This window comes from Salmo trutta, chromosome 4 (genome assembly GCF_901001165.1).
Source record: "Salmo trutta chromosome 4, fSalTru1.1, whole genome shotgun sequence".
NCBI classification, from domain to species: domain Eukaryota; kingdom Metazoa; phylum Chordata; class Actinopteri; order Salmoniformes; family Salmonidae; genus Salmo; species Salmo trutta.
This window is the reverse complement of record NC_042960.1, coordinates 72526892-72652594: the sequence shown is the minus strand read 5'-3', so window position 1 is coordinate 72652594 and position 125703 is coordinate 72526892. Positions and strand designations below refer to the sequence as shown.

The window sequence follows — 125703 nt, the reverse complement described above, 5'->3', positions numbered from 1 at the left end:
ACCAACCAACCAACCAACTAACTAACTAACTAACTAACTAACTAACATCTCTGTATTACTGTTAACATCTCTGTATTACTATTTAACATCTCTGTATTACTATTTAACATCTCTGTATTACTGTTAACATCTCTGTATTACTATTTAACATCTCTGTATTACTGTTAACATCTCTGTATTACTGTTAACATCTCTGTATTACTGTTAACATCTCTGTATTACTGTTAACATCTCTGTATTACTATTTAACATCTCTGTATTACTGTTAACATCTCTGTATTACTGTTAACATCTCTGTATTACTGTTAACATCTCTGTATTACTGTTAACATCTCAGTATTGACTGAAAAAAGCGCATTCACGTTATCAAAGTTATGTGACTCATGCGTCACAGAGATGAGAGACTGTTCAAGAGTTTTATCATCAGATCTTGACTATACTGTATGTTATGTACCTTGAGGCAGGTCCTGAAACGGTTTCTCTGCCAGGTACCAAGGAGGGTAGCAGGGCAGAGACAGGGTCTGGTCCAGCTGTTTCTCTGCCAGGTACCAAGGAGGGTAGCAGGGCAGAGACAGGGTCTGGTCCAGCTGTTTCTCTGCCAGGTACCAAGGAGGGTAGCAGGGCAGAGACAGGGTCTAGTCCAGCTGTTTCTCTGCCATGTACCAAGGAGGGTAGCAGGGCTGAGACAGGGTCTGGTCCAGCTGTTTCTCTGCCAGGTACCAAGGAGGGTAGCAGGGCTGAGACAGGGCGTTCTGAGACCTGAGGTGTCTAGAGCGCAGACAGCAATTCCATGAGGTCCCTGTTCAAACAACATGAATAATACAGGTCAACTGTAAGAAAAGTTTAATGATTGACAGGTTGTTATAACCTACGGTGTAATAACATCCAATAAGATAACAGAAACACATTCAAAAAAGGGCAGAAAGAGCTTGAGTCCAGAAAGCTGGAGATACTGTAGCCGTACCTGTATCTGATCTCTACAGCGTGGTGGTGGTGGTGGTGGTGTGATCCTAGAGTCACCTCAGTCGGTAAAAGTTCATCCTCGTCTACGTATTTAGGATCTCTGAGGAAGGCGAGTACTGTCTGATATACATACCACATCTACTCTACCCTTCCGTGGGTTAGGAAAGTGAAGGCGTCATTGTGCAATGGTAGAATCGACTATACTGTTGAAATTTGCATCAGAGAGAGAGAAGGGCCTCCACCAAGCAACAGTTTCCTGAAGATGAGTGGAAAGTGAACCTGGGGTGTAGAAACTGTGGTTTCTGAGCCGCTGTATTTCGGTATCCCCTAGGCGACAGGAGATGTTTTTTTAACCCACATAACTAGAATTAGATTCGATATCGACTCACAGAGAAAGTCTGTTTAGTGTTAACTGGGGGAGACTGACTTCCTAAACACATTTTCAGTAAACTGTCTGACTTGGAATTTTCAGAGCTTGTGAATCATGGAACAGATTAGCATTGGCACAGTAAACCCATTTATCATTACCAGAACCAGCCAGCCGAGGTCAAATGGACCTTAATATGGGGCTTGAAGAGTATATGAACAATCAACATGAGAATATGGTTAACAGCCCGTTCCCCTGCTGATCTGATCTGATCTGGGGTCGTAGTGTAGTTGCTGCCTGTTCCCCTGCCTATGAAGGGCTGATCTGATCTGATCTGATCTGATCTGGGGTCAGTAGTAGTGTGAGTAGCCTGTTCCCCTGCTGATCTGATCTGGGGTCAGTGGTAGTGTGAGTAGCCTGTTCCCCTGCTGATCTGATCTGATCTGATCTGGGGTCAGTGGTAGTGTGAGTAGCCTGTTCCCCTGCTGATCTGATCTGATCTGGGGTCAGTGGTAGTGTGAGTAGCCTGTTCCCCTGCTGATCTGATCTGATCTGATCTGGGGTCAGTGGTAGTGTGAGCAGCCTGTTCCCCTGCTGATCTGATCTGATCTGGGGTCAGTGGCAGTGTGAGCAATCTGTTCCCCTGCTGATCTGATCTGATCTGATCTGGGGTCAGTGGTAGTGTGAGTAGCCTGTTCCCTTGCTGATCTGATCTGATCTGGGGTCAGTAGCAGTGTGAGCAGCCTGTTCCCCTGCTGATCTGATCTGATCTGGGGTCAGTGGCAGTGTGAGCAGCCTGTTCCCCTGCTGATCTGATCTGGGGTCAGTGGTAGTGTGAGTAGCCTGTTCCCCTGCTGATCTGATCTGATCTGGGGTCAGTAGCAGTGTGAGCAATCTGTTCCCCTGCTGATCTGATCTGATCTGATCTGGGGTCAGTGGTAGTGTGAGTAGCCTGTTCCCCTGCTGATCTGATCTGATCTGATCTGGGGTCAGTGGTAGTGTGAGTAGCCTGTTCCCCTGCTGATCTGATCTGATCTGATCTGGGGTCAGTGGTAGTGTGAGTAGCCTGTTCCCCTGCTGATCTGATCTGATCTGATCTGGGGTCAGTGGTAGTGTGAGTAGCCTGTTCCCCTGCTGATCTGATCTGATCTGATCTGGGGTCAGTGGTAGTGTGAGTAGCCTGTTCCCCTGCTGATCTGATCTGGGGTCAGTAGTAGTGTGAGTAGCCTGTTCCCCTGCTGATCTGATCTGATCTGATCTGGGGTCAGTAGTAGTGTGAGTAGCTGTTCCCCTGCTGATCTGATCTGATCTGGGGTCAGTAGTATGAGTGGGGTTAGGGAATGATTATCCGGTGGGTTCAAGAAGGTAAATGGAAAGTAAACACGTGGAGGAGAAACTGTGGTGTCTGAGCCACTGTATCTGAGTGTTACTAGGCAACAGGAAATGGTGTTACCCATAGAGTGTTATTATCTGAGTGTTACTAGGCAACAGGAAATGGTGTTACCCATAGAGAGAGTGTTATTATCTGAGTGTTACTAGGCAACAGGAAATGGTGTTACCCATAGAGAGAGTGTTATTATCTGAGTGTTACTAGGCAACAGGAAATGGTGTTACCCATAGAGAGAGTGTTATTTTCTGAGTGTTACTAGGCAACAGGAAATGGTGTTACCCATAGAGAGAGTGTTATTATCTGAGTGTTACTAGGCAACAGGAAATGGTGTTACCCATAGAGAGAGTGTTATTATCTGAGTGTTACTAGGCAAAAGGAAATGGTGTTACCCATAGAGAGAGTGTTATTATCTGAGTGTTACTAGGCAACAGGAAATGGTGTTACCCATAGAGAGAGTGTTATTCGATTCGGTGAGTTTATCAGTCAGTGCTCAGGGTTTCAGATGTAGTCGCAGGGTACTGTGAAATTCTTATGCTTCGAGCTCCAACAGTGTAGATCAAAAAACACAGCTTTGAAGTGTAGTCGTGTGTGGCTGTAACGTCGGGAGAGAGAGTAGACCAAGGCGCAGCGGAGTTAGTGTTCATCATGATTTTAATGGACGAAAGAACACTATACACAAAAACGAGAAAACTGACAGCCAAACAGTACAAAAGCAAAGCAAAGTAAACACAGCTCTTGCAGCACTGGAAACATTCAATAGCGTCCTCCATTTGAGTCCGTCGAGCCAGCTAGGCTAGCTGGGCTTTCGTATCTTTCCCCTATGTGGAATCTGGCAGGATCCCGGGACAGACAGCAGCGCTCACAGCAATGTAGCCCAACAGAGTGTTGACACAGCTTAGAGGGTTTGGCCCTGGGTGATGACACAGCTTTGAAGGGTTTGGCTCTGGGTGATGACACAGCTTTGAAGGGTTTGGCCCTGGGTGATGACACAGCTTTAAAGGGTTTGGGTTTGGCCCTGGGTGATGACACAGCTTTGAAGGGTTTGGCCCTGGGTGATGACACAGCTTTGAGGGGTTTGGGTTTGTCCCTGGGTGATGACACAGCTTTGAAGGGTTTGGCCCTGGGTGATGATACAGCTTTGAAGGGTTTGGCCCTGGGTGTTGACACAGCTTTGAAGGGTTTGGCCCTGGGTGATGACACAGCTTTGAAGGGTTTGGCCCTGGGTGATGATACAGCTTTGAAGGGTTTGGCCCTGGGTGTTGACACAGCTTTGAAGGGTTTGGCCCTGGGTGATGACACAGTTTGAAGGGTTTGGCCCTGGGCGATGATGCGCATCATTCACCCAAGTTTCATTCAAATCGAAACAGAACTGTCTGAGATATCACGTGTGATGAACGAAAGTACGAAGGTACTAAAAGGGGCAGTTTGAAATGTACAGGGGTGTGGAGGCTGGTTGTCCAACTTTATGTCTTCGCTTTGGGGAGGGTTGAGTCATTTCTTATTGGTCACAGGGGAGGGTTGAGTCATTTCTTATTGGTCACAGGGGAGGGTTGAGTCATTTCTTATTGGTCAACAGGGGAGGGTTGAGTCATTTCTTATTGGTCACAGGGGAGGGTTGAGTCATGTCTTATTGGTCACAGGGGAGGGTTGAGTCATTTCTTATTGGTCACAGGGGAGGGTTGAGTCATTTCTTATTGGTCACAGGGGAGGTTGAGTCATTTCTTATTGGTCACAGGGGAGGGTTGAGTCATTTCTTATTGGTCACAGGAGAGGGTTGAGTCATTTCTTATTGGTCACAGGGGAGGGTTGAGTCATTTCTTATTGGTCACAGGGGAGGTTGAGTCATTTCTTATTGGTCACAGGGGAGGGTTGAGTCATTTCTTATTGGTCACAGGAGAGGGTTGAGTCATTTCTTATTGGTCACAGGGGAGGGTTGAGTCATTTCTTATTGGTCACAGGGGAGGGTTGAGTCATGTCTTATTGGTCACAGGGAGGGTTGAGTCATTTGTTATTGGTCACAGGGGAGGTTGAGTCATTTCTTATTGGTCACAGGGGAGGGTTGAGTCATTTCTTATTGGTCACAGGAGAGGGTTGAGTCATTTCTTATTGGTCACAGGGGAGGGTTGAGTCATTTCTTATTGGTCACAGGGGAGGTTGAGTCATTTCTTATTGGTCACAGGGGAGGGTTGAGTCATTTCTTATTGGTCACAGGAGAGGGTTGAGTCATTTCTTATTGGTCACAGGGGAGGGTTGAGTCATTTCTTATTGGTCACAGGGGAGGTTGAGTCATTTCTTATTGGTCACAGGGGAGGGTTGAGTCATTTCTTATTGGTCACAGGGGAGGGTTGAGTCATTTCTTATTGGTCACAGGGGAGGGTTGAGTCATGTCTTATTGGTCACAGGGGAGGGTTGAGTCATTTCTTATTGGTCACAGGGGAGGGTTGAGTCATTTCTTATTGGTCACAGGAGGGTGATGTGTTTGTTCCCTGGTTTACATTTCCTCTTCTAACAGGTTTTACGATATAATTTCTTCCATATAGTCACATGTCCTCATCTGTTTGCATGCTCCTCTCTTATCAAGGTACTTTTTGTTTTGGTACTTCCCTTATGCACTATGTACTTTCTGCATGCTCACTATCAAATCAATCCTGCCTTCTGTTCATAGTGACAGTAGTTGTAGGTGGATCGCTTTTCCACATCTGCAACAGGGTCGACCCCTTTCCTGAAGCCTCATGGGAGGAATCTTATTCATATTTGTCAGAATTTCATAATTAAAAAACGTTTTTTTTCTTTAAACACTGATGTCAAACGGTTTAGTTATCCTGATTTAGCATACTGCAGTAAAATGATAGCTAGCAGTCATACTCATACCACACATCCAATCATTTACATCTGCACCAATTTAACTCCACAAGAACATGTAGGAAGAGCTGTTTTTAAGAGGAGAGGTCAGGTGATAGGCAGGGGAGAGGTCAGGCAGGAGAGAGGTCAGGTGATAGGCAGGAGAGAGGTCAGGCAGGGGAGAGGTCAGGTGATAGGCAGGGGAGAGGTTAGATGATAGGCAGGGGAGAGGTCAGGCAGGGGAGAGGTTAGATGATAGGCAGGGGAGAGGTCAGGTGATAGGCAGGGTAGAGGTCAGACAGGGGAGAGGTCAGGTGATAGGCAGGGGAGAGGTCAGGTGATAGGCAGGGGAGAGGTTAGATGATAGGCAGGGGAGAGGTCAGGTGATAGGCAGGGGAGAGGTTAGATGATAGGCAGGGGAGAGGTCAGGTGATAGGCAGGGGAGAGGTCAGGCAGGGGAGAGGTCAGGTGATAGACATGGGAGAGGTTAGGTGATAGGCAGGGGAGAGGTCAGGTGATAGGCAGGGGAGAGGTCAGGTGATAGGCAGGGGAGAGGTCAGGTGACAGGCAGGGTTTGAGGTCAGGTGATAGGCAGGGGAGAGGTCAGGCAGGGGAGAGGTCAGGTGATAGACATGGGAGAGGTTAGGTGATAGGCAGGGGAGAGATCAGGCAGGGGAGAGGTCAGGTGGTAGACAGGGGAGAGATCAGGTGATAGGCAGGGGAGAGATCAGGCAGGGGAGAGGTCAGGCAGGGGAGAGGTCAGGTGGTAGACAGGGGAGAGGTCAGGTGATAGGCAGGGGAGAGGTCAGGTGATAGGCAGGGGAGAGGTCAGGTGACAGGCAGGGGAGAGGTCAGGTGATAGGCAGGGGAGAGGTCAGGCAGGGGAGAGATCAGGTGATAGACATGGGAGAGGTTAGGTGATAGGCAGGGGAGAGATCAGGCAGGGGAGAGGTCAGGTGGTAGACAGTGGAGAGGTCAGGTGATAGGCAGGGGAGAGATCAGGCAGGGGAGAGGTCAGGTGGTAGACATGGGAGAGGTTAGGTGATAGGCAGGGGAGAGATCAGGTGATAGGCAGGGGAGAGGTCAGGTGATAGACAGGGGAGAGGTCAGGTGATAGGCAGGGGAGAGGTCAGGTGATAGGCAGGGGAGAGGTCAGGTGATAGGCAGGGGAGAGATCAGGTGATAGGCAGGGGAGAGGTCAGGTGATAGGCAGGGGAGAGGTCAGGTGATAGACAGGGGAGAGGTCAGGTGATAGGCAGGGGAGAGGTCAGGTGATAGGCAGGGGAGAGGTCAGGCAGGGGAGAGGTCAGGCATGGGAGAGGTCAGGTGATAGACAGGGTAAAGGTTAGATGATAGGCAGGGGAGATATCAGGCGATAGGCAGGGGAGAGGTCAGGTGAAAGGCAGGGGAGAGGTCAGGTGATAGGCAGGGGAGAGGTTAGGTGATAGGCAGGGGAGAGATCAGGCAGGGGAGAGATCAGGCATGGGAGAGGTCAGGTGATAGACAGGGTAAAGGTTAGATGATAGACAGGGGAGAGGTCAGGTGATAGGCAGGGGAGAGGTCAGGTGGTAGACAGGGGAGAGGTCAGGTGGTAGACAGGGGAGAGGTCAGGTGATAGGCAGGGTAAAGGTCAGATGATTGACAGGGTAGTCAGGTGATATTCAGGGTAAAGGTTAGATGATAGACAGGGGAGAGGTCAGGTGATTGACAGGGTAAAGGTCAGGTGATAGGCAGGGGAGAGGTCAGATGATAGGCAGGGGAGAGGTCAGGTGATATTCAGGGTAAAGGTTAGATGATAGACAGGGGAGAGGTCAGGTGGTAGACAGGGGAGAGGTCAGGTGATTGACAGGGTAAAGGTTAGATGATAGACAGGGGAGAGGTCAGGTGATTGACAGGGTAAAGGTCAGGTGATATTCAGGGTAAAGGTCAGGTGATATTCAGGGTAAAGGTTAGATAATATTGCTCTAATTGAGACTATACACGTGTAATGTACTAGATAACGGATAACCACTCCCCTAAAACTAAACTAATACAAATAACTGATGAATAATTTAATTCATGTGAAACTATAATTTTTAAACAAATACTTTTGACAAATGGAATGATATACTTCGCCATTGTAGCAGTTGGGGTTTGGTTAAATCGCGGTGAATCAAATCATTGTGTTGGGTATTGGCACAGAAACATGTTGGTGGAAAATCATTGCATATATTTTAGATAATTAATATATAACTAATGTGGAAAATCAGATTTTCCCCTAGCTGATCATTGTCTGCAGCCGGTAGGGAGAGACAGCTGGTAGGGAGAGAGAGCTGGTAGGGAGAGTGAGCTGGTAGGGAGAGTGAGCTGGTAGGGAGAGTGAGCTGGTAGGGAGAGAGAGCTGGTAGGGAGAGTGAGCTGGTAGAGAGAGTGAGCTGGTAGGGAGAGTGAGCTGGTAGAGAGAGAGAGCTGGTAGGGAGAGTGAGCTGGTAGGGAGAGTGAGCTGGTAGGGAGAGACAGCTGGTAGGGAGAGTGAGCTGGTAGGGAGAGTGAGCTGGTAGGGAGAGTGAGCTGGTAGAGAGAGAGAGCTGGTAGGGAGAGTGAGCTGGTAGGGAGAGTGAGCTGGTAGAGAGAGAGAGCTGGTAGGGAGAGTGAGCTGGTAGGGAGAGTGAGCTGGTAGGGAGAGTGAGCTGGTAGGGAGAGTGAGCTGGTAGGGAGAGTGAGCTGTTAGAGAGAGTGAGCTGGTAGAGAGAGTGAGCTGGTAGAGAGAGTGAGCTGGTAGAGAGAGAGAGCTGGTAGGGAGAGTGAGCTGGTAGGGAGAGTGAGCTGGTAGGGAGAGTGAGCTGTTAGAGAGAGTGAGCTGGTAGAGAGAGTGAGCTGGTAGAGAGAGTGAGCTGGTAGAGAGAGTGAGCTGGTAGAGAGAGTGAGCTGGTAGGGAGAGTGAGCTGGTAGAGAGAGAGAGCTGGTAGGGAGAGTGAGCTGGTAGGGAGAGTGAGCTGGTAGGGAGAGACAGCTGGTAGGGAGAGTGAGCTGGTAGGGAGAGTGAGCTGGTAGGGAGAGTGAGCTGGTAGAGAGAGAGAGCTGGTAGGGAGAGTGAGCTGGTAGGGAGAGTGAGCTGGTAGAGAGAGAGAGCTGGTAGGGAGAGTGAGCTGGTAGGGAGAGTGAGCTGGTAGGGGAGTGAGCTGGTAGGGAGAGTGAGCTGTTAGAGAGAGTGAGCTGGTAGAGAGAGTGAGCTGGTAGAGAGAGTGAGCTGGTAGAGAGAGTGAGCTGGTAGAGAGAGTGAGCTGGTAGGGAGAGAGAGCTGGTAGGGAGAGTGAGCTGGTAGGGAGAGTGAGCTGTTAGAGAGAGTGAGCTGGTAGAGAGAGTGAGCTGGTAGGGAGAGAGAGCTGGTAGGGAGAGTGAGCTGGTAGGGAGAGAGAGCTGGTAGGGAGAGTGAGCTGGTAGGGAGAGTGAGCTGGTAGGGAGAGAGAGCTGGTAGAGAGAGTGAGCTGGTAGGGAGAGTGAGCTGGTAGGGAGAGAGAGCTGGTAGGGAGAGAGAGCTGGTAGGGAGAGTGAGCTGGTAGAGAGAGTGAGCTGGTAGAGAGAGAGAGCTGGTAGGGAGAGTGAGCTGGTAGGGAGAGTGAGCTGGTAGGGGAGTGAGCTGGTAGGGAGAGTGAGCTGTTAGGGAGAGTGAGCTGGTAGGGAGAGTGAGCTGGTAGAGAGAGAGAGCTGGTAGGGAGAGTGAGCTGGTAGGGAGAGTGAGCTGGTAGGGGAGTGAGCTGGTAGGGAGAGTGAGCTGTTAGAGAGAGTGAGCTGGTAGAGAGAGTGAGCTGGTAGAGAGAGTGAGCTGGTAGAGAGAGTGAGCTGGTAGAGAGAGTGAGCTGGTAGGGAGAGAGAGCTGGTAGGGAGAGTGAGCTGGTAGGGAGAGTGAGCTGTTAGAGAGAGTGAGCTGGTAGAGAGAGTGAGCTGGTAGGGAGAGAGAGCTGGTAGGGAGAGTGAGCTGGTAGGGAGAGAGAGCTGGTAGGGAGAGTGAGCTGGTAGGGAGAGTGAGCTGGTAGGGAGAGAGAGCTGGTAGAGAGAGTGAGCTGGTAGGGAGAGTGAGCTGGTAGGGAGAGAGAGCTGGTAGGGAGAGTGAGCTGGTAGGGAGAGAGAGCTGGTAGGGAGAGTGAGTTAAGAAAATATTTACTGAATAAACTAAAGTAAAAAAAATATTATAATAATAATCAAATCAACCAAAAAGTAACTCAAGAAATGTACATAACAATAACGAGGCTATATACAGGGGGTACCGGTACAGAGTCAATGTGGAGGCTATATACAGGGGGTACCGGTACAGAGTCAATGTGGAGGCTATATACAGGGGGTACCGGTACAGAGTCAATGTGGAGGCTATATACAGGGGGTACCGGTACAGAGTCAATGTGGAGACTATATACAGGGGGTACCGGTACAGAGTCAATGTGGAGGCTATATACAGGGGGTACCGGTACAGAGTCAATGTGGAGGCTATATACAGGGGGTACCGGTACAGAGTCAATGTGGAGGCTATATACAGGGGGGTACCGGTACAGAGTCAATGTGGAGGCTATATACAGGGTGTTACGGTACAGAGTCAATGTGGAGGCTATATACAGGGTGTACCGGTACAGAGTCAATGTGGAGACTATATACAGGGGGTACCGGTACAGAGTCAATGTGGAGGCTATATACAGGGGGTACCGGTACAGAGTCAATGTGGAGGCTATATACAGGGGGTACCGGTACAGAGTCAATGTGGAGGCTATATACAGGGGGTACCGGTACAGAGTCAATGTGGAGGCTATATACAGGGGGTACCGGTACAGAGTCAATGTGGAGGCTATATACAGGGTGTTACGGTACAGAGTCAATGTGGAGGCTATATACAGGGTGTACCGGTACAGAGTCAATGTGGAGGCTATATACAGGGGGTACCGGTACAGAGTCAATGTGGAGGCTATATACAGGGGGTACCGGTACAGAGTCAATGTGGAGGCTATATACAGGGTGTTACGGTACAGAGTCAATGTGGAGGCTATATACAGGGTGTACCGGTACAGAGTCAATGTGGAGACTATATACAGGGGGGTACCGGTACAGAGTCAATGTGGAGGCTATATACAGGGGGTACCGGTACAGAGTCAATGTGGAGGCTATATACAGGGGGTACCGGTACAGAGTCAATGTGGAGGCTATATACAGGGGGTACCAGTACAGAGTCAATGTGGAGGCTATATACAGGGGGTACCGGTACAGAGTCAATGTGGAGGCTATATACAGGGTGTTACGGTACAGAGTCAATGTGGAGGCTATATACAGGGTGTACCGGTACAGAGTCAATGTGGAGGCTATATACAGGGGGGTACCGGTACAGAGTCAATGTGGAGACTACATACAGGGGGTACCAGTACAGAGTCAATGTGGAGGCTATATACAGGGGGTACCGGTACAGAGTCAATGTGGAGGTTATATACAGGGGGTACCGGTACAGAGTCAATGTGGAGGTTATATACAGGGGGTACCGGTACAGAGTCAATGTGGAGGTTATATACAGGGGGTACCGGTACAGAGTCAATGTGGAGGCTATATACAGGGGGTACCGGTACAGAGTCAATGTGGAGGTTATATACAGGGGGTACCGGTACAGAGTCAATGTGGAGGCTATATACAGGGGGTACCGGTACCGGGTCAATGTGCGGGGGTATAGGTTAGTCAAGGTAATTTGTAAAGTAACTACAGGTTAGTACATGTAGGTGGGGGTAAAGTAACTACAGGTTAGTACATGTAGGTGGGGGTAAAGTAACTACAGGTTAGTACATGTAGGTGGGGGTAAAGTGACTATGCATAAATAGTAAACAGCGAGTAGCAGCAGTGTAAAAACTAAAGGGGGGAGGGTCAATGTAAATGTAAAATTCTACTTTAGGCTGAAACTGCAGTGAAATGTCATTAGTTTAGTGGTTAGAGCGTTGGACTAGTAACTGAAAGGTTGCAAGATTAAATCCCCGAGCTGACAAGGTAAAAATCTGTCGTTCTGCCCCCTGAACAAGGCAGTTAACCCACTGTTCCTAGGCCGTCATTATAAATAAGAATTTGTTCTTAACTGACTTTCCTAGTTAAATAAAGGTTAAATAATGAAATAAAAATTACAGTTGGCTACCACCATCTCTTCAGAAAGGAATGTAGGAATGTTTGTTTCCACCTTGTGGTCGGCTACTTTACTGTTCTAACTCATTCCCTCTAAAACTCCAAGTACCATCAAAAACTAGAGTCCCCCAGAGTCCAAGCAGTCATGCGGATGGGAACAGAACCATGCCAGAGAAGAAGAGGCCAAGCGAGAGCGATAACTCGGCCCAAATTATGTCTTCTCCAGTAGGTGGCGTTTTTTGTTTTTGTTGGTCACCAAGCTCGGAGTTTTTGTATGGAGGTCAATGAGAGAGTGTCGAATTTTGTTAACAAAAAAAATGTCATGGTTTATTTGCTTACGAGTGGATGATTTGATGGAATAGACGTTTCGTAATGCGTCGGTTGTTACGAGTGTAGTTGATAAAAGTAGGACACGTGACATCCCGGTAACTTTGAGGGAAAAAACAGGACATTGGAGTTGTACCCGTTGTGTTCACGCATATCTGCCCTCTTATTGGCTAGAATGGTTCCGCTCCGTGAAATCAGCGACAATAAGCGACATTAACGTGACCGTCCAAATCGCCCGAAAAAGCTTCAAAATAATAGTCGTCCCTTTTCATGACTACAAGATCCCAAATCGAGGTATAGTTTGCCTGTTTCAAGATGCGTTCTATTTCTCTCTATTTCAGAAGAGATTGAGGTTTATTGTCGACTTCTAGCGGTAATTTGTAAATAGGTACTAGGTGGGTAAATGAAATGGAAAATACCATCAGAACATGTCCCAAAAAACGTAACTAACGTTATTAATGAGTTGAAAAGGTAATTAATTATTGAAAGTTTAATATTCCTCATTAAATCATATCTGGAATAATATTTTGATTTTCATTCCACTAGATGTCCCCTATGCTGCTCCTAGTCAGCTTGAGGATTCAGAAACAAAATAGTTTATGCTCTTTAAACAGTAATACGATAATACAGCTATTACTGAGCGTTGGTAGATCTGCTGTACATTGTTAAAAACAGTTATGTCACACTCCTATAAACTGTTACTATCACTGTTATGGACTGCTATAGACACCTATTACATTATAGTTGTTAGTACATTGTTAAGACAACAGACCTACACTGTGAAAGTCTTTAGCTTTTTAAATTAATATTTGTGTGGAAAGTTTCCATTAGTTGGAAAGACAGCACATGTTTATGTTTAATTATTACCTGAAGTGAGGAAATAAATAAATAAGGGAAGTGTTCAGTCTGTATTAACCGGTGATCTACTGTAATTACAGGTTATAAATAAGGGAAGGGTTCAGTCTGTATTAACCAGTGATCTGTTATAAATAAGGGAAGGGTTCAGTCTGTATTAACCAGTGATCTACTGTAATTACAGGTTATAAATAAGGGAAGGGTTCAGTCTGTATTAACCGGTGATCTACTGTAATTACAGGTTATAAATAAGGGAAGTGTTCAGTCTGTATTAACCAGTGATCTACTGTAGTTACAGGTTATAAATAAGGGAAGTGTTCAGTCTGTATTAACCAGTGATCTAATGTAATTACAGGTTATAAATAAGGGAAGGGTTCAGTCTGTATTAACCGGTGATCTACTGTAATTACAGGTTATAAATAAGGGAAGTGTTCAGTCTGTATTAACCGGTGATCTACTGTAGTTACAGGTTATAAATAAGGGAAGGGTTCAGTCTGTATTAACCAGTGATCTACTGTAATTACAGGTTATAAATAAGGGAAGGGTTCAGTCTGTATTAACCAGTGATCTACTGTAATTACAGGTTATAAATAAGGGAAGGGTTCAGTCTGTATTAACCAGTGATTTACTGTAATTACAGGTTATAAATAAGGGAAGGGTTCAGTCTGTATTAACCAGTGATCTACTGTAATTACAGGTTATAAATAAGGGAAGGGTTCAGTCTGTATTAACCAGTGATTTACTGTAATTACAGGTTATAAATAAGGGAAGTGTTCAGTCTGTATTAACCAGTGATCTGTTATAAATAAGGGAAGGGTTCAGTCTGTATTAACCAGTGATCTACTGTAATTACAGGTTATAAATAAGGGAAGTGTTCAGTCTGTATTAACCAGTGATCTACTGTAATTACAGGTTATAAATAAGGGAAGGGTTCAGTCTGTATTAACCGGTGATCTACTGTAGTTACAGGTTATAAATAAGGGAAGTGTTCAGTCTGTATTAACCGGTGATCTGTTATAAATAAGGGAAGGGTTCAGTCTGTATTAACCAGTGATCTACTGTAGTTACAGGTTATAAATAAGGGAAGTGTTCAGTCTGTATTAACCAGTGATCTACTGTAATTACAGGTTATAAATAAGGGAAGTGTTCAGTCTGTATTAACCAGTGATCTACTGTAATTACAGGTTATAAATAAGGGAAGGGTTCAGTCTGTATTAACCGGTGATCTACTGTAATTACAGGTTATAAATAAGGGAAGTGTTCAGTCTGTATTAACCAGTGATCTACTGTAGTTACAGGTTATAAATAAGGGAAGGGTTCAGTCTGTATTAACCAGTGATCTACTGTAATTACAGGTTATAAATAAGGGAAGGGTTCAGTCTGTATTAACCAGTGATCTACTGTAATTACAGGTTATAAATAAGGGAAGTGTTCAGTCTGTATTAACCGGTGATCTGTTATAAATAAGGGAAGGGTTCAGTCTGTATTAACCAGTGATCTGTTATAAATAAGGGAAGGGTTCAGTCTGTATTAACCAGTGATCTACTGTAATTACAGGTTATAAATAAGGGAAGTGTTCAGTCTGTATTAACCAGTGATCTACTGTAATTACAGGTTATAAATAAGGGAAGGGTTCAGTCTGTATTAACCGGTGATCTACTGTAATTACAGGTTATAAATAAGGGAAGTGTTCAGTCTGTATTAACCAGTGATCTACTGTAGTTACAGGTTATAAATAAGGGAAGGGTTCAGTCTGTATTAACCAGTGATCTACTGTAATTACAGGTTATAAATAAGGGAAGGGTTCAGTCTGTATTAACCAGTGATCTACTGTAATTACAGGTTATAAATAAGGGAAGTGTTCAGTCTGTATTAACCAGTGATCTACTGTAATTACAGGTTATAAATAAGGGAAGGGTTCAGTCTGTATTAACCAGTGATTTACTGTAATTACAGGTTATAAATAAGGGAAGGGTTCAGTCTGTATTAACCAGTGATTTACTGTAATTACAGGTTATAAATAAGGGAAGGGTTCAGTCTGTATTAACCGGTGATCTACTGTAATTACAGGTTATAAATAAGGGAAGTGTTCAGTCTGTATTAACCAGTGATCTACTGTAGTTACAGGTTATAAATAAGGGAAGGGTTCAGTCTGTATTAACCAGTGATCTACTGTAATTACAGGTTATAAATAAGGGAAGGGTTCAGTCTGTATTAACCGGTGATCTACTGTAATTACAGGTTATAAATAAGGGAAGGGTTCAGTCTGTATTAACCAGTGATCTGTTATAAATAAGGGAAGTGTTCAGTCTGTATTAACCAGTGATCTACTGTAATTACAGGTTATAAATAAGGGAAGGGTTCAGTCTGTATTAACCAGTGATCTGTTATAAATAAGGGAAGGGTTCAGTCTGTATTAACCAGTGATCTACTGTAATTGCAGGTTATAATGTAAAGATAAAATAAAATAATGACAAGCAAATCTTGGTATTTCTGAATTCAGGATTTATTCAGAGAATAATTAATTTATTATATTCATTTATTCAAGAATCAATTCATAAAGAGTTAATTTATTCAGGGTAAGTTGGTTATCATGGCTACGTGTGACAGCATGGAGATCCTCTCTGGGACCAGAACTGACACAGAGACACAGAGACACAGAGACACAGAGACACAGAGACACATGGACGCAGAGACACAGAGACACAGAGACACAGAGACACAGAGACAGATAGACACAGAGACACAGAGACAGATAGACACAGAGACACAGAGACACAGAGACACAGAGCCAGATAGACAGATAGACACAGAGACACAGAGACACAGAGACACATGGACACAGATACACAGAGACACAGAGACACATAGACACAGAGACACAGAGACACAGAGACACATGGACACAGAGACACATGGACACAAAGACACAGAGACACAGAGACACAGAGACACAGAGCCAGAGAGACACAGAGACACAGAGACACATAGACACAGAGACACAGAGACACAGAGACACATGGACACAGAGACACATGGACACAGAGACACAGAGACACATGGACACAAAGACACAGAGACACATAGACACATAGACACAGAGACACAGAGCACAGAGACACAGAGACACAGAGACACAGAGCCAGATAGCCAGATAGACAGAGAGACACAGAGACACATGGACACAGAGACACAGAGACACAGAGACACAGAGCCAGATAGACAGATAGACACAGAGACACAGAGACACATAGACACAGAGACACAGAGCCAGATAGACAGATAGACACAGAGACACAGAGACACAGAGACACATAGACACAGAGACACAGAGACACAGGGACACATGGACACAGAGACACATGGACACAGAGACACAGAGACACAGGGACACATGGACACATGGACACATGGACACATGGACACATGGACACATGGACACAGAGACACAGAGACACATGGACACATGTACATAGAGACACAGAGACACAGAAACACAGTAATACCAACCGCATCGGAACAATATGATAGTGTCTGTCGTGGAACTAATATTTTCAATGTTCAAATACAGAAATAGAAAAGGGCTCTTGTTATGAAAAATACAGAGAAATACAGACATGTAAACACCTTCCCTTCTGTTTATCACCCTGCAGTCGATGTGCTCCAGCTGTTTGTCACCCTGCAGTCGATGTGCTCCAGCTGTTAATCACCCTGCAGACGATGTGCACCAGCTGTTTATCACCCTGCAGACGATGTGCACCAGCTGTTTATCACCCTGCAGACGATGTGCTCCAGCTGTTTGTCACCCTGCAGACGATGTGCTCCAGCTGTTTGTCACCCTGTAGACGATGTGCTCCAGCTGTTAATCACCCTGTAGACGATGTGCTCCAGCTGTTAGTCACCCTGCAGACGATGTGCTCCAGCTGTTTATCACCCTGTAGACGATGTGCTCCAGCTGTTTGTCACCCTGCAGTCGATGTGCTCCAGCTGTTTATCACCCTGTAATCGATGTGCTCCAGCTGTTTGTCACCCTGCAGTCGATGTGCTCCAGCTGTTTATCACCCTGTAGTCGATGTGCTCCAGCTGTTTATCACCCTGTAGTCGATGTGCTCCAGCTGTTTGTCACCCTGCAGTCGATGTGCTCCAGCTGTTTATCACCCTGTAGTCGATGTGCTCCAGCTGTTTGTCACCCTGCAGTCGATGTGCTCCAGCTGTTTATCACCCTGTAATCGATGTGCTCCAGCTGTTTGTCACCCTGCAGTCGATGTGCTCCAGCTGTTTATCACCCTGTAGTCGATGTGCTCCAGCTGTTTATCACCCTGTAGTCGATGTGCTCCAGCTGTTTGTCACCCTGCAGACGATGTGCTCCAGCTGTTTGCCACCCTGTAGACGATGTGCTCCAGCTGTTTGTCAGTATCCACATCCACACAACAATCTGGTAACAGTAGACAGTTGGTTTTCCTACAAAAATCTATTGAATGAGGCACATCTTCATGTTATGAACCCAGATCCTATTAGCAGGGTGTCTGAGGATTCAGTATCACCACCTGTATTGGACACAACTTCTGTAAACACTACATTGGTAAATAGCTGTAAGGTGCTATAATGAAAAATACTTTTTGGTAACAGTTGACAGTAGCTTTTTCTCCAAAAATCTGACTCAAATACAGAAAGAGACAGCTAGCGAGAGAGAGAGAGATAGCGAGAGAGATAGCGAGAGAGAGAGATAGCGAGAGAGATAGCTAGCGAGAGAGAGAGATAGCAAGAGAGAGAGAGTGATAGCGAGAGAGATAGCGAGAGAGAGAGAGATAGCGATAGAGATAGATAGCGAGAGAGATAGCGAGTGAGAGAGTGATAGCGAGAGAGAGAGTGATAGCGAGAGAGATAGCGAGAGAGAGAGAGTGATAGTGAGAGAGATAGCGAGAGAGAGAGAGAGATAGCGAGAGAGATAGCGAGTGAGAGAGTAATAGCGAGAGAGAGAGATAGCGAGAGAGATAGCGAGAGAGATAGCGAGTGAGAGAGAGAGTGATAGCGAGCGAGAGAGAGTGATAGCGAGTGAGAGAGATAGCGAGAGAGATAGCGAGTGAGAGAGAGGGATAGCGAGTGAGAGACATAGCGAGCGAGCAAGAGACATAGCGAGCGAGCGAGAGACATAGCGAGCGAGCGAGAGACATAGCGAGCGAGCGAGAGACATAGCGAGCGAGCGAGAGACATAGCGAGCGATAGATAAAGCGAGAGAAGGGGTCGAAACAGCAGGCCCGGTGAATTAGGTCAGGGGTCCACAGCTGCAGGCAGAACTGGACCAGCCGTACAACTAGACTGGGGACAAGGACAACCAGGACTCGTCAGGCCAGGTAGTCCTGAGGCATGGTCCTAGGGCTCAGGTCCTCCGGGAGGTGAGACAGAGAGAGGAAGAGAGATAGATAGAGGGGAATTAGAGGGAGGTGAGACAGAGAGAGGAAGAGAGATAGATAGATAGATAGATAGATAGATAGATAGATAGATAGATAGATAGTAATTAGAGGGAGGATACCCATATAGGACAGTGACTGACCCTATCCCCCGTCACCTGGGAAATTGCAGCATTTGGGGACAGAAACAAGGAGGGTCGGGGGACAGTGTGGCCATGTAAACAGTTACATTTGGATGGGGTCAATGTGAAAATGTTCTCTTCAAAACATGTTTAATAAATCTTGTTCTGTTAAAAGTCGAGTATTTCAAAACCACCAGTACTTCCAGTAACAGTGTTGGCATTGTGTTGTTATTGTTTTCTCATTATAGTAGTAAAAAAAAAAACAGACAGTAAAATCGATCTTTGTTAATTGATTTAAAAAATATATATTTTTATTTAATAAATGTATGTTTAAGTCAATTAAACTACAACCTTTGTGATTTAAATTAGAAAAACGTCCAGTAAATCGTGAAAAAAAAAACATTCAGGTTGACTTTTATTTTGAAATGTATCCGTATTTCTCAGTTGACCTTAATGTCGCTGGGTTCACAGTGCTGAATGATTCCACCTAATTTAGTCTCCTTCCTGGACTGGACTGCCTTCCATTTTTTAACATGTCTTTTTATTGTTAGAGCGGCCACTTTAGTATCTGGTCAGTATAATGGGTCATCTGTGACCGTCCGTCCGCTGTGGCACAAACCAAGAGGAAGAAAGTTGGAGAAAGATGCACGAAGAGGATGGCGGAGAGGAGAACTCAACACGAGTTCTGGCCTGTAATTCGGCGGACGCAGGAGAACCAGAATCACCGAAGGACCCGGTCGCGAAACTATGCGGTTATTTGACTAAACTCGCTGGAAAAGGGCCGCTGCGGGGGTTTAAACTCCGCTGGTTTGTGTACGACGAGAGGAAATGTTATTTGTATTACTTCAAGACTCCGCAAGACGCCCTGCCGCTGGGATACATAACGATAGGAGAAGCCAGCTTCAGCTATGATGTGGAGGGAGACGAGGGGCAGTTTGAGATTCGCACCGCAGGGAAGGAGTTTGTACTCAAGGTAAATATAATCTACTTGCTTTACGATTCTATAGTTACGTCTAGTTTGATGTTAAATGCATGTCATGATGAGTGAATGAATATACGTCCACAATTGACCATTTATTTTGCGTAACATTATCTGTCACAGTGTTACTGGCACAACACGTCGTTCCAGACACACCCTTTAATACGGCCTGTAGTTTTAGGAAGTGTTGCCTGCACGCATTGGTACATGGCAACTACCACACAATATGTTGGGAAACTGTCATTGGTCTGTGGAATCACGTGGGATAGAACGTAGCCTGTGGAATCACGTGGGATAGAACGTAGCCTGTGGAATCACGTGGGATAGAACGTAGCCTGTGGAATCACGTGGGATAGAACGTAGCCTGTGGAATCACGTGGGATAGAACGTAGCCTGTGGAATCACGTGGGATAGAACGTAGCCTGTGGAATCACGTGGGATAGAACGTAGCCTGTGGAATCACGTGGGATAGAACGTAGCCTGTGGAATCACGTGGGATAGAACGTAGCCTGTGGAATCACGTGGGATAGAACGTAGCCTGTGGAATCACGTGGGATAGAACGTAGCCTGTGGAATCACGTGGGATAGAACGTAGCCTGTGGAATCACGTGGGATAGAACGTAGCCTGTGGAATCACGTGGGATAGAACGTAGCCTGTGGAATCACGTGGGATAGAACGTAGCCTGTTGAATCACGTGGGATAGAACGTAGCCTGTGGAATCACGTGGGATAGAACGTAGCCTGTGGAATCACGTGGGATAGAACGTAGCCTGTGGAATCACGTGGGATAGAACGTAGCCTGTTGAATCACGTGGGATAGAACGTAGCCTGTGGAATCACGTGGGATAGAACGTAGCCTGTGGGATAGAACGTAGCCTGTGGAATCACGTGGGATAGAACGTAGCCTGTGGAATCACGTGGGATAGAACGTAGCCTGTGGAATCACGTGGGATAGAACGTAGCCTGTGGAATCACGTGGGATAGAACGTAGCCTGTTGAATCACGTGGGATAGAACGTAGCCTGTGGAATCACGTGGGATAGAACGTAGCCTGTGGAATCACGTGGGATAGAACGTAGCCTGTGGAATCACGTGGGATAGAACGTAGCCTGTGGAATCACGTGGGATAGAACCGCTCTGTATCTCTGGATCCATTTCCTGCTGTCTCTCTGCCTGTTGCGCTCAGCAGCAGTGTTGCCAACTCCTCAGTAAGGAAAGTAGCTATTGGCTGTCCTAAAAGTTGCTAGAAGTCACTAAATGATGTTATCACCCAATTAGCATAATTTATTGTCCATTTGCATGTAATTGTGATGGACGATGTAGGAGAGAGGAATAACGTTGTGGGATTGACAAAAAGTGTGCGAAAAACACCCTAAATATGTTTAGAACTACAAATGAACTTTCTTCTGTCGATTCTTGTTTTTTTTGTAATGTCACAATTCCAACCGACCTCCTTTATCCGGGCCTGGGACCGGCAGAAGTGACCCAAAAGAGACACTCTGGCGGAGTTACTTTAATTTGTATTTTTTTATTTTTAAATTTACATACATTTACATCCCACCGTAAAGCTCAGAGACAGGATTGTGCTGAGGAACAGATCTGGGGAAGGGTACCAAAACATTTCTGCAGCATTGAAGGTCCCCAAGAACACAGTGGCCTCCATCATTCTATAATGGAAGAAGTTTGGAACCACCAAGACTCTTCCTAGAGCTGGCCGCCCGGCCAACCTGAGCAATCGGGGAAGAAGGGCTTTGGTCAGGGAGGTGACCAAGAACCCGATGGTTGCTCTGACAGAGCTCCTCTGTGGAACAGCCTTCCAAGGCTGTAATGTAACAAAATGTGGAATAGAACATACAGTGTATTCGGAAAGTATTCAGACCCCTTGACATTTCCCACATTTTGTTACTTTATAGCCTTATTCTAAAATTGATTCAATTGTTTTTTTCTCATCAATCTACACACAATAGCCAATAATGTCAAAGAAAAACGGGATATTTTTTTTTTTTTGCCAATTAATTAAAAAATAAAAAACAATGACATTTACATAAGTATTCAGACCCTTTACTCAGTACTTTGTTGAAGCACCTTTGGCAGCGACTACTAGCATCGAGTCTTCTTGGGTATGACGCTACAAGCTTGGCACACCTGTACTTGGGGAGTTTTTTTATTTTTCTCTGCAGATCCTCTCAAGCTCTGTCAGGTTGGATGGGGAGCGTCGCTGCACAGCTATTTTCAGGTCTCTCCAGAGATGTTGTATCGGGTTCAAGCCCAGACTCTGGCTGGGCCACTCAAGGACATTCAGAGACTTGTCCTGAAGCCACTCCTGCGTTGTCTTGGCTGTGTGCTTAGGGTCGTTGTCCTGTTGGAAGGTGAACCTTCGCCCCAGTCTGAGGTCCTGAGTGCTCTGGAGCAGGTCTTCATCAAGGATCTCTCTGTACTTTACTCTGTTCATCTTTCCCTTGATCCTGACTAATCTCCCAGTCCCTGCTGCTGAAAAACATCCCCACAACATGATGCTGCCACCACCATGCTTCAACGTAGGGATGGTGCCAGGTTTCCTCCAGATGTGATGCTTGGCATTTAGGCCAAATAGTTCAATCTTGGTGTCAGACCAGAGAATCTTGCTTTTTATGCCTCTTGGCAAACTCCAAGTGGGCTGTCATGTGCCTTGTACTGAGGAGTGGCTTCCGTCTGGCCACTACCATAAAGGCCTGATCGGTGGAGTGCTGCAGAGATGGTTGTCCTTCTGGAAGGTTCTCCCATCTCCACAGAGGAACTCTGGTGCTCTCTGAGAGTGACCATTGGGTTCTTGGCCACCTCCCTGACCAAGGCCCTTCTCTCCCGATTGCTCAGGTTGGCCGGGCGGCCAGCTCTAGGAAGAGTCTTGGTGGTTCCAAACTTCTTCCATTTAAGAATGATGGAGGCCACTGTGTTCTTGGTGAACTTCAGTCCTGCAGACATTTTTTTGGTACCCTTCCCCAGATCTGTGCCTCGACACAATCCTGTCTCTGAGCTCTACGGACAATTCCTTCAACCTCATGTCTTGGTTTTTACTCTGACATGCACTGTCAACTGTGGGATGTTTATATAGACAGGTGTGTGCATTTCCAGATCATGTCCATTCAATTGAATTGACCACAGGTGAACTCCAATCAAGTTGTAGAAACATCTTAAGGATGATCAATGGAAACAGGATGCACCTGAGCTCAATTTAGAGTCTCATAGCAAAGGGTCTAAATACATATGTAAATAAGGTATTTCTGTTTTTTTTATTTTTAATAAATGCTTTGTTATTATGGGGTATTGTGTGTAGATTGATGAGGAAAACAATTGAGAAACTCATCAATTGTGCCCCCTAATAGAACATCCTGGAACCTCTAGAAATTCATCAATGGTGCCCTCTAATAAAACATCTTGGAACTTCTAGAAACTCATCAATGGTGCCCCCTAATAGAACATCCTGGAACCTCTAGAAATTCAACAATGGTGCCCCCTAATGAAACAGTAACATTTTAAGGCTATATATAGCAGCAGTAACATAAACATTTCTGATGCACATACTGAATATGCTAGTTGCACTCAAACACGCTTTCACCAATGATAATGACTAACACTTTATTAGCATGCACAAACAATGCTAGCATTAGCTGATGCTAGCATACAACACTAGAACTTCTCTTATCTACAAACACCTAGCGCAGGGCAGGTATAAACAACATTCATCTGGAGGTGAAAGAAATTCACACCGATTTAGGAGAGGTGCTGGCTAGCAGAGTAGAACACCTGTTTAGGAGAGGTGCTGGCAGAGTAGAACACCTGTTTAGGAGAGGTGCTGGCAGAGTAGAACACCTGTTTAGGAGAGGTGCTGGCTAGCAGAGTAGAACACCTGTTTAGGAGAGGTGCTGGCTAGCAGAGTAGAACACCTGTTTAGGAGAGGTGCTGGCTAACAGAGTAGAACACCTGTTTAGGAGAGGTGCTGGCTAGCAGAGTAGAACACCTGTTTAGGAGAGGTGCTGGCTAGCAGAGTAGAACACCTGTTTAGGAGAGGTGCTGGCTAACAGAGTAGAACACCTGTTTAGGAGAGGTGCTGGCTAGCAGAGTAGAACACCTGTTTAGGAGAGGTGCTGGCTAGCAGAGTAGAACACCTGTTTAGGAGAGGTGCTGGCTAGCGGAGTAGAACACCTGTTTAGGAGAGGTGCTGGCTAGCAGAGTAGAACACCTGTTTAGGAAAGGTGCTGGCAGAGTAGAACACCTGTTTAGGAGAGGTGCTGGCTAGCAGAGTAGAACACCTGTTTAGGAGAGGTGCTGGCTAGCGGAGTAGAACACCTGTTTAGGAGAGGTGCTGGCAGAGTAGAACACCTGTTTAGGAGAGGTGCTGGCTAGCAGAGTAGAACACCTGTTTAGGAGAGGTGCTGGCTAGCAGAGTAGAACACCTGTTTAGGAGAGGTGCTGGCAGAGTAGAACACCTGTTTAGGAGAGGTGCTGGCAGAGTAGAATGAGTGGAAACTTGAAGGGTGATTGACAGGGCTGCAGACCAATCAGGTTGAAAGGTTCAGCCTTTTTTCCCCACCTGTACTAGCATGGAGTCTGTCCTCTCCAGACAACCCTCACATCCTGTATAACACTCTATGCAAAGGAAATGTTAGATTTTGTAGTTTAACATTTTGTGGATGTTTGTTTTGAGTTCTAAAGATGTAAACATGGTTTGTCCCCACTCTTCACGCTCCCATCTTCCAGGTGATTCGCTGCTGACTGCAGGATATCCTGCCCTAAACCTGAGACAATCCCTAACCCCGTGTCTCTGTCCCCCTCTAACTACAGGCCTGACCCTAACCCCTAAACCCCTAGCTCTTTGTCTCTGTGTTTCAGGCCCCTAACCCCCCCTGTCTCTGTGTTTCAGGCCCCTAACCTCCCTGTCTCTGTGTTTCAGGCCCCTAACCTCCCTGTCTCTGTGTTTCAGGCCCCTAACCTCCCTGTCTCTGTGTTTCAGGCCCCTAACCCCCCCCCCGTCTCTGTGTTTCAGGCCCCTAACCCCCCTCTCTCTGTGTTTCAGGCCCCTAACCCCCCCTTTCTCTGTGTTTCAGGCCCCTAACCCCCCCTGTCTCTGTGTTTCAGGCCCCTAACCCCCCCCTGTCTCTGTGTTTCAGGCCCCTACCCGCCAGGTGATGCAGTACTGGCTCCAACAGCTGCAGCAGAAACGTTGGGAGTTCAGTAACACCAGAGGGTCTGGACAGAGGGACAGCTGGACTTCCCCTACCCCTCACACTGGCCTGGTGGCCAAAGATGCAGGTACTACCCTGCTACACCCTTAGACTGGGGACAAAGATACAGGGACTACACCCTTACGCTGGGGACAAAGATACAGGGACTACACCCTTACACTGGGGACAAAGATACAGGGACTACACCCTTACGCTGGGGACAAAGATACAGGGACTACACCCTTACACTGGGGACAAAGATACAGGGACTACACCCTTACACTGGGGACAAAGATACAGGGACTACACCCTTACACTGGGGACAAAGATACAGGGACTACACCCTTACACTGGGGACAAAGATACAGGGACTACACCCTTACACTGGGGACAAAGATACAGGGACTACACCCTTACACTGGGGACAAAGATACAGGGACTACACCCTGCTACACCCTTACACTGGGGACAAAGATACAGGGACTACACCTGTACACTGGGGACAAAGATACAGGGACTACACCCTTACACTGGGGACAAAGATACAGGGACTACACCCTTACACTGGGGACAAAGATACAGGTACTACCCTGCTACACCCTTACACTGGGGACAAAGATACAGGGACTACACCCTGCTACACCCTTACACTGGGGACAAAGATACAGGGACTACACCCTTACACTGGGGACAAAGATACAGGGACTACACCCTGCTACAACCTTACACTGGATCCAGGACTACACCCTTACGCTGGGGACAAAGATACAGGGACTACACCCTTACGCTGGGGACAAAGATACAGGGACTACACCCTTACGCTGGGGACAAAGATACAGGGACTACACCCTTACGCTGGGGACAGACAGTAATTATAGGGTCAGAGCTGTGGCTGTTCACACTGCAGACAGTAAATACAGTGTTGGGGTCAGTGTCTGTGGGTCGTAACAGACAGTAAATACAGTGTTGGGGTCAGTGTCTGTGGGTAGTAACAGACAGTAAATACAGTGTTGGGGTCAGTGTCTGTGGGTAGTAACAGACTACAGACAGTAAATACAGTGTTGGGGTCGGTGTCTGTGGGTCGTAACAGACAGTAAATACAGTGTTGGGGTCAGTGTCTGTGGGTAGTAACAGACTACAGACAGTAAATACAGTGTCGGGGTCAGTGTCTGTGGGTAGTAACAGACTACAGACAGTAAATACAGTGTTGGGGTCAGTGTCTGTGGGTCGTAACAGACTACAGACAGTAAATACAGTGTTGGGGTCAGTGTCTGTGGGTAGTAACAGACTACAGACAGTAAATACAGTGTTGGGGTCAGTGTCTGTGGGTCGTAACAGACTACAGACAGTAAATACAGTGTTGGGGTCAGTGTCTGTGGGTCGTAACAGACTACAGACAGTAAATACAGTGTTGGGGTCAGTGTCTGTGGGTAGTAACAGACTACAGACAGTAAATACAGTGTTGGGGTCAGTGTCTGTGGGTAGTAACCGACTGTCTCTCTGCTGTGTTTCAGATGTCTTTGTGTTTGAGAAGCCCAGTCACAGTGACAGCATGGAGAGGGTACGCAGCGACTTCGCTATGGAAACGGACACAGACGGACTGGTGGGTGTCCAATCGGCACGAGGCCCCTCCCACCACCCCCCCAACACCCTCAACTTCTCCAGCAAGCTGGGTCACTGGAGCTCAGAGATCAGGTGAGGTCTGGTGTAAGGGCTGTGGTAAGTAGAGGTCGACCGATTAATCGGAAGGGCCGATTTCAAGTTTTCATAACAATCGGTAATCGGCATTTTTGGACACCGATTATGGACAATTACATTGCACTCCACGAGGAGCCTGCATGGCAGGCTGACTACCTGTTACGCGAGGGCAGCAAGAAGCCAAGGTAAGTTGCTAGCTAGCATTAGACTTATAAAAAACTATCAATCTTAACATAATCACTAGTTAACTACACATGGTTGATGATATTACTAGTTTATCTAACGTGTCCTGCGTTGCATATAATCAATGCAGTGCCTGTTCATTTATTATCGAATCACAGCCTACTTCGCCAAACGGTGATTTAACGAGCGCATCCGCGAAAAAAGCGCTGTCATTGCACCAATGTACCTAACCATAAACATCAATGCCTTTCTTTAAAATCAATACACAAGTATATATTTTTAAACCTGCATATTTAGTTAGTATTGCCTGCTAACATGAATTTATTTTAACTAGGGAAAATGTGTCACTTCTCTTACAAACAGAGTCGGGGTATATGCAGCAGTTTGGGCCGCCTGGCTCGTTGCAAACAAATTTTCCAGAATTTTACGTAATTATGACATAACATTGAAGGTTGTACAATGTAACAGCAATATTTAGACTTAGGGATGCCACCCGTTAGATAAATACGGAATGGTTATGTATTTCACTGAAAGAATAAACGTGATAGTTTCCAGATTTGACCATATTAAAACCTCTCTGGGGTATGTGGGACGATTTCGTCCCACCTACGTAACAGCTACTGAAATTCCAGTGGCGCGATTTTTGAATCGTTAGAAATACTATTACTTCAATTTCTCAAACATATGACTATTTTACAGCTATTTAAAGACAAGAATCTCGTTAATCTAACCCCACTGTCCGATTTCAAAAAGGCTTTACAACGAAAGCAAAACATTAGATTGTCAGCAGAGTGCCCAGCCAGAAAAAATCAGACAGCCATTTTTCAAGCTAGCATATCATGTCACATAAACCCAAACCACAGCTAAATGCAGCACTAACCTTTGATGATCTTCATCAGATGACACACCTAGGACATTGTGTTATACAATACATGCATGTCTGTTCAATCAAGTTCATATTTATATCAAAAAACAGCTTTTTGCATTAGCATGTGACGTTCAGAAAAAGCATAACCCCCGCAAACTTCCGTTGAATTTACTAACAGTTTGCTAAATTACTCACGATAAACGTTCACAAAAAGCATAACAATTATTTAAAGAATTATAGATACATTACTCCTCTATGCACTCGATATGTCCGATTTTAAAATAGCTTTTCGGATGAAGCACATTTTGCAATAATCTAAGTACATAGCCCGGCATTACAGGGCTAGCTATTTAGATACCCACCCAGGTCAGCCTCCACCAAAATCACATTTCCTATAAGAAAAATGTTCTTACCTTGCTTGTTCTTCATCAGAATACACTGCCAGGACTTCTACTTCAATAACAAATGTTGGTTTGGTCCCAAATAATCCATCGTTATATCCAAACAGCGACGTTTTGTTCGTGAGTTCTAGAATGCTTCTTCACGGTCCCGCGCATGGCGCATTGGCGTGTCAAAAATGTCTAAATATTCCATTACCGTACTTCGAAGCATGTCAACCGCTGTTTAAAACCAATTTTTATGCCATTTAACTCGTAGATTAGTGATAATATTCCGACCGGGAGTATGCATTGAGCCTAAACAGCCGAATAAAATTTCTCCTCAGAAGCGACTCGTGCACGCGCCTCATTCAAAGGTCCTCGGAGCAGCCACTTACAAAAGGTGATAATGTGTTTCAGCCTGAGGCTCCCTCGTAAACCTTCAGGTTTTTCGCGGGTTCTGAGAGCCTATTGGAGCCCTGGGAATTGTCACGTTACAGCTAAGATCCTTACTTTTCAATAAAAAGATGCAAGACGCACGACTCCTTGTCAGACAGGGTACTTCCTGCTTGAAACCTTGTCAGGTTTTTGCCTGCCATAGGAGTTCTGTTATACTCACAGACACCATTCAAACAGTTTTAGAAAATTCAGAGTGTTTTCTATCCAAACCTGAACAATAATATGCATATTCTAGCTTCTGAGTTGGTGTAGGAGGCAGTTAAAAATGGGAACATATTTTTTCCAAAATTCTCAATACTGCCCCCTAGCCCAGACAGGTTAATGACCAAAGGCTTGTATTTCTGTGTGTTATTATGTTATAATTAAGTCTATGATTTGATAGAGCAGTCTGACTGAGCGATGGTAGGCAGCAGCAGGCTCGTAAGCATTCATTCAAACAGCACTTTCCTGCGTTTGCCAGCAGCTCTTCACAATGCTTCAAGTATTGAGCTGTTTATGACTTCAAGCCTATCAACTCCCGAGATGAGGCTGGTGTAACCGATGTGAAATGGCTAGCTAGTTAGCGGGGTGCACGCTAATAGCGTTTCAAACGTCACTTGCTCTGCATGGGTAACGATGCTTCGAGGGTGGCTGTTGTCGATGTGTTCCTGGTTCAAGCCCAGGTAGGAGCGAGGAGAGGGACGGAAGCTATATTGTTACACTGGCAATACTATAGTGCCTATAAGAACATCCAATAGTCAAAGGTATATGAAATACAAATGGTACAGAGAGAAATAGTCCAATAATTCCTATAATAACTACAACCTAAAACTTCTTACCTGGGAATATTGAAGACTCATGTTAAAAGGAACCACCAGCTTTCATATGTTCTCATGTTCTGAGCAAGGAACTTAAACTTCAGCTTTTTACATGGCACATATTGCACTTTTACTTCCTTCTCCAACACATTGTTTTTACATTATTTAAACCAAATTGAACATGTTTCATTATTTATTTGAGGCTAAATCGATTTTATTGATGTATTATATTAAGTTAAAATAAGTGTTCATTCAGTATTGTTGTAATTGTCATTATTACAATTGTTACAATATATTTGTAATAATGCCAATTACAACAATACTGAATATATATATATAAATTGTATTTTTTTGGTCCTCTAATAATGGGTATCGGCGTTGAAAAATCATAATCGCTCGACCTCTAGTGGTAAGGACTGGGTCTGGTGTAAGGGCTGTGGTATGGACTGGGTCTGGTGTAAGGGCTGTGGTAAGGACTGGGTCTGGTGTGAGGGCTGTGGTAAGGACTGGGTCTGGTGTGAGGGCTGTGGTAAGGACTGGGTCTGGTGTAAGGGCTGTGGTAAGGACTGGGTCTGGTGTAAGGGCTGTGGTAAGGACTGGGTCTGGTGTGAGGACTGGGTCTGGTGTGAGGACTGGGTCTGGTGTGAGGACTGGGTCTGGTGTAAGGGCTGTGGTAAGGACTGGGTCTGGTGTAAGGGCTGTGGTAAGGACTGGGTCTGGTGTAAGGGCTGTGGTAAGGACTGGGTCTGGTGTGAGGGCTGTGGTAAGGACTGGGTCTGGTGTGAGGGCTGTGGTAAGGACTGGGTCTGGTGTAAGGGCTGTGGTAAGGACTGGGTCTGGTGTAAGGGCTGTGGTAAGGACTGGGTCTGGTGTGAGGGATGTGGTAAGGACTGGGTCTGGTGTAAGGGCTGTGGTAAGGACTGGGTCTGGTGTAAGGGCTGTGGTAAGGACTGGGTCTGGTGTAAGGGCTGTGGTAAGGACTGGGTCTGGTGTAAGGGCTGTGGTAAGGACTGGGTCTGGTGTAAGGGCTGTGGTAAGGACTGGGTCTGGTGTAAGGGCTGTGGTAAGGACTGGGTCTGGTGTAAGGGCTGTGGTAAGGACTGGGTCTGGTGTAAGGGCTGTGGTAAGGACTGGGTCTGGTGTAAGGGCTGTGGTAAGGACTGGGTCTGGTGTGAGGACTGTGGTAAGGACTGGGTCTGGTGTAAGGGCTGTGGTAAGGACTGGGTCTGGTGTAAGGGCTGTGGTAAGGACTGGGTCTGGTGTAAGGGCTGTGGTAAGGACTGGGTCTGGTGTAAGGGCTGTGGTAAGGACTGGGTCTGGTGTAAGGGCTGTGGTAAGGACTGGGTCTGGTGTAAGGGCTGTGGTAAGGACTGGGTCTGGTGTAAGGGCTGTGGTAAGGACTGGGTCTGGTGTAAGGGCTGTGGTAAGGACTGGGTCTGGTGTAAGGGCTGTGGTAAGGACTGGGTCTGGTGTGAGGACTGTGGTAAGGACTGGGTCTGGTGTGAGGACTGTGGTAAGGACTGGGTCTGGTGTAAGGACTGTGGTAAGGACTGGGTCTGGTGTAAGGGCTGTGGTAAGGACTGGGTCTGGTGTAAGGGCTGGGTCTGGTGTAAGGACTGGGTCTGGTGTGAGGACTGTGGTAAGGACTGGGTCTGGTGTAAGGGCTGTGATAAGGACACTGCAATAATCTGAGTACTGCGCTCAGAAAAATACATCAGGCATTCCAGATACCCGCCATTTTGGAGTCATCTAAATGCATAAATAGCATTAGAAATATTCACTTACCTTTAATAATCTTCATCAGAAGGCACTTCCAGGAATCCCAGGTCCACAATAAATGTTGTTTTGTTCGATTAAGTTAATAATTTATGTCCAAATAACTCCACGTTGTTTGCACGTTCAGTAAGCTACTCAAAATGTAGGACGCGCGAGGAAAATGTCACGATGAAAAGTCAAAAAAAGTTCTGTTTATGTTCGTTCAAACATGTCAAACGTTGTAAAGCATCAATCTTTAGGGCCTTTAGAATGTGAAAATTCAGTAATATTCCAACCGGACGATTCCATTGTCTTGAAAAACGTTTTGGAACACAGCTACCACTCACGTGAAAGCGCGCCAATGAACTGATGTCCTTCCCTCGGTCACCAACTTCCCAGCCTTCTTGTTCGGTCTCTGTTCATCATAGACGCCTCAAACAACTTTCTAAAGACTGTTGACATCTAGTGGAAGCCTTAGATTAGGGAGGTGAGGCAATAAATAGGCCGTAGTGGAGAAGTAATTACAATTCTTGTTCGGTCTCTGTTCATCATAGACGCCTCAAACAACTTTCTAAAGACTGTTGACATCTAGTGGAAGCCTTAGGAAGTGCAAAATGAAGTGCAAAATGAACCCTAACTCACTGTGTGTTTGATTGGCAATGACTTGAAAAAACTACAGGCACCAGATTTTCACTTCCTGGTTGTATTTTTCTCAGGTTTTTGCCTGCCATATGAGTTCTGTTATACTCACAGACACCATTCAAACAGTTTTAGAAACTTCAGAGTGTTTTCTATCCACATCTACTAATAATATGCAAATATTTGACTCTGGGCCCAAGTATTAGGCCGTTTACTCTGGGCACGCTTTTCATCCGAAAGTGAAAATACTGCCCCCTATACCTTGACAGGTTAAAGGGACAGTAGCTACTAACCTATACTTTCAGGTTATTAAAGGGGAAGTAGCTTCTGGCCTCGACTTTCAGGTTATTAAAGGGGAAGTAGCTACTTACTTTCAGCCCATTGTATTCAGTGCCAGTTGAAACTGGTATGACTGGTGTTCTTATCTGCCTGTCAAAAACTTCCTCTTGGAGAGAGATTGATGTGGCACTAACTCCATCTCTTTAAGTGGTGTAAGATGAGGTCTGACAACAGTGCCGAGGGTAGAGACCAACTTAGTTGTGTGATCCTACAGTTAGTGTGTGTTTTATGAACAATATGGCTGCTCTGCTCTACTTAACAGCCTTAGTCTCTCCTTTGGAAAACATCTGCTGCTTGGATGATGTCATGTTCCAGAATGCCAGAACTCACGGCTGGGTTGGAGTATGGAGAGGTCAAATGGAAATCACAATTCTGAGTAACATTCCAAGAGCGATTTAACAAGAAATTCTAGGGGAAGTTTCCGATGTACTATTTTGGGAAGTCTGACACACTAACTGGTCTTTATAACGTCAGGTTGAGAAAGCAGAAATGCAAGCTTCACCTATCATAGGTGTGAAAATACTGAGAGGAAATGGTCAGACACCATGTGGGTGAAACTTCACAAAACCTTCAGAGCCCAGAAATCCTCAATCTCCACCAGTGGAAGACAAGAGTTATCTCAGTAACACGTTATCGTAGTTCTCTCTCTCTAATATCATCAGAATAACACATTATCATAGTTCTCTATTTAATTTTTTATTCGAGAATTCCATTTTATTTAACCAGGTAGGCCAGTTGAGAACAAGTTCTCATTTACAACTGTGACCTGGCCAAGATAAAGCAAAGCAGTGCGAGGAAAAACAACAACACAGAGTTACACATAAACAAAAGTACAGTCAGTAATACAGTAGAAAAGTCTATATACAGTGTGTGCAAATGAAGTAAGATTAGAGAGGTAAGGCAATAAATAGACCATGGTGGTGAAATAATTACAATTTAGCAATTAAACACTGGAGTGATAGATGTGTGGAAGATGAATGTGCAAGTAGAGATACTGGGGGGGGGGGCAAAGGAGCAAAAAACAACAATATGGGGATGAGGTAGTTGCCTAATATCATCAGAAGAAGACGTTATCATAGTCCTGTCCCTAATATCACTCAAGGCCAGAGTCCAGAGGCCTCGCATACTTTCATTGAAATTCACTGGTTGTTTGTCCTTTTTAGTCTAAAGAAACATTAGAAATCTCCAGAAACATGCACATCATACATCAGGAAAGTACAGCTGAAGTCGGAAGTTTACATACGCCTTAGCCAAATACATTTAAACTCAGTTTTTCACAATTCCTGTCATTTTAATCGCTGTTTTAGGTCAGTTAGGATCACCAATTTATTTTAAGAATGTGAAATGTCAGAATAATAGTAGAGAGAAGGATTTATTTCAGCTTTAATTTCTTTCATTACATTCCCAGTAGGTCAGAAGTTTACATACACTCAATTAGTATTTGGTATTATTGCCTTTAAATTGTTTTTACTTGGGTCAAATGTTTCGGGTTGCCTTCCACAAGCTTCCCACAATAAGTTGGGTGAATTGTGGCCCATTCCTCCTGACAGAGCTGGTGGAACTGAGTCAGGTTTGTAGGCTTCCTTGCTCGCACACACTTTTTCAGTTCTGCTCAAAAATGTTCCATAGGGTTGAGGTCAGGGCTTTGTGATGACCTCTCCAATACTTTGACTTTGTTGTCCTTAAGCCATTTTACCACACTTTGGAAGTATGCTTGGGGTCATTGACCATTTGGAAGACCCATTTGAGACCAAGCTTTAACTTCCTGACTGATGTCTTGAGATGTTGCTTCAATGTATCCACATCATTTCCCTCCTCATGATGCCATCTATTTTGTGAAGTGCACCAGTCCCTCCTGCAGCAAAGCACCCCCCACATCATGATGCTGCCACCCCCGTGCTTCACGGTTGGGATGGTGTTCTTCGGCTTGCAAGCCTCCCCCTTTTTCCTCCAAACATAACGATGGTCATTATGGCCAAACAGTTCTATTTATGTTTCATCAGACCAGAGGACATTTCTCCAAAAGGTACGATCTTTGTCCCCATGTGCAGTTGCAAACCGTAGTCTGGCTTTTTTATGGCAGTTTTGGAGCAGTGGCTTCTTCCTTGCTGAGCGGCCTTTCAGGTTATGTCAATATAGGACTCGTTTTACTGTGGATATAGATACTTTGTACCTGTTTCCTCGAGCATCTTCACAAGGTCCTTTGCTGCAGTTCTGGGATTGATTTGCACTTTTCGCACCAAAGTACGTTCATCTCTAGGAGACAGAACGCGTCTCCTTCCTGAGCGGTATGACGGCTGCGTGGTCCCATGGTGTTTATACTTGTGTACTATTGTTTGTACAGATGAACGTGGTACCTTCAGGCATTTGGAAATTGCTCCCAAGGATGAACCAGACTTGTGGAGGTCTACAATGTTTTTTCTCAGGTCTTCGCTGATTTCTTTTGATTTCCCCATGATGTCAAGCAGAAGCACTGAGTTTGAAGACAGGCCTTGAAATACATCCACAGGTACACCTCCAATTGACTCAATGTTGTCAATTAGCCTATCAGAAGCTTCTAAAGCCATGACATAATTTTCTGGAATTTTCCAAGCTGTTTAAAGGCACAGTCAACTTAGTGTATGTAAACTTCTGACTAGAGGTCGACCGATTATGATATTTCGATGCCGATTATTGACGGGCCAAAAAAGCCGATACCGATTAATCGGCAGTTAAATAAAACATTTTTATTATTTTTTTTTTCAATTTGTAATAATGACAATTACAACAATTTTGAATGAACACTGAAAACTTATTTTAACTTAATTTAATACATCAATAAAAAGTATTTGGCCTCAAATAAATAATGAAACATGTTAAATTTGGTTTAAATAATGCAAAAACAAATTGTTGGAGAAGAAAGTAAAAGTGCAATATGTGCCATGTAAGAAAGCTAATGTTTAAGTTCCTTGCTCAGAACATGAGAACATATGAAAGCTGGTGGTTCCTTTTAACATGAGTCTTCAATATTCCCAGTTAAGAAGTTTTAGGTTGTAGTAATTATAGGAATTATAGGACTATTTCTCTCTGTACCATTTGAATTTCATATACCTTTACTATTGGATGTTCTTATAGGCACTTTAGTATTGCCAGTGTAACAGTATAGCTTCCGTCCCTCTCCTCGCTCCTACCTGGGCTCGAACCTGGAACACATCGACAACAGCCACCCTCGAAGCAGCGTTACCCATGTAGAGCAAGGGGAAACAACTACTCCAAGTCTCAGAGCGAGTGACGTTTGAAATGCTATTAGCGTGCACCCGGCTAACTAGCTAGCCATTTCACATCGGTTACACCAGCCTCATCTCGGGAGTTGATAGGCTTGAAGTCATAAACAGCACAGTGCTTGAAGCATTGGTAAGAGCTGCTGGCAAACGCACGAAAGTGCTGTTTGAATGAATGCTTACGAGCCTGCTGGTGCCTACCATTGCTCAGTCAGACTGCTCTATCAAATCATTACGACATAATAACAGACAGAAATACGAGCCTTTGGTCATTAAAATGGTTGAATCCGGAAACTTTCATTTCGAAAACAAAACGTTTATTCTTTCAGTGAAATACGGAACCGTTCTGTATTTTATCTAACGGACGGCATCCCTAAGTCTAAATATTGCTGTTTAGATTGTACAACCTTCAATGTTATGTCATAATTAATTACGGCCTTTGTTAGGAATAAATGGACTTCACACAGTTCGCAATGAGCCAGGCGGCCAAAACTAGTTAACTAGTGATTGTTAAGATTGTTTTTTTATAAGATAAGTTTAATGCTAGCTAGCAACTTACCTCGGCTTCTTGCTGCCCTCGCGTAACAGGTAGTCAGCCTGCCACGCAGGCTCCTCGTGGAGTGCAATGTAAGGCAGGTGGTTAGAGTGTTGGACTAGTAACCGGAAGGTTGCAAAAAACGAATCCCCGAGCTGACAAGGTAAAAATCTGTCGTTCTGCCCCTGAACAAGGCAGTTAACCCACCATTCCTAGGCTGTCATTGAAAATAAGAATGTGTTCTTAACTGACTTGCCCAGTTAAATTGTAAAAAATCGGCAAATCGGTGTCCAAAAATACCGATTACTGATTGTTATGAAAACTTGAAATTGGCCATTCCGATTAATCGGTCGACCTCTACTTCTGACCCACTGGAATTGTGATGCAGTGAAATATTCTGTCTGTAAACAATTGTTGGAAAAATTACTTGTGTCATGCACAAAGTAGATGTCCTAACGGACTTGCCAAAACTATAGTTTGTTAACAAGAAATTTGTGGAGTGGTTGAAAAACGTGTTTTGATGACTCCAACCTAAGTGTATGTAAACTTCCGACTTCAACTGTATATGCATTATACTCCAGGGAGCTACAGTAATATGCATTATACTCCAGGGAGCTACAGTAATATGCATTATACTACAGTAATATGCATCATACTACAGTAATATGCATCATACTACAGTAATATGCATTATGCTACAGTAATATGCATTATACTACAGTAATATGCATTATACTACAGTAGTATGCATTACAATCCAGGGAGCTACAGTCATATGCATTATGCTACAGTAATATGCATTATACTTCAGGGAGCTACAGTAATATGCATTATGCTACAGTAATATGCATTATACTCCTGGGAGCTACAGTAATATGCATTATACTACAGTAGTATGCATTACACTCCAGGGAGCTACAGTCATATGCATTATGCTACAGTAATATGCATTATACTACAGTAATATGCATTATACTCCAGGGAGCTACAGTAATATGCATTATACTACAGTAATATGCATTATACTCCAGGGAGCTACAGTAATATGCATTATACTACAGTAATATACATTATACTACAGTAATATGCATTATACTCCAAGGAGCTACAGGAATATACATTATGCTACAGTAATATGCATTATGCTACAGTAATATGCATTATACTCCAGGGAGCTACAGTAATATAAATTATACTACAGGGAGCTACAGTAATATGCATCATACTACAGTAATATGCATTATACTCCAAGGAGCTACAGGAATATAAATTATACTACAGGGAGCTACAGTAATATGCATCATACTACAGTAATATGCATTATACTCCAAGGAGCTACAGGAATATACATTATGCTACAGTAATATGCATTATGCTACAGTAATATGCATTATACTCCCGGGAGCTACAGTAATATAAATTATACTACAGGGAGCTACAGTAATATGCATCATACTACAGTAATATGCATTATACTCCAAGGAGCTACAGGAATATAAATTATGCTACAGTAATATGCATTATACTCCAGGGAGCTACAGTAATATGCATCATACTACAGTAATATGCATTATACTACAGTAATATGCATTATACTACAGTAATATGTGTTATGCTCCAGGGAGCTACAGTAATATGCATTATACTACAGTAATATGCATTATACTCCAGGGAGCTACAGTAATATGCATTATGCTACAGTAATATGCATTATACTACAGTAATATGCATTATACTACAGTAGTATGCATTATACTCCAGGGAGCTACAGTAATATGCATTATACTACAGTAATATGCATTATACTCCAGGGAGCTACAGTAATATGCATCATACTACAGTAATATGCATTATACTACAGTAATATGCATTATACTACAGTAGTATGCATTATACTCCAGGGAGCTACAGTAATATGCATTATACTACAGTAATATGCATTATACTACAGTAATATGTGTTATGCTCCAGGGAGCTACAGTAATATGCATTATACTACAGTAATATGCATTATGCTACAGTAATATACATTATACTCCAAGGAGCTACAGTAATATGCATTATACTACAGTAGTATGCATTACACTCCAGGGAGCTACAGTAATATGCATTATGCTACAGTAATATGCATTATGCTACAGTAATATGCATTATGCTACAGTAATATGCATTATACTACAGTAATATGCATTATACTCCAGGGAGCTTCAGTAGTATGTATTATGCTACAGTAATATGCATTATACTCCAGGGAGCTACAGTAATATGCATTATACTACAGTAATATGCATTATACTACAGTAATATGCATTATACTCCAGGGAGCTACAGTAATATGTATTATACTACAGTAATATGCATTATACTCCAGGGAGCTACAGTAATATAAATTATACTACAGGGAGCTACAATAATATGCATTATACTACAGTAATATGCATTATGCTACAGTAATATGCATTATACTCCAGGGAGCTACTGTAATATACATTATACTACAGTAATATGCATTATACTACAGTAGTATGCATTATACTACAGTAATATGCATTATACTACAGTAATATGCATTATACTCCAGGGAGCTACAGTAATATACATTATACTACAGTAATATGCATTATACTACAGTAATATGCATTATACCCAGGGAGCTACAGTAATATGCATTATACTACAGTAATATGCATTATACTCCAGTGAGCTACAGTAATATGCATTATACTCCAGGGAGCTACAGTAATATGCATTATACTACAGTAATATGCATTATACTACAGTAATATGCATTATACCCAGGGAGCTACAGTAATATGCATTATACTACAGTAATATGCATTATACTCCTGGGAGCTACAGTAATATGCATTATACTACAGTAATATGTATTATACTACAGTAATATGCATTATACTCCAGGGAGCTACAGTAGTATGCATTATGCTACAGTAATATGCATTATGCTACAGTAATATGCATTATACCCAGGGAGCTACAGTAATATGCATTATGCTACAGTAATATGCATTATACTCCAGGGAGCAACTGTAATATGCATTATGCTACAGTAATATGCATTATGCTACAGTAATATGCATTATACCCAGGGAGCTACAGTAATATGCATTATGCTACAGTAATATGCATTATACTCCAGGGAGCTACAGTAATATGCATTATACTCCAGGGAGCTACAGTAATATGCATTATACTCCAGTAATATGTATTATACTCCAGGGAGCTACAGTAATATGAATTATACTACAGTAATATGCATTATACTACAGTGATATGCAGTATACTACAGTAATATGCAGTATACTACAGTAGTATGCATTATACTACAGTAATATGCAGTATACTACAGTAATATGCAGTATACTACAGTAATATGCAGTATACTACAGTAGTATGCATTATACTACAGTAATATGCAGTATACTACAGTAATATGCAGTATACTACAGTAATATGCATTATACTCCAGGGAGCTACAGTAATATGCATTATACTACAGTAATATGTTTTATACTCCAGGGAGCTACAGTAATATGCATTATACTACAGTGATATGCAGTATACTACAGTAATATGCAGTATACTACAGTAATATGCAGTATACTACAGTAATATGCAGTATACTACAGTGATATGCAGTATACTACAGTAATATGCAGTATACTACAGTAATATGCAGTATACTACAGTAATATGCAGTATACTACAGTAATATGCAGTATACTACAGTAATATGCATTATACTACAGTGATATGCAGTATACTACAGTGATATGCATTATACTCCAGGGAGCTACAGTAATATGCATTATACTACAGTGATATGCAGTATACTACAGTAATATGCAGTATACTACAGTAATATGCAGTATACTACAGTAATATGCAGTATACTACAGTAATATGCAGTATACTACAGTGATATGCAGTATACTACAGTGATATGCAGTATACTACAGTAATATGCAGTATACTACAGTAATATGCAGTATACTACAGTAATATGCATTATACTACAGTAATATGCATTATACTACAGTAATATGCATTATACTACAGTAATATGCAGTATACTACAGTAATATGCAGTATACTACAGTAATATGCAGTATACTACAGTAATATGCAGTATACTACAGTACTATGCAGTATACTACAGTAATATGCAGTATACTACAGTAATATGCAGTATACTACAGTGATATGCAGTATACTACAGTGATATGCAGTATACTACAGTGATATGCAGTATACTACAGTGATATGCAGTATACTACAGTAATATGCAGTATACTACAGTAATATGCAGTATACTACAGTAATATGCAGTATACTACAGTAATATGCAGTATACTCCAAGGAACCACTACCCAACTCTTTCCTCCTTTATATCTTTAAATGATCTAGTCGCTGGCTTCGTATCCTAGTCTCTCTGTTGCTAAGGATGTGTGTCGTGGGTGACCGTGTCCCTTGCTCTGTCCGTCCACCAGGAACTCCATGTCAGGTCTGCGTGTGCCTCGAGGAGGAGGAGGAGGAGGAGGAGAGAACAGACGCTCTGTCTTCTACACTGGGAACAGTGCTGATGAGTGGGAGATGTTGGACGCTCCCTCAGCCAAGGACATCAACCAGGACCACAAACCTCCCATCCAGCCTCAGACTGACAGGCACAGACGTAGGAGTCCTCCTCACCCTTCCTGACCCTCACCACCACCTCTTCCTCCTCTTCCTCTTCCTCCTCACCCTCTGTCCCCTTCCTGACCCTCACCACCACCTCTTCCTCCTCCTCTTCCTCCTCCTCCTCACCCTCTGTCCCCTTCGTGACCCTCACCACCACCTCTTCCTCCTCCTCCTCCTCCTCCTCACCCTTTGTCCCCTTCCTGACCCTCACCTCCTCCTCCTCACCCTCTGTCCCCTACCTTACCCTCACCTCCTCCTCCTCCTCACCCTCTGTCCCCTTCCTGACCCTCACCTCCTCCTCTTCCTCCTCCGCCTCACCCTCTGTCCCCTACCTTACCCTCACCTCTTCCTCCTCCTCTTCCTCCTCACCCTTTGTTCCCTTCCTGACCCTCACCACCACCTCTTCCTCCTCCTCTTCCTCCTCCTCTTCCTCCTCCTCTTCCTCCTCCTCTTCCTCCTCCTCTTCCTCCTCCTCCTCCTCCTCACCCTCTGTCCCCTACCTTACCCTCACCTCTTCCTCCTCCTCCTCCTCCTCACCCTCTGTCCCCTTCCTGACCCTCACCTCCTCCTCTTCCTCCTCCGCCTCACCCTCTGTCCCCTACCTTACCCTCACCTCTTCCTCCTCCTCTTCCTCCTCACCCTTTGTTCCCTTCCTGACCCTCACCACCACCTCTTCCTCCTCCTCTTCCTCCTCCTCTTCCTCCTCCTCCTCCTCCTCACCCTCTGTTCCCTTCCTTACCCTCACCACCTCCTCTTCCTCCTCCTCCTCCTCCTCACCCTCTGTCCCCTTCCTGACCCTCACCACCACCTCTTCCTCCTCCTCTTCCTCCTCCTCTTCCCTCCTCCTCTTCCTCCTCCTCTTCCTCCTCCTCTTCCTCACCCTCTGTCCCCTACCTTACCCTCACCTCTTCCTCCTCCTCTTCCTCCTCTTCCTCCTCCTCCTCACCCTCTGTTCCCTTCCTTACCCTCACCTCTTCCTCCTCTTCCTCTTCCTCACCCTCTGTCCCCTTCCTGACCCTCACCACCACCTCTTCCTCCTCCTCCTCACCCTCTGTCCCCTTCCTTACCCTCACCTCTTCCTCCTCCTCTTCCTCCTCCTCACCCTCTGTCCCCTTCCTGACCCTCACCACCACCTCTTCCTCCTCCTCACCCTCTGTCCCCTTCCTTACCCTCACCTCTTCCTCCTCTTCCTCCTCCTCACCCTCTGTTCCCTTCCTGACCCTCACCTCTTCCTCCTCTTCCTCCTCCTCACCCCTCTGTCCCCTTCCTGACCCTCACCACCACCTCTTCCTCCTCCTCTTCCTCCTCCTCCTCACCCTCTGTCCCCTTCCTTACCCTCACCTCTTCCTCCTCCTCACCCTCTGTCCCCTTCCTTACCCTCACCTCTTCCTCCTCTTCCTCCTCCTCCTCCTCCTCCTCCTCACCCTCTGTCCCCTTCCTGACCCTCACCACCACCTCTTCCTCCTCCTCTTCCTCCTCCTCTTCCTCCTCCTCCTCACCCTCTGTCCCCTTCCTTACCCTCACCTCCTCCTCTTCCTCCTCCTCCTCCTCACCCTCTGTCCCCTTCCTTACCCTCACCTCCTCTTCCTCCTCCTCACCCTCTGTCCCCTACCTTACCCTCACCACCACCTCTTCTAGCCATACTCCCAAGTACTTGTATGAGGGGACTACCTCCAGCTCTAAACCCTCAGAGGTAGTTATCACACCTGTGCGGAGAGGGCTATTCTTCTTACCAAAAGACATGACCTTTGTTTTAGAGGAGTTCAGAACAAGGTTAAGGGCAGAGAAAGCTTGTTGGACACTAAGAAAGCTTTGTTGTAGAGCGTTTAGCACAAAATCCAGGGAGGGGCCAGCTGAGTATAAGACTGTATCATCAGCATATAAATGGATGAGAGAGCTTCCTACTGCCTGAGCTGTGGTGTTGATGTAAATTGAGAAGAGCATTGAGCCTTGGGGTACTCCCTTGGTGACAGGCAGTGGCTGAGACAGCAGATTTTCTGACTTTATACACTGCACTCTTTGAGAGAGGTAGTTAGCAAACCAGGCCAAAGACCCCTCAGAGACACCAATACTCCTTAGCCGGCCCACAAGAATGGAATGGTCTACCGTATCAAAAGCTTTGGCCAAGTCAGTAAAAATAGCAGCACAACATTGCTTAAAATCTAGGGCAATGGTGACATCATTGAGGACCTTTAAGGTTGCAGTGACACATCCATAACCTGAGTGGAAACCAGATTGCAAACCCGAGAGAATACTATAGACATCAGGAAAGCCAATCAGTTGATTATTGACAAGTTTTTCCAACACGTTTGATAAACAGGGCAAAATAGAAATAGGCCTATAACAGTTAGGATCAGCTTGATCTCCCCCTTTAAATAAAGGATGAACCGTGGCTGCCTTCCAAGCGTCTTCGAAAGAGGAGATCAAGCTGATTATATACCAATTTACAGAGGCCAGTTCATGAAGGTAGACTTGCTCATTAAAGTTTTTTTAGCAAGCGTCTATGACAAATCAGGACAGGTCATTTCACTGAGCAGCCATTATGAACACAGGCTGTAAAACAGTGATCACTAAGGACATTACAGAAAACACCAGACTGATACCTATCAGGATTATTTGTAAGGATAACATCGAGGAGAGTAGCCTTTTCTGGGAGTCATACCTTGTGGGATTGGTAATAATCTGAGAAGGATTTAGGGAGTTGCTTTAGGACTTGGTCAGGTGGTTTAAGTATGTCCCAGTTTAGGTCACCTAGCAGGACAAATTCAGACTTAGTGTAAGGGACCAGGAGAGAGCTTAGGGCTGGTAGGGTACAGGCTGGTGCTGATGGAGGATGATAGCACCCAGCAACAGTCAACAAAGAGCTATTTGAAAGTTTAATACTTAAAACCAGCAAATCAAATTGTTTGGAGACAGACTTGGTGGAGACAACCAAGCACTGAAGGTGATCCTTGGTAATGATTGCCACTCCACCACCTTTGGAAGATCTGTCTTGCTGAAAAAGGTTATAACCAGAAAGGTGAACATCAGTATTCAAAACACTCTTCCTTAACCACGTCTCAGTAATGACCAACACATCTGGATTGGAGCTGAGAACACACACTTTCAATTCATACATTTTAGGTAATAAGCTTCTAGTGTTAACGTGCAGAAAACCCAGGCTTTTACGAGAGCAGAAATCAGTGATATCAGAGCACCAGTCAGAAAAGGGGCTAGCAACAGTAGATGGGCCAGGGTGTACATGCACATTTCCAGATATCATCAGCAGTAATACAATCAGGGCACGGCAGAGGACAGGGAGAGCTCTACAGTGCTGATTTATAACATCTGAATGTGCATCAGATGGTAACAAGATCATATTGTACATCAATTTCATCAGGTAACATGAACACAAAGCCAGCGAGAGGTGGTTAGAATAGGATGAGAGGCCAAGAGTCTGTTTAACCAATAGAGAGTCAGAGTCCCGAGTGTGGGAACAAACATAGTGTCCCACGGTTGGGTAAACTAGCAAGTTAATTTTCAACAAAGCACGCCGGAGTCATGAGGCAAATGGCACAATAAAAAAAATATATATAACGACTTGGGGCTATTGTAAGTTCAAAGAGTCACTCACCCCAAACAAGATAACTTGAGAGAGTAGCTCTCTCTGAGTCCAGTAGGTTATAAAAGTCTGAGATTAAAATTAATAAATTATAGGGCTATACTAGTTAATTAAAACGTTTCTGAGTAAGCTCACATAATAAGCTTCACAAGTTAATTAGCCTACCTAAAATTTCGATCAGTCCAAAGTCTAGGGGAGATGGTGAACAGATTGCCAGGTAGAATCCAAGCAGCAGGCAACAGGTGTCACACCCGCTTTGGAGAAGCTTTTTTCAGGAGGCAGATTCCTTGTAGAAAATCCCAGCTAGCAAGTCTTTTTTTCCATGTGGAAAAGGAGGTGGTTAGAAAGCTGTATCTCTTCAGTTTCGGCGAATGACTGGTCCTTTGTGACGTCCAAACAAAGTTGTCCTGTGGCTGTTGTATTTTGGAGATAGGTTATTTAATTTTAGGTAAAGTGTCCTCGCTGCACATCAGTTCAAAGTAGAGATTAACCCAGGGGGTACTGTATTGTAATGACCTCTGGATAGGTGGAGGGGTTTTAAAGGCCTTGGGAACAAGAATCTTTGGTAGTCGGGAATCCTTCCAGTTCATTTTGTCCAAAATCAGGTTGTAGGTTTGGAGTTTTGATTTGGAGTGAAGGTTATGTTGTGGATGGTAGTATCCTGTATATGTCCTGGTGACATAGTGTTGTGGAGGGTAGTATCCTGTATATGTCCTGGTGACATAGTGTTGTGGAGGGTAGTATCCTGTATATGTCCTGGTGACATAGTGTTGTGGAGGGTAGTATCCTGTATATGTCCTGGTGACATAGTGAAGGTTATGTTGTGGAGGGTAGTATCCTGTATATGTCCTGGTGACATAGTGAAGGTTATGTTGGAGAGGGTAGTATCCTGTATATGTCCTGGTGACATAGTGTTGTGGAGGGTAGTATCCTGTATATGTCCTGGTGACATAGTGTTGTGGAGGGTAGTATCCTGTATATGTCCTGGTGACATAGTGTTGTGGATGGTAGTATCCTGTATATGTCCTGGTGACATAGTGTTGTGGAGGGTAGTATCCTGTATATGTCCTGGTGACATAGTGAAGGTTATGTTGTGGAGGGTAGTATCCTGTATATGTCCTGGTGACATAGTGTTGTGGAGGGTAGTATCCTGTATATGTCCTGGTGACATAGTGTTGTGGAGGGTAGTATCCTGTATATGTCCTGGTGACATAGTGTTGTGGAGGGTAGTATCCTGTATATGTCCTGGTGACATAGTGTTGTGGAGGGTAGTATCCTGTATATGTCCTGGTGACATGGTGTAGTAGAGGGTAGTATCCTGTATATGTCCTGGTGACATAGTGTTGTGGAGGGTAGTATCCTGTATATGTCCTGGTGACATAGTGTTGTGGAGGGTAGTATCCTGTATATGTCCTGGTGACATGGTGTAGTAGAGGGTAGTATCCTGTATATGTCCTGGTGACATAGTGTTGTGGAGGGTAGTATCCTGTATATGTCCTGGTGACATAGTGTTGTGGAGGGTAGTATCCTGTATATGTCCTGGTGACATGGTGTAGTAGAGGGTAGTATCCTGTATATGTCCTTGTGAAAAACTCTAAAATCTATATTTTTGTAAAAACATACTGAAAAATGCAGGAAGACTGCAGTCACTGTATCTATAGTAATCCCTCCCTCTTGACCTCTCACCCCCAGACTCCATTGGTTCTCCGTTCACATTCGACTTCGGGCGGAGCAGCAGTTCGTCGTTGCGGCCAAAACGGCCCACTCTACGGGACATAATGGGTACAGGGAGGGGACGCAGCGCGGAGAGCTCTTCCCCCTCCTCCCAGACCACGCCCCCAGCGGAGTGTAACGGCAGCAGGACCAATGAGCTGCAGCTCCGCCTGCAGAGCCAGGAACAGGAACTGACACGCCTCCACGAGGAGAACAACAACCTGACTGAGGAGTTAACCTCCCAGAAGGTAAGGTCATAGAGAAACGCGCACACAGACGCGAGCACGTTTTTTCAAATCTGATTTTTAAATCAAATTTTTACTTGCATCAGTTACTTGATGTGGAATAGAGTTCCATGTAGTCATGGCTCTATGTAGTACTGTGCGCCTCCCATAGTCTGTTCTGGACTTGGGGACTGTGAAGAGGCCTCTGGTGGCATGTCTTGTGGGGTATGGATGGGTGTCTGAGCTGTGTGCCAGTAGTTTAAACAGACCTCTGGTGGCATGTCTTGTGGGGTATGTATGGGTGTCTGAGCTGTGTGCCAGTAGTTTAAACAGACCTCTGTTGGCATGTCTTGTGGGGTATGGATGGGTGTTTGAGCTGTGTGCCAGTAGTTTAAACAGACCTCTGGTGGCATGTCTTGTGGGGTATGGATGGGTGTCTGAGCTGTGTGCCAGTAGTTTAAACAGACCTCTGGTGGCATGTCTTGTGGGGTATGTATGGGTGTCTGAGCTGTGTGCCAGTAGTTTAGACAGACAGCTCGGTGCATTCAACATGTCAATACTTCTCATAAATAAAAGTAGTGATTAAGTCAATCTCTCCTCCACTTTTAGCCAGGAGAGATTGACCTGCATATCATTAATGCATATTGCTACGCCCCAAGATGGTGTAGCAGTCGGACGTGGGTTTTGTCTTGTCCCGTGTAAATGTTGTTTTCCTTTTGTTAAATATATTTTGGATATATTTTAATCTCACTTTCCATCTATGGACTGAACATACTCTCCTGCAACCTGCCTCACCCAATGTGGTACGGATCTGCTATTTTATACTTTAGAACCGGAACCCCCTTCAGGAGCTAGCCAGCTAACTAGCTACTAGCTAGAAGTCAGTTAGCCACTGTTAGCGGTCTTCACCATTAACTCGGACACCAGCCAGCCTCAGCTCGGTCAATACCTGACATTTCTCTACCACATCTCCAGATTCCTACTGCAAGCTCTGAACCTTTACACCAGATCATCGCAGCTAGCTAGCTGCAATACGAGTGGCTACTCCTGGCTAACGTCTCTGTCCCGAAGCAAACGCCAGTTAGCCTTGAGCTAGCCTCAAGCTAGGCCCATCTCCCGGCTAGATGAAGAGGTCCACCAGCTAATTCTTGGGCTACAATACCTCTTTTGCCAATTGGCCTGAACCCTTTACTGCCAACATGGAGCCCCGCCGATCTGTCATGACTGGTCTGCTGACGTAATCGTCCAAGGTGTTTCAACAGGCTCTTCCGTTACAACGTCGCAGAAGGCCCATCTGCTAGCCCTGGCCCGCTAGCTGTCTGAATCACGGCGTCTCCAGCCCTACCCTGCCCAATATGCCTTAGATAGCCCTTTTGTCCCACCCCCCACACATGCAGTGACCTCACCTGGCTTAACTGGTGCCTCTAGTGACAAAACCTCTCTCATCGTCACTCAATGCCTAGGTTTACCTCCACTGTGCTCACATCCTACCATACCCTTGTCTGTACAATATGCCTTGAATCTATTCTTCCGTGCCCAGAAATCATCTCTTTTTACTCTCTGTTTCGAACGCACTAGACGACCAGTTCTTATAGCCTTTAGCCGTACCCTTATCCTCCTCTGTTCCTCTGGTGATGTAGAGGTTAACCCAGGCCCCGCAGCCCCCAGCACCACTCCCATTCCCCAGGTTCTTATAGCCTTTAGCCGTACCCTTATCCTACTCCTCCTCTGGTGATGTAGAGGTTAACCCAGGCCCTGTAGCCCCCAGCACCACTCCCATTCCCCAGGAGCTCTCATTTGTTGACTTCTGTAACCGTAAAAGCCTTGGTTTCATGCATGTTAACAATAGAAGCCTCCTCCCTAAGTTTGTTTTACTCACTGCTTTAGCAGACTCCGCCAACCTTGATGTCCTAGCCGTGTCTGAATCCTGGCTTAGGAAGACCACCAAAAACCCTTAAATTTCCATCCCCAACTACAACATTTTCCGACAACATAGAACTGCCAAAGGGGGCGGAGTTGCAATCTACTGCAGAGATATCATGCCGAGTTCTGTCATACTATCCAGGTCTGTGCCCAAACAATTCGAGCTTCTACTTTTAAAAATACATCATTCCAGAAACAAGTCTCTCACTGTTGCCGCTTGTTATAGACCCCCCTTCGCACCCAGCTGTGCCCTGGACAACATATGTGAATTGATTGCCCCCCATCTATCTTCAGAGTTTGTACTGTTAGGTGACCTAACCTGGGATATGCTTAACACCCCGGCCATCCTACAATCTAACCTAGATGCCCTCAATCTCACACAAATTATCAAGGAACCTACCAGGTACACCCCTAAATCCGTAACCATGGGCACTCTCTTAGATATCATACTGACCAACTTTCCCTCTAAATACACCTCTGCTGTCTCCAACCAGGATCTCAGCGATCACTGCCTCATTGCCTGCATCCGTAATGGGTCCGCGGTCAAACGACCAAACCTCATCACTGTCAAATGCTCCCTGAAACACTTCCGCGAGCAGGCCTTTCTAATCGACCTGGCCCGGGTATCCTGGAAGGATATTGACCTCATCCCGTCAGTAGAGGATGCCTGGTTGCTCTTCAAAAGTGTTTTCCTCACCATCTTAAATAAGCATGCCCCATTCAAAAAATGTAGAACTAAGAACAGATGTAGTCCTTGGTTCACCTCAGACTTGACTGCCCTTGACCAGTATGAGCATCGAATAGCCCCCGTGATATGCAACTTTTCAGGGAAGTTAGGAACCAATAGACACAGTCAGTTAGGAAAGGCTAGCTTTTTCAAACAGAAATTTGCATCCTGTAGCACTAATTCCAAAAAGTTCAGGGACACTGTAAAGACCATGGAGAATAAGAGCACCTACTCCCAGCTGCCCACTGCTCTGAGGCTAGGAAACACTGTCACCACTGATAAATCCACGATAATCGCTAATTTCAATAAGCGTTTTTCTACGGCCAGCCATGCTTTCCACCTGGCTACCCCAACCCCGGACAACAGCTCTGCACCCTCTGCAGCAACTTGCCCAAGCCCCTCCCGCTTCTCCTTCACCCAAATCCAGACAGTTGATGTTCTGAAAGTACTGCAAAATCTGGATCCCTACAAATCAGCTGGGCTAGACAATCTGGACCCTTTCTTTCTAAAATGATCCACCGAAATGATTGCAACCCCTATTACTAGCCTGTTCAACCTCTCTTTTGTATTGTCTGAGATCCACAACGATTGGAAAGCTGCCGCAGTCATCCCCCTCTTCAAAGGGAGAGACACTCTAGACCCAAACTGTTATAGACCTATATCCATCCTGCACTGTCTTTCCTAGAATCTTCTATAGCCAAGTTAACAAACAGATCACTGACAATTTCGAATCCCACCGTACCTTCTCCACTATGCAATCTGGGTATGGGTGCACCTCAGCCATGCTCAAGGTCCTAAACGATATCATAACCGCCATCGATAAAAGACAGTACTGTGCAGCTGTATTCATCAACCTGGCCAAGGCTTTTGACTGTCCATCACCTCATTCTTATCGGCAGACTCAACAGCCTTGGTTTCTCAAATGACTGCCTCGCCTGGTTCACCAACTACTTCTCAGATATAATTCAGTGTGTCAAATTGGGGCCTGTTGTCCGGACCTCTGGCAGTCTCTATGGGGGTGCCACAGGGTTCAATTCTCGGGCTGACTCTTTTCTAGGTATATGCCAATGATGTTGCTCTTGCTGCTGGTGATTCTCTGATCCACCTCTATGGAGACGACACCATTCGGTGTACTTCTGGCCCTTCTTTGGACACTGTGTTAACAAACCCCCAAATGAGCTTCAATGCCATACAACTCTCCTTACGTGGCCTCCAACTGCTTTTAAATGCAAGTAAAACTAAATGCATGCTCTTCAACCGATTGCTACCCGCCCGCCCGACTAGCGTCACTACTCTGGACGGTTCTGACTTAGAATATGTAGATAACTACAAATACCTAGGTGTCTGGTTAGACTGTAAACTCTCCTTCCAGACTCACATTAAGCATCTCCAATCCAAAATTAAATCTAGAATCAGCTTCCTATTTCACAACAAAGCCTCCTTTACTCATGCTGCCAAACATACCCTCGTAAAACTGACTATCCTACCCATCCTTGACGACTTCGATGTCATTTACAAAATAGCCTCCAACACTCTACTCAACAAATTGGATATAGTCTATCACAGTTCCATCCATTTTGTCACCAAAGCACCATATACTACCTACCACTGTGACCTGTATGCTCTCGTTGGCTGGCCCTCGCTACATATTAGTCGCTAAACCCACTGGCTCCAGGTCATCTACAAGTCTTTGCTAGGTAAAGCCCCGCCTTATCTCAGCTCACTGGTCACCATAGCAACACCCACCCGTAGCAGGCGCTCCAGCAGGTATATCTCACTGTTCACCCCCAAAACCAACACTTCCTTTGGCCGCCTTTCCTTCCAGTTCTCTGCTGCCAATGACTGGAACGAATTGCAAAATTCACTGAAGCTGGAGACTTATATCTCCTCACTAAATGTACGCGTCAGCTGTCAGAGCAGCTTACCGATCACTGTACCTGTACATAGCCCATCTGTAAATAGCCCACCAAACTACCTCATCCCCATATTGTTATTTTGCTTCTTGTTCTTTTGCACCCCAGTATCTCTACTTGCACATCATCTTCTGCACATCTATCACTCCAGTGTTCATGCTAAATTGTAATTATTTTGCCTCTATGTCCTATTTATTGCCTGAACTCCCTAATCTTCTACATTTGCACACACTGTATATAGATTTTTCTATTGTGTTGTTGACTGTACGTTTTGTTTGTAACTTTGTTGTTTTTGTCGCACTGCTTTGCTTTATCTTGGCCAGGTCGCAGTTGTAAATGAGAACTTGTTCTCAACTGGCCTACCTGGTTAAATAAAGGTGAAATAAAAAAATAAATATATAAATATTAGCTCTCTGTGTAGCAGCATGCCCAGTAGTAACTAACTCATTAGGGTAGCAGCGTGCCCAGTAGCAACTAACTCATTAGGGTAGCAGCATGCCCAGTAGTAACTAACTCATTAGGGTAGCAGCATGCCCAGTAGTAACTAACTCATTAGGGTAGCAGCATGCCCAGTAGTAACTAACTCATTAGGGTAGCAGCATGCCCAGTAGTAACTAACTCATTAGGGTAGCAGCATGCCCAGTAGTAACTAACTCGTTAGGGTAGCAGGTAGCAGCGTTCCCAGTAGTAACTAACTCATTAGGGTAGCAGGTAGCAGCGTTCCCAGTAGTAACTAACTCATTAGGGTAGCAGGTAGCAGCGTGCCCAGTAGCAACTAACTCATTAGGGTAGCAGTATGCCCAGTAGGAACTAACTCATTAGGGCAGCAGGTAGCAGCGTGCCCAGTAGTAACTAACTCATTAGGGTAGCAGGTAGCAGCGTGCCCAGTAGTAACTAACTCATTAGGGTAGCAGGTAGAAGCGTGCCCAGTAGTAACTAACTCATTAGGGTAGTAGCGTGCCCAGTAGTAACTAACCCATTAGGGTAGCAGCGTTCCCAGTAGTAACTAACTCATTAGGGTAGCAGGTAGCAGCGTGCCCAGTAGTAACTAACTGATTAGGGTAGCATCATGCCCAGTAGTAACTAACTCATTAGTTACTACTGGGCATGCTGCTACCCTAATGAGTTAGTTACTACTGGGCATGCTGCTACCCTAACTCATTAGGGTAGCATCATGCCCAGTAGTAACTAACTCATTAGGGTAGCAGGTAGCAGCGTGCCCGGTAGTAACTAACTCATTAGGGTAACATCATGCCCAGTAGTAACTAACTCATTAGGGTAGCAGGTAGAAGCATGCCTAGTAGTAACTAACTCATTAGGGTAGCAGCGTGCCCAGTAGTAACTAACTCATTAGGGTAGCAGCGTGCCCAGTAGTAACTAACTCATTAGGGTAGCAGCGTTCCCAGTAGTAACTAACTCATTAGGGTAGCAGGTAGCAGCGTGCCGAGTAGTAACTAACTCATTAGGGTAGCAGGTAGCAGCATGCCTAGTAGTAACTAACTCATTAGGGTAGCAGCGTGCCCAGTAGTAACTAACTCATTAGAGTAGCAGGTAGCAGCGTGCCCAGTAGTAACTAACTTATTAGGGTAGAAGAATTCCCAGTAGCAACTAACTCATTAGGGTAGAAGGTAGCAGCATGCCCAGCAACTAACTCATTAGGGTAGCAGGTAGCAGCATGCCCAGTAGCAACTAACTCATTAGGGTAGCAGCGTGCCCAGTAGTAACTAACTCATTAGGGTAGCAGGTAGCAGCGTGCCCAGTAGCAACTAACTCATTAGGGTAGCAGCGTGCCCAGTAGTAACTAACTCATCAGGGTAGCAGCATGCCCAGTAGTAACTAACTCATTAGGGTAGAAGCATGCCCAGTAGTAACTAACTCATTAGAACAGCAGGTAGCCTAGAGGTAACTAACTCATTAGAACAGCAGGTAGCCTAGCGGTAACTAACTCATTAGAACAGCAGGTAGCCTAGCGGTAACTAACTCATTAGAACAGCAGGTAGCCTAGCGGTAACTAACTCATTAGAACAGCAGGTAGCCTAGTGGTAACTAACTCATTAGAACAGCAGGTAGCCTAGCGGTAACTAACTCATTAGAACAGCAGGTAGCCTAGCGGTAACTAACTCATTAGAACAGCAGGTAGCCTAGCGGTAACTAACTCATTAGAACAGCAGGTAGCCTAGCGGTAACTAACTCATTAGGGTAGAAGGTAGCCTAGCGGTAACTAACTCATTAGAACAGCAGGTAGCCTAGCGGTAACTAACTCATTAGGGTAGAAGGTAGCCTAGCGGTAACTAACTCATTAGAACAGCAGGTAGCCTAGCGGTAACTAACTCATTAGGGTAGTAGGTAGCCTAGCGGTAACTAACTCATTAGGGTAGCAGGAAGCCTAGCGGTTACTAACTCATTAGAACAGCAGGTAGCGTAGCGGTTTGAGCGCTGATCCGGTGACCTAAAAGGGAACTGGTTCAAATCAATGGGCCGACTAGATGAAGAATGTTGCTTTGTCCTTCAGGTCCTTAACCCTTCCTGGTCCTTGGTTAAGCGTCTGCTAAATGACTAACATCTGAATGTAATCCGTAGTGCAGACGCCTTTTATCCAAAGTGATTTACAGTCATGGCTGCATACGTTTTGCATGTGGTTGGCCCTGGAAATCAAACTCACAATGCTGGCATTGCAAGCGCCATGCTCTACCACACTGATCCACACAGGACCACCACGATCTTCTCTCCTCCATCAGGAGCTGGTCCGACTGCTTCAGCAGACCTTGAGGAGCACCCAGAGAGAGATTCAACCAGCTCCAGGATTAACTCCAGTACCTGGCTCAACTCCAGCCTCAGGACCAAGACCAGGATCGACCTCGGGGTCAGCCCCAGGCTTCCCACAGTCGGACGTAGCCCAGGTGGAAGCCCTCCTCCTGGAGAGGGATGGCCAGGTCCAGGCCCTGTGTTGTCAGATGGAGCGTCTAGCGCTGGAGAAGGACAGTCTACAGAGGGAGCTGAAAGGACTGAAGGTCAAGGTAGGAGAGATACAGGTGTTGTTCTTCTTGTCTTGCTCTCCTCCTTGTTGTTGTTTTTTCTTATTATTATTCTTGTATGATTTTATATATTTAAAAAAAAATACATGAGATAATACACACACAAACACACTCACCTAACCCTAACCACATCTCCCCCTAACCGCATCTCCCCCTAACCGCATCTCCCCCTAACCGCATCTCCCCCTAACCGCATCTAAGCCTAACCGCATCTCCCCCTAACCACATCTCCCCCTAACCCTAACCACATCTCCCCCTAACCCCATCTCCCCCTAACCCTAACCACATCTCCCCCTAACCGCATCTCCCCCTAACCGCATCTCCCCCTAACCGCATCTCCCCCTAACCGCATCTCCCCCTAACCCTAACCACATCTCCCCCTAACCCTAACCACATCTCCCCCTGACCACATCTCCCCCTAACCCTAACCACATCTCCCCCTAACCCTAACCACATCTCCCCCTAACCTCATCTAACCCTAACCACATCTCCCCCTAACCCTAACCACATCTCCCCTTAACCACATCTCCCCTTAACCACATCTCCCCCTAACCACATCTCCCCCTAACCACATCTCCCCCTAACCACATCTCCCCCTAACCACATCTCCCCCTAACCACATCTCCCCCTAACCACATCTCCCCCTAACCACATCTCCCCCTAACCACATCTCACCCTAACCTCATCTCACCCTAACCCTAACCCCATCTCCCCCTAACCCCATCTCCCCCTAACCCCATCTCCCCCTAACCCCATCTCCCCCTAACCACATCTCCCCCTAACCACATCTCCCCCTAACCACATCTCCCCCTAACCACATCTCCCCCTAACGCTAACCACATCTCCCCCTAACGATAACCACATCTCCCCCTAACCACATCTCCCCCTAACCACATCTCCCCCTAACCACATCTCCCCCTCACCACATCTCCCCCTCACCACACCTCACCCTAACCCTAACCACACCTCACCCTAACCCTAACCACATCTCCCCCTAACCCTAACCACACCTCACCCTAACCCTAACCACACCTCACCCTCCCCCTAACCACATCTCACCCTCCCCCTAACCACATCTCCCCCTAACCACATCTCCCCCTAACCACATCTCCCCCTAACCACATCTCCCCCTAACCACATCTCCCCCTAACCACATCTCCCCCTAACGCTAACCACATCTCCCCCTAACGCTAACCACATCTCCCCCTAACGATAACCACATCTCCCCCTAACCACATCTCCCCCTAACCACATCTCCCCCTCACCACATCTCCCCCTCACCACACCTCACCCTAACCCTACCACACCTCACCCTAACCCTAACCACACCTCACCCTAACCCTAACCACACCTCACCCTCCCCCTAACCACATCTCACCCTCCCCCTAACCACATCTCCCCCTAACCCTAACCACATCTCCCCCTAACCACATCTCCCCCTAACCCTAACCACATCTCCCCCTAACCACATCTAACCCTAACCACATCTCCCCCTACCCCTAACCACATCTCCCCCTACCCCTAACCACATCTCACCCTAACCCTAACCACATCTCACCCTAACCCTAACCACATCTCCCCCTCGCCACATCTCCCCCTCGCCACATCTCCCCCTCGCCACATCTCCCCCTCGCCCCATCTCCCCCTCACCCCATCTCCCCCTAACCCCATCTCCCCCTCACCTAACCACATCTCCCCCTCACCACATCTCCCCCTCACCACATCTCCCCCTCACCACATCTCCCCCTCACCACATCTCCCCCTCACCACATCTCCCCCTAACCACATCTCCCCCTAACCACATCTCCCCCTAACCACATCTCCCCCTAACCCTAACCACATCTCCCCCTAACCACATCTCCCCCTAACCCTAACCACATCTCCCCCTAACCCTAACCCCATCTCCCCCTAACCCCATCTCCCCCTAACCCCATCTCCCCCTCACCTAACCACATCTCCCCCTAACCACATCTCCCCCTCACCACATCTCCCCCTAACCACATCTCCCCCTAACCACATCTCCCCCTAACCCTAACCACATCTCCCCCTAACCACATCTCCCCCTAACCACATCTCCCCCTAACCCTAACCACATCTCCCCCTAACCCTAACCACATCTCCCCCTAACCTCATCTAACCCTAACCACATCTCCCCCTAACCCTAACCACATCTCCCCCTAACCACATCTCCCCCTAACCACATCTCACCCTAACCACATCTCACCCTAACCACATCTCACCCTAACCTCATCTCACCCTAACCTCATCTCACCCTAACCCCATCTCCCCCTAACCCCATCTCCCCCTAACCCCATCTCCCCCAAACCACATCTCCCCCAAACCACATCTCCCCCAAACCACATCTCCCCCAAACCACATCTCCCCCAAACCACATCTCCCCCAAACCACATCTCCCCCTAACCACATCTCCCCCTAACCACATCTCCCCCTAACCACATCTCCCCCTAACCACATCTCCCCCTAACCACATCTCCCCCCTAACCACATCTCCCCCTAACGCTAACCACATCTCCCCCTAACGCTAACCACATCTCCCCCTAACGCTAACCACATCTCCCCCTAACGCTAACCACATCTCCCGCTAACCACATCTCCCCCTAACCACATCTCCCCCTAACCACATCTCCCCCTAACCACATCTCCCCCTCACCACATCTCCCCCTCACCACACCTCACCCTAACCCTAACCACATCTCCCCCTAACCCTAACCACACCTCACCCTAACCCTAACCACACCTCACCCTCCCCCTAACCACATCTCCCCCTAACCCTAACCACATCTCCCCCTAACCACATCTCCCCCTAACCACATCTCCCCCTAACCACATCTCCCCCTACCCCTAACCACATCTCACCCTAACCCTAACCACATCTCCCCCTCGCCACATCTCCCCCTCGCCACATCTCCCCCTCGCCACATCTCCCCCTCGCCACATCTCCCCCTCGCCACATCTCCCCCTCGCCACATCTCCCCCTAACCCCATCTCCCCCTAACCCCATCTCCCCCTCACCTAACCACATCTCCCCCTACCCCTAACCACATCTCACCCTACCCCTAACCACATCTCACCCTAACCACATCTCCCCCTCGCCACATCTCCCCCTCGCCACATCTCCCCCTCGCCACATCTCCCCCTCGCCACATCTCCCCCTCGCCACATCTCCCCCTCGCCACATCTCCCCCTCGCCACATCTCCCCCTCGCCACATCTCCCCCTCGCCACATCTCCCCCTCGCCACATCTCCCCCTCGCCACATCTCCCCCTCGCCACATCTCCCCCTCACCCCATCTCCCCCTCACCCCATCTCCCCCTCACCACATCTCCCCCTCACCAAACCACATCTCCCCCTCACCAAACCACATCTCCCCCTCACCAAACCACATCTCCCCCTCACCACATCTCCCCCTCACCCTAACCACATCTCCCCCTAACCATAACCACATCTCCCCCTAACCCTAACCACATCTCCCCCTAACCATAACCACATCTCCCCCTAACCCTAACCACATCTCCCCCTAACCCTAACCACATCTCCCCCTAACCCTAACCACATCTCCCCCTAACCCTAACCACATCTCCCCCTAACCACATCTCCCCCTAACCCTAACCACATCTCCCCCTAACAACATCTCCCCCTAACCCTAACCACATCTCCCCCTAACCCCATCTCCCCCTAACCCCATCTCCCCCTAACCACATCTCCCCCTAACCACATCTCCCCCTAACCCTAACCACATCTCCCCCTAACCACATCTCCCCCTAACGCTAACCACATCTCCCCCTAACGCTAACCACATCTCCCCCTAACGCTAACCACATCTCCCCCTAACGCTAACCACATCTCCCCCTAACGCTAACCACATCTCCCCCTAACGCTAACCACATCTCCCCCTAACCACATCTCCCCCTCACCACACCTCACCCTAACCCTCACCACACCTCACCCTAACCCTAACCACACCTCACCCTAACCACACCTCACCCTAACCACATCTCCCCCTAACCCTAACCACATCTCCCCCTAACCACATCTCCCCCTAACCACATCTCCCCCTAACCCCATCTCCCCCTAACCCTATCCACATCTCCCCCTAACCACATCTCCCCCTAACTCTAACCACATCTCCCCCTAACCACATCTCACCCTAACCCTAACCACATCTCCCCCTCACCACATCTCCCCCTCACCACATCTCCCCCTCACCACATCTCCCCCTCACCCCATCTCCCCCTAACCCCATCTCCCCCTAACCCCATCTCCCCCTAACCCCATCTCCCCCTAACCCCATCTCCCCCTCACCCCATCTCCCCCTCACCCCATCTCCCCCTCACCACATCTCCCCCTCACCACATCTCCCCCTAACCACATCTCCCCCTAACCACATCTCCCCCTAACCACATCTCCCCCTAACCACATCTCCCCCTAACCACATCTCCCCCTAACCCTAACCACATCTCCTCCTAACCACATCTCCCCCTAACCACATCTCCCCCTAACCCTAACCACATCTCCCCCTCACCACATCTCCCCCTCACCACATCTCCCCCTAACCCCATCTCCCCCTAACCACATCTCCCCCTAACCCTAACCACATCTCCCCCTCACCACATCTCCCCCTCACCACATCTCCCCCCTAACCCCATCTCCCCCTAACCCCATCTCCCCCTAACCCCATCTCCCCCTCACCCCATCTCCCCCTAACCACATCTCCCCCTAACCCTAACCACATCTCCCCCTAACCACATCTCCCCCTAACCACATCTCCCCCTAACCCTAACCACATCTCCTCCTAACCACATCTCCCCCTAACCCTAACCACATCTCCCCTTAACCACATCTCCCCCTAACCACACCTCCCCCTAACCCTAACCACACCTCCCCCTAACCCTAACCACATCTCCCCCTAACCCTAACCACATCTCCCCTAACCCTAACCACATCTCCCCTAACCCTAACCACATCTCCCCCTAACCCTAACCACATCTCCCCCTAACCCTAACCACACCTCACCCTAACCACATCTCCCCCTAACCACATCTCCCCCTAACCACATCTCCCCCTAACCCTAACCACATCTCCCCCTAACCACATCTCCCCCTAACCACATCTCACATCTCCCCCTAACCACATCTCACCCTAACCACATCTCACCCTAACCACATCTCACCCTAACCACATCTCACCCACTCTTAATATTGTGGGTTAATATTGTGGTTATCCTCTAGGTGGGGTTAATATTGTGGGTTAATATTGTGGTTATCCTCTAGGTGGGGTTAATATTGTGGGTTAATATTGTGGTTATCCTCTAGGTGGGGTTAATATTGTGGTTATCCTCTAGGTGGGGTTAATATTGTGGGTTAATATTGTTGTTATCCTCCAGGTGGGGTTAATATTGTGGGTTAATATTGTGGTTATCCTCCAGGTGGGGTTAATATTGTGGTTATCCTCCAGGTGGGGTTAATATTGTGGTTATCCTCTAGGTGGGGTTAATATTGTGGGTTAATATTGTGGTTATCCTCTAGGTGGGGTTAATATTGTGGTTATCCTCTAGGTGGGGTTAATATTGTGGGTTAATATTGTGGTTATCCTCCAGGTGGGGTTAATATTGTGGTTATCCTCTAGGTGGGGTTAATATTGTGGGTTAATATTGTGGTTATCCTCCAGGTGGGGTTAATATTGTGGGTTAATATTGTGGTTATCCTCCAGGTGGGGTTAATATTGTGGGTTAATATTGTGGTTATCCTCCAGGTGGGGTTAATATTGTGGTTATCCTCTAGGTGGGGTTAATATTGTGGGTTAATATTGTGGTTATCCTCTAGGTGGGGTTAATATTGTGGGTTAATATTGTGGTTATCCTCCAGGTGGGGTTAATATTGTGGGTTAATATTGTGGGTTAATATTGTGGTTATCCTCTAGGTGGGGTTAATATTGTTGTTATCCTCTAGGTGGGGTTAATATTGTGGGTTAATATTGTGGTTTTCCTGCAGGTCGGGGAGATCAATGAGCAGCTGAGCATGCTGATGGAGACCATCCAGGCCAAAGACGAGGTCATCATTAAACTGTCCCAGACACCCCCCCAGGGAGCAGACGGGAACGCCCCCCCGCTGCAGGACTGCAGCTCAGCTCCACCCCTCGCCAGCCAGCAACAGGAGATAAGCAATCTGAAGGTACAAACAGGGCTAGTGGGGGGATTGGGTCAGAACCACAGTAATATATCTGGTGGGGGGGGGGTCAGAACCACAGTAATATATCTGGTGGGGGGGGGTCAGAACCACAGTAATATATCTGGTGGGGGGGGGGGTCAGAACCACAGTAATATATCTGGTGGGGGGATTGGGTCAGAACCACAGTAATATATCTGGTGGGGGGATTGGGTCAGAACCACAGTAATATATCTGGTGGGGGGATTGGGTCAGAACCACAGTAATATATCTGGTGGGGGGGGTCAGAACCACAGTAATATATCTGGTGGGGGGATTGGGTCAGAACCACAGTAATATATCTGGTGGGGGGGGGGTCAGAACCACAGTAATATATCTGGTGGGGGGATTGGGTCAGAACCACAGTAATATATCTGGTGGGGGGGATTGGGTCAGAACCACAGTAATATATCTGGTGGGGGGATTGGGTCAGAACCACAGTAATATATCTGGTGGGGGGGGTCAGAACCACAGTAATATATCTGGTGGGGGGGGTCAGAACCACAGTAATATATCTGGTGGGGGGGGGCAGAACCACAGTAATATATCTGGTGGGGGGGGTCAGAACCACAGTAATATATCTGGTGGGGGGGGTCAGAACCACAGTAATATATCTGGTGGGGGGGGTCAGAACCACAGTAATATATCTGGTGGGGGGGGGTCAGAACCACAGTAATATATCTGGTGGGGGGGATTGGGTCAGAACCACAGTAATATATCTGGTGGGGGGGGATTGGGTCAGAACCACAGTAATATATCTGGTGGGGGGGATTGGGGTCAGAACCACAGTAATATATCTGGTGGGGGGGGGGGTCAGAACCACAGTAATATATCTGGTGGGGGGGGGGGTCAGAACCACAGTAATATATCTGGTGGGGGTGGGTCAGAACCACAGTAATATATCTGGTGGGGGGGGTCAGAACCACAGTAATATATCTGGTGGGGGGGGGGTCAGAACCACAGTAATATATCTGGTGGGGGGGGACGGGGGGGTCAGAACCACAGTAATATATCTGGTGGGGGGGGGGGGGGGTCAGAACCACAGTAATATATCTGGTGGGGGGGGGGTCAGAACCACAGTAATATATCTGGTGGGGTGGGGTCAGAACCACAGTAATATATCTGGTGGAGGGGGGTCAGAACCACAGTAATATATCTGGTGGGGGGGGGGTCAGAACCACAGTAATATATCTGGTGGGGGGGGTCAGAACCACAGAAATATATCTGGTGGGGGGGGGGGGGGTCAGAACCACAGTAATATATCTGGTGGGGGGGGTCAGAACCACAGTAATATATCTGGTGGGGGGGGTCAGAACCACAGTAATATATCTGGTGGGGGGGGGGGGGGGTCAGAACCACAGTAATATATCTGGTGGGGGGGGGTCAGAACCACAGTAATATATCTGGTGGGGGGGGGGGGTCAGAACCACAGTAATATATCTGGTGGGGGGGGGGTCAGAACCACAGTAATATATCTGGTGGGGGGGGGGGGTCAGAACCACAGTAATATATCTGGTGGGGGGGGGGGGGGTCAGAACCACAGTAATATATCTGGTGGGGGATTGGGTCAGAACCACAGTAATATATCTGGTGGGGGGATGGGTCAGAACCACAGTAATATATCTGGTGGGGGGATGGGTCAGAACCACAGTAATATATCTGGTGGGGGGGGGGGTCAGAACCACAGTAATATATCTGGTGGGGGGGGGTCAGAACCACAGTAATATATCTGGTGGGGGGGGTCAGAACCACAGTAATATATCTGGTGGGGGGGGGGGTCAGAACCACAGTAATATATCTGGTGGGGGGGGGGGGGTCAGAACCACAGTAATATATCTGGTGGGGGGATTGGGTCAGAACCACAGTAATATATCTGGTGGGGGGATGGGTCAGAACCACAGTAATATATCTGGTGGGGGGATGGGTCAGAACCACAGTAATATATCTGGTGGGGGGGGGGGGTCAGAACCACAGTAATATATCTGGTGGGGGGGGTCAGAACCACAGTAATATATCTGGTGGGGGGGGTCAGAACCACAGTAATATACACTGCTCAAAAAAATAAAGGGAACACTTAAACAACACAATGTAACTCCAAGTCAATCACACTTCTGTGAAATCAAACTGTCCACTTAGAAAGCAACACTGATTGACAATAAATTTCACATGCTGTTGTGCAAATGGAATAGACAACAGGTGGAAATTATAGGCAATTAGCAAGACACCCCCAATAAAGGAGTGGTTCTGCAGGTGGGGACCACAGACCACTTCTCAGTTCCTATGCTTCCTGGCTGATGTTTTGGTCACTTTTGAATGCTGGCGGTGCTTTCACTCTAGTGGTAGCATGAGACGGAGTCTACAACCCACACAAGTGGCTCAGGTAGTGCAGCTCATCCAGGATGGCACATCAATGCGAGCTGTGGCAAGAAGGTTTGCTGTGTCTGTCAGCGTAGTGTCCAGAGCATGGAGGCGCTACCAGGAGACAGGCCAGTACATCAGGAGACGTGGAGGAGGCCGTAGGAGGGCAACAACCCAGCAGCAGGACCGCTACCTCCGCCTTTGTGCAAGGAGGAGCAGGAGAAGCACTGCCAGAGCCCTGCAAAATGACCTCCAGCAGGCCACAAATGTGCATGTGTCTGCTCAAACGGTCTGAAACAGACTCCATGAGGGTGGTAGAGGGCCCGACGTCCACAGGTGGGGGTTGTGCTTACAGCCCAACACCGTGCAGGACGTTTGGCATTTGCCAGAGAACACCAAGATTGGCAAATTCGCCACTGGCGTCCTGTGCTCTTCACAGATGAAAGCAGGTTCACACTGAGCACGTGACAGACGTGACAGAGTCTGGAGACGCCGTGGAGAACGTTCTGCTGCCTGCAACATCCTCCAGCATGACCGGTTTGGCGGTGGGTCAGTCATGGTGGCATTTCTTTGGGGGGCCACACAGCCCTCCATGTGCTCGCCAGAGGTAGCCTGACTGCCATTAGGTACCGAGATGAGATCCTCAGACCCCTTGTGAGACCATATGCTGGTGTGGTTGGCCCTGGGTTCCTCCTAATGCAAGACAATGCTAGACCTCATGTGGCTGGAGTGTGTCAGCAGTTCCTGCAAGAGGAAGGCATTGATGCTATGGACTGGCCCGCCCGTTCCCCAGACCTGAATCCAATTGAGCACATCTGGGACATCATGTCTCGCTCCATCCACCAACGCCACGTTGCACCACAGACTGTCCAGGAGTTGGCGGATGCTTTAGTCCAGGTCTGGGAGGAGATCCCTCAGGAGACCATCCGCCACCTCATCAGGAGCATGCCCAGGCGTTGTAGGGAGGTCATACAGGCACGTGGAGGCCACACACACTACTGAGCCTCATTTTGACTTGTTTTAAGGACATTACATCAAAGTTGGATCAGCCTGTAGTGTGGTTTTCCACTTTAATTTTGAGTGTGACTCCAAATCCAGACCTCCATGGGTTGATAAATTGGATTTCCATTGATTATTTTTGTGTGATTTTGTTGTCAGCACATTCAACTATGTAAAGAAAAAAGTATTTAATAAGATTATTTCATTCATTCAGATCTAGGATGTGTTATTTTAGTGTTCCCTTTATTTTTTTGAGCAGTGTATCTGGTGGGGGGGTCAGAACCACAGTAGTATATCTGGTGGGGGGGGGTCAGAACCACAGTAATATCTGGTGGGGGGGGGGGGGTCAGAACCACAGTAATATATCTGGTGGGGGGGGTCAGAACCACAGTAATATATCTGGTGGGGGGGTCAGAACCACAGTAATATATCTGGTGGGGGGGGGGTCAGAACCACAGTAATATATCTGGTGGGGGGGGGTCAGAACCACAGTAATATATCTGGTGGGGGGGGGTCAGAACCACAGTAATATATCTGGTGGGGGGGGGTCAGAACCACAGTAATATATCTGGTGGGGGGGGTCAGAACCACAGTAATATATCTGGTGGGGGGGGGTCAGAACCACAGTAATATATCTGGTGGGGGGGGGGGTCAGAACCACAGTAATATATCTGGTGGGGGGGGGTCAGAACCACAGTAATATATCTGGTGGGGGGGGGGTCAGAACCACAGTAATATATCTGGTGGGGGGGGGGGGTCAGAACCACAGTAATATATCTGGTGGGGGGGGGGGGTCAGAACCACAGTAATATATCTGGTTTGGGGGGGGGTCAGAACCACAGTAATATATCTGGTGGGGGGGGGTCAGAACCACAGTAATATATCTGGTGGTGGGGGGGGTCAGAACCACAGTAATATATCTGGTGGGGGGGGGGTCAGAACCACAGTAATATATCTGGTGGGGGGGGGGGTCAGAACCACAGTAATATATCTGGTGGTGGGGGGGGGGGTCAGAACCACAGTAATATATCTGGTGGTGGGGGGGGGGGTCAGAACCACAGTAATATATCTGGTGGTGGGGGGGGGGGGTCAGAACCACAGTAATATATCTGGTGGTGGGGGGGGGGGGCAGAACCACAGTAATATATCTGGTGGGGGGGGGGGGCAGAACCACAGTAATATATCTGGTGGGGGGGTTAGAACCACAGTAATATATCTGGTGGGGGGGGGTCAGAACCATAGTAATTATTATAATGGGGGGATTGGGTCAGAACCACAGTAATAACTATAATGGGGGGATTGGGTCAGAACCACGGTAATAACTATAATGGGGGGGATTGGGTCAGAACCACAGTAATAACTATAGTGGGGGGATTGGGTCAGAACCACAGTAATAACTATAATGGGGGGATTGGGTCAGAACCACAGTAATAACTCATCTGAACACAGCTAATACCATATTCTCATGTTATGATGGTTTTCATGATGCTTATTAAATGTTGTGTTTCAGGACAGCGTTCAGGGCTATAAATCCCAGAACAAGTTCCTGAATAAGGAGATCCTGGAGTTGACCATTCTACTGAGGAACGCTGAGTCCAGGGAGAGATCTCTGGAGGTTAAGGTACTGCTGGGGTACAGGACTGCTGGTTTGGTACTGCTGGGGTACAGGACTGCTGGTTTGGTACTGCTGGGGTACAGGACAGCTGGTTTGGTGCTACTGGGGTACAGGACTGCTGGTTTGGTGCTACTGGGGTACAGGACAGCTGGTTTGGTGCTACTGGGGTACAGGACAGCTGGTTTGGTGCTACTGGGGTACAGGACTGCTGGTTTGGTGCTACTGGGGAACGCTGAGGCCAGGGAGAGATCTCTGGAGGTTAAGGTACTGCTGGGGTACAGGACTGCTGGTTTGGTACTGCTGGGGTACAGGACTGCTGGTTTGGTACTGCTGGGGTACAGGACAGCTGGTTTGGTGCTACTGGGGTACAGGACTGCTGGTTTGGTGCTACTGGGGTACAGGACAGCTGGTTTGGTGCTACTGGGGTACAGGACAGCTGGTTTGGTGCTACTGGGGTACAGGACTGCTGGTTTGGTGCTACTGGGGAACGCTGAGGCCAGGGAGAGATCTCTGGAGGTTAAGGTACTGCTGGGGTACAGGACTGCTGGTTTGGTGCTACTGGGGTACAGGACTGCTGGTTTGGTGCTACTGGGGAACGCTGAGTCCAGGGAGAGATCTCTGGAGGTTAAGGTACTGCTGGGGTACAGGACTGCTGGTTTGGTGCTACTGGGGTACAGGACTGCTGGTTTGGTGCTGCTGGGGTACAGGACTGCTGGTTTGGTACTGCTGGGGTACAGGACAGCTGGTTTGGTGCTACTGGGGTACAGGACTGCTGGTTTGGTACTGCTGGGGTACAGGACAGCTGGTTTGGTGCTACTGGGGTACAGGACTGCTGGTTTGGTGCTGCTGGGGTACAGGACAGCTGGTTTGGTACTGCTGGGGTACAGGACAGCTGGTTTGGTGCTGCTGGGGTACAGGACTGCTGGTTTGGTACTGCTGGGGTACAGGACTGCTGGTTTGGTACTGCTGGTGTGTACTACTGGTTTGGTGCTGTTGGTGTGTACTACTGGTTTGGTGCTGTTGGTGTGTACTACTGGTTTGGTGCTGTTGGTGTGTACTACTGGTTTGGTGCTGTTGGTGTGTACTACTGGTTTGGTGCTGTTGGTGTGTACTACTGGTTTGGTGCTGTTGGTGTGTACTACTGGTTTGGTGCTGTTGGTGTGTACTACTGGTTTGGTGCTGTTGGTGTGTACTACTGGTTTGGTGCTGTTGGTGTGTACTACTGATTTGGTGTGTACTACTGGTGTGGTGCTGTTGGTGTGTACTACTGGTGTGGTGCTGTTGGTGTGTACTACTGGTTTGGTGCTGTTGGTGTGTACTACTGGTTTGGTGTGTTAATTGGTTGGTGTTTGGGGGGTTTTAATTGGTTGGTGTGTGGGTGTACAACCAGGAAGTCAGTGCAGCTCTAACCTCAGCTGCTGCCCTCATACCCTGTCAACATTGCTCACTATGTTTATCTGTATCTCTCTCTCCTCTCTCCCCTCTCTCTCTCTCCCCTCTCTCTCTCCTCTCCTCTCTCCTCTCCTCTCCTCTCTCCTCTCCTCTCTCCTCTCTTCTCCTCTCCTCTCTCTTCTCCTCTCTCCCCTCTCCGTGCATCTGTCTGTGTTCCAGTATGTGGCGTTGGAGGCTAAACTGTGTCAGGTTGAGAGTAAGTACCTGGTGCTTCTTCAGGACCTGAAGAGCCCAGTGTGTTCCTCTTCAGAACAGAGTCCTGCCAGGGAGGTCATCTCTAGACTGTTGGAGGACGCACTGGACAACACCGATCCTGCGGAACACGCCGTCTTTAAACCACACCCTGTCAGGTAAACTCACACACGCTCTCTACAGGTGGATAGCACCTGATCTATACTGTCCCGTAAACAGAACCATTATTTTAAAAGAATGAGAACTGGTTACTAATGTTATTTTATGTTCTGGGCATTGTTTTTCCAGTCCCACAAAAAATGTCAACAAAGTTCCTTTGCAAAGCCCTCTGTCACTCGGAAATGTATTCCAGTGTGTGTGTTCGCTACCTCCCCTCTGAAGCATGGCTTACTGTAGCCTGCCAACGATGTTACAATATGGCTTACTGTAGCCTGCCAACGATGTTACAATATGGCTTACTGTAGCCTGCCAACGATGTTACTAGATGGCTTACTGTAGCCTGCCAACGATGTTACTAGATGGCTTACTGTAGTCTACCAACGATGTTACAATATGTCTTACTGTAGCCTGCCAACGATGTTACTAGATGGCTTACTGCAGCCTACCAACGATGTTACAGGATGGCTTACTGTAGCCTGCCAACGATGTTACAATATGGCTTACTGTAGTCTACCAACGATGTTACAATATGGCTTACTGTAGTCTACCAACGATGTTACTAGATGGCTTACTGTAGTCTACCAACGATGTTACTAGATGGCTTACTGTAGCCTACCAACAATGTTACTAGATGGCTTACTGTAGTCTACCAACGATGTTACTAGATGGCTTACTGTAGTCTACCAACGATGTTACTAGATGGCTTACTGTAGTCTACCAACGATGTTACTAGATGGCTTACTGTAGCCTACCAACGATGTTACAATATGGCTTACTGTAGCCCGCCAGCGATGTTACTAGATGGCTTACTGTAGCCTGCCAACGATGTTACTAGATGGCTTACTGTAGCCTACCAACGATGTTACTAGATGGCATACTGTAGCCTGCCAACGATGTTACAATATGGCTTACTGTAGCCTGCCAACGATGTTACAATATGGCTTACTGTAGTCTACCAACGATGTTACTAGATGGCTTACTGTAGCCTACCAATGATGTTACTAGATGGCTTACTGTAGCCTGCCAACGATGTTACAATATGGCTTACTGTAGTCTACCAACGATGTTACAATATGGCTTACTGTAGTCTACCAACGATGTTACAATATGGCTTACTGTAGTCTACCAACGATGTTACTAGATGGCTTACTGTAGCCTACCAACGATGTTACTAGATGGCTTACTGTAGTCTGCCAACGATGTTACTAGATGGCTTACTGTAGTCTGCCAACGATGTTACTAGATGGCTTACTGTAGTCTACCAACGATGTTACTAGATGGCTTAATGTAGCCTACCAACTATGTTACAATATGGCTTACTGTAGTCTACCAACGATGTTACTAGATGGCTTACTGTAGTCTGTTACAATATGGCTTGGTAGGCTACAGTAAGCCATATTGTAACATCGTTGGTAGGCTACAGTAAGCCATATTGTAACATCGTTGGTAGACTACAGTAAGCCATCTAGTAACATCGTTGGCAGGCTACAGTAAGCCATCTAGTAACATCGTTGGTAGGCTACAGTACGCGATCTTGTAACATCGTTGGCAGGCTACAGTAAGCCATCTAGTAACATCGTTGGTAGGCTACAGTAAGCCATATTGTAATATCATTGGTAGACTACAGTAAGCCATATTGTAACATCGTTGGCAGGCTACAGTAAGCCATCTAGTAACATCGTTGGTAGACTACAGTAAGTCATATTGTAACATCGTTGGTAGACTACAGTAAGCCATCTAGTAACATCGTTGGTAGACTACAGTAAGCCATCTAGTAACATCGTTGGCAGGCTACAGTAAGCCATATTGTAACATCGTTGGCAGGCTACAGTAAGCCATATTGTAACATCGTTGGTAGACTACAGTAAGCCATATTGTAACATCGTTGGTAGGCTACATTAAGCCATCTAGTAACATCGTTGGTAGACTACAGTAAGTCATCTAGTAACATCGTTGGTAGACTACAGTAAGCCATCTAGTAACATCGTTGGTAGACTACAGTAAGCCATCTAGTAACATCGTTGGTAGACTACAGTAAGCCATATTGTAACATCGTTGGTAGACTACAGTAAGCCATCTAGTAACATCGTTGGCAGGCTACTGTAAGCCATCCTGTAACATCGTTGGTAGGCTACAGTAAGCCATATTGTAACATCGTTGGTAGACTACAGTAAGCCATATTGTAACATCGTTGGTAGACTACAGTAAGCCATCTAGTAACATCGTTGGTAGACTACAGTAAGCCATCTAGTAACATCGTTGGAAGACTACAGTAAGCCATCTAGTAACATCGTTGGCAGGCTACAGTAAGCCATCTAGTAACATCGTTGGTAGACTACAGTAAGCCATCTAGTAACATCGTTGGTAGACTACAGTAAGCCATATTGTAACATCGTTGGTAGACTACAGTAAGCCATATTGTAACATCGTTGGCAGGCTACAGTAAGCCATATTGTAACATCGTTGGTAGACTACAGTAAGCCATCTAGTAACATCGTTGGCAGGCTACAGTAAGCCATCTAGTAACATCGTTGGTAGACTACAGTAAGCCATCTAGTAACATCGTTGGTAGGCTACAGTAAGCCATCTAGTAACATCGTTGGCAGGCTACAGTAAGTCATCTAGTAACATCGTTGGTAGGCTACAGTAAGCCATATTGTAACATCGTTGGTAGGCTACAGTAAGCCATCTAGTAACATCGTTGGTAGGCTACAGTAAGCCATCTAGTAACATCTTTGGTAGACTACAGTAAGCCATCTAGTAACATCGTTGGTAGGCTACAGTAAGCCATCTAGTAACATCGTTGGTAGGCTACAGTAAGCCATCTAGTAACATCGTTGGTAGGCTACAGTAAGCCATCTAGTAACATCTTTGGGAGACTACAGTAAGCCATCTAGTAACATCGTTGGCAGGCTACAGTAAGCCATATTGTAACATCGTTGGTAGACTACAGTAAGCCATATGGCTTACTGTAGTCTACCTTCCTCGCCATACACTCTTTTTGTTGTCTAATGCATTTTAATAGCTTGCCCACTTCACAGCGAGCTACTCTGATTGGTGGACTAATTAAATGTAAAAGAAAAGTACATTTCAGAGGTTGAAAAAAGAGGTGAAAGGAATGGTACCTTGTTTTTGGTTCAAACCGGTTTCAACCTCCCTTTGATAGGGATTGTTCTGCACCTCCATCTTACGTCAGCGTCATATGTTAAACACTTGTTTATTAGTATATTGCTCTGTTCAATATATGATACTGTGTCAAATGTACATTTCCACTGCCCCTCTATTCACTGCTGTTGTGCCCCTGAGCGAGGTACTAAAACCTTCAATGGTTGTTCTTCAGCTGACGTCGCTGTGCTGCGCTCTCTCTGTGTGAGGTTATTTCTGTGTGAGGTTATTTCTGTGTGAGGTTATTTCTGTGTGAGGTTATTTCTGTGTGTGTGAGGTTATTTCTGTGTGTGTGAGGTTATTTCTGTGTGTGTGAGGTTATTTCTGTGTCTGAGGTTATTTCTCTCTGTGTGAGGTTATTTCTCTCTGTGTGAGGTTATTTCTGTGTGTGAGGTTATTTCTGTGTGTGAGGTTATTTCTGTGTGTGAGGTTATTTCAATCAGTTATTTCCCCTCTCCATCCAACCAGTGAGTACGATGTGTTTGGCTTCAGAACAGTTCCAGAGGAGGATGATGAAGAGGAGAAGCTGGTAGCCAAGGTGAGAGCTCTGGACCTGCACCCCCTGCTCCTGTACTCCCTGTACTCCCTGTCTCCCTGTCTCCCTGCCCCTGTACTCCCTGTCTCCCTGCCCCTGTACTCCCTGTCTCCCTGCCCCTGTACTCCCTGTCTCCCTGCCCTGTACTCCCTGTCTCCCTGCCCCTGTCCTCCCTGTCTCCCTGCCCCTGTCTCCCTGCCCCTGTACTCCCTGCCCCTGTACTCCCTGCCCCTGTACTCCCTGCCCCTGTACTCTCCCTGCCCCTGTACTCCCTGCCCCTGTCTCCCTGCCCCTGTACTCCCTGTCTCCCTGCCCCTGTACTCCCTGTCTCCCTGCCCCTGTCCTCCCTGTCTCCCTGCCCCTGTACTCCCTGTACTCCCTGTCTCCCTGCCCCTGTACTCCCTGTCTCCCTGCCCCTGTACTCCCTGTCTCCCTGCCCCTGTACTCCCTGTCTCCCTGCCCCTGTACTCCCTGTCTCCCTGCCCCTGTACTCCCTGTCTCCCTGCCCTGTCTCCCTGCCCCTGTCCTCCCTGCCCCTGTCTCCCTGCCCCTGTCTCCCTGCCCCTGTCTCCCTGCCCCTGTCTCCCTGCCCCTGTACTCCCTGCCCCTGTACTCCCTGCCCTGTACTCCCTGCCCCTGTACTCCTGCCCCTGTACTCCCTGTCCCTGTACTCCCTGTCTCCCTGCCCCTGTCTCCCTGCCCCTGTCTCCCTGCCCCTGTCTCCCTGCCCCCCTGCCCCTGTCTCCCTGCCCCTGTCTCCCTGCCCTGTCTCCCTGCCCCTGTCTCCCTGCCCCCCTGTACTCCCTGCCCCCCTGTACTCCCTGCCCCCCTGTACTCCCTGCCCCCCTGTACTCCCTGTCTTCCTGCCCCTGTACTCCCTGCCCCTGTACTCCCTGCCCCTGTACTCCCTGCCCCTGTACTCCCTGCCCCTGTACTCCCTGACCCTGTACTCCCTGCCCCTGTACTCCCTGCCCCTGTACTCCGTGTCTCCCTGCCCCTGTACTCCCTGCCCCTGTACTCCCCTGCCCCTGTACTCCCTGACCCTGTACTCCCTGCCCCTGTACTCCCTGCCCCTGTACTCCGTGTCTCCCTGCCTCCCTGTCTCCCTGCCTCCCTGTCTCCCTGCCTCCCTGTCTCCCTGTTCTCCCCATCTTCCTCCCTGTCCCTCTATCATCCTTCCCCTCTCCCTCCCTGACCCTCTATCATCCTTCCCCTCTCCCTCCCTGACCCTCTCTCTGTCCCTCCCTTTCCCTCTCTCTCCCTCCTGCTCCTTTTACTCATCCTCCTCCTCTCCCCAGGTGAGGGCTCTGGACCTGCCCTCCCTCCCTCCCTCCCTCCCTCCCTGTATCTCATCATCATCATCCTCCTCCTCTCTCCAGGTGAGGGCTCTGGACCTGCCCTCCCTCCCTCCCTGTATCTCATCATCATCCTCCTCTCTCCAGGTGAGAGCTCTGGACCTTCCCTCCCTCCCTCCCTCCCTCCCTCCCTCCCTCCCCTCCCTCCCTCCATCTCATCATCATCCTCCTCTCTCCAGGTGAGAGCTCTGGACCTGCCCTCCCTCCCTCCCTCCCTCCCTGTATCTCATCATCATCCTCCTCCTCTCTCCAGGTGAGGGCTCTGGACCTTCCCCTCCCTCCCTCCCTCCCTCCCTCCCTCCCTCCCTCCCTCCCTCCCTCCCTCCCTCCCTCCATCTCATCATCATCCTCCTCTCTCCAGGTGAGAGCTCTGGACCTTCCCTCCCTCCCTCCCTCCCTCCCTCCCTCCCTCCCTCCCTCCCTCCCTGTATCTCATCATCATCCTCCCCCTCCTCTCCAGGTGAGGGCTCTGGACCTGCCCTCCCTCCCTCCCTCCCTCCCTCCCTCCCTCCCTCCCTCCCTCCCTCCCTCCCTCCCTCCCTCCCTCCCTCCCTGTATCTCATCATCATCCTCCCCCCCTCTCCAGGTGAGGGCTCTGGACCTGCCCTCCCTCCCTCCCTCCCTCCCTCCCTCCCTGTATCTCATCATCATCCTCCCCCTCTCTCCAGGTGAGGGCTCTGGACCTGCCCTCCCTCCCTCCCTCCCTCCATCTCATCATCATCCTCCTCCTCTCTCCAGGTGAGGGCTCTGGACCTTCCCTCCCTCCCTCCCTCCCTCCCTCCCTCCCTCCCTCCCTCCCTGTATCTCATCATCATCATCCTCCTCCTCTCTCCAGGTGAGGGCTCTGGACCTGCCCTCCCTCCCTCCCTCTCTCCCTCCCTGTATCTCATCATCATCCTCCTCCTCTCTCCAGGTGAGGGCTCTGGACCTGCCCTCCCTCCCTCCCTCCCTGTATCTCATCATCATCCTCCTCCTCTATCCAGGTGAGGGCTCTGGACCTGCCCTCCCTCCCTCCCTCCCTCCCTCCATCTCATCATCATCCTCCTCCTCTCTCCAGGTGAGGGCTCTGGACCTGCGCTCCCTCCCTCCCTCCCTCCCTCCCTGTATCTCATCATCATCCTCCTCCTCTCTCCAGGTGAGGGCTCTGGACCTGCCCTCCCTCCCTCCCTCCCTCCCTCCCTGTATCTCATCATCATCCTCCTCCTCTCTCCAGGTGAGGGCTCTGGACCTTCCCTCCCTCCCTCCCTCCCTCCCTCCCTCCCTCCCTCCCTCCCTGTATCTCATCATCATCCTCCTCCTCTCTCCAGGTGAGGGCTCTGGACCTGCGCTCTCTCTCCCTAACAGACCCTGAGGTATCAGTGGGGGTGAAGTGGGAGAACTATCTCTCCTCTACTATGAACAGAGACATGGTGCACTGCCCCGAACTCAAAGCCCTTATGAGGAGTGGGGTGCCACATGTCCACCGCTCCAAGGTACGATATCATATACTTTATAGCCACATGTCCACCGCTCCAAGGTATGATATCATATACTTTATAGCCACATGTCCACCGCTCCAAGGTATGATATATACTTTATAGCCACATGTCCACCGCTCCGAGGTACGATATCATATACTTTATAGCCACATGTCCACCGCTCCAAGGTACGATATCATATACTTTATAGCCACATGTCCACCGCTCCAAGGTACCATATCATATACTTTATAGCCACATGTCCACCGCTCCGAGGTACGATATCATATACTTTATAGCCACATGTCCACCGCTCCAAGGTACCATATCATATACTTTATAGCCACATGTCCTAAGCTCCAAGGTACCATATCATATACTTTATAGCCACATGTCCACTGCTCCAAGGTACCATATCATATACTTTATAGCCACATGTCCTAAGCTCCAAGGTACGATACAACACAATGGGGAAAAATGTATTGGACACTTTTTCAGTACTGCTGTATACAAAATAACGCAATACCGTTTCATTTCTCACATCAAGGTGTTGGACTGTTTTTCAGAATCGATTCGTTGTTGGTTGCTTGGGCCGATTTACTCGTTTAATTAGGGGTTCAAGCAGCAAAGCTGAGTGAAACCATATTTTATTAGTTATTGAAACTTGATACATGTCATCTATATGTACCAAGCTCTCACAAATTATGTTTTTCTAGGCTAGAATTTCAAACAACATGGCCGCTACTGACCAATAAACATTTGGCACACATTCTCAAGGATATGAGTTTAGCTGACCTGTAAAGTATGGTTGAGTTTCACTGCATGGTGGCGGCAGTTGAACAGGAAAAAAACATTAGTGCAAGCTCGTTGGCTCATAGCAGCTACATTTTGCGTTTAAAAACATGGGTACATAGATGCTACAGTATTTACCGTATCTGTTGCCGGTACAGCGGTCCTGGAGAAGATTTATAAAGTAGTCAGCATCATTGAATATCGTCCAAAATGCCTTTTAAAAGCATCAGTTTGATTTTTTGTCTTCTGATATTTGGCAAGTGTGTACAGAAGTAACTGGTCCTAGGGAAAATGTGCCCAATTTTTCCCTCATGGTGTCACGGTGGACACACAGCTGAACCCCGGCATTGCTGCTCGCAGCTTAAATGAGGGGTTCAAGCAGCAAAGCTGGTGAGACCCTGTTGTATTTGTTGACGTTGAGGATTATTTTCCTTCTTCTGCCAATTGGTGAAGAAATGTTAATTCCCGTGAGATGGTGAGGCCTAGGAGGTTGCAGCCCTGTCATGCGACACAATGGCGGCGCTATAACAAGCTATTAAAAATTAAACTTTGAAAGCTTCGATCTCCTTATTCCTTTTGAGCTAGATTCCTAAAATTCGCTATAGGTCACCCTCCTCACTATATATATATATATATATATATTATTATTATTATTATTATTATTATTTTTTCCCACAAGGACCCGTAACTTCCGGTAAATTGGCCTTTTTGAATTTGATGAACTACTCTTTAAACGCTACTCCTTTGCCACCAAATGACCGATCTGCACAAAACATGATACATGGCATCTATGGACCAAGGTCTCACCAATTCTGTTTTTACAAAGATAGCATCTCAAACAACATGGCTGTGTCGTGGACGTTCAACACGGGACCACTCTAAGTCAATATAAAAAATTGTAAACGCTCTTTATTGTCAGCAAGCTGGAGAGGTCACAGTTAAACTTAGATACATAAAATCCCGATCTGAAGTGTGTTCCTTACGTATAGAGGTTTATATACTGCTATCTAAACCTACATAAACATCATTCATTGGGCGCTATAACGCCCCCATGTTTATCTCTCTTGATATGTTCCACTCAGTGATGAAATTTGGCAAACGTGCTCAGGGATATGAGTCTGGCTAACCTGTTAAGTTTAGGTTTTGGACACTGTTTTTTTTTTGTTTAGTTTTTTTTTAACCAATAAATGCAGAGTTTTCCCAGCCAAAAATAAATTGAGGTGTGCAAGCATAAATGAATCAATGACTCTACTTCCTCCCACCCTCTTCCCAGGTGTGGCGCTGGTGCATTTCCTACCACACCAGGATGTTCCGTGACAACCTGGCTCCAAACTACTACGAGACCTTACTGGGTGTGGCCAGAGACAAGCCTAATCCCGCCTCCAAACAGATAGAGCTTGACCTGCTGAGGACCTTACCTAACAACAAACACTACTCGTCCCCCGGGGCCGACGGAATACAGAAACTACGTAATGTCCTGCTGGCTTTCTCCTGGAGGAACCCTGACATAGGATACTGCCAGGGACTCAACAGGTACATGACTACTGCAGTATGACTACCATTCTATTACTACAGTACTTGTATATAGGGGCTATATACACCTGAAACCCCACCTCTTTAAGGAATACCTGGGATAGGATATAGTAATCCTTCTAACCCCCCCCCCCCCAAAAAAAATATATAGATGTACTATTGTAAAGTGGTTGTTCCACTGGATATCATAAGGTGAATGCACCAATTTGTAAGTCGCTCTGGATAAGAGCGTCTGCTAAATTACGTAAATGTAAAATGAATAGGTAATACTCCTAGTATATAGGGCTGGGCTATCTGTCATTCTACTAGTATATAGGGCTGGGCTATCTGTCATTCTACTAGTATATAGGGCTGGGCTATCTGTCATTCTACTAGTATATAGGGCTGGGCTATCTGTCATTCTACTAGTATATAGGGCTGGGCTATCTGTCATTCTACTAGTATATAGGGCTGGGCTGGGCTATCTGTCATTATACTAGTATAAAGGGCTGGGCTATCTGTCATTCTACTAGTATATAGGGCTGGGCTATCTGTCATTCTACTAGTATATAGAGCTGGGCTGGGCTATCTGTCATTCTACTAGTATATAGGGCTGGGCTGGGCTATCTGTCATTCTACTAGTATATAGGGCTGGGCTGGGCTATCTGTCATTCTACTAGCATATAGGGCTGGGCTATCTGTCATTCTACTAGTATATAGGGCTGGGCTATCTGTCATTCTACTAGTATATAGGGCTGGGCTATCTGTCATTCTACTAGTATATAGGGCTGGGCTGGGCTATCTGTCATTATACTAGTATAAAGGGCTGGGCTATCTGTCATTCTACTAGTATATAGGGCTGGGCTATCTGTCATTCTACTAGTATATAGAGCTGGGCTGGGCTATCTGTCATTCTACTAGTATATAGGGCTGGGCTGGGCTATCTGTCATTCTACTAGTATATAGGGCTGGGCTGGGCTATCTGTCATTCTACTAGTATATAGGGCTGGGCTGGGCTATCTGTCATTCTACTAGCATATAGGGCTGGGCTATCTGTCATTCTACTAGTATATAGGGCTGGGCTGGGCTATCTGTCATTCTACTAGTATATAGGGCTGGGCTGGGCTATCTGTCATTCTACTAGTGTAAAGGGCTGGGCTATCTGTCATTCTACTAGTATATAGGGCTGGGCTATCTGTCATTCTACTAGTATATAGGGCGGGGCTATCTGTCATTCTACTAGTATATAGGGCTGGGCTATCTGTCATTCTACTAGTATATAGGACTGGGCTATCTGTCATTCTACTAGCATATAGGGCTGGGCTATCTGTCATTCTACTAGCATATAGGGCTGGGCTATCTGTCATTCTACTTGCATATAGGGCTGGGCTATCTGTCATTCTACTTGCATATAGGGCTGGGCTATCTGTCATTCTACTAGTATAAAGGGCTGGGCTATCTGTCATTCTACTAGTATATAGGGCTGGGCTGGGCTATCTGTCATTCTACTAGTATATAGGGCTGGGCTGGGCTATCTGTCATTCTACTAGTATAAAGGGCTGGGCTATCTGTCATTCTACTAGTATATAGGGCTGGGCTATCTGTCATTCTACTAGTATATAGGGCTGGGCTATCTGTCATTCTACTAGTATATAGGGCTGGGCTATCTGTCATTCTACTAGTATATAGGGCTGGGCTATCTGTCATTCTACTAGTATATAGGGCTGGGCTATCTGTCATTCTACTAGTATATAGGGCTGGGCTATCTGTCATTCTACTAGTATATAGGGCTGGGCTATCTGTCATTCTACTAGTATATAGGGCTGGGCTATCTGTCATTCTACTAGTATATAGGGCTGGGCTATCTGTCATTCTACTAGTATAAAAGGCTGGGCTATCTGTCATTCTACTAGTATATAGGGCTGGGCTATCTGTCATTCTACTAGTATATAGGGCTGGGCTATCTGTCATTCTACTAGTATATAGGGCTGGGCTATCTGTCATTCTACTAGTATATAGGGCTGGGCTATCTGTCATTCTACTAGTATATAGGACTGGGCTATCTGTCATTCTACTAGCATATAGGGCTGGGCTATCTGTCATTCTACTAGTATAAAGGGCTGGGCTGGGCTATCTGTCATTCTACTAGTATATAGGGCTGGGCTATCTGTCATTCTACTAGTATATAGGGCTGGGCTATCTGTCATTCTACTAGTATATAGGGCTGGGCTATCTGTCATTCTACTAGTATATAGGGCTGGGCTGGGCTATCTGTCATTCTACTAGTATATAGGGCTGGGCTGGGCTATCTGTCATTCTACTAGCATATAGGGCTGGGCTATCTGTCATTCTACTAGTATATAGGGCTGGGCTGGGCTATCTGTCATTCTACTAGTATATAGGGCTGGGCTGGGCTATCTGTCATTCTACTAGCATATAGGGCTGGGCTATCTGTCATTCTACTAGTATATAGGGCTGGGCTGGGCTATCTGTCATTCTACTAGTGTAAAGGGCTGGGCTATCTGTCATTCTACTAGTATATAGGGCTGGGCTATCTGTCATTCTACTAGTATATAGGGCTGGGCTATCTGTCATTCTACTAGTATATAGGGCTGGGCTATCTGTCATTCTACTAGTATATAGGGCTGGGCTATCTGTCATTCTACTAGTATATAGGACTGGGCTATCTGTCATTCTACTAGTATATAGGGCTGGGCTATCTGTCATTCTACTTGCATATAGGGCTGGGCTATCTGTCATTCTACTAGTATAAAGGGCTGGGCTATCTGTCATTCTACTAGTATATAGGGCTGGGCTGGGCTATCTGTCATTCTACTAGTATATAGGGCTGGGCTGGGCTATCTGTCATTCTACTAGTATATAGGGCTGGGCTATCTGTCATTCTACTAGTATATAGGGCTGGGCTATCTGTCATTCTACTAGTATATAGGGCTTGGCTATCTGTCATTCTACTAGTATATAGGGCTGGGCTGGGCTATCTGTCATTCTACTAGTATATAGGGCTGGGCTATCTGTCATTCTACTAGTATATAGGGCTGGGCTATCTGTCATTCTACTAGCATATAGGGCTGGGCTATCTGTCATTCTACTAGCATATAGGGCTGGGCTATCTGTCATTCTACTAGCATATAGGGCTGGGCTATCTGTCATTCTACTAGCATATAGGGCTGGGCTATCTGTCATTCTACTAGCATATAGGGCTGGGCTATCTGTCATTCTACTAGTATATAGGGCTGGGCTGGGTTATCTGTCATTCTACTAGTATATAGGGCTGGGCTATCTGTCATTCTACTAATATATAGGGCTGGGCTATCTGTCATTCTACTAGTATATAGGGCTGGGCTATCTGTCATTCTACTAGTATATAGGGCTGGGCTATCTGTCATTCTACTAGTATATAGGACTGGGCTATCTGTCATTCTACTAGCATATAGGGCTGGGCTATCTGTCATTCTACTAGTATATAGGGCTGGGCTATCTGTCATTCTACTTGCATATAGGGCTGGGCTATCTGTCATTCTACTAGTATATAGGGCTGGGCTGGGCTATCTGTCATTCTACTAGTATATAGGGCTGGGCTGGGCTATCTGTCATTCTACTAGTATATAGGGCTGGGCTGGGCTATCTGTCATTCTACTAGTATATAGGGCTGGGCTGGGCTATCTGTCATTCTACTAGTATATAGGGCTGGGCTATCTGTCATTCTACTAGTATATAGGGCTGGGCTATCTGTCATTCTACTAGTATATAGGGCTGGGCTATCTGTCATTCTACTAGTATATAGGGCTGGGCTATCTGTCATTCTACTAGTATATAGGGCTGGGCTATCTGTCATTCTACTAGTATATAGGGCTGGGCTATCTGTCATTCTACTAGTATATAGGGCTGGGCTATCTGTCATTCTACTAGTATATAGGGCTGGGCTATCTGTCATTCTACTAGTATATAGGGCTGGGCTATCTGTCATTCTACTAGTATATAGGGCTGGGCTATCTGTCATTCTACTAGTATATAGGGCTGGGCTATCTGTCATTCTACTAGTATATAGGGCTGGGCTATCTGTCATTCTACTAGTATATAGGGCTGGGGCTATCTGTCATTCTACTAGTATATAGGGCTGGGCTATCTGTCATTCTACTAGTATATAGGGCTGGGCTATCTGTCATTCTACTAGTATAAAAGGCTGGGCTATCTGTCATTCTACTAGTATATAGGCGCTGGGCTATCTGTCATTCTACTAGTATATAGGGCTGGGCTATCTGTCATTCTACTAGTATATAGGGCTGGGCTATCTGTCATTCTACTAGTATATAGGGCTGGGCTATCTGTCATTCTACTAGTATATAGGACTGGGCTATCTGTCATTCTACTAGCATATAGGGCTGGGCTATCTGTCATTCTACTAGTATAAAGGGCTGGGCTGGGCTATCTGTCATTCTACTAGTATATAGGGCTGGGCTATCTGTCATTCTACTAGTATATAGGGCTGGGCTATCTGTCATTCTACTAGTATATAGGGCTGGGCTATCTGTCATTCTACTAGTATATAGGGCTGGGCTGGGCTATCTGTCATTCTACTAGTATATAGGGCTGGGCTGGGCTATCTGTCATTCTACTAGCATATAGGGCTGGGCTATCTGTCATTCTACTAGTATATAGGGCTGGGCTGGGCTATCTGTCATTCTACTAGTATATAGGGCTGGGCTGGGCTATCTGTCATTCTACTAGTGTAAAGGGCTGGGCTATCTGTCATTCTACTAGTATATAGGGCTGGGCTGGGCTATCTGTCATTCTACTAGTATATAGGGCTGGGCTGGGCTATCTGTCATTCTACTAGTATATAGGGCTGGGCTGGGCTATCTGTCATTCTACTAGTATATAGGACTGGGCTATCTGTCATTCTACTAGCATATAGGGCTGGGCTATCTGTCATTCTACTTGCATATAGGGCTGGGCTATCTGTCATTCTACTAGTATAAAGGGCTGGGCTATCTGTCATTCTACTAGTATATAGGGCTGGGCTGGGCTATCTGTCATTCTACTAGTATATAGGGCTGGGCTGGGCTATCTGTCATTCTACTAGTATATAGGGCTGGGCTGGGCTATCTGTCATTCTACTAGTATATAGGGCTGGGCTATCTGTCATTCTACTAGTATATAGGGCTGGGCTATCTGTCATTCTACTAGTATATAGGGCTTGGCTATCTGTCATTCTACTAGTATATAGGGCTTGGCTATCTGTCATTCTACTAGTATATAGGGCTGGGCTGGGCTATCTGTCATTCTACTAGTATATAGGGCTGGGCTATCTGTCATTCTACTAGCATATAGGGCTGGGCTATCTGTCATTCTACTAGCATATAGGGCTGGGCTATCTGTCATTCTACTAGCATATAGGGCTGGGCTATCTGTCATTCTACTAGCATATAGGGCTGGGCTGGGTTATCTGTCATTCTACTAGTATATAGGGCTGGGCTATCTGTCATTCTACTAGTATATAGGGCTGGGCTATCTGTCATTCTACTAGTATATAGGGCTGGGCTATCTGTCATTCTACTAGTATATAGGGCTGGGCTATCTGTCATTCTACTAGTATATAGGGCTGGGCTATCTGTCATTCTACTAGTATATAGGGCTGGGCTATCTGTCATTCTACTAGTATATAGGGCTGGGCTATCTGTCATTCTACTAGTATATAGGGCTGGGCTGGGCTATCTGTCATTCTACTAGTATATAGGGCTGGGCTGGGCTATCTGTCATTCTACTAGTATATAGGGCTGGGCTGGGCTATCTGTCATTCTACTAGCATATAGGGCTGGGCTATCTGTCATTCTACTAGCATATAGGGCTGGGCTATCTGTCATTCTACTAGTATATAGGGCTGGGCTATCTGTCATTCTACTAGCATATAGGGCTGGGCTGGGCTATCTGTCATTCTACTAGTATATAGGGCTGGGCTATCTGTCATTCTACTAGTATATAGGGCTGGGCTATCTGTCATTCTACTAGTATATAGGGCTGGGCTATCTGTCATTCTACTAGTATATAGGGCTGGGCTGGGCTATCTGTCATTCTACTAGTATATAGGGCTGGGCTATCTGTCATTCTACTAGCATATAGGGCTGGGCTGGGCTATCTGTCATTCTACTAGTACATAGGGCTGGGCTATCTGTCATTCTACTAGTATATAGGACTGGGCTATCTGTCATTCTACTAGTATATAGGGCTGGGCTGGGCTATCTGTCATTCTACTAGTATATAGGGCTGGGCTATCTGTCATTCTACTAGTATATAGGGCTGGGCTGGGCTATCTGTCATTCTACTAGTACATAGGGCTGGGCTATCTGTCATTCTACTAGTATATAGGACTGGGCTATCTGTCATTCTACTAGTATATAGGGCTGGGCTATCTGTCATTCTACTAGTATATAGGGCTGGGCTATCTGTCATTCTACTAGTATATAGGGCTGGGCTATCTGTCATTCTGCTAGTATATAGGGCTGGGCTATCTGTCATTCTACTAGTATATAGGACTGGGCTGGGCTATCTGTCATTCTACTAGTATATAGGGCTGGGCTATCTGTCATTCTGCTAGTATATAGGGCTGGGCTATCTGTCATTCTACTAGTATATAGGACTGGGCTGGGCTATCTGTCATTCTACTAGTATATAGGGCTGGGCTATCTGTCATTCTACTAGTATATAGGACTGGGCTGGGCTATCTGTCATTCTACTAGTATATAGGGCTGGGCTGGGCTATCTGTCATTCTACTAGCATATAGGGCTGGGCTATCTGTCATTCTACTAGTATATAGGGCTGGGCTATCTGTCATTCTACTAGTATATAGGGCTGTACTAGTATATATAGGCTTTTTTCCCCCATACAGTGGGGGAAAAAAGTATTTGATCCCCTGCTGATTTTGTACGTTTGCCCACTGACAAAGAAATGATCCGTCTATAATTTTAATAGTAGGTTTATTTGAACAGTGAGAGACAGAATAACAACAACAAAAAATCCAGAAAAAAATGCATGTCAAAAATGTTATAAAATGATTTGCATTTGGTTTCCCCCACTGTATAGCCCTATATGGACATCAGAACATCGATTACTCACCACAAACAGGCACGACGTGAACGACGTACTGCTTTCCCGGGAACAGGCCCAAATCCCCGTCATTTGCGTGATGAGAAGACGGACGTTTTTTACTTATTTTGTACATAATGTTGCCGCTACCGTCTCTTATGACCGAAAATAACTTCTGGACATCAGGACTGTGATTACTCACCACGGACTTCCTTTAACGAGTCTGACGGGGCCGACGCGTACAATATACTGCTTTTTTGGGAACAGGCCCAGATCCCCGTGATTTGCGTGAAGAGAAGGCGGAGAAAAAGGGGCCAGAGGGCGGCCTGCCTTCTGAGAATGAACCCCCACTTCCTTCCATTCAGCTAGCAAACGTGCAATCTCTGGACAATAAAATAGATGACCTACGCAGAAGATTAAAATACCAAGGTACTTTCTTGTATACTGGAGCCTCAGAATGGAATGAGTTGCCTCTGCCTATAAAAACAACGTCCTCTCTGGACAGCTTTAAAAATAAAGTCAAAATATGTTTGATGTTTTCTGTGCCCGAATAACCCCCCCCCCCCCTGCCTTCCATTCTACGAGCTAACATGAAATCATTGGAAAATAAAATTGACGACCTACGAGGAAGATTAAACTACCAACGGGACATTAAAAACTGTAACATCTTATGCTTCACGGAGTCGTGGCTGAACGACGACACTATCAACATACAGCTGGCTGGTTATACACTGTATCGGCAGGATAGAACAGCAGCGTCTGGTAAGACAAGGGGCGGCGGGCTATGTATTTTTGTAAATAACAGCTGGTGCACGATATCTAAGGAAGACTCGAGGTTTTGTTCGCCTGAGGTAGAGTATCTCATGATAAGCTGTAGACAACACCATCTACCTAGAGAGTTTTCATCTGTATTTTTCTGAGCTGTCTACATACCACCACAGACTGATGCTGGCACTAAGAACGGACTCAATATGCTGTATTCCGCCATAAGCAAACAGGTAAACGCTCATCCAGAGGTGGCGCTCCTAGTGGCCGGGGACTTTAATGCAGGGAAACTTGCATCCGTTTTACAAAATTTCTATCAGCATGTTAAATGTGCAACCAGAGGAAAACAGAGACAAGTACAAAGCTCTCCCTCGCCCTCCATTTGGCAAATCTGACCATAATTCTATCCTCCTGATTCCTGCTTACAAGCAAAAATTAAAGCAGGAAGCACCAGTGACTTGGTCAATAAAGAAGTGGTCAGATGAAGCAGATGCTAAACTACAGGACTGTTTTGGAGCACAGACTGGAATATGTTCCGGGATTCTTCCGATGGCATTGAGGAATACAGCACATCAGTCTCTGGCTTCATCAATAAGTGCATCGAGACGTCCTCCCCACAGTGACTGTACGTACATACCCCAACCAGAAGCCATGGATTACAGGCAACATCCGCACTGAGCTAAAGGCCAGAGCTGCCACTATTAAAGAAGCGGTACTCTAACCCGGACGCTTGCAGGAAATCCTGCTATGCCCTCCGACGAACTACCAAAGCCCCTGTGGCAGGGCTTGCAAACTATTACAGACTACAAAGGGAAGCACAGGAGCGAGCTTCCCAGTGACACGGGCCTACCAGACGAGCTAAATTACTTCTATGCTCGCTTCGAGGAAAGCAACACTGAAACATGCATGGAAGCATCAGCTGTTCCGGACGACTGTGTGATCACGCTCTCCGTACCACTCCAGATAATTAGAGGTGCTACTATATATGTTGTTTTCAACACCGCAGCTGACCCTGTGCTGTCCCCAACCTGTTGTGTTCCCTAATCTTCTGTCAGTGTTATGATCATCAGTGATCATCAGTGTTCTCCTTTTCCAGGCTGGCAGCCATAGCTCTGCTGTACCTGGACCAGGAGGATGCCTTCTGGTGTCTCATCACTATCGTAGAGGTCTTTATGCCCCAGGACTACTACACCAAGACCCTGCTGGGATCACAGGTACACTGCTATACCACTACTACACCACTACTATACCACCACTACACCAAGACCCTGCTGGGATCACAGGTACACTACTATACCACTACTATACCACTACTACTATACCACTACTATACCACTACTATACCACTACTATACCACTACTACACCACTACTACACCAAGACCCTGCTGGGATCACAGGTACACTACTATACCACTACTACACCACTACTATACCACTACTATACCACTACTATACCACTACTATACCACTACTACACCAAGACCCTGCTGGGATCACAGGTACACTACTATACCACTACTATACCACTACTATACTCCTACTATACCACTACTATACCACTACTACACCAAGACCCTGCTGGGATCACAGGTACACTACTACACCACTACTACTACACCACTACTATACTACTGCTATACCACTACTATACCACTACTATACCACTACTACTATACCACTACTATACCACTACTACACCACTACTATACTACTACTACACCACTACTATACCACTACTACTATACCACTACTATACCACTACTACACCACTACTACACCACTACAACTATACCACTACTACACCACTACTATACCACTACTATACTACTACTACACCGCTACTACTATACCACTACTATACCACTACTACACTTCTACTACACCACTACTATACCACTACACCCCAGAACCAATGTATAGCTGTGAGCAGGGTTGTGAGAGAGTTTTCAATGTTGTTCAGATAATGGATATACTATTTATAATGAATTATGCGTTTTTATTTATTTATTTATTTATTGTCCTATCATGGTGGAACAGTTTTAAAATAAATTATACATTTTTTTTTTATTATTATTGTCCTATCACGGGGAACTAAATTTTTAAATAAATTATATATCTAATTTATTTATTTATGATCCTATATTGATGGAACGGTCCACAACCCTATACCCTAGACACCCACCTGAATGACCCAGATACTAAGGAGAAGTCCCTAACTCAAAGCTGCTAAAGAGAACCTTGACGACCTTGTACCTAGCCGGTGTGGATTCCGGTGGGGGTGCCCCCCGACCCAGGAAGTGGCAGTGCTGGCAACACTAGCTGCAGTAACCCATGGGGAGGGGGGTCACACTCGGACATTCAGAGAGGGGGTATATTACTGTGGCCCTGGTGGCACAAAATCAAAAGTCTGACTGCATGGAGATGCTTGGGAATATGGTCAATACGGGGGACCTTGTTGTAGGTGTTTCAGGGAAAAGGTTTGACCTCCATCATCTAGGACGTGACAATGGTTAATAAAATCTCTCCATTTCTGCCCATTTTCTCTGCACGGTCTGGCAGGCCTTCTCATACAGCTGCAACTGTATATGCATTTGTAAATCAAGACCTTTCTTGAGTTGGGCTCTGGGATGGTGCAACTGTTGAGAATCTGAGCCTATGGTTGTGTGGGGGGAAGGGCTGAGTGTGTATGAGTGTGTGGGGGAAGGGTTGAGTGTGTGGGGGGAAGGGTTGAGTGTGTGGGGGAAGGGTTGAGTGTGTGGGGGGAAGGGTTGAGTGTGTGGGGGGAAGGGCTGAGTGTGTATGAGTGTGTGGGGGAAGGGTTGAGTGTGTGGGGGGAAGGGTTAAGTGTGTGGGGGGAAGGGTTAAGTGTGTGGGGGGAAGGGTTGAGTGTGTGGGGGGAAGGGCTGAGTGTGTATGAGTGTGTGGGGGGAAAGGTTGAGTGTGTGGGGGGAAGGATTGAGTGTGTGGGGGGAAGGGTTGAGTGTGTGGGGGGAAGGGTTGAGTGTGTGGGGGGAAGGGCTGAGTGTGTATGAGTGTGTGGGGGAAGGGTTGAGTGTGTGGGGGGAAGGGTTGAGTGTGTGGGGGGAAGGGTTGAGTGTGTGGGGGGAAGGGTTGAGTGTGTGGGGGGAAGGGTTGAGTGTGTGGGGGGAAGGGTTGAGTGTGTGGGGGGAAGGGTTGAGTGTGTGGGGGGAAGGGTTGAGTGTGTGGGGGGAAGGGTTGAGTGTGTATGTGTGTGGGGGGAAGGGTTGAGTGTGTATGTGTGTGTGGGAGGAAGGGTTGAGTGTGTGGGGGAAGGGTTGAGTGTGTATGTGTGTGTGGGGGAAGGGTTGAGTGTGTATGAGTGTGTGGGGGGAAGGGTTAAGTGTGTGGGGGGAAGGGTTAAGTGTGTATGAGTGTGTGGGGGGAAGGGTTGAGTGTGTATGTGTGTGGGGGGAAGGGTTGAGTGTGTGGGGGGAAGGGTTGAGTGTGTATGTGTGTGGGGGGAAGGGTTGAGTGTGTATGAGTGTGTGGGAGGAAGGGTTGAGTGTGTGGGGGGAAGGGTTGAGTGTGTGGGGGGAAGGGTTAAGTGTGTGGGGGGAAGGGTTAAGTGTGTATGAGTGTGTGGGGGGAAGGGTTAAGTGTGTATGAGTGTGTGGGGGGAAGGGTTGAGTGTGTGGGGGGAAGGGTTAAGTGTGTGGGGGGAAGGGTTAAGTGTGTATGAGTGTGTGGGGGAAGAGTTGAGTGTGTGGGGGGAAGGGTTAAGTGTGTGGGGGGAAGGGTTAAGTGTGTGGGGGGAAGGGTTGAGTGTGTGGGGGAAGGGTTGAGTGTGTGGGGGGAAGGGTTGAGTGTGTGGGGGGAAGGGTTGAGTGTGTGGGGGGGAGGGTTGAGTGTGTATGAGTGTGTGGGTGTGTGTGGGTGTATGTGTATGAGTGTGTGGGTGTATGTGTGTATCCCACAACTGTTGAGAAGGAGTAAAAGATGTTAGGGATGATTCACAATAATTGTTTGCTAATATAATAATTGCTTGTAATAATGTAATTTTGGTAACGGCGAGACTGGCGAGAGGTAAAATCCTTTTCATAAATTGCCTACATTACTACAAATATTAATAGCTAATTATGGAAAATAAGAAACAGGATTTATATTTTGATGGCTATATATAATCCAATTCGAGGTGAGGGCGATGGAAATGCATTTGGTGGTTGATCTACTTCTGTTCTGTAAATGGCCCTGTGTGCTCTTTTCCCAGGATGGATCCCAGTCTGTTCAGGGCCCTGGGATACAGGGGTCGGGGGTGGTCTGCCGGGCATTGGGATGACAACCCAACTCGGGATGAGGAGGGCTTTTAGCGGGGGGAATAGTGGGGACCAATTGGAGGTTTACTTAGTAGCAATGCAAATATCATGGTACTTTGGTACGTTTACAAACATATATTTTTGATAAATAGAATTGAAAGTTGTCTCATTATGGTAAATAGCTAAATAAGTATAGCCAGTTATAATTGTAAAGGTTTAGTAGATAATAAGAACAGACAACCAGTATTTACCTGGTTAAAAGAGAAGGAATATAATATCTATTGTTTACAGGAAACTCATTCAACAATTTTAGATGAAGTTTTGTGGAAAAAAGGACTGAGGGGGATAAATATATTTCTCCCATGGGCAAAGAAATTCAAAAGAGTTGATGGTTTTAATTGACAGAAATGTTGATCCAAATGTGCAAATTGTCCAAACAGATTATCAAGGTAGATGGATTATTTTAAATATGTTATTGGACAATAAACAGATATGGCTTATTAACCTATACGGTCCAAATAATGATGATCCAAGCGTCTTTGAAAATACAGTGCCTTGCGAAAGTATTCGGCCCCCTTGAACTTTTCCACCTTTTGCCACATTTCAGGCTTCAAACATAAAGATATGAAACTGTAATTTTTTGTGAAGAATCAACAACAAGTGGGACACAATCATGAAGTGGAACGAAATTTATTGGATATTTCAAACTTTTTTAACAAATAAAAAACTGAAAAATTGGCCGTGCAAAATTATTCAGCCCCTTTACTTTCAGTGCAGCAAACTCTCTCCAGAAGTTCAGTGAGGATCTCTGAATGATCCAATGTTGACCTAAATGACTAATGATGATAAATAGAATCCACCTGTGTGTAATCAAGTCTCCGTATAAATGCACCTGCTCTGTGATAGTCTCAGAGGTCCGTTTAAAGCGCAGAGAGCATCATGAAGAACAAGGAACACACCAGGCAGGTCCGAGATACTGTTGTGGAGAAGTTTAAAGCCGGATTTGGATACAAAAAGACTTCCCAAGCTTTAAACATCCCAAGGAGCACTGTGCAAGCGATAATATTGAAATGGAAGGAGTATCAGACCACTGCAAATCTACAAAGACCCGGCCATCCCTCTAAACTTTCAGCTCATACAAGGAGAAGACTGATCAGAGATGCAGCCAAGAGGCCCATGATCACTCTGGATGAACTGCAGAGATCTACAGCTGAGGTGGGAGACTCTGTCCATAGGACAACAATCAGTCGTATACTGCACAAATCTGGCCTTTATGGAAGAGTGGCAAGAAGAAAACCATTTCTTAAAGATATCCATAAAAAGTGTCGTTTAAAGTTTGCCACTAGCCACCTGGGAGACACACCAAACATGTGGAAGAAGGTGCTCTGGTCAGATGAAACCAAAATCGAACTTTTTGGCAACAATGCAAAACATTATGTTTGGCGTAAAAGCAACACAGCTCATCACCCTGAACACACCATCCCCACTGTCAAACATGGTGGTGGCAGCACCATGGTTCAGGCCTGCTTTTCTTCAGCAGGGGCAGGGAAGATGGTTAAAATTGATGGGAAGATGAATGGAGCCAAATACAGGACCATTCTGGAAGAAAACCTGATGGAGTCTGCAAAAGACCTGAGACTGGGACGGAGATTTATCTTCCAACAAGACAATGATCCAAAACATAAAGCAAAATCTACAATGGAATGGTTCACAAATAAACATATCCAGGTGTTAGAATGGCCAAGTCAAAGTCCAGACCTGAATCCAATCGAGAATCTGTGGAAAGAACTGAAAACTGCTGTTCACAAACGCTCTCCATCCAACCTCACTGAGCTCGAGCTGTTTTGCAAGGAGGAATGGGCAAACATTTCAGTCTCTCGATGTGCAAAACTGATAGACACATACCCCAAGCGACTTACAGCTGTAATCGCAGCAAAAGGTGGCGCTACAAAGTATTAACTTAAGGGGGCTGAATAATTTTGCACGCCCAATTTTTCAGTTTTTTATTTGTTAAAAAAGTTTGAAATATCCAATAAATTTCGTTCCACTTCATGATTGTGTCCCACTTGTTGTTGATTCTTCACAAAAAATTACACTTTTATATCTTTATGTTTGAAGCCTGAAATGTGGCAAAAGGTCGAAAAGTTCAAGGGGGCCGAATACTTTCGCAAGGCACTGTATATATAAGAATTTATCAACTCTACAAGCAACACTAGACTATATTATTATGGTGGGAGATTTCAATACGGTCTTAAATACCTCTATGGAGCGGAAAGGAAATCACACTACAAACTATCACCCTAGTGAGATATACATGGAGGAGGGTTAATATCCTGACCTAGTGAGATGGAGGAGGGTTAATATCCTGACCTAGTGAGATATACATGGAGGAGGTTTAATATCCTGACCTAGTGAGATATACATGGAGGAGGTTTAATATCCTGACCTAGTGAGATATACATGGAGGAGGTTTAATATCCTGACCTAGTGAGATATACATGGAGGAGGTTTAATATCCTGACCTAGTGAGATATACATGGAGGTTTAATATCCTGACCTAGTGAGATATACATGGAGGTTTAATATCCTGACCTAGTGAGATATACATGGAGGTTTAATATCCTGACCTAGTGAGATATACATGGAGGAGGTTTAATATCCTGACCTAGTGAGATATACATGGAGGAGGTTTAATATCCTGACCTAGTGAGATATACATGGAGGAGGTTTAATATCCTGACCTAGTGAGATATACATGGAGGAGGTTTAATATCCTGACCTAGTGAGATATACATGGAGGAGGTTTAATATCCTGACCTAGTGAGATATACATGGAGGAGGTTTAATATCCTGACCTAGTGAGATATACATGGAGGAGGTTTAATATCCTGACCTAGTGAGATATACATGGAGGAGGTTTAATACCCTGACCTAGTGAGATATACATGGAGGAGGTTTAATATCCTGACCTAGTGAGATATACATGGAGGAGGTTTAATATCCTGACCTAGTGAGATATACATGGAGGAGGTTTAATATCCTGACCTAGTGAGATATACATGGAGGAGGTTTAATATCCTGACCTAGTGAGATGGAGGAGGTTTAATATCCTGACCTAGTGAGATGGAGGAGGTTTAATATCCTGACCTAGTGAGATATACATGGAGGAGGTTTAATATCCTGACCTAGTGAGATATACATGGAGGAGGTTTAATATCCTGACCTAGTGAGATATACATGGAGGAGGTTTAATATCCTGACCTAGTGAGATATACATGGAGGAGGTTTAATATCCTGACCTAGTGAGATATACATGGTGGAGGTTTAATACCCTGACCTAGTGAGATATACATGGAGGAGGTTTAATATCCTGACCTAGTGAGATATACATGGAGGAGGTTTAATATCCTGACCTAGTGAGATATACATGGAGGAGGTTTAATACCCTGACCTAGTGAGATATACATGGAGGAGGTTTAATACCCTGACCTAGTGAGATATACATGGAGGAGGTTTAATATCCTGACCTAGTGAGATATACATGGAGGTTTAATATCCTGACCTAGTGAGATATACATGGAGGAGGTTTAATATCCTGACCTAGTGAGATATACATGGAGGAGGTTTAATATCCTGACCTAGTGAGATATACATGGAGGAGGTTTAATATCCTGACCTAGTGAGATATACATGGAGGAGGTTTAATATCCTGACCTAGTGAGATATACATGGAGGAGGTTTAATACCCTGACCTAGTGAGATATACATGGAGGAGGTTTAATATCCTGACCTAGTGAGATATACATGGAGGAGGTTTAATATCCTGACCTAGTGAGATATACATGGAGGAGGTTTAATATCCTGACCTAGTGAGATATACATGGAGGTTTAATGTCCTGACCTAGTGAGATATACATGGAGGAGGTTTAATATCCTGACCTAGTGAGATATACATGGAGGAGGTTTAATATCCTGACCTAGTGAGATATACATGGAGGAGGTTTAATATCCTGACCTAGTGAGATATACATGGAGGAGGTTTAATATCCTGACCTAGTGAGATATACATGGAGGAGGTTTAATATCCTGACCTAGTGAGATGGAGGAGGTTTAATATCCTGACCTAGTGAGATATACATGGAGGAGGTTTAATATCCTGACCTAGTGAGATATACATGGAGGAGGTTTAATATCCTGACCTAGTGAGATATACATGGAGGAGGTTTAATATCCTGACCTAGTGAGATATACATGGAGGAGGTTTAATATCCTGACCTAGTGAGATATACATGGAGGAGGTTTAATATCCTGACCTAGTTAGATATACATGGAGGAGGTTTAATATCCTGACCTAGTGAGATATACATGGAGGAGGTTTAATACCCTGACCTAGTTAGATATACATGGAGGAGGTTTAATATCCTGACCTAGTGAGATGGAGGAGGTTTAATACCCTGACCTAGTGAGATATACATGGAGGAGGTTTAATACCCTGACCTAGTGAGATATACATGGAGGAGGTTTAATATCCTGACCTAGTGAGATATACATGGAGGAGGTTTAATATCCTGACCTAGTGAGATATACATGGAGGAGGTTTAATATCCTGACCTAGTGAGATATACATGGAGGAGGTTTAATATCCTGACCTAGTGAGATATACATGGTGGAGGTTTAATATCCTGACCTAGTGAGATATACATGGAGGAGGTTTAATATCCTGACCTAGTGAGATATACATGGAGGAGGTTTAATATCCTGACCTAGTGAGATATACATGGAGGAGGTTTAATATCCTGACCTAGTGAGATATACATGGAGGAGGTTTAATACCCTGACCTAGTGAGATATACATGGAGGAGGTTTAATATCCTGACCAATTGAGATATACATGGAGGAGGTTTAATATCCTGACCTAGTGAGATATACATGGAGGAGGTTTAATATCCTGACCTAGTGAGATATACATGGAGGAGGTTTAATATCCTGACCTAGTGAGATATACATGGAGGAGGTTTAATATCCTGACCTAGTGAGATATACATGGAGGAGGTTTAATATCCTGACCTAGTGAGATATACATGGAGGAGGTTTAATATCCTGACCTAGTGAGATATACATGGAGGAGGTTTAATATCCTGACCTAGTGAGATATACATGGTGGAGGTTTAATATCCTGACCTAGTGAGATATACATGGAGGAGGTTTAATATCCTGACCTAGTGAGATATACATGGAGGAGGTTTAATATCCTGACCTAGTGAGATATACATGGAGGAGGTTTAATATCCTGACCTAGTGAGATAATCATGGAGAAGGTTTAATATCCTGACCTAGTGAGATATACATGGAGGAGGTTTAATATCCTGACCTAGTGAGATATACATGGAGGAGGTTTAATATCCTGACCTAGTGAGATATACATGGAGGAGGTTTAATATCCTGACCTAGTGAGATGGAGGAGGTTTAATATCCTGACCTAGTGAGATATACATGGAGGAGGTTTAATATCCTGACCTAGTGAGATATACATGGAGGAGGTTTAATATCCTGACCTAGTGAGATATACATGGAGGAGGCTTAATCAAGCTAGTCGTCTTGACTACTTTCTTATGCCATTCTCTCTGGCACCAAAAGTTTAAAATGTGTTGATAGGGGACAGAATGCGGTCGGATCATCACATAATTGGCATATATATTACTCTTACAGAATTTCCACGTGGGCGAGGATATTGGAAGTTTAATCAAAGCCTACTAGATGATAAATTGTTTAGAACTAAGACAGAAGAATTTATAACTGACTTTTTCAGACATAACATAGGTACAGCAGATCCCCTTATTGTATGGGACACTTTTAAATGTGCCTTTAGAGGCCGTGCAATTCAGTACTCATCTATAAAACAAAAGCAATTTAGGTCAAAGGAGTCCATATTAACAAAGGAAATGGAAGAACTAACAGTACAGTTAGATAGCAATAAAAACGGTACCATAGAGGCACAGAATAAGTTAAGAGGAAAAACTAAAAGAAATGGAGGAACTTATTGAAGAAAGATACAGTGTAATATATTATAAAAAATAAAGCGAACTGGATGGAATATTGGGAAAAATGAACCAAATTATTTGGTTCATATCTTACATATAGAAATGCTACCAAAAAAAATTATTACAACTTTTTACAAATGGAGCCATGCATGATTCTCCGAATTATATTTTGAAAGAGGAAGTGAAGTACCTTAACAATTTGTTTTCGTTTCAGGCTCCTCCATCTCCACTAACTGAAACTAATTGTATGGATTTTTTTCCTAATAATAATGTAAAATGAACATCTGTACAGAAAGACTCATGTGAAGCCAAATTACAGAGGAGGAACTTCTAGATGCAATTGGGGCCTTTTTAAGGATTGGAAAACTCCAGGGCTGGATGGCACACCAGTGGAAGTATACCAAACCTTTATTGATTCACTTAGAGGACCATTATTAGCATGTTTTAACCACTCCTATATAAATGGTAGATTATCAGACACTCAACAAGAAGGTCTGATATCATTATTACTGAAACGGGACCCAAATGGTGTATATATAAAGATCCAGTCCATTAAAAAAAATTGAGACCTCTTACACTTCAGTGTTGTGATGCAAATATCCTAGCAAAATGCTTGGCGCATAGAATTAAAGAAGTATTGTCAGATATTATTCATCCTAATCAGACAGGTGTTTTACATGGATGATACATTGGAGATAATATAAGACAAGTACTGGAAATAATAGAATACTATGAAATATCGGGGACACCAGGCCTGGTTTTCATAGCTGATTTTGAAAAGGCTTTTGATAAAGTACGACTGGAGTTTATATATAAATATATATAAATGCGTAGAATATTTCAATTTTGGGGAATCTTTTATAAAATGGGTTAAAGTTATGTATAGTGTAAAATAGTAAATAATGGCTACATAATGGCTACATCTCAGAAAGTTTTAAACTATCTAGAGGAGTAAAACAAGGTTGTCCACTATCGGCATATCTATTTGTTATTGCCATTGAAATGTTAGCTGTTAAGATTAGTTCAAACAATAATATTAAGGGATTAGAAATCCGTGGATTAAAAACTAAGGTGTCATTGTACGCCGATGATTCATGTTTTCTTTTAAAACCACAATTAGAATCTCTCCACGGCCTCATAGAGGATCTAGATACTTTTGCTATCCTCTCTGGATTAAAACCAAATTATGATCAGTGTACTATATTACGTATTGGATCACTAAAAAAATGCAAATTTTACAATATCGTGTAGTTTACCAATTAAGTGGTCTGATGGTGATGTGGACATACTCGGTATACAAATTCCAAAAGAAAGAAATGATCTCACTCCAATACATTTTTATAGAAAGTTAAAAAATAGATAAGATCTTGCTACCATGGAAAGGAAAATACCTGTCTATTTGTGGAGAAATCACCCTGATTTTCTCTTTAGTCATATCACAGTTTACCTATTTGTTTATGGTTTTGCATATACCTAGTGACCTGCTTTTTAAATGATATGAACAAAACATATTCAATTTTATTTGGAATGGCAAGCCAGACAAAATTAAAAGGGCCTATTTATATAACGAATATGAATTCGGAGGGCAGAAATTATTAAATATTAAAGCATTAGACCTCTCACTAAAGGCATCAGTCATACAAAAGTTATACTTAAATTCAAACAGGTTCTCTAGTAAATTGGTAAGAATGTCTCATCCTTTGTTCAAGAAAGGCCTTTTTCCCTTTATTCAGATTACACCTGCTCACTTTCGGTTGTTTGAAAAGGAAATAATCTCCAAAATATCATAATTTTTTAAACAAGCCTTAGAAAGTTGGTTGCAATTTTAGTTTAATCCACCTGAAAAGACAGAACAAATAATACAACAAATATTGTGGTTAAACTGAAATATACTAATTGATTAAAAAAACACGTGGACTGGTGGAGTTATGTCATAGCCAAGAACCCTAAGGTTCTTCGAGGATCTTAGAAGAACTCCTGTTAACCCTAATGTTTTGTGTAAGCACAATTTAACCACTACACTGGAGCGTCCATAGGGTATTTGGTATTTTATTAGGATCCCCATTAGCTGTTCCAAAAGCAGAAACTACTCTTCCTGGGGTTCCACACAAAACATGAAACATAATACAGAACATCATTAGACAAGAACAGCTCAAGGACAGAACTACATACATTTGTTTTTAAAGGCACACACAGCCTACATATCAATCCACACAATCTGTCTAGGTCAAATAGGGGAGAGGCGTTATACCGCAAGGTGTTGCTTTATCTGTTTTTGAAACCAGGTTTGTTGTTTATTTGAGCAATATGAGATGGAAGGAAGTTCCATGCAATAAGGGCTCTATATAATACTGTACGCTTTCTTGAATTTGTTCTGGATTTGGGGACTATGAAAAGACCCCTGGTGGCAAGTTTGGTGGGATAAGTGTGTGTGTCAGAGCTGTTTGTAAGTTGACTATGCAAACAATTTGGGATTTTCAACAGATTCATGTTTCTTATAAAAAGAAGTGATGCAGTCAGTCTCTCCTCAACTCTTAGCCAAGAGAGATTGGCAGCATAGTATTTATATCAGCCCTCTGATTACAGTTAAGAGCAGAATGTGCCGCTCTGTTCTGGGTCAGCTGCAGCTTAACTAGGTCTTTCCTTGCAGCACTGGACCACATGACTGGACAATAATCAAGATAAGACAAAACTAGAGCCTGCAGAACTTGCTTTGTGTGGTGTAAAAAAATCTGAGCATCTCCTTATTACGGCCAGACCTCTCCTCATCTTTACAACCATTGAATCTATATGTTTTGACCATGACAGTTTACAATCTAAGGTAACGCCAAGTAATTTAGTCTCCTCAACTTGTTTAACAGCCACACCATTCATTACCAGATTCAGCTGAGGTCTAGAACTTAGGGGAGGATTTGTACCAAATACAATGCTCTTAGTTTTAGAGATGTTCAGGACCAGTTTATTACTGGCCAACCATTCCAAAACAGACTGCAACTCTTTGTTAAGGGTTTCAGTGACTTCATTAGCTGTGGTTGCTGATGCGTATATGGTTGAATCATCAGCATACATAGACACACACATGCTTTGTTTAATGCCAGTGTGTCTGTGCAGCTGGCTGAACATTTGACGTCCCTACCTGTATGTCCTCTGTCTGTCCTCTCTCTGAGGACCACCGAGTGTTCAAGGACCTGCTGAATTAGTGTTGAGGTTAGGGACTGAGGTGACCCCTGTATGTTCTTTCACCTCTAGGTGGACCAGCGTGTTTTTAAGGACCTGCTGAGTGAGAAGCTGCCCAGACTCCACGCCCACTTTGACCTCTACAAGGTTGACTCCTCCCTCATTACCTTCAACTGGTTCTTGGTCCTCTTCGTAGACTCCGTGAACTCTGACCTCCTCTTCAAGATCTGGGATGCCTTCCTGTACGAGGGACCGAAGGTAGGCTGGATGACATGGTAAAATGGTTAACAGGGTAGGATAGTAGGATGGTTAACAGGGTATAATGGTAGGATGGTTAACAGGATAGGATGGGTAACAGGGTAGGATTGGTAGTATGCCTCCTTGCCTGTCCAACATTTCCTCATCTCCCACCCCTTCTAATGCGACTATCCCCGATGCTTCTCTCGCTTTTTCCCTGCCCCGCTACAAGGTTTCTCCCTGCAGGCGGTCACTGAGTCCGAGGTGCTAAAGGAGCTCCTGAAACTTGACCCCAAAAAACATCTGGGTCAGATGGTTTAGACCCTTTCTTCTTTAAGGTTGCTGCCCCTATCATCGCCAAGCCTATCTCTGACCTTTTTAACCTGTCTCTCCTCTCTGGGGAGGTTCCCATTGCTTGGAAGGCAGCCACAGTTCATCCTTTATTTAAAACCTGTTGAGGCCACGGGTTAGCAATGAACCCTGAGACGGGATTGCTAGCAAGGCTGGAAATTCAAAACATCAAAAATCTAATAATTTCAATTTCTCAAACAATCAACTATTTTACACCATTTAAAAGATAAACATCTCCTTAATCTAACCACATTGTTCGATTTTCAAAGAGGCTTTACGGCAAAAGCATAAAGTTAGATTATGTTAGGACAGTACATAGCCACAAAAGTACAAACATCCATTTTCAATTCAAGGTCAGGCGTCACCAAAAGCAGAAACCAGCTAAAATTATGCACCAACCTTTGACAATCTCCATCAGATGACACTCCTAGGACATTATGTTATACAATACATGCATTTTTTGTTCCATCAAGTTCATATTTATATCCAAAAACCGCATTTTACAGTAGCGGTGAAATTCTGATTTTTTTCTTCTCTGAAATGCTTCCGGTGAACAAAGTTACAATTTTCAAAATTACTATTCGAAAACATTGGTAAATTATAATATTGTCATTCAAATAATTATAGTTTAACATTTCATAAATGATACTGTCTTGCCAGATTTCAAAATAACTTTACTGGGAAATCACAAGTTGCAATAAACCGGGTGCTGTGCTAAGAACAATAAGCTAGCCTAATTAGCTTAGCATCATCTTGTAACCATGTAATATCAATAATACTATTGTCAATAATCCATTACCTTTGATTATCTTCATCCATTGGCAGTTCCAGGAATTCCAGGTCCACAACAAATGTGGTTTCTTTTGACAAAGTTCATAATTGATGTCCAAATAACTCCAAGTTGTTCCATGTTGTTAGCGCTTCGGTGGCTACTAAAAAGTAGCGCGGGGGGGGTGTGTGAAGTCACGGCGAAAAGTTAAAAAAGTTATAAAAATAATCTATTTACGTTTGTTCAAACATGTCAAACGTTGTTTAGCATCAATCTTTAGAGCCATTTTTAACGTGAAACATCAGTAATGTTTCAACCCGACCTCACCTGTGTCTAGAAAAACGTTTTTTTTAAATGTCTCGTGTCTCATGATTGCGCAGGTGCAGGCCATAATGGAAGTGACGACATCCCAGGGACGTCAACTTCAATGCATTCTAATTTGCTCCCTGTTAATCATAGAAGCTTCAAACAACTTTATAAAGATCGCTGACATCTAGTGGAAGCCGTAGGAGTTGCGAACTGAATCCTTTCTCACTATGGTATCTAATAAACAATGACACTAAATAGTACAGCCACAAAATTCTCATTTTTTTAAATCTATTTTTCTCAGGTTTTTGCCTGCAATTTGAGTTTTGTTATACTAACAGACACCATTCAAACTGTTTTAGAAAATTCAGAGTGTTTTCTATCCGAATGTGTTAATAATATGCATATCCTAGCTTCTGAGTTGGTGTAGGAGGCAGTTAAAAATGGGCACATATTTTTTTCAAAATTCTCAATACTGCCCCCGTGGCCCGTAGAGGTTAAAGGGGAGATCAAGCTGATCCTAACTGTTATAGGCCTATTTCTATTTTGCCCTGTTTATCAAAAGTGTTGAAAAACTTGTCAATAATCAACTGACTGGCTTTCTTGATGTCTATATTATTCTGTCTGGTATGCAATCTGGTTTCCACTCAGGTTATGGATGTGTCACTGCAACCTTAAAGTTCCTGTTGTGCTACTATATTTATTAACTTGGCCAAAGCTTTTGGACCATTCCATTCCTGTTGGCCGGCTAAGGAGTATTGTTGTCTCTGAGGGGTCTTTGGCCTGGTTTGCTAACTACCTCTCTCAAAGAGTGCAGTGTATAAAGTCAGAACATCTGCTGTCTCAGCCACTGCCTGTCACCAAGGGAGTACCCCAAGGCTCAGTCCTAGGCCCCACGCTCTTCTCAATTTACATCAACAACACAGCTCAGGCAGTAGGAAGCTCTCTCTTCCATTTATATGCTGATGATACAGTCTTATACTCAGCTGGCCCCTCCCTGGATTTTGTGCTAAATGCTCTACAACAAAGCTTTCTTAGTATCCAACAAGCTTTCTCTACCCTAAACCTTGTTCTGAACACCTCCAAAACAATGGTCATGTGGTTTGGTAAGAAGAATGCCCCTCTCCCCACAGGTGTGATTACTACCTCTGAGGGTTTAGAGCTTGAGGTAGTCACCTCATACCAGTACTTGGGAGTCTGGCTAGACGGTACACTGTCCTTCTCTCAGCACATATGAAAGCTGCAGGCTAAAGTTAAATCTAAACTTGGTTTCCTCTGTCGTAATTGGTCCTCTTCCACCCCAGCTGCCAAACTAACCCTGATTCAGATGACCATCCTACCCATGCTAGATTACAGAGACATAACTTATAGACTGGCAGGTAAGGGTGCTCTCGAGCGGCTAGATGTTCTTTACCATTCGGCCATCAGATTTGCCACCAATGCTCCTTATAGGACACATCACTGCACTCTATACTCCTCTGTAAACTGGTCGTCTCTGTAAACCCGTCTCAAGACCCACTGGTTGATGCTTATTTATTAAACCCTCTTAAGCCTCACTCCCCCCTATCTGAGATATCTACTGCAGCCCTCATCCTCCACATACAACACCCGTTCACTCCCCCCTATCTGAGATATCTACTGCAGCCCTCATCCTCCACATACAACACCCGTTCAGCCAGTCACATTCTGTTAAAGGTCCCCAAAGCGCACACATCCCTGGGTCGCTCCTCTTTTCAGTTCGCTGCAGCTTGCGACTGGAACGAGCTGCAACAAACACTCAAACTGGACAGTTTTATCTCCATCTCTTCATTCAAAAACTCAATCATGGACTCTTACTGACAGTTGTGGCTGCTTTGCGTGATGTATTGTTGTCTCTTCCTTCTTGCCCTTTGTGCTGTTGTCTGTGCCCAATAATGTTTGTACCATGTTTTGTTCTGCTACCATGTTGTGTTGCTACCATGTTGTTGTCATGTTGTGTTGCTACCATGCTGTTGTCATGTTGTGTTGCTACCATGCTGTGTTGCTACCATGCTGTTGTCATGTTGTGTTGCTACCATGCTGTTGTCATGTTGTGTTGCTACCATGCTGTGTTGTCATGTTGTGTTGCTACCATGTTGTTGCCATGTTGTGTTGCTACCATGTTGTTGCCATGTTGTGCTGCTACCATGTTGTTGCCATGTTGTGTTGCTACCATGTTGTTGTCATGTGTTGCTACCATGCTGTGTTGTTGTGTTGCTACCATGTTGTGTTGTCATGTTGTGTTGCTACCATGTTGTGTTGTCATGTTGTGTTGCTACCATGTTGTGTTGTCATGTTGTGTTGCTACCATGTTGTGTTGTCATGTTGTGTTGCTACCATGTTGTGTTGTCATGTTGTGTTGCTACCATGTTGTGTTGTCATGTTGTGTTGCTGCTTTGCTATGTTGTTGTCTTAGGTCTCTCTTTATGTAGTGTTGTGGTGTCTCTCTTGTTGTGATGTGTTTTGTCCTATATTTGCTGTATATGTTATTTTTTATTTTTTTTTAATCCCAGGCCCCCGTCCCCGCAGGGAGTCTTTTGCCTTTTGGTAGGCCGTCATTGTAAATAAGAATTTGTTCTTCACTGACTTGCCTGCTTAAATAACGGTTAAATAAAAATGAAAAACAGGGTAGAATGGTTAACATAGTGGAGTGGTAGGATGGTTAACATGGTAGAGTGGTAGGATGGTTAACATAGTGGAGTGGTAGGATGGTTAACATGGTAGAGTGGTAGGATGGTTAACATGGTAGAGTGGTAGGATGGTTAACATGGTAGAGTGGTAGGATGGTTAACATGGTAGAGTGGTAGGATGGTTAACATAGTAGAGTGGTAGGATGGTTAACCACCCCCTTCTACTACTACCTAGGATGGTTAACAGAGTGGAGTGGTAGGATGGTTAACAGGGTAGAGTGGTAGGATGGTTAACATAGTAGAGTGGTAGGATGGTTAACATAGTAGAGTGGTAGGATGGTTAACATAGTAGAGTGGTAGGATGGTTAACATAGTAGAGTGGTAGGATGGTTAACAGAGTAGAGTGGTAGGATGGTTAACATAGTAGAGTGGTAGGATGGTTAACATAGTAGAGTGGTAGGATGGTTAACATAGTAGAGTGGTAGGATGGTTAACATAGTAGAGTGGTAGGATGGTTAACATAGTAGAGTGGTAGGATGGTTAACATAGTAGAGTGGTAGGATGGTTAACATGGTAGAGTGGTAGGATGGTTAACATGGTAGAGTGGTAGGATGGTTAACATGGTAGAGTGGTAGGATGGTTAACTTGGTAGAGTGGTAGGATGGTTAACTTGGTAGAGTGGTAGGATGGTTAACTTGGTAGAGTGGTAGGATGGTTAACTTGGTAGAGTGGTAGGATGGTTAACTTGGTAGAGTGGTAGGATGGTTAACTTGGTAGAGTGGTAGGATGGTTAACTTGGTAGAGTGGTAGGATGGTTAACATAGTAGAGTGGTAGGATGGTTAACATAGTAGAGTGGTAGGATGGTTAACATAGTAGAGTGGTAGGATGGTTAACATAGTAGAGTGGTAGGATGGTTAACAGGGTAGAGTGGTAGGATGGTTAACATAGTAGAGTGGTAGGATGGTTAACATAGTAGAGTGGTAGGATGGTTAACATAGTGGAGTGGTAGGATGGTTAACATAGTAGAGTGGTAGGATGGTTAACATAGTGGAGTGGTAGGATGGTTAACAGGGTAGAGTGGTAGGATGGTTAACAGGGTAGAGTGGTAGGATGGTTAACGTAGCAGAGTGGTAGGATGGTTAACATAGTAGAGTGGTAGGATGGTTAACAGGGTAGAGTGGTAGGATGGTTAACAGGGTAGAGTGGTAGGATGGTTAACAGGGTAGAGTGGTAGGATGGTTAACGTAGCAGAGTGGTAGGATGGTTAACATGGTAGAGTGGTAGGATGGTTAACATGGTAGAGTGGTAGGATGGTTAACATGGTAGAGTGGTAGGATGGTTAACATGGTAGAGTAGTAGGATGGTTAACATGGTAGAGTGGTAGGATGGTTAACATAGTGGAGTGGTAGGATGGTTAACATAGTGGAGTGGTAGGATGGTTAACATAGTGGAGTGGTAGGATGGTTAACATAGTAGAGTGGTAGGATGGTTAACATAGTAGAGTGGTAGGATGGTTAACATAGTAGAGTGGTAGGATGGTTAACATAGTAGAGTGGTAGGATGGTTAACATAGTAGAGTGGTAGGATGGTTAACAGGGTAGAGTGGTAGAATGGTTAACAGGGTAGAGTGGTAGGATGGTTAACATAGTAGAGTGGTAGCATGGTTAACAGGGTAGCATGGTTAACATAGTAGAGTGGTAGGATGGTTAACAGGGTAGCATGGTTAACATAGATTGGTAGAATGGTTAACAGAGTGGTAGGATGGTTAACATGGTAGAGTGGTAGGATGGTTAACAGGGTAGAGTGGTAGGATGGTTAACAGGGTAGAGTGGTAGAATGGTTAACATGGTAGAGTGGTAGGATGGGTAGCATGGTTAGCATAGTAGAGTGGTAGCATGTTAAACAGGGTAGGATGGTTAACATAGTAGAGTGGTAGGATGGTTAACAGGGTAGCATGGTTAACATAGTAGAGTGGTAGGATGGTTAACAGGGTAGCATGGTTAACATAGAGTGGTAGGATAGTTAACAGAGTGGTAGGATGGTTAACATAGAGTAGTAGTATGGTTAACAGGGTAGCATGGTTAACATAGTAGAGTGGTAGCATGTTTAACAGGGTAGGATGGTTGACATAGTAGATTGGTAGAATGGTTAACAGAGTGGTAGGATGGTTAACATGGTAGAGTGGTAGGATGGTTAACATGGTAGAGTGGTAGGATGGGTAGCATGGTTAACATAGTAGAGTGGTAGCATGTTTAACAGTGTAGGATGGTTGACATAGTAGATTGGTAGAATGGTTAACAGAGTGGTAGGATGGTTAACATGGTAGAGTGGTAGGATGGTTAACAGGGTAGAGTGGTGGGATGGTTAACATGGTAGAGTGGTAGGATGGGTAGCATGGTTAGCATAGTAGAGTGGTAGCATGTTAAACAGGGTAGGATGGTTAACATAGTAGAGTGGTAGGATGGTTAACGGAGTGGAGTGGTAGGATGGTTAACAGGGTTGATTGGTTAGAGTGGTAGGATGGTTAACTGGTTAGAGTGGTTAACTGGTTAACTGGTTAACTGGTTAGAGTGGTAGCATGGTTAACATAGTAGAGTGGTAGGATGGTTAACTGGGTTGATTGGTTAACTGGTTAGAGTGGTAGGAAGGTTAACAGGGTAGGGTGGTAGGACTGGTTAACAGGGTAGGTGGAATTCCTGCCTCATGGAGAGTCCCTTTTTAACTGAATCCCAGCCTCATGGAGAGTCCCTTTTTAACTGAATCCCAGCCTCATGGAGAGGCCCCTTTTTAACTTAACAAACCTTCGAGCTGAAACAAGAAGGAACTTCTGGGGCCCCACAGTTGTCTTCTAAATAGTTAATGATTCACATCACTCAGCGAAGTGCCCGTCTCTACCAGATCAGGACGAGGCATTGATACCAGATCAGGACGAGGCATTGATACCAGATCAGGACGAGGCATTGATACCAGATCAGGACGAGGCATTGATACCAGATCAAGACGAGGCATTGATACCAGATCAAGACGAGGCATTGATACCAGATCGGGACGAGGCATTGATACCAGATCGGGACGAGGCATTGATACCAGATCGGGACGAGGCATTGATACCAGATCGGGACGAGGCATTGATACCAGATCGGGACGAGGCATTGATACCAGATCGGGACGAGGCATTGATACCAGATCTAACCATAGGCTTACTACCAGATCAAATCGTATTTGTCACATGTGCCGAATTCAACAGGTTACAGTGAAATGCTTACTTACAAGCCCCTAACCAACAATGCTGTTTTAAGAAATAATGGCAATGTGAATAGTCTGGGTAGCCATCAGACTAGATGTTCAGGAGTCTTATGGCTTGGGGGTAGAAGCTGTTCAGCAGTCTGATGGCTTGGGGGTAGAAGCTGTTCAGCAGTCTGATGGCTTGGGGGTAGAAGCTGTTCAGCAGTCTGATGGCTTGGGGGTAGAAGCTGTTCAGCAGTCTAATGGCTTGGGGGTAGAAGCTGTTCAGCAGTCTAATGGCTTGGGGGTAGAAGCTGTTCAGCAGTCTAATGGCTTGGGGGTAGAAGCTGTTCAGCAGTCTGATGGCTTGGGGGTAGAAGCTGTTCAGCAGTCTGATGGCTTGAGGGTAGAAGCTGTTCAGCAGTCTGATGGCTTGGGGGTAGAAGCTGTTCAGCAGTCTAATGGCTTGGGGGTAGAAGCTGTTCAGCAGTCTGATGGCTTGGGGGTAGAAGCTGTTCAGCAGTCTAATGGCTTGGGGGTAGAAGCTGTTCAGCAGTCTAATGGCTTGGGGGTAGAAGCTGTTCAGCAGTCTAATGGCTTGGGGGTAGAAGCTGTTCAGCAGTCTAATGGCTTGAGGGTAGAAGCTGTTCAGCAGTCTAATGGCTTGAGGGTAGAAGCTGTTCAGCAGTCTAATGGCTTGGGGGTAGAAGCTGTTCAGCAGTCTGATGGCTTGGGGGTAGAAGCTGTTCAGCAGTCTGATGGCTTGGGGGTAGAAGCTGTTCAGCAGTCTGATGGCTTGGGGGTAGAAGCTGTTCAGCAGTCTAATGGCTTGGGGGTAGAAGCTGTTCAGCAGTCTAATGGCTTGGGGGTAGAAGCTGTTCAGCAGTCTAATGGCTTGGGGGTAGAAGCTGTTCAGCAGTCTAATGGCTTGGGGGTAGAAGCTGTTCAGCAGTCTAATGGCTTGGGGGTAGAAGCTGTTCAGCAGTCTAATGGCTTGGGGGTAGAAGCTGTTCAGCAGTCTGATGGCTTGGGGGTAGAAGCTGTTCAGCAGTCTGATGGCTTGAGGGTAGAAGCTGTTCAGCAGTCTGATGGCTTGGGGGTAGAAGCTGTTCAGCAGTCTGATGGCTTGGGGGTAGAAGCTGTTTAGAAGCCTCTTGGACCTAGACTTGGCGCTCCGGTACCACTTGCCGTGCGGTAGCACAGAGAACAGTCTATGACTAGGGTGGCTGGAGTCTTTCACAATTTTTAGGCCCTTCCTCTGACACTGCCTGGTATAGAGGTCCTGGATGGCAGGAAACTTGGCCCCAATGATGTACTGGGCCATTCGCACTACCCTCTGTAGTGCCTTGCGGTCGGAGGCCGAGTAGTTGCCATACTAGGCAGTGATGCAACCCGTAAGGATGCTCTCGATGGTGCAGCTGTAGAACCTTTTGAGGATCAGAGGACCCATGTCAAATGTGTTCAGTCTCCTGAGGGGGAATAGGTTTTGTCGTGCCCTCTTCATGACTGTCTTGGTGTGCTTGGACCATGTTAATTTGTTGGTGATGTGGACACTAAGGAACTTCAAGCTCTCAACCTGTTCCACTACAGCCCCATCGATGTGAATGGGGGCGTGCTCGGTCCTCTTTTTCCTGTAGTCCACAATCATCTCCTTTGTCTTGATCACTTTGAGGGAGAGGTTGTTGTCCTGGCACCACACGACCAGGTCTCTGACCTCCTCCTTATAGGCTGTCTCATCGTTGTCGGTGATCAGGCCTACCACTGTTGTGTCATCGGCAAACTTAATGATGGTGTTGGAGTCGTGAACAGGGAGTACAGGAGGGGACTGAGCACGCACCCCTGAGGGGCCCCCGTGTTGAGGATGAGCGTGATGGATGTGTTGTGGGCGGCCCGTCAGGAAGTCCAGGATCCAGTTGCAGAGGGAGGTGTTTAGTCCCAGGGTCCTTAGGTTAGTGATGAGCTTTGAGGGCACTATGGTGTTGAACGCTGAGCTGTAATCAATGAATAGCATTCTCACATAGGTGTTCCTTTTGTCCAGGTGGGAAAGGGCAGTGGATCATCTGTGGATCTGTTGGGGCAGTATGCAAATTGGAGTGGGTCTAGGGTTTCTGGGTGTCGTGACGTTGTATTAGTTAATGTGACGACTGTTGCTCATCGAATGATTAACGGTTTATAATTACGTGATTAAATGAATTAAGCAATGAATCAAGCAATTATTAACTCATTAACCTGGGGCACCATGGGAACATTGTTTTGATTGAGTTTCTATTTCCCAAATTAACTCAAAGGATATCAGAATTTCGATTACAACAGTCGCTAAATTAATCAATTTCCTCTACAGTCTCATAATCTGAAAGTCGTATAATCCGGGAATCTGCACGGACTCGGGCTTTACCACTGAATTTACCACACCAATCTTAGTTGAATATTTATTTACTAGCAAGCTAAAATGATGATAAAAATGCACATACACAAAACACAGTCTAGCTATTGATTAGGACTTAGTATAACGGGCCAACACACTATGGCGCTTGTTACCCAAAATGGGGATTTTAAAGAGAGAGAAAGAAAGGAAGTACACGAGAGAAATATACATTTGGGTTCATTTGTCAGCCATGCTTATTTAACTAGCCTTGCCCCGAACTGCCACTCTTATGGGTCAGAATATAATGATGTAATTACGTGTTGGAGTTCTCAGGTGGGAAGCTCCGCGTGGGTCGTTTAGGCTTCTAAATGACGCAGTTCTCCGGCGCAACTCTCTGGTTGTCCTCACGATGTCAGTGTCCTTCTTGGCTAAGTGGTCTGATCCTCACCCTTGATCGGAAAGGGGTCTTCTGAGGACAGACAGCTCTGTAGCTCAGAGCTCACAGCTTCGGCTCGAGTGGTGTCGATACCACGATTCAATGGAGAGTGGAGGCTGGGTGGTTCGGCTTGAATTCACCCGCTTAGACACAGCTACTCGTCCGTAGCTCGTGTAGAAAAATATTTCTTTGTCTTCAACCTTGTGTTTCGTTTTGGGGTTCGTCGACTTTGTTAGACCTTAGCTGCAGCTTGGGGTCAATAGTCTTCTCTGTTAATTCTTCACTCTCCTGTCTTATACCCTCGGGTCAGAAGTGGGTGTAACAGCCTTTAGGGCAATTCTCTGGGCGGACCAAGTAAAGGGGGCAAGGCTTAGATTTGGCTAAAAATCCGATTTTAGACACTAACTTCACATTTCATCTTTATCAAAACATTCTGTTTGATTTGGATATTTTCCAAACAGCGTACAATGTATAAACATCAGGCATATACTGGGAAAACTCTTAAAGGTACAATGTTTTCATAATAACGTCATCTCTTAACCTTTAAAAACAAATACAAAAGTTACATACATTTTAATATTCCACTTTTCGTCATAACCACCATTGTGGCTGACGGAAACCATTGTTCCAAAGTCCCTTTATTGCATGTTTAATGTTCTGAGGCCAGTTCTCCATTGTTAGGACAAAGGAATTTCTCTGTATTATGGGCATGAGGTGTCATAAAACCCCCACATCTTCAGACCCCTAGATCTCTCCTCCTCTGTTGGGGGTTTGGGAGATAATCTGTAGGGTGGTGGTCTCCTGTACCCTGACCTGATCAGGACAGTCATGACATGGGATAATGGTGTTGATGTGCTCAGGACAAGGCATTGATACCAGCTCTAACCATAGGTTTACTACCAGATCAGGACAAGGCATTGATACCAGCTCTAACCATAGGCTTACTACCAGATCAGGACAAGGCATTGATACCAGCTCTAACCATAGGCTTACTACCAGATCAGGACAAGGCATTGATACCAGATCAGGACAAGGCATTGATACCAGCTCTAACCATAGGCTTACTACCAGATCAGGACATTGCACAAGGCATTGATACCTGATCTAACATCAATCAATCAAATGTATTTTATAACGCCTTTTAAAATCAGCAGTCACAAAAAAATAAACTTAAGTGCTTTACAGATACTAAAACCCCACAGAGCAAGCAATGCAGAGGAAGAAGCACAGTGGCTAGGAACAACTCCCTAGAAGACAGGAACCTAGGAAGAAACCTAGAGAGGAACCAGGCTAGGAGGGGTGGCTAGGAACAACTCCCTAGAAGACAGGAACTTAGGAAGAAACCTAGAGAGGAACCAGGCTATGAGGGGTGGCTAGGAACAACTCCCCTAGAAGACAGGAACCTAGGAAGAAACCTAGAGAGGAACCAGGCTATGAGGGGTGGCTAGGAACAACTCCCTAGAAGACAGGAACCTAGGAAGAAACCTAGAGAGGAACCAGGCTAGGAGGGGTGGCTAGGAACAACTCCCTAGAAGACAGGAACCTAGGAAGAAACCTAGAGAGGAACCAGACTCTGAAGACTTGTAACGGTCTTTAGACTTAGCGTTAATCTGTCATAGGAAGCTGACTGAGTCTGTCATGGGAAGCTGACTGAATCTGTCATAGGAAGCTGACTGAATCTGTCATGGGAAGCTGACTGAATCTGTCATGGGAAGCTGACTGAGTCTGTCATGGGAAGCTGACTGAGTCTGTCATGGGAAGCTGACTGAGTCTGTCATGGGAAGCTGACTGAGTCTGTCATGGGAAGCTGACTGAGTCTGTCTTGGGAAGCTGACTCAGGTTTCATTTAACAGTGACTTTCATGGCTCTGTCTCTCCTCAGATCATCTTCCGCTTCGCCCTCGCTCTCTTCAAGTACAAGGAGGAAGAGTTTCTGAAGCTTCAGGACTCCATGGCCATCTTCAAGTACCTTCGCTATTTCACTATAACTATCCTGGACTGGAGGTACAGTACTCTAAACCTACCATATTCTCTCTGTGTGTATTGAGTAATGTCTGTCTGTCTGTGTATTGAGTAATGTCTGTCTGTCTGTGTATTGAGTAATGTCTGTCTCTCTGTGTATTGAGTAATGTCTGTCTCTCTGTGTATTGAGTAATGTCTGTCTGTCTGTCTGTGTATTGAGTAATGTCTGTCTCTCTGTGTATTGAGTAATGTCTGTCTGTCTGTGTTTTGAGTAATGTCTGTGTTTTGAGTAATGTCTGTGTTTTGAGTAATGTCTGTCTGTCTGTGTTTTGAGTAATGTCTGTCTGTCTGTCTGTGTATTGAGTAATGTCTGTCTGTCTGTCTGTGTATTGAGTAATGTCTGTCTGTGTATTGAGTAATGTCTGTCTGTCTGTCTGTGTATTGAGTAATGTCTGTCTGTGTATTGAGTAATGTCTGTCTGCGTATTGAGTAATGTATGTCTCTCTGTGTATTGAGTAATGTCTGTCTCTCTGTGTATTGAGTAATGTCTGTCTCTCTGTGTATTGAGTAATGTCTGTCTGTCTGTGTATTGAGTAATGTCTGTCTGTCTGCGCATTGAGTAATGTCTGTCTGTCTGCATATTGAGTAATGTCTGTCTGTCTGTCTGTGTATTGAGTAATGTCTGTCTGTCTGTGTATTGAGTAATGTCTGTCTCTCTGTGTAGTGAGTAATGTATGACTCATTAGAATGACCAGTAATACTGTGTGTTTACTGTAGATGCTGATCAAGTCTGTTGGCTTTCTTGCCGGATATGAAACTATTTTGAAACCTGTTGTGTGTCATCTGTATCTGTGTGTGCGTCTCTCTCTCTCTCTCTCCCTGCAGGAAGTTGATGAGCATAGCGTTTGTGGACATGAATCCGTTCCCCCTGAGGCAGATCCAGAACCGCCGGACCTTCCATCTGGAGAAGGTTAGACTAGAGCTGACAGAGCTTGAGGCCATCAGACAAACCTTCCTCAGAGAGAGAGACACACACACCGACGCAGGCCCGCTGTGTAGCGACGATGAGGAGGACAACTAGCCAATCAGAGGGCCCAGGCCAACTAGCACATCAGTAGAGAGACTGACCACGGCCCCCGACGCACGCAAGCTTTGTAGCGACAACTAGCATACAGCCAATCAGGATCCAGGTCTGTGAGATTCTATCGTATCACCTGCAGACTCCAGCCAATTAGGGCCCTAGCCTGGCTGTCCCGCCCACCTTCAGACCAAACAGACGCTGTCCTGAGTAATGACCCACCATATATCCACATACTCCCCACTCTCTGCAACGCTGGACCTGCCAACCTCCATGTTCTCCACATGCTGAACCCTGTGGCTTGGACCCGTCACCTCCATGTTCTCCACATGCTGAACCCTGTGGCTTGGACCCGTCACCTCCATGTTCTCCACATGCTGAGCCCTGTGGCTTGGACCTGTCACCTCCATGTTCTCCACATGCTGAGTCCTGTGGCTTGGACCTGCCACCTCCATGTTCTCCATATGCTGAGCCCTGTGGCTTGGACCTGTAACCTCCATGTTCTCCACATGCTGAACCCTCTGGCTTGGACCTGTAACCTCCATGTTCTCCACATGCTGAACCCTGTGGCTTGGACCTGTAACCTCCATGTTCTCCACATGCTGAACCCTGTGGCTTGGACCTGTAACCTCCATGTTCTCCACATGCTGAGGCCTCTGGCTTGGACCTGTCACCTCCATGTTCTCCACATGCTGAACCCTGTGGCTTGGACCTGTAACCTCCATGTTCTCCACACGCTGAACCCTGTGGCTTGGACCTGTCACCTCCATGTTCTCCACATGCTGAACCCTGTGGCTTGGACCTGTCACCTCCATGTTCTCCACATGCTGAGCCCTGTGGCTTGGACCTGTAACCTCCATGTTCTCCACACGCTGAACCCTGTGGCTTGGACCTGTAACCTCCATGTTCTCCACATGCTGAACCCTGTGGCTTGTTGAGGACCTGTCACCTCCATGTTCTCCACATGCTGAGCCCTGTGGCTTGGACCCGTCACCTCCATGTTCTCCACATGCTGAACCCTGTGGCTTGTTGAGGACCTGTCACCTCCATGTTCTCCACATGCTGAACCCTGTGGCTTGTTGAGGACCTGTCACCTCCATGTTCTCCACATGCTGAACCCTGTGGCTTGTTGAGGACCTGCCACAGGAATGTTCTCCACATGCTGAACCCTGTGGCTTGTTGAGGACCTGTCACCTCCATGTTCTCCACATGCTGAGCCCTCTGGCTTGGACCCGTCACCTCAATGTTCTCCACATGCTGAACCCCGTGGCTTGTTGTGGACCAAAACGCTTTTGTCCATATGTTCTTTAAATGACTTTCAGTATTCCTACCAATCTTTTGTAAAGGTGTTAATCTTTTTGTTGTGGCTGAGGGACATTGAGCTGAGATTGACATGACAACCACAGTGTTATTCTGTCCCACAGCCATACAGCTGTGATTACAGGGCTGGATCATGCCAATCTGAATCAGTATTTTTCTAATAAATCATTGTGCTCTTTAGAGAGGAAGGACTGATTTTTGTATTCGTAGATAACCTGACTGCTATAGCCCTCTCAAATTATAGGTAGGTGGGTTTCTTGTTTCCAGATTTGGTTGATCAATGATCGATTTTGTAGGAGACAATGCTGCTGTAATATACTAATATACAGTAACCAGCACACCTTGTTGGTAACCCCTGTCTGTCTACGAAGCACTTTGAACCACTTTTACCAAAACGTCTATTGATTGGCGCTTTCCATAGAAACCTTGGACCAATAATAGTCCCATCATTCCAGACTCCAGTACATTTCCTGAAATGCTGTTCCCTCCTGTCCCGCGGAACGAAGTATGAGGAACTAGAAGAAGCAGAACCCGGATTCACTTCAACCCTGTCACGGGGGCAAGAGTTATTGAACTCTGCACAGCTTCAAGTCCCTCTGCAGTAACATGCTGTCATATCACCATCATGTGGTTGGAAGTGTTTACAAGGGAATTTACTAGTCTTGAGTATCACCTGTCTTTCTCTTCACTTATTTTTGTGCTTTCCAGACACATCAAATGTTTCTTTGATATTTGTTCTGAAATGTTTCGGCACATCAACACTGACTAGACCAAACATTAGGAACCGTTTTTTTATATTGAGTTGCACCCCCCTTTTGCCCTCAGAACAGCCTGAATTCTTCGGGGCATGGACTCTACAAGGTGCCGAAACCGTTCCACAGGGATGCTGGTCCATGTTGACTCCAATGCTTCCCCACAGTTGTGTCCAGTTGGCTGGATGTCCTGGGTGGTGGACCATTCTTGATACACACAGGAAACTGTTGAGTGTGAAAAACCCAGCAGCGTTGCAGTTCTTGACACAAATCGGTGCACCAACTACCATACCCCGTTCAAAGGCACTTAAATATTTTGTCTTCCCTATTGACCATCTGAATGGCACCACTTACACAATCCATGTCTCAATTGTATCGAGGCTTAAAAATCCTTCTTTAACCTGTCTCCTCCCCTTCATCTACACTGATTTGAAGTGGATTTAACAAGTGACATCAATAAGGGATCATAGCCTTCACCTGGATTGTCTGTCATGGAAAGAGCAGGTGTTCTTAATGTTTTGTCCACTCAGTGAATGTTTCCACTTAATTTAGTATTAGATTGAGAGTGGCTGACTATATTATTATATTGGCCTACTATATTGAATGTGACTTTTTTTATATACAAATGGAGAATTGTGGTGTCGCACAACGCCCTATAAACAATGAAAAGTTGTCTTATAGTTGTACTGTGAGGTGTGTTTTCTCTGAGAGCTGGTCTCTCTACGAACCTTCTGATGTCGAGTGCTGTACCCATCCATCATGTTACCATGGTTTCACTCCGCTACCTTACCTATATAGGTTGATTATTTGACAGGATTGCACCCGACATTAAAATACTCACTAACTTCACACTCTTCCTGTTGACCAATCACTTTATGTATTTGTTCCCATGTTTAATTTCTTTGATCAAAGTATCGTATCACCTTGTATCTCAGCTGGTTTCTTTCTGTATTCAGCTATAAGCTATCCCTTGTTATTGCTGTTGTAAGGTTTGAAGGTGTGTCTAACCACTCCTCCATCCTAACACTCTTTTCAAAGCGACACCTTTTTGCACAATCATCAATGTCTAGTGCCATAGCGACTTTCCGAGAAAACCGTCAGGACACTTTCTCTTGTATCTATGAATATTGAATACCATTTCCACAGAAATGGCCCACTATCAGCACGAATGAATATTTTCTATGAGTTTGTATGATCACCTAATAAACATTGTTATAGCTTACTGTGCACATTTGTCTTAATGCTGTTATTGTAATTACATACTTTCTACAGAGGGAAGGAAGGATCCACATCCTTCGACCTTTTTCCATATTTTGTCACTGGCCTAAACACAAGGTCAAAGTGGAATTGTGTTTTTCAAATGTATTTTTTTTTTTTTTTTTACAAATGAATAAAAAATGAAAAGCTGTAATGTCTTCGAGTCAATAAGTATTCAACCCCCTTTTGTTATCGCCTAAATAAATTCAGCAGTAAACATTTGCTTAACAAGTCACATAATAAGTTGCATGGACTCACTCGGTGTGGAATAATAGTGTTTAACATGATTTATGAATGACGACCTCATCTCTGTACCCCCACACACACAATTATCTGTAAGGTCCCTCAGTCGAGCAGTGAATTTCAAACACAGATTCAACCACAAAGAACAGGGAGGTTTTCCAATGCCTCGCAAAGAAGGGCACCTATTTGGTAGATGGTTAAATATTTTTTTTAAAGCAGACATTGAATATCCCTTTGAGCATGGTGAAGTTATTAATTACACTTTGGATGGTGTATCAATATACCCAGTCACTACAAAGATATAGGCCTCATTCCTAACTCAGTTGCCAGAGAGGAAAGAAACTGCTCAGGGATTTCACCATGAGGCCAATGGTGACTTTAAAACAGTTACAGGAGAACACTTAGGACGGATCAACAACATTGTAGTTACTCCACAATTGAGAAGGAGTGAAAAGAAGAAAGCCTGTACAGAATAAAAAACATGCATCCTGTTTACAAGGCACTAAAGCAAAAGTGCAAAAAATGTGTCAAAGCAATTCACTTTTTGTCCTGAACACAGTGTTATGTTTGCTGCAAATCCAACACATCACTGAGTACCACTCTTCATATTTTCAAGCATAGTGGTGGCTGCATCATGTTATGGGTATGCTTGTAATCATTAAGGGTGGGAGTTTTTCAGGATAAAAATAAACAGAATGGTACTAAGCACAGGCAAATCCTAGAGGAGAACCTGGTTCAGTCGGTTTCAGCATGACAATGCCCCATACACAAAGCGAGGTCCAGAGAAATGGTTTGTCGAGATCGGTGTGGAAGAACTTCACTGGCCTGCACTGACCTCAACCCTATCGAACACCTTTGGGATGAATTGTAATGCCTACTGTGAGCCAGGAGGCCTAATCGCCTAACATCAGTGCCCAACCTCACTAATGCTTACATTCAGCCACAACAGCAAGTCCCCACAGCAATGTTCCCAGAAGAGTGGAGGCTGTTATAACAGCAAAGGGGGGACCAACTCCATATTAATGCCAATGATTTTGGAAGGAGATGTTCGACGAGCAGGTGTCCACATACTTTTGGTCATGTAGTGTATCAGAGGTGTGGACTGTAGTAGCTTGATGCATTGCTACAGTACCACAACAACGGCAGAATATAGTATGATCCATAGCTGTAATAAACGGCAGGTTGCCTCGCGGTTAAGAGCGTTGGGCCAGTAACCGAAAGGTTGCTGGATGGAATCCTTGAGGTGACTAGGTGAGAAATGTGTCAATGTGCCCTTGATCCTGTAAGTGGAGCTGGATAAGTCATGCCCATTCTAGTCATTGTAACTCTGTCAGTCTCTTCAGCCGTGGCACAGGAAGCACAGTGTTGTCAAATAAGGTTGTGTTGCAGCGCTGTTCAGTGCCGCTAATGCCAGGTGGTGCTACTACTGCTATGCTAGCCAGGTGGTGGTGCTACTACTGCTCTGCTAGCCATGTGGTGGTGCTACTACTGCTCTGCTAGCCATGTGGTGGTGCTACTGCTCTGCTAGCCATGTGGTGGTGCTACTGCTCTGCTAGCCATGTGGTGGTGCTACTGCTCTGCTAGCCATGTGGTGGTGCTACTGCTCTGCTAGCCATGTGGTGGTGCTACTGCTCTGCAAGCCATGTGGTGGTGCTACTGCTCTGCAAGCCAGGTGGTGGTACTACTGCTCTGCTAGCCATGTGGTGGTGCTACTACTGCTCTGCTAGCCATGTGATACTACTACTGCTCTGCTAGCCAGGTGGTGGGGCTACTACTGCTCTGCTAGCCATGTGGTGGTGCTACTACTGCTCTGCTAGCCATGTGGTGGTGCTACTGCTCTGCTAGCCATGTGGTGCTACTACTGCTCTGCTAGCCATGTGGTGGTGCTACTACTGCTCTGCTAGCCATGTGGTGGTGCTACTGCTCTGCTAGCCAGGTGGTGCTACTGCTCTGCTAGCCATGTGGTGGTTCTACTGCTCTGCTAGCCATGTGGTGGTGCTACTGCTCTGCTAGCCATGTGGTGGTGCTACTGCTCTGCTAGCCATGTGGTGGTGCTACTGCTCTGCTAGCCATGTGGTGGTGCTACTGCTCTGCTAGCCATGTGGTGGTGCTACTGCTCTGCTAGCCATGTGGTGGTGCTACTGCTCTGCTAGCCATGTGGTGCTGCTACTGCTCTGCTAGCCATGTGGTGGTGCTACTACTGCTCTGCTAGCCATGTGGTGGTGCTACTGCTCTGCTAGCCAGGTGGTGCTACTGCTCTGCTAGCCATGTGGTGGTGCTACTGCTCTGCTAGCCATGTGGTGGTGCTACTGCTCTGCTAGCCATGTGGTGGTGCTACTGCTCTGCTAGCCATGTGGTGGTGCTACTGCTCTGCTAGCCATGTGGTGGTGCTACTGCTCTGCTAGCCATGTGGTGGTGCTACTACTGCTCTGCTAGCTAGGTGGTGGTACTACTGCTCTGCTAGCCATGTGGTGGTGCTACTACTGCTCTGCTAGCCAGGTGGTGGTGCTACTACTGCTCTGCTAGCCATGTGGTGGTGCTACTACTGCTCTGCTAGCCAGGTGGTGGTGCTACTGCTGCTCTGCTAGCCATGTGGTGGTACTACTGCTCTGCTAGCCACGTGGTGGTGCTACTACTGCTCTGCTAGCCATGTGGTGGTGCTACTGCTCTGCTAGCCATGTGGTGGTGCTACTGCTCTGCTAGCCATGTGGTGGTGCTACTGCTCTGCTAGCCATGTGGTGGTGCTACTGCTCTGCAAGCCATGTGGTGGTGCTACTGCTCTGCAAGCCAGGTGGTGGTACTACTGCTCTGCTAGCCATGTGGTGGTGCTACTACTGCTCTGCTAGCCATGTGATACTACTACTGCTCTGCTAGCCAGGTGGTGGGGCTACTACTGCTCTGCTAGCCATGTGGTGGTGCTACTACTGCTCTGCTAGCCATGTGGTGGTGCTACTGCTCTGCTAGCCATGTGGTGCTACTACTGCTCTGCTAGCCATGTGGTGGTGCTACTACTGCTCTGCTAGCCATGTGGTGGTGCTACTGCTCTGCTAGCCAGGTGGTGCTACTGCTCTGCTAGCCATGTGGTGGTTCTACTGCTCTGCTAGCCATGTGGTGGTGCTACTGCTCTGCTAGCCATGTGGTGGTGCTACTGCTCTGCTAGCCATGTGGTGGTGCTACTGCTCTGCTAGCCATGTGGTGGTGCTACTGCTCTGCTAGCCATGTGGTGGTGCTACTGCTCTGCTAGCCATGTGGTGGTGCTACTGCTCTGCTAGCCATGTGGTGCTGCTACTGCTCTGCTAGCCATGTGGTGGTGCTACTACTGCTCTGCTAGCCATGTGGTGGTGCTACTGCTCTGCTAGCCAGGTGGTGCTACTGCTCTGCTAGCCATGTGGTGGTGCTACTGCTCTGCTAGCCATGTGGTGGTGCTACTGCTCTGCTAGCCATGTGGTGGTGCTACTGCTCTGCTAGCCATGTGGTGGTGCTACTGCTCTGCTAGCCATGTGGTGGTGCTACTGCTCTGCTAGCCATGTGGTGGTGCTACTACTGCTCTGCTAGCTAGGTGGTGGTACTACTGCTCTGCTAGCCATGTGGTGGTGCTACTACTGCTCTGCTAGCCAGGTGGTGGTGCTACTACTGCTCTGCTAGCCATGTGGTGGTGCTACTACTGCTCTGCTAGCCAGGTGGTGGTGCTACTGCTGCTCTGCTAGCCATGTGGTGGTACTACTGCTCTGCTAGCCACGTGGTGGTGCTACTACTGCTCTGCTAGCCATGTGATACTACTGCTCTGCTAGCCATGTGGTGGTGCCACTACTGCTCTGCTAGCCATGTGGTGGTGCTACTACTGCTTTGCTAGCCAGGTGGTGGTGCTACTGCTCTGCTAGCCATGTGGTGGTGCTACTACTGCTCTGCTAGCCAGGTGGTGGTGCTACTGCTCTGCTAGCCATGTGGTGGTGCTACTACTGCTCTGCTAGCCAGGTGGTGGTGCTACTACTGCTCTGCTAGCCAGTTGGTGGTGCTACTACTGCTCTGCTAGCCAGGTGGTGGTGCTACTACTGCTCTGCTAGCCAGGTGGTGCTACTACTACTGCTCTGCTAGCCATGTGGTGGTGCTACTGCTGCTCTGCTAGCCATGTGGTGGTGCTACTGCTGCTCTGCTAGCCAGGTGGTGGTGCTACTACTGCTCTGCTCTAATAGCCAGGTGGTGGTGCTACTACTGCTCTGCTAGCCATGTGATACTACTGCTCTGCTAGCCATGTGGTGGTGCTACTACTGCTCTGCTAGCCATGTGGTGGTGTTACTACTGCTTTGCTAGCCAGGTGGTGGTGCTACTACTGCTCTGCTAGCCATGTGGTGGTGCTACTGCTGCTCTGCTAGCCATGTGGTGGTGTTACTACTGCCCTGCTAGCCATGTGGTGGTGCTACTGCTGCTCTGCTAGCCATGTGGTGGTGCTACTGCTGCTCTGCTAGCCATGTGGTGGTGCTACTGCTGCTCTGCTAGCCAGGTGGTGCTACTACTGCTGCTCTGCTAGCCATGTGGTGGTGCTACTACTGCCCTGCTAGCCATGTGGTGGTGCTACTACTGCTCTGCTAGCCATGTGGTGGTGCTACTACTGCTCTGCTAGCCAGGTGGTGGTGCTACTGCTGCTCAGCTAGCCATGTGGTGGTACTACTGCTCTGCTAGCAATGTGGTGGTGCTACTACTGCTCTGCTAGCCATGTGGTGGTGCTACTACTGCTCGGCTAGCCATGTGATTCTACTGCTCTGCTAGCCAGGTGGTGGTGTTACTACTGCTCTGTTAGCCATGTGGTGGTGCTACTGCTCTGCTAACCAGGTGGTGGTGCTACTACTACTGCTCTGCTCTGCTAGCCATGTGGTGGTGCTACTACTGCTCTGCTAGCCATGTGGTGCTTCTACTACTGCTCTGCTAGCCAGGTGGTGGTGCTACTACTACTCTGCTAGCCATGTGGTGGTGCTACTACTGCTCTGCTAGCCAGGTGGTGGTGCTACTACTGCTCTGCTAGCCATGTGGTGGTGCTACTGCTTTGCTAGCCAGGTGCTACTACTACTGCTCTGCTCTAATAGCCAGGTGGTGATGCTACTACTACTGCTCTGCTCTAATAGCCATGTGGTGGTGCTACTACTGCTCTGCTAGCCATGTGGTGGTGTTATTACTGCTTTGCTAGCCATGTGGTGGTGCTACTACTGCTCTGCTAGCCATGTGGTGCTACTACTACTGCTCTGCTAGCCATGTGGTGGTGCTACTACTGCTCTGCTAGCCATGTGGTGCTACTACTACTGCTCTGCTAGCCAGGTGGTGGTGGTACTACTGCTCTGCTAGCCAGGTGGTGCTGCTACTGCTCTGCTAGCCATGTGGTGGTGCTACTACTGCTCTGCTAGCCAGGTGGTGGTGCTACTACTGCTCTGCTAGCCATGTGGTGGTGCTACTACTGCTCTGCTAGCCATGTGGTGGTGCTACTACTGCTCTGCCAGCCAAGTGGTGGTGCTACTACTGCTCTGCTAGCCATGTGGTGGTGCTACTACTGCTCTGCTAGCCAGGTGGTGGTGCTACTACTACTTCGTAAACAACAGGTGTAGACTAAGAGAGAAATGATTACTTACAGGCCCTTCCCAACAACCTCTCCCTCAATGTCAGCAACATATCATTACTTACAGGCCCTTCCCAACAACCTCTCCCTCAATGTCAGCAACACAAAGGAGCTGATCGTGGACTGCAGGAAACGGAGGGCAGAGCAAATCCCCATCCTGGAAGGCTCCAGCCTCTTCTGACCAGGTGGTGCTACTGTAACCGATGTGAAATGGCTAGTTAGTTAGCGGTGGTGCGCGCTAATAGCATTTCAATCGGTGACGTCACTCGCTCTGAGACTTGAAGTAGTTGTTCCCCTTGCAACGGCCCGCAGCTTTTATGGCGCGATGGGTAACGATGCTTCGTGGGGTGTCAGTTGTTGATGTGTGCAGAGGGTCCCTGGTTCGAGCCCGGGTTGGGGCAAAGAGAGGGACGGAACCTACACTGTTACACTACTACTGCTCTATCTGAAAGATAACACTTTGAAGTTTGTGTAAATGTAAAGAAAAAAACGTTTTTATTCATTTATCAATCTTTGAAATGCAAGAGAAAAGCCATCATATAATATTGCAGTTTAGGCGTTATTTAGATGTTGGCCACGAGATGGCAGCAGTGTGTGCAAAGTTTCAGGTTGATCCAGTGAAGCATGGCAATACTGGACAATATTTTGTATCAAGTCTGCCCAATTGATTCATTTTCAAGTACATAACTATAGAGAACATACAAAAATGATATGGTAATACACATTTTTAGTTTACACAGTCCCAGGAATGTCATACATGATGGATCATTAGCTTATAGACTAACTTTCACACGTCTAGATGGCCGGGCGGGGTGGGTGTGGAGCTAGAGACAGCAGTGGGTTCAAACTGTAGAACCCATTTGCTACATTTTATCTCTGGGACCCTCAGGATGACAAATCAGAGTAAGATTACTGAATGTAAGTACATTATTTACCTTCAGAGGTGAATGTATCAAACCAGTTTTTTGTTGTTGTGCACTCTCCTCAAACAATAGCATGGTATTTTTTCACTGTAATAGCTACTGTAAATTGGACAGTGCAGATAGATTAACAAGAATTTAGGCTTTTTATTTATTTCACCTTTATTTAACCAGGTAGGCTAGTTGAGAACAAGTTCTCATTTGCAACTGCGACCTGGCCAAGATAAAGCAAAGCAGTGCGACACAAACAACAACACAGAGTTACACATGGGATAAACAAAACATACAGTCAATAATACAGTAGAACAAAAAGAAAACAAAAAGCCTATATACAGTGTGTGGAAATGAGGTAAGATAAGGGAGTTAAGGCAATAAATAGGTCATGGTGGCGAAGTAATTACAATATACCAATTAGACACTAGAGTGATAGATGTGCAGAAGATGACTGGATACTGGGGTGCAAAGGAGCAAGATAAATAAATAAATACAGTATGGAGATGAGGTAGGTAGATAGATGGGCTATGTACAGGTGCAGTGATCTGTGAGCTGCTCTGACAGCTGGTGCTTAAAGCTAGTGAGGGAGATATGAGTCTCCAGCTTCAGAGATTTTTGCAGTTCATTCCAGTCATTTGCAGCAGAGAACTGGAAGGAAAGACGACCAAAGGAGGAATTGGCTTTGGGGGTGACCAGTGAGATATACCTGCTGGAGCGCGTGCTACAGGTGGGTGCTGCTATGGTGACCAGTGAACTGAGATAAGGCGGGGCTTTACCTAGCAGAGACTTGTAGATAACCTGGAGCCAGTGGGTTTGGCGAGAAGTATGAAGCGAGGGCCAACCAACGAGAGCATACAGGTCGCAGTGGTGGGTAGTATATGGGGCTTTGGTGACAAAACGGATGGCACTGTGATAGACTGCATTCAATTTGTTGAGTAGAGTGTTTGAGGCTATTTTATAGATGACATCACCGAAGTCGAGGATCGGTAGGATGGTCAGTTTTACGAGGGTATGTTTGGCAGCATGAGTGAAGGATGCTTTGTTGCGATATAGGAAGCCGATTCTATATTTAATTTTGGATTGGAGATGCTTAATGTGAGTCTGGAAGGAGAGTTTACAGTCTAACCAGACACCTAGGTATTTGTAGTTGTCCACATATTCTACGTCAGAACTGTCCAGAGTAGTGATGCTGGTCGGGCGGGCAGGTGCGGGCAGTGATCGATTGAATAGCATGCATTTAGTTTTACTTGCGTTTAAGAGCAGTTGGAGGCCACGGAAGGAGAGTTGTATGGCATTGAAGCTGGTCTGGAGGTTAGTTAACACAGTGTTCAAGGAAGGGCCAGAAGTATACAGAATGGTGTCGTCTGCGTAGAGGTGGATCAGAGAATCACCAGCAGCAAGAACGACATTGATGTATACAGAGAAGAGAGTCGGCCCGAGAAGTGAACCCTGTGGCATCCCCATAGAGACTGCCAGAGGTCCGGACAACAGGCCCTCCGATTTGACACACTGAACTCTATCAGAGAAGTAGTTGGTAAACCAAGGCTGTCGAGTCTGCCAATAAGAATGTGGTGATTGACAGAGTCGAAAGCCTTGGCCAGGTCGATGAATACGGCTGCACAGTAATGTCTCTTATTGATGGCGGTTATGACATCATTTAGGACCTTGATCATGGCTGAGGTGCACCCATGACCAGCTCTAAACCAGATTGCATAGCGGAGAAGGTACGGTGGGATTCGAAATGGTCGGTATTCCGTTTGTTAACTTGGCTTTCGAAGACCTTAGAAAGACAGGGTAGTATAGATATGTCTGTAGCAGTTTGGGTCTAGAGTGTCACCCCCTTTGAAGAGGGGGATGACCGCGGCAGCTTTCCAATCTTTGGGAATCTCAGACGATACGAAAGAGAGGTTGAACAGGCTAGTAATAGGGGTTGCAACAATTTCGGCAGGTAATTTTAAAAAGAGAGGGTCCAGATTGTCTAGCCCGGCTGATTTGTAGGGGTCCAGATTTTGCAGCTCTTTCAGAACATCAGCTATCTGGATTTGGGTGAAGGAGAAATTATGGGGGCTTTGGCGGGTTGCTGTGGAGGGTGCCGGGCAGTTGACCGGGGTAGGGGTAGCCAGGTGGAAATTATGGCCAGCCGTAGATAAATGCTTATTGAAATTCTCAATTATAGTGGATTTATCGGTGGTAACAGTGTTTCCTAGCCTCAGAGCAGTGGGCAGCTGGGAGGAGGTGCTCTTATTCTCCATGGACTTTACAGTGTCCCAAAACTTTTTTGAGTTAGGGCTACAGGATGCAAATTTCTGTTTGAAAAAGCTAGCCTTTGCTTTCCCAACTGCCTGTGTATATTTGTTCCTAACTTCCCTGAAAAGTTGCATATCACGGGAGATATTCGATGCTAATGCAGAACACCACAGGATGTTTTTGTGCTGGTCAAGGGCAGACAGGTCTGGTGTGAACCAAGGACTATATCTATTCCTAGTTCTACATTTTTTGAGTGGGGCATGCTTATTTAAGATGGTGAGGAAAGCACTTTTAAAGAATAACCAGGCATCCTCTACAGACGGGATGAGGTCAATGTCATTCCAGGATACCCGGGCCAGGTCGATTAGAAAGGCCTGCTCGCAGAAGTGTTTTAGGGAGCATTTGACAGTGATGAGGGGTGGTCGTTTGGTCGCAGACCCATTGCGGATGCAGGCAATAAGGCAGTGATCGCTGAGATCTTGATTGAAAACAGCAGAGGTGTATTTGGAAGGCGAGTTAGTTAGGATGATATCTGTGAGGGTGCCTGTGTTTACGGATTTGGGGCGGTACCTGGTAGGTTCGTTGATAATTTGCGTGAGATTGAGGGCATCAAGCTTAGATTGTAGGATGGCTGGGGTGTTAAGCATGTCCCACTTTAGGTCACCTAGCAGCACGAGCTCTGAAGATAGATGGGGGGTAATCAGTTCACATATGGTATCAAGGGCACAGCTGGGGGCAGAAGGTGGTCTATAGCAAGCGGCAACAGTGAGAGACTTGTTTCTGGAAAGGTGTATTTTTAAAAGTAGAAGCTCGAATTGTTTGGGCACAGACCTGGATAGTAAGACAGAACTCTGCAGGATATCTTTGCAGTAGATTGCAACTCTGCCTCCTTTGGCAGTTCTATCTTGGCGGAAAGTGTTGTAGTTGGGGTTGGAAATCTCTGAATTTTTGGTGGTTTTCCTAAACCAGGATTCAGACACGGCTAAGACATCCGGGTTGGCAGAGTGTGCTAAAGCAGTGAATAAAACAAACTTAGGGAGGAGGCTTCTAATGTTAACATGCATGAAACCGATGTTTTTACGGTTACAGAAGTCAACAAATGAGAGCGCCTGGGGAATGGGAGTGGAGCTGGGGGCTGCAGGGCCTGGATTAACCTCTACATCACCAGAGGAACAGAGGAGGAGTAGGATAAGGGTACGGCTAAAGGCTATAAGAACCTGGGGAATGGGAGTGATGCTGGGGGCTGCAGGGCCTGGGTTAACCTCTACATCACCAGAGGAACAGAGGTGGAGTAGGATAAGGGTACGGCTAAAGGCTATAAGAACTGGCCGTCTAGCACGTTCGGAACAGAGAGTAAAAGGAGCAGGTTTCTGGGCACGATAGCATAGATTCAAGGCATAGTGTACAGACAAAGGTAAGGTAGGATGTGAGTACATTGGAGATAAACCTAGGCATTGAGTAATGATGAGAGAGATATTGTCTCTAGAAACGTTTAAACCAGGTGGTATCATCGCATATGTAGGAGGTGGAACAACATGGTTGGTTAAGGCATATTGAGCAGGGCTAGAGGCTCTACAGTGAAATAAGACAGTAATCACTAACCAGGACAGTAATGGATGAGGCATATTGATATTAGAGAGAGGCATGCGTAGCCAAGTGAACATATGGGTCCAGTGAGTGGTTGGGCTGACTGAGGACACGGCGATTCAGACAGTTAGCAGGCCGATGCTAACAAGCTAACAGCTAGTAGATCGGGGCAGGCAAGCTAGCAGTTAGCAGACCGGGGCAGGCAAGCTAGCAGTTAGCAGACCAGGGCTAGCAGTTAGCAGACCAGGGCAGGCAAGCTAGCAGTTAGCAGACCGGGGCTAGCAAGTTAGCCTTTGGGGGACGTCGCGATGGGGGTAAGTCTGTTTTTTTCCTCTTCGTGCGGTGACAACGATAGACCAGTCTTTCTTCCCATATAAGACATGTCTATGTCCTGGAAAGTTTGCTGTTACTTACAACAGTCATGCCGATCACATTAGAGCATGTTAGCTCCACTGTCCCGGTATTGGTAGGCCGTCATCGTATATAAGAATTTGTTCTTAACTGACTTGCCTAGTTAAATAAAGGTTAAATAGAAAAATACCAGCTAATACCATGGGTATATACAGGGAGTACCAGGTAATAACATGGCTATATACAGGGAGTACCAGGTAATAACATGGCTATATACAGGAAGTACCAGGTAATAACATGGTTATATACAGGAAGTACCAGGTAATAACATGGCTATATACAGGGAGTACCAGGTAATAACATGTTATATACAGGGAGTACCAGGTAATAACATGGCTATATACAGGGAGTACCAGGTAATAACATGGCTATATACAGGGAGTACCAGGTAATAACATGACTATATACAGGGAGTACCAGGTAATAACATGGCTATATACAGGAAGTACCAGGTAATAACATGGTTATATACAGGAAGTACCAGGTAATAACATGGCTATATACAGGGAGTACCAGGTAATAACATGGCTATATACAGGGAGTACCAGGTAATAACATGTCTATATACAGGAAGTACCAGGTAATAACTTGGTTATATACAGGAAGTACCAGGTAATAACATGGCTATATACAGGGAGTACCAGGTAATAACATGTTATATACAGGGAGTACCAGGTAATAACATGGCTATATACAGGGAGTACCAGGTAATAACATGGCTATATACAGGGAGTACCAGGTAATAACATGACCATATACAGGGAGTACCAGGTAATAACATGGCTATATACAGGGAGTACCAGGTAATAACATGGTTATATACAGGGAGTACCAGGTAATAACATGGCTATATACAGGGAGTACCAGGTAATAACATGGCTATATACAGGGAGTACCAGGTAATAACATGGCTATATACAGGGAGTACCAGGTAATAACATGGTTATATACAGGGAGTACCAGGTAATAACATGGTTATATACAGGGAGTACCAGGTAATAACATGGCTATATACAGGGAGTACCAGGTAATAACATGGCTATATACAGGGAGTACCAGGTAATAACATGGCTATATACAGGAAGTACCAGGTAATAACATGGCTATATACAGGGAGTACCAGGTAATCACATGGCTATATACAGGGAGTACCAGGTAATCACATGGTTATATACAGGGAGTACCAGGTAATCACATGGTTATATACAGGGAGTACCAGGTAATAACATGGTTATATACAGGGAGTACCAGGTAATAACATGGCTATATACAGGGAGTACCAGGTAATAACATGACTATATACAGGAAGTACCAGGTAATAACATGGCTATATACAGGGAGTACCAGGTAATAACATGACTATATACAGGGAGTACCAGGTAATAACATGGCTATATACAGGAAGTACCAGGTAATAACATGGCTATATACAGGGAGTACCAGGTAATAACATGGCTATATACAGGGAGTACCAGGTAATAACATGGTTATATAC

The 125703-nt window shown here is 46.0% G+C and overlaps 2 protein-coding genes across 2 annotated transcripts in view; one reads left to right on the top strand and one right to left on the bottom strand.

Moving 5' to 3' along the window:
- Window positions 1–577, bottom strand: part of LOC115192997 (SH2 domain-containing protein 7) — a 23758-nt gene extending 23181 nt beyond the window's left edge. The window contains exon 1 of the mRNA XM_029751996.1: window positions 455–577. The gene's annotated coding sequence lies outside the window, so the exon portion shown is untranslated. The remainder of the gene's footprint in view (window positions 1–454) is intronic.
- An 18267-nt stretch (window positions 578–18844) lies between these two features.
- tbc1d2b (TBC1 domain family, member 2B) lies at window positions 18845–111374 on the top strand. Its single transcript, XM_029751995.1, has 16 exons — window positions 18845–19369; window positions 24522–24663; window positions 26090–26270; window positions 39994–40175; window positions 45474–45742; window positions 53020–53298; window positions 59328–59507; window positions 64408–64518; window positions 66124–66314; window positions 69949–70018; window positions 72678–72842; window positions 74893–75152; window positions 84098–84215; window positions 96568–96753; window positions 108715–108836; window positions 109680–111374. Exons 1-16 carry the CDS (start codon window positions 19040–19042, stop codon window positions 109873–109875), a joined length of 2982 nt encoding a protein of 993 aa, XP_029607855.1. The 5' UTR covers window positions 18845–19039; the 3' UTR covers window positions 109876–111374.
- The last annotated feature ends 14329 nt before the right edge of the window (window positions 111375–125703 follow it).

Bases quoted from the DNA above. Each gene is read 5' to 3' on its own strand.
- tbc1d2b (XM_029751995.1), top strand. From the start codon at position 19,040: ATGCACGAAGAGGATGGCGGAGAGGAGAACTCAACACGAGTTCTGGCC. The intron at 24,664-26,089 runs GTACTACCCTGC...GCTGTGTTTCAG, and splicing joins CCTGGTGGCCAAAGATGCAG to ATGTCTTTGTGTTTGAGAAG. The intron at 75,153-84,097 runs GTACATGACTAC...CTCCTTTTCCAG, and splicing joins TACTGCCAGGGACTCAACAG to GCTGGCAGCCATAGCTCTGC.